The following is a 130,885-nucleotide window of genomic DNA, read 5'->3' as shown; positions in this document are numbered from 1 at the left end:
TGTGTGTGTGTGTGTGTGTGTGTGTGTGTGTGTGTGTGTGTGTGTGTTTATCTCCTATTCACACAGAGGAATACAGAGCTCGATCAAAGAAAAAAAATGAAACCATATTACAGAGGCTACATTTTAAATTCATTTTGTTTGAAACTGGAGATAGGTGAACTATGGAAGTCAGTTGTAGTGTCCTATCTCTTTGCCCAAAAAATGGACTTTGTAAATGCCAAGTTCCTGAGACTACCAGTTCTGCTCTGTAAAATGTAATAGGGTTTGGTCACTTCGATTACTGAAAACGGGGTGCTAAAAATCATCAGAAGTGTGTGAAACATTGTAGTTACTGTTTATTCTGAATACACAGTGAAGAAAATGATTATTCACTGTCATGTAGGTGCTAGGGAAGCATAGGTGAATAGACTGTTCTTGAACTCAAGCAGTTGATAGTCTAGTTTAGGATATAGAAATATAAACAAATAGATACTGTTTAGAGTCATAAGGGCTATAATAGAAGAACTAGCTTCTTGGAAGCCTAGCTGTATGGAGAAATGCATGATGCAAAGAAAGGCATGCTTACATTAGGCTTTCAAGAATAAGTGATCAGCGGGAAGAAATGCTGCCTGGCGTGTGGGGCAAGAATGAGTGTGTGCATGACACTGAACCTGGAGCAAGGTTTGCAGGAGCACAGGAGCCTGTGATGGAGGCTGGCCTGGCAGTGTAGACCACAGCTTAAATATGATTGTCCTTGTATACTCAGTTTGTGGATAATAGGGAATGAACAGAGAGTTTTAAGGGAATAAGATAATCAGTTCTGCATTTTAGAAGGATACTGAAGTAGAGTGAGCAATGGACTCACGAAGAAATCAAAGATGAGACTGTTACAAGGCCATAGCAAAAATCTCAGAAATAGAATTACTATATTTAACATATTTTCAGTGTTGGAAAGATCTTATCAAAGGCAGAATGATGTTTGAAATTACATCTATAAAGGCTTTGAAAAATAATTCATTTAATAAACACCTGTTACATATGTATCATCTACCAAGCAGTGAAAAAAACAGATATATAGGATGTGTGCAAAGATTTAATTATAGCACTGTTCATTGCAAAGTTACTTATAACTAAAAAATCTGCAAGTAATCAAAGGACCCACAATTATTAGATTGCCTAAAAGAATCTATTTTTCTATTTTATACATACACACTATACATATAGTATGTATACACAGAATTTCTTTTTTAAAAGGCATAGGACTTTTATACATTCTTTTCTTTTTTCTTCTTTTTTTTTTTTTTTACAAAATATGAACAATTCCTATAATTATTTGTCATTTAAACGTAAATGCATTCCATCATGTTACCAGATAGAGAACTATCTGGTTCCAAACTCAGGTTCAGCTGCTCACTGCTTAAAAGTCAATACTCAAGAGACAAGTGATAGTGGGAAAGAAAAGTTTGTTTTATTCAGGAAGTTAGCAATCTGGGAAGATGGTGGACTAAAGTCTCAAAGTCCATCTTCTCTGTCCAGGCAAAGCCAGAGGGTTTTAAAGGGGAAGGCATGAGAAAAATGGAGGGGGCTGGTGCAGAAAAAGCAGGTGCACAGGTAATGACTCATATGTGGGCATGACTCATATGTGACCCTGAACAGACTTGCTGGCATCTTCGGCAGCTGTTTGAGAATGTAGTCAGACTTTATCTTCTGGGGAAGTCTGGTCCTTCACTCTTCAGAGGCCATTTGTCTGCAGATCTCAAAGTTCTGCTACAAACCAAGAGACTTAAGTCAACAAGCAAGGAGTGCATAAACTTGAAGCAAGTTAACCCTTAAGACCAGTTGGAGTGCTGTTATAATAGTTACAGCATGTATGTATACTGAAACATATATGTGTATATTAAAATGTTGCATATAAAAATAAAGGCTATAACTGATGTATATGTATAATTATACATATAATTCTAGATTGTATAGTAAAAGAACATTGAAAGATATCAAGTTTTTATTTACGTGTTGTTAAAGAAAAAATAATGTAAAAATATGCACTAAAAAAAAGGATGTATATACCACACATAAAAGAGAAGTACGAAAACATGACCATATGGAGTGGTTATAACTAGGTAATGATATTGCAAGTGATTTTTATTGTCTTTAATATGTTTTCTATAGTGAACCACATATTTTTGTACAGAGAAAAATATTGTTGAAAATATATAGTCAAAAGTTTTCCCTCTTTATATGAAGTTGCAAAGGCCAATAAAAATTTGTATCATCTATTTTATGACCTATGTATGGAAGATGAAGTGTGAATGTTTGCCTGTGTTTGAATTGGTGACTATTTGTGATGGTTACTTATAAATCTTTTCAACTTTATAGTATCAATATCTGAATCTTGGTTCCATCCATGCTTTTCCTGAATTTCTGAATGTTACTTTAGCTTTAGACCAGAGTGATTTATGCCAGACAATGACTGTCTCCAAGTTCATACCATTGAAGTATTCATTCTAAATCCAGATCCACAGGCACCAGTCTAAACCACATGCACTTAATTAATACTTAAATGTACACATGGAGTTAATTTGGCCTGTGAAGTCCACTTTTTCTTTTAACATTATGTCAGTATATTGGGAGCTAAATTGTTTCTAATTTCACTTTAATGCTTCTAATAAAATTTAAAGCCCCAATATATTTAAGGTAGCATAATTATGATTACGATATTAACAAATTTTTATTTTGCATGAAACAGAGATTTGTGACCACTTAATAATTAGAATGTAGACTTCTAATGGAAATGTAGTAAACATTACTATGCTATATAGGTTCTCTGTTTTATGAAACTCAGTTGCGCATTGTAAATCTAGCCTGTTTGAATTCTTTTCAGGTAGTATGTCAAATTTAAAAATCAGAAGGAAAAGCATTTAAATTGGGCACCACTTGCATATAATAAGGACTATATACAATTAAAATTTTTTTTAATTCCAATATAGTTGAAATACTGTGCTATATTGGTTTCAGGTGTACAATACAGTGATTCAACAACTCTATACATTACTCCGTACTCCTCATGTTAAGTGTACTCTTAATCCCTTTTACCTATTTCACCCATCCCCCCACCTACCTCCCCTCTGGTAACCATCACTTTGTTTCCTAAAGTTGAAAATCTGTTTTTTAGTTTGTCCTTTTTCCTTTCTTCATCTGTTTCTTAAATTCCATATATGAGTGAAACCATGTGTCATTTGTCTTTCTCTGACTAATTTCACTTAGCACTATACTCTCTAGATCCATCCATGTTGTTGCAAATAGCAAGATCTCATTTTTTTTTTTTATGGCTGAGTAATATTCTGTTGTGTATCTATACAACATCTTTATGCATTCATCTATTGATGGACACTTGGGTTGCTTCCATAATTTGATTACTGTAAATAATGCTGCAATAAAGACAAGGGTGCATGTCTTTCCAAATTAGTGCTTTCATATTCTTTGGGTAAATACCCAGTAATGGAATTACTGGATCATGTGATAGTTGTATTTTTAAATTTTTTGATACTGTTTTTCCATAGTGGCTACACCAGCTTGCATTCCTACCAACAGTGTACAAAGTTCATTTTCCACCCTCGCCAATACTTGTTGTCTCTTGTGTTTTGATTTTAGCTATTCTGACTGCTGTGAGGTGACCTCTCATTGTGGCTTTGATTTGCATTTCAAATGCAATGATGAGTGATGTTGAGCATCTCTTCATGTGTCTGTTGGCCATCTGGATGTCTTCTTTGGAGAAATGTCTGTTCATTTCTTCCCATTTTTTTCAAGTTTATTTTGGAGAGAGAGCACATACAAGTGGGTGAGGGGCAGGGGGGTGGAGAGAATCCCAAGCAGGCTCTGTACTCACAGTGCAGAGCCCAGTGTGGGGCTCGAACTCATGAACCATGAGATAACGACCTGAGCTGAAGTTGGACGTTTAACCAACTGAGCCCCATTTTTAATTGGATTATTTGTGGGTTTTTTTTTTCTTGGTGTTGACTTGTATAAATTCTTTATATTTTGGACACTTTTTATCAAATATGTTGTTTGCAAATATCTTCTCTCATTCCATAGGTTAGCTTTTAGTTTTGTTGATTGTTTCCTTCACTCTGCACAAGCTTTTTATTTTGATGTAGTCCCAGTAGTTTATTTTTGCTTTTGTTTAATTTGCCTTGGGAGACATGTCTAGAAAATGTTGCTACGACCAATGTCAGAGAAATTACTGCCTGTGCTCTTTTTTTTAATTTTTAATTTTAATTTTTATTATTATTTTAGTGTGTGTGTCAGATCTCACATCTAGGTCCTTAATCTCTTTTGAATTTATTTTTGTGTATGATGTAAGAAAGTGTGCCAGTTTCATTCTTTTGCATGTAACTAGCTGTCCAGTCTTCCCAACAGTGTTGAACAGACTATCTTTTTCCCATTGTATGTTCTTACCTCCTTAACTGAAGATGAATTTGCGACATAATCTATCTCTTGGCTCTCCATTTTGTTCTATTGATCTATTTTTGTGCCAGTACCATACTGTTTTGATTACTACAGCTTTATAGTATATGTTGAATCTGGCATTGTGATGCCTTCAGTTTTGTTCTTCTTTTTCAAGTTTGCTTTATTTGGGATCTTTTGTGGTTCCATACAAATTTTAGGATTCTTTGTTCTAGTTTTGTGAAAAATGCAATTTTGATAGGGAATGCATTAAGTCTATAGATTGCAGACTGTATGCAGTTTTAAATGGCAACTTTGCTTTGGAATTATTTTGCCGTGTGAAATCACAAATAGGACTGTCTGTTTTAAAGGTGATATATATAGTGTATTGTTCTCTGTGATGATTTTTGGTAACAATCATGGATTTTAAAACTGGTCAAACAGGCATAACCTTGCAATGACTTATAAATTACACACTGTATATGGGGAAAAACTGAGTCCTCTCAATGTTAAACTGCTAAGATTAGCCTAGGATGAGCTGAAGATAAAAAGTTTCCATCTTGAGTGATGGGTGAAATTATTTACTTGGACTTTGATGGGAATGGTATAATGTAGACAGGGAGTACCCAGGTTTTGGAATGACATGAACTGTATTCAAATCTCAGTTCTATCATTTATTATCCATACAACCTTGGGTACATTATTTAAACAACCTGATTCTTAAAAAAAAAAAAAAAAAAAAAGTTTTTTTTTTAATGTTTATTTATTTTTCAGAGAGAGACAGAGTGTGAGTGGGGGGTGGGGGCATAGAGAGAAACAGAGACACAGAATCCAAAGTAGGCTCCAGACTCTGAGCTGGTGTCTACTTCTGTATAACAGACCTGATGATGCTACCTTTCAAGGATGTTGTGAGACATAAGCATGCAAAAATAGCACCCAGTAGAGAGTAAAGTGCTTAGTAGAGATATTACACAAATATGAACTAAAAATTTTTTCTATCCACTTTATCCCATTTCCTGTGGACAAATAGGACATCAGTACTTGTTAGCATACATATATGGAAGCAGAATTAAAGCCCTTCCCTGCAACATCCAATTAACATTCCTGATAATTAATTCTTTAATAAAATTATGTGATATTTTGGCACACATCAAAGATTGACTCTGCCTACAGTGCTCCCTTTGTTGGCCAGGTACATCTCATGGTCAATTGATTGCCTTCTTTCAGTAATTATTTTTACATTTGTATTGTAATTTTATTTTAGAATAATTTCAATGATGATTTCAGTGGTCACCATTAAAATCTTAAACTGCATCTTCCCTATTTGATACTGTATTTTGGCTTCTGTTTTTAATTTTTTTAATGTTTATTTACTTTGGAGAAAGACAGAGAGAGACAGAGTATGAGTGGGAGAGGGGCAGAGGGGGACACAGAATCCAAAGCAGGCTCCAGCTTCTGACAGTATAGAGCCGATATAGGGCTCAAACTCAGGAACCGTGAGATCATGACCTGGGATGAAGTCTGACACTTAACCTACTGAGCCACTCAGGTACCCCTGATTCTGTATTGTAGCTAGACTATTTATTGGAGGCGTTTCATTGTTGGTTTGTTTTACTTTCCCAGGAAGACTAAGTAGGTGCCGTGTGTGTGTGTGTGTGTGTGTGTGTGTATACACACGTGTATGTATGTATGCGTGTATATATATATACATAAATATATAATTTTATAGGTGCCATATAATAATTTTGTAGGTGCCATATGTGTGTATATATGTATATATATACATATATGTACATGTGTATATATATGTATATATATATATATAAAATTTTTAACTTTGCACACCTCAGGTACTATTCTATTGCTTTCTCACCTGATTAACAAATTGGCTGAATATACAATTCATCTGTTACAACTTTGTCCCATGTAGATTCTAAATATCTTCTGATATATACTATTGTGAAGGGGATATCAAGGCCAGTCAAGAGTTTTCCCCTTTGTACAACATCTTTGCCAAAATGCATATAAATTCTTTATTTATATTTTATTTATATTTTAAATATATTTAAATATTTAATTTAATATAGAAATATTTAAATATTTCCATATTATCTATTTACATTTAAATTTTACATATTATTTATATATTTAAAGGATTTATCCATGTGTTTTTATAGCATTAAACATTCAGTTAGACCTTTTCAGCTCAAATCTTTCTTCACCTCAGGAAAATATTCTTTTATATCTTTATTTTTTTGGTCCATGTGTTCTGGACTCTTCTTCAGGAACTAATTATTTTGTATTAAGTCTCTTTTGGCTAAACTCTACATTATTATTTTAATTTTCTTTTTCTCTGTTCTTTTTCTGTGAGTAAAAGAGTACCTTACATTTTCTTTTTGTCATATTGATTTGATTTTTCAGACTGATTTTTCAGACTGATTTTTCAGACTGCTTGTAATGGAAATTTTAATTCTATTTGCTTTTTAGTGTCACTATAACTTTTCTCATCTTACGCAGTTTCTTTTAATTTGTCTGCCTCTCAGCACTATTTTATTTCAGTTTCTTGTTTCATTTAATCAAATTTTGTTTTATAATTTTTTTCTTGTTTCATATATGTTGGGAAAAGGAATTACCTAATTCCTCAATTTAGTACTGTTTTAAAATTTTTGAAGCATTTTTCTCTGTATTATAAGTACTTTACTATTTTTATATTACATATTACGTTTATATTGTATATCATGTCATATACAATATTCTAAGTGATTTTTTGTTAATTTTTTTACTAGAAGCTTCTGACAGCCTAGTGCTACTCATATGTAGGTGATTATTTCTTAGACATTCTATCCACTTTCACTGCTGTTAGAATCTTCCTTCAGATGATTGCTAATAAATTGCTACGACTATGTATGATCAGCTCAGACTAGGCTGATTTGGAAAAAGAGTTAAGGATAGCTCAAGCAGAGAAATTTCATATTAGTCACTAGGCAGCTTCTATATTTAAATCAGTTTTCTTTAACTTGTTTTGTGTCCCAGCATCCAATTCAGATATAAACTATCATTGTTCCTAGACTTCTTAACAATGTTATCCTCAGTACCATAATTTTTGGGGCATCTGGGTGGCTCGGTTAAGTGTATGACTTTGGCTCAGGTCATGATCTCCCCGTTTGTGAATTTGAGCCCTGTGTCAGGCTCTGTGGTGAGAGCCTGCCTCAGATTCTGTGTCTCCCTCTCTCTCAAAAATAAACAAATACTAAAAAAACCATTATTTTGGGGGGTCCCTGGGTGGTTAGGTCAGTTAAGTGTCCGACTTCAGCTCAGGTCATGATCTCACAGTTTATGAGTTGGAGCCACGCATTGAGCTCTGTGCTGATAGCTCAGAGCCTGGAGCCTGCTTTGGATTCTGTCTTCCTCTCTCTCTAACCCTCCCCTGCTCACACTCTGTCTCTCTCAAAAATAAATAAACATTAAAAAAATGGTTTTAAACAAAAAAAATTAATAAAAAAGAGAAACTTGCTCAAATAAAACCTTGGAACGTTGTGATACTGACACATAATACTAACACAGTAAGGGAATATTAATTAGGAAAGAAAGACTAAAACAGAAATGATCTCAAGTGGTTAGTATGGAAATAGGAATGTGGGTGGAGAGGGGAAGAATTTTCTTTTCAATTTATAGATATAAATTTTACATTTCTTTTGCTATGCACATACATTTTTCTTATAACTTAGAATAAATTTTTAAAATTGTAATGATTTTAATGATGCAATTTAAAATTAAAAAAAATAGGAATACTCCAGAATAATTCTAAAATCCTAGCACTACTATTAGTACTTTTTTCATGTCCTATATAAATGGAATGGAAAAACTATGTTTGGGGCTATTTTGCTTTCTTATGACATGGCAGATAGCATAAGTATTCAGCATATAGCTTGCCTCCATATTTTCTAACAGAATCGATCCACAAAGTGATGCCACTCCCTCTCAAAATAATTGCTGCCTACTTATTTTGTATCCTTTATCATGACGATCAAAATGAAGGTGTAGGTTTTAATAAAAATTCATTTTGAAACCTTTTAACATTGAGTAATATATACATGCTATGAGAAAATACAAATTGAAATGGGGTGTTTTCTGCAAATAGGAATTTGGATTAAGAATGGTAATTTGGGGGGCACCTAGGTGGCTCAGCCCATTGAGCAAGTGACTTGATTTTGGCTCTGGTCATGATCTTGGAGTTCATGAGACTGAGCCCTGCATTGGGTTCCATGTTGTCAGTGCTTGGGATTCTCTCCCTCTCTCTATCTCTCATCCCTCCCACACCCCCTCCCACACCCCCTCCCTGCCCTCTCCATGCACGCACACATGTGGTCTCTCTTTCAAAATAAACATAAAAAAAGAGAAAGAAATGGCAATTTGGGTGAGAAGTCAAAAATTAGGACTGCAAAGCTATGATGAGCATGTGTTCTCAGGAAAGATGTACATGAAGACTGCTAATTGTGTTTCAGTGGAATATGTAAAAACTGCACATGAATAAACAGGCTTTTGTACCAACCAATTAATCTGATATTTTTCACCCTGAATGATTCTGTGCTAAGAAATTACTCCATTTGTGGCAGTTGCTAAATAATATAAACATAATGTGCAACAAGCCTTTGTATCTGGATTATTTGCTAATGTTCCCAGTGATAGTTAGAGGGCATGATTTATTTAAGGGATTCTGTAATAACTATGTTTGCTTAGATTAGTTGGCACTACTCTTTCAAACTTTGGATGTTCTTTCAGAGAAAGAAAAAACTTTATGACTCAAATTGCTCTTTAGATAACTGTTGCTAAAAATATTTACAAGGGTCCAAATTTCTTTCCCAGACAAGCAGGGGATCCAAGGCTTAGCCTAGCCGGTATTTTTGTTCTAGAGGCTAAGGTTGGACCTGGGAGTCTGGTAGGAGCAGAGCTTTGGGGAAAAAACTCGTTGTGGAAAAAAAAAAAATAACCTGCAGAAATAGTGGCATGGGACCTACAAGAGCTTGGCAGTGTTGAAAGACCAAAAGGAGGCCCGGTGAAAATGTGAGATCAGGTTTGTCAGCAAGACTTGCCTGGACAGGCTCAGGAGGAAGGAAAAGAGGAGGGTACCTGAACCGGATGAAACAGAGAGGCAACTTAAAGCCACTTGTTGACTCTGATAGTGTGTCACCGTCTCCAGGGGTTAAGCACCTAATTTCGGCCAAACTTTATTCCTGTCGTGGGTAACTGAGTTGGTCTGTTGTCATGTCTGTAGTTTAGACAAAGCAGGAGGCATCCAAAAAAGTGTAGTAGATTTTCAGTGTGTTTGGAGTTGAAGAGTTAGTGAGTTGACAATTGACATACATGAATTCAAGTTTGAATATATCAAATTTCAATTTAGTTGTGGATGATGCCTTTATGACAAAAAGAAAATTGGAAGTAGAGAAAGTGTGTTTTCTTTGCCACCAATTTTGCCCAAAATCCATGAATTATCTTTTACCTGCCTTTGCAGTATTTTTCTCCCCACTCAGGAAGATTTTAACCATGTCCCTAGTTACTATTTTTGTTAGAATTGTGTAAATTTTCAAGGTTGGATCTTGGGTCCATATCCACATATTAATGATTTTTTTCACATTGTTTTTCTCCTGTTTGACTATTTTCCTTTTATATTTTAGGAGGGCGTTTCAATTTTATTTTCCTGATTTCTGATGAGGTTTTCTAGCATCAATTTTCCATTCAAACCAGAATTTGGTTAAGAGGACAGTTTAAAGTCAGACTTCTGAGTCCAGTCCTTGACTACTTTTCCAGCTTCATTTTCTCTTATTGACATTTAACACTGTATTAGCTTCTGGTATACAACATAATGGTTCAATATTTGTATATATTGCACAATGATCACCACAATAAGCCTAGTTAGTGATTCAATATTTTTATATAATGCAAAATGATCACCACAATAAGTCTTGTTAACATTGTCACTATACGTAGTTACAAATTGTGATGGGAACTTTTAAGATACCTCATAAAAACTTTCAAATAGAGAATACAGTATTATTAACTATAGTCACCATGCAATATATCCCCATGACTAGATGTTTGTACCTTTTGACCCATTTCACACGCACACGCACACCCTGACAACCACCAATCTCACACACACACACACACACACACACACCCCCCCCCCCCCCCCGCCACCGCCAACCACCAATCTGCTCTATCTATGAGCTCAGGATTTTGTGTTGGTTTATTTTACATTCTACATATGAGATCATACAGTATTTCTCTTTCCTTGACTTATTTCTCTTTGCAAAATGCAAAGTCTATCCATATTGTCATAAATAGCAAGATTTCCTTTTTTATTGGCTGGGTAATATTCCACTGTATATACACACACCACATTTTCTTTATCCATTCATCCATCGATGGACACATAGGTTGTTTTATTTTGGATATTGTAAATAATGCTGCAATGAACATGGGGATGCATGTATCTTTTTAAGTTGGTGTTTTTGTTTTCTTCAGCTAAAAACCCAGAAGTAGAATTACTGGGTCATATGGCAGTTTTAATTTTTTAGAGACCTCCAAACTATGTTTTCCTTAGTTCCTGCACCAATTTATATTTCCACTAACAGAGCCCAAGGTTCATTTTTCCTCCTTACTCTTCAGCTTCATTTCTTGATTCTATTTATACAATCTAAATATAACCCAGGCATATAGAAACATTTTCATTTCTCCAACATTCAGTGTCCTGTTTTCATGCCTTATGTATGCTCTTCCCTTTTGCCTGGAATGGCATTGCCTTGTGATTTCAGTCTGGTTTTGCTCATGCTCTTCTCAATGTGAAGAAATCACCCTGGGTATGCTGTTGGAAAGAATGGTATATTCAAGGTTCTATTCAACAGACACCTCTGATTCCTCTCTATTCCCATCCCCCCCCCTTTTTTAAAAAATTTTTTTAATGTTTATTTCTGAGACAGAAACAGAGCATGAGTGGGGGAGGGGCAGAGAGAGAGGGGGACACAGAATCCGAAGCAGGCTCCAGGCTCTGAGCTGTCAGCATAGAGCCCGATGCGGGGCTCGAACTCACAGACTGCGAGATCATGACCTGAGCCGAAGCTGGACGCTCAACCGACTGAGCCACCCAGGCACCCCTCCCATCCCCCTTTTGTAAGGCATCAAAAAAATTCCATAATAGTAACTGAATACATCTATCTTCTTGCATTAGTGTTTTTGTTTTCTTTGGGTAAATACCTAGCAGTGGGATGTTGGATCATATAATAATTCTATTTTTAATTCTGTGAGGAACCTCCGTGATATTTTCCACAGTGGCTGCACCAATCTACATTCCCACCAGAGTGCATGAGAGTTCCCTTTTCTCCACATCCTCACCAACACTGTCTTTTTGACTTTAGCCATTCTGACAGGAGTAAGGTGAACTCATTGTTTTGACTTGCATTTCCTTGATGATTAGTGATGTTGAACATCTTTTCATTGTCTGTTTGCCATCTATATTGCCTTCTTGGAAAAAAATATCTATTCAGGTCTTCTGCCCATTTTTAATAGGATTATTTGTTATTTTTTGTTTTTGGTGTTGAGTTGCCTAGGTTCTTTACGTATTTTGGATATTAACCCCTTACTGGATGTCATTTGCATATCATTTGCATGGGAATATCTCTTCCCATTCAGGAGGTTGCCTTTTTGTTTCACTGATGGTTTCATTCACTGTGCCAAAGCTTCTTATTTTGGTGTTGTCTCAATAGTTTATTTTTGCTTTTGTTTCCCTTGCTCAAGAGAACAGAGTTGTTAATATATACATGAGTAGGTGATGACTAAATGCCTTTATGATAGACTGTACAAGGTTTTATTGTGGTGCATAGTGAGGGAAGTGTTGGGGAAAATTAGTTGTGGTTCACATTAATGTGCTAAAATTAAAAGAATTTGCTCTTTAGAAGGTAGCATCATAGTCTCCTGCAAAGCAACACCTTTATTTCACCCTTCATCTGCATAAGTAGATAAATGTTGAGCTAAATTTTGGTTTTGTGGTTTCTTATATTTTGTATTTTCCATTTATTTTGGTTTTATAAGAATATAAGTGAAAGGAATTCATTGTAAAGTTTATGCTCACACATGTCTAAATTTTGTATGAAAAGTTTCTCCCTTTAAGTGGTTTTTACATTATTGAATAACGTATTGGAAACAACTGTGTAGTTGAAAGACCAGGATCCTTGGAATGAGATACATAATCAAATGATGACCAGCTGCACCTTAACTGAGCAAGTAACTTCTCTGAGCCAGTGTTTTCTCATTCTGTAAAAATAACAGCAACTTTGTTGAGCTGTTAAAATCAGGTCATAGATGAAACTAGGTGCAGTAACTGTAGGCTTGTTTTCTTTTCTCCTTATCCTGAATCTAAAATTTTCAGCAGCAACCAGGGAATAACACAGGCTATGGATTACCATCACAGTGCATTTTTGGTTCATTTAGCCCTGATTAAAATGATGGGAGAGGGAGTGGAAAATAAAGCTTAAAGTATTGGAATTAATAAATTACTCATGTTTTTCCTGGTCCCCAAAAGCCGTGGTACTCAGGATGTTTAATACCTGCTTCCTTTACCCCCGAAACCAAGAACACACTGTATACACTGTATGTTAGCTAACTGGAAAATAAATTACATTAAAAAAATAATATATTAGTCCTTTTACTGAGCTGGAAGCAATCTCAGGTAATAATTTTCAGATTTTTTTTCTCTCTTCTTCAAACATGCCTTGAAGTTTTGATCCCAAGTAATTAGCACAAAAGCAAACTTCTATACCTAAATTACAAAGGGATTTAAAGTTCTGTATATTCTTGCCCCCTTTGTGTCAGATGAATTAACCAGATAAGTATGAGTTTTATTTCTAGGTGCTCTTTATCGTTGCATTGATCTATGGGTCTACTTTTGTGCCAGTAACACATTGTTTTGATTACTACAGCTTTGTAATGTAACTTGACACTGGGGATTGTGATACTCCCAGCTTTGTAAAGATTGCTCTGGCTATTTGGTAGTGCCATACAAGTTTCAGTATCATTTGTTCTAGTTCTGTGAAAAATGCTGTATTGGTAATTTGATAGAAATTGCATTGAATCTGTAGATTGTTTTGTGTAGTATGGGCATTTTAAAAACATGCATTCTTCTGATCCAGGGGCATGAAACATATTTCTATTTGTGTCATGCTCAATTTTTATTAAAGTTGACAAATGTGAAATAAAAAGCTTTCAACTTTGGGACACAATAGTTTAGACTTTCCACACCTACAAAAATAGAGTAGGACACAACATATAAAAGGGCTGTTATAGATTCTATTAATTCTTTGGAGGAAAAGTCTCTGTTGCTTATAAAATTTTACTGGGAGACTTCCTTACAAGTATGATAGTATGACAAAACCCTAATAGGAACTTCTCAGAGTGAATATGGGTCTGATGATCTCATTCTAGCTAGTTTGTTAATCCATAGTGTGGTACATGAGCTAAATACCATGGTCTATTTCATCTTGAACTTTTATGAGTTCTTACACTCTCATAAAGAAAATCATCTTTGGGGCGCCTGGGTGGCTCAGTCGGTTAAGTGTCCGACTTCAGCTCAGGTCATGATCTCGCAGTCTGAGTTTGAGCCCCGTGTGGGGCTCTGTGCTGACAGCTCAGAGCCTGGAGCCTACTTCAGATTCTGTCTCTCTCTCTCTCTCTGACCCTCCCCCATTCATACTCTGTCTCAAAAATAAACGTTAAAAAAAAATTAAAATCATCTTTGAGCTCGAGCCATTAATAGGTTACGGGCTCTAAAGAGTTGCACTCAGGTGTTCACAATCTACTAGAACTAAGATGTGTTCATTTACTACTATTATCCAATACTCTTCGATGCCTTATGAAAGGGGGATGGGAATAGAGAATGATCTGCAGAGATGGTGGTTTCTAAGTACAACTTGGGAGGATGGGTATGCTGTTGACACAGCATTAAGAACATGAGCAAACACCAGAAGAAAGCTGTATTCAGGAGTGGCAACTGTTGCAGATTGGGTGGCATGTAGGGTTCATAGAGGCAGTTAGTTTAGGATAAGCTGAAACTCCATAAAGTGGGCTGTTAGAGGCTTAGAATGCCAAACTGTTAAATGTGTAGTAATGTACGTGAGGAGCAAGATGCAGGAAGGAGTAATGAGCCTTACACTAAACTCGAGAAGATGCTTATGACCATCAATAAGAGCCCATCCTACAAACCACATCAGAAAAGTTGCGTAAAGGATAATATGTAAAGCTTCAACCTATCAAAGAAAACTCTGGCCCTTAACTGATGGCAAGAAAAGGGGCAGCTTATGCCTACTGTTCTGTCATACAATTAAGGGATTATTAGCCACATTTCACTAGATTGGTATAAAATGACCAGCGGCATGAGCTTTAGGACTAAATCACAATCTTTGTTCTCTATGATGGATGGAAGTGTATCTCTCCTTGCTCCCACCCGTGCATGACAAGTATCTTGTCTATTAAAGGCAGAATGTGAACGTTAGCTGAGCTCCAGGCACAAACACAGGAGTACACCTAACACAGTTTGTCATAAGGACTGAGTATGGGCTTTTCATCTGGACAGTCTTGAGCTTAAATCCTGGCTCCCCTCTCCCACCCCTTATTTTCTAGCTGTGGAAGTTTAGACAAGTTATTCAAGTTTCATACCTAGAATTATATATACTAGGAAACCCCCCAAAATTGTTTTTGCTTTGTTTTACTTGCTTTATTGTGGTAGTATCAGACTGAACCCAAAATGTCCCCAGGGTATGCCTGGTTTATAGGATTCTGTTTGCTACAGTTGAGAATAAATATGTAGTTGGGAGTATTACATAATGTAGATAATCCTTTCTTGATACAAGTAACACAATGCAACAAGGGATCGCTTCTTAGTTGCCACGTGGAATCTGAAACTCCATTAATAAAAATATTGCCCCTTATACCATTAAAATAACTGGTGATTCCTGTACTTAGAAAGGCTATTTTACTTACCCATGCAGGATTTTGTAGCATCACACATTAGTCAAGGGAAACCACCATTGATTGCGTTATGCAGATCTTCAAAATGTTAACACATTTCACAATATAAAAAAAATCCTGTTAATATGACCACCAGTATTATCAGAACAGTCTTTATTGAGATGTCCAGCTCACAATGACAAATACAAGTTTGCCAGAATTCTAATTTTCATTTGAAAGCTACAATTTTAGTATTTGCAACAAATGTCAGGTTATTATGACAGGTTCATACTGTTCATTTTTAAGAAATGTCTAACCAAATGCCATAGACTTAATAACCATAGTTTGTCTTAGTCACCTGTCCAAGTAAAAATGCTTTTCCATGAAAAGTTATTTCAGACTACAACAGAAATAAGAGCATTTCTGCAAAAGAACCATGTTTTGGTATGCAGAAATGCTTTATAATATAACTCCCATTTTATCAGATTATTAAAGATGTACTCAGGAGGGGAGATAAAAAAATTTTTATAGCTTCATTAAAGACACTTTTAAGTGAGACCACCATTTAAAAAAAAAAAAAAAAACAAACATTCAAATGCATGGAGGTGAAAATGATATCAGTATTGCCAGCACAGAGTGCTGCCCCACCCTGGTTTATGCCTAGGTGACAGTTCTGCCCACCATTCATGCCAATGTCAACATGTGAGTTGACACATTCTGTACCCAACTCTGTCAGCTCCGAACATTCCAAATTTCTCCTATTCTATGCTTTGACTTTTCATTTTCTTAAGACTGTCTTTTGAAAATATTCTTAAAATTTTAATGTTCCTTGATACTTTTTTTCTTCTTTTGAGGTTTGTGTTTTTTTTGGTGTGTCCTAGGAAATCTTTGCCTAATCTAAGGTCACAAAAATTTTGTTTTCTTCTAGAAGTGTTATAACTACTACTTTTAGGCCTATTTCTCATCTTTAGTTATTTTTTTGTGTATGTTGTGAAGGCAATTTTTTTTTGTATAAATCCCTAGCTGTTGGTACCATTTATTGAAAAAAACTGAAAATGGCTTATTATCGCCTGTAAATGTTATCAGATGCAGTTTGCTAATATTTTCAGGGTTTTTGCTCTTCAGACCATGAGGGCTACCAGGCTGTAATTTTCTTGTTTTATAATGTCTTTGTCAAGTTTTAGTATTAGAACCCTGGACTTATAACAGGTTGGAAGTGTTCCCCTGCCCTCTCCCCCCTGCCACTTGTCTTTGAATAGTAATATTTACAAATAAAACCACATGGAACTAAAGTTTTCCTTATGAGAGGATATTTAATCATCTCAATTGCATGAACAGGTGTGAAGCTATTCAAGTTCTGTCTACTCTTGTCAATTTTAGTGAGTTTTATTTTTCCAATTTTCCATTTTGTCTAAGTTATTGAATTTACTGGCATGAAAAGCATCTTCATTTTGCATCCTTTTAATTTAGGTAAAAGGCACAGTGGCAACTCTTCTTTCATTCCTGATATTAGTGACTTGTAATTTCTCTGGTTTGCCTGAATGGTCTAATTACAGATACCTGGTTCTCAAAACAAAATCAATATGTCAGCTTAATTTTCTCCATTGTTTTTCTGTCCTGTATATGTTGACTTCTACCTTTTATTATTTCCACCTTTCTATTTAATGTGGGTTTACTTTTTATTTATCTAAAATATACATTAAGGTAGAACCTTAGACCACTGAATTTGTACCTATTTTGTTTTCTAAATCTATCCTTTTTTAACAATTAAAAAAAACTGATTCCTGACATAACAGAACAAACTAGAAATCAGTAAGAGAATGCTACCTGGAAAATCCCCAACTATCTGGAAACTTAAGAAATAGATTCCAAAAGAATTCAATAGTCAGAAGAAATGTCAAAGCAAATTAGAATATATTTTGAAGTTAAAGTTGAAAATGCAGCATATCAAAATCTGTGAGATGAAGCTAAAAGATTACTACCTAAGAGGGCCAATGATAGCATTAATTGCTTGCTACAAAAAGAGATCTCAAATCAACAATCTAAACCTCTACCATAAAACTAGAAAAGAGCAAAATAAGCCCAAAGCAGAAAAAAGGAAATGAGACAAAATCAGTAAATGAAAACAGAAAGACAATAAAGTAAATGAAATAAAAAACTGGTTCTTCGAAAGACAATAAAATTGACAAACTTCCATCACGACTGACAGAGAAAAAAACAAAAATTACCAATATCTGGAATGAAACAAGTGATAACTTCAGAGCTTGAAGACATCAAAAGGATAATGAGGAAATACCATGACTGCTGCACACAAATTTGACAGTTTAGATGAAATGGAACAATTCAGCAAAAAACACAAACTATCACAAATCACTTGTTGTAAAACAGATAATTTAAACATCCCCATAACTATTAAAGAAATTGTATTTCTATTCCCCCCCATCCCGCCCCCTAATCTCCAGGCCTAGAGAGTTTCATAGGAGGATTCTAATATTTGAAGAATTATTAACACAAATTCTATATAATTATACAGAAAATAGAAGGGGGAACATTTCCCAATTAATTTTATGAAGTTAGTATTACCCCAAAACCAAACAAAGCCAGAAAAACAAAACAGAACAAAAAAACCCATACAGACCAAAGCCCTTAATGAACACACACAAAAATCACAACCAAGCTATTAGCAAACAGAATCCTATAAAACAGGCATAACCTGGAAACATTTTGGGTTCAGTTTGATACTACAATACAGCAAGCAAAACAAGGCAAAAAATTTTTTTTGGCTTTCCCAGTGCATATAAAAGTTCTATTTATACCCCCCTTTACCATATATTCATCTGTTTTGATTTCTTAAAATCAGATGGTATTGTCTTTCTCTGATGGACTTATTTCACTTAGCACAATACATTCTAGCTCCATCCACATTGTTGCAAGTGGCAACAACATTTAATTTTTGATGGCTGAGTAATATTCAAAAAGAGATCAAACCACAAGAGACTTACCGATAGAGAACAAACTGAGGGTTGATGGAGGGCCATGGGTTGGGGGATGGGTTATGAGTACTAAGGCAGACACCTGTGATGAGAACTGGATGTTGTATGTAAATGATGAATCACTGAGTTCTACTCCTGAAACCAATACTTAAATTTAAAAGTTATATTTACGCTGTAATCCATTAAGTGGGCAACAGCATTAGGTCTAAAAAAAGTATGTATCTTAAAAATAGCTTATTGCTAAAAAATGCTAACCATCATCAGATTTCAGTGAGTCATAATCACTGATCACCATAACAAATATAACAAGGAGAAAGTGTGAAAGTATGTGAGAATTATCAAACTGTGACAGACTCAAAGTGAACCAATGCTGTGGGGAAAAAGGGTGCTGGCAGACTTGCTGGGTGCAGGGTGGCCCCAAACCTTCAATCTGTAAAAAAAAAAAAAACGCAGTTACCCGTGAAGCATAATAAAACAAGGTATGCCTCTACATAAAGAGAATTATAGGCCATGACCAAGCAGGGTTTAATTCAGGAATACCAGGCTGGTTTAATATTCACAAATTAAGCAATGTAATTCATTCTTAACAGGCTAAAGCACTTACATGATCATATCAATCAATGCAGAAAAAGCAATGAACAGAATTCAATAACCCATCCATGATAAAAGTGACCAAACTTGGAACAGAAGGAAACTTCTTTAACTTGATAAAGAATATAAACCAAAAAAGCCTATGGCTAACATTATACTTAGGTGGTGAGAGACTGAATGCTTTCCTCAGAATTTTGGGGAAAAGGAAGATATGCCAGCTCTCATTATTTATACCACACAGTGCTGGAACTTCAAGCCAGTACAGCAAGAAAGGGGAATAAAGGCCCACAGATCAAAAAGGAAGAAAACCTATCCTGATTTGTAGACAACATGATGGCGGGAGTGGTTGGCCTATTTGATTACCTCACTGTATCAGAAGAGAATGGATTCTCAAGTTTTTGCTTTTGCATTTGTTAGGGTACCTGAAATGCCCAAACAAACCCCCCCCCAAAAAAAACCCAGAAGGAATCCTTTTCAAATGTTTGACATTCTTCCTAGAAAGAATTTTCTCATGTTGTGCATACTGCTCACCCAGGTGTGTCTTAAATTTATTATGTACAATGAACACAAATGTTCAAACTGTCAGAAAGGTAATATTCTGGAGCCCAACTGCCAAGACTGGTATCTTGGCTCTGCCCCTAACTACTATCACCACAGACAAGTCTGGTAACTTTTGTGCTCAATTCAATTTCCTCAATTATGTAATGCTGATCAACAGTACTTACTCAAATGTGAAAACAGATGCAAATACGAATAGCCTCTGATGTCTAGAAAGAGCTCAGTAAAGGTTACTTATGTTATTGCAGAACTTTAAAGGTCCCTGACTCTCCCCTTCACATCGTCTTCTAATCACAATATACTGACATTACTCATAAAAATTTAATATGAGGATTATCATCAAAAAGCATGATATATATGAGACAAAAATTAAGGAAGCAAATAGAAAATCTGAGGTAAAGAAAATTAGTTCAGATGTCAAAATATTCAACCTCACAAGTTATTTATCAAATGTTAAAACAGCAATGAACTACCATTTTATAACTAGTAAATCAGAAATAATAAAACTAACAGCCAGTGCTAACTGGGTTGTGGTCAACAGATATGTGATCTTACTGCAAGTGTGAACAGACAGAACTGTTTTGGCAAATAATCTTCAATACATTTGAAAGGAAATAAAAAAACTCCTGTCTGTTATAGGTGAAATTAGACTTCCTGTAACTCGGCATTTATAACTTTGTCTCCCTCTCCTCCCATAGTGGACAGAATGAATTCCAGATTCAGTCCTTTCCAGTGTGTCCCATTGTATCAGTTACCTGGATGTTATCTGACATCCTCAGTTGTGTATGAGAAGGATGAGGAATGTTAAAGCCAAAGCCAAGAACCATAAGCATATATTAGGGAAAGGTAACATAAAGGAACTGAGTATCAAGAAGGGATACAGGGCCAAAATAATATACTCAAGATCAGATTAGATCATGTGAGCGCTTTCAAAATTCAGAGTTTGGAGACACTTTGGTGATGCAGAACTACACATAGTAACCAAATGGTGTTTGTTAGCGCTTCTTTTGAGTTCTTAAACTTCAACATTTTGACCTGGAAAGAAGACACACTAAGATATATAATAATCATCAAATTTTGAGTTCTTTAGGTAGAATGGATGGATCTATTTATATATTCATCAGACTCAAGGAAAAAGATAAATTTGGTTTAGTCTGCTGGCTCCTACATTCTCATTCACCAACAGACTGTTATTAATTGGATTATGAAAAGGCTAATAACAAAAATCTTTGAAAACATGAGGAGACTTAATGCAACATACCTTCTCCCAGGCTTCTGTTAAAATACTAGTGAAGATTTTTTAAAAACTTAAGATTGCACAGACCAATTACTAAGCATATAGAAACATGATCTCCAAACATCATTAAAGTGAGAGAATCTTTCCAAAGGTTTCCCATCTGGGTCTCAATCAGGGCTCTGCCATTGTATCTTCACAGAACTAACAACAAATAGCTTGGTGCATGCCTAACAGCTTCCTGTGTGTTCCCTTTGTTGGTCCAGACACTTGCTTTATAATTCTTACCTAAATGACTTTCTTAACAACAGAAAACACATTAATATTACCTTAGGAATTAAACTAATTAAAAGCTGACTATCAGCTATATTTATCTTATAACTTAATTCCATCTGTTTCTTTTTATTTTTAGCTTTTACAAACAATGCACCACCAACCAGGTATCTCAGGCTCCCTAGTATAAAGAATTGTGTAAGAAAAAACATTTGAGGACATGCATAAAATCACAATCACAGTAATTGGACCATAGTTACACTGATTAAGAGGCATCTATGTTCATTTATAAGTGATTACATAAAGGAAGAGAAAATACAGGTTAAGTAACAAAACAACATTACATTTTACATAAATAAGTAAATCCCAAGGTCTTTATGTTTAAAAAACAGGTCAAGGTAAAGGAGTAAATCTGTACTTTTAGCTTCAAAGGTGGTCATTTGGGTCCTTTTGCCTTGGATGTAGTTTCCTTAGGAATCTTTCCATTTTGACACTGAGTAAATCTGGCTACTGTAGAAACACCATCCACAAACTTGGTTTTGAACAGGACATTTGCATTGTTGAACATACCCTCCTTTAGGGACACCACAATGAACTTGAGGGAAAAAGAAAAAAAGCATAAAAGGTATTTTGTAATTTGAAGAAAAGCACTCCTGTTTTTATTCTGGGACTAAGAATTGTCTAGAGATATTTTGATTTTATTTCTTTGAATGCGTGGCTCAAAGCAAATGCAAGTAACAAATAGTTATAATATTAGGCACCTAAATGAATTCTAGCTTTCTATATTTGGGTTTTAGGAGTCTTAATTTTACCTTGAGTGCTTCATTACCCAAATTTACTATTTCCTGCTGGTTGACTGCTTGTTGCTATCCTCTGCAGCTGGCATCACTGTTTTGTTGCTAGCTCTAAATGCTCTGGTGAAATATTTTTCTTTGTGATATTGCAAAAATATCAAAGGCTACAAGTTCCCACAGCACTACCACTAGTCAGATGGAACACTTCTAGAATTCAAAATAGGCACCACTTCACTGTTACCTGGTAAAAATGGACCATAATAAATAAGTCTACGCTAACTAGGATTAAGTGAAACCCCCGAGTTGTACACTGCATTATCTATATAACCATACTTGGCAGCCCCAGCTCCTGCAGCAACAGTTCAATAAAAACTAACTGTTCTTAAAGGGGTTTTTCTCTACTTCCCACCCAGGAAAAATGACGAGTACCCCATCAAGCACCACATGATTTTCTGATGCCTAGGTATGTTCCTAAGCCAGTCTTCCTTTGATTGTGTATCCTTTGGCAGCAAGCTAGAGAAAATAATGACGTTAACCATATTTAATTTCTAATTATGAAAAACTTAGACTCTCCCTCATGATACAACCAACAATTGTCATGCCTGGCTCTTTCTGTAACAGTAAACCAAACCTTCTTTCCTTATTCGAATGTGCATATATGTAAATAATCACTGTATATTTAAAGAGATACAATGCTTTCATGTTCTTCAATCCTAAATATCTTCATATTGGCCATTACTAAAGAATAGTTTTTGAATAAACACATACTATACGAAAACTATCACGGAGACATTGTCTTCCTGGTTCTCACCTGAGAATGCGTGAAATGAGTCCGCAGCATTTGTCCGATGTTTTGGGTGTGAGAAAGGTCCAAGGCTGCATCTACCTCATCCAGGATATAAATTGGAGCAGGTTTGAAGAGGAGCATGGACAATATTAATGACAAAGCCACTAAAGACCTAAGAAAAGACCAGAAGAAAAGTTATCAAAATTTGATTTTATCATTTTTTACCAAAATACTGAAGCAAATCTGCTGTCCTTTTATGGATAGTGCAGATTTAGCTGAAAGACTGCCATGGAAATAATTTAAAGTTTCAAAGTTCAACACTTTTGTTGGTATTAAAATGTTTATTTCAGCTTTTCAGTTTTTCTCTTCAAGTTTTATTTTGAAACTTATTTATCTTGAAACAGATTTACATTCTTTCCCGTCAAATAATCAGGATTTTATAATTGGCACTTATCCTTAAGGAAAGAGCATGTTAATTTTTTTCTTTCCTTCCCCAGTTGCTATTAGATGCCTTGGTAGCAGGCGAGTAAAGTCTTAACAAGTAAGTATATAGTCAACAGCTACTATCTTTGTAATAGTAGAACTGGTTTAGGTACCCTCTTTCAAACTTTTACTATGTCTGCATATGTGTGCACATGTGTGTGCGCGTGCACACACACACACTCTTTATTGGCACCATTTAAGAGTAAATTGTATAGATTATGACCCAGTAATCCCATAATACTGGGATTACTGGGAAGTAATTCCCAGTGTCAGAAATTCAAACAATTGTATGATGGTTAATCTTGTGTGTCAACTTAACTGGATTACAGAGCACTCAGATATTAGGCTAAACTTTATTTCTGGGTCTGAGAATGTTTCTGGGTGAAATTAGCATTTGAATTGGAAGACTCTGTATAGCAGTTTGCTCTCTCCAATGTGGTTGGACATCACATAATCTGCTGAAGTCCTGAATCATAAGAAAGGTAGAGAAAGAATTTGTTCTTTCCTGCCTCATTACTCGAGTTGGGACATGGATATTCAGACTCAGTGTTCCTGGTTCTTAGGACCTCAGACTTGGACTGAATTATACCACTGGCCTGCCTAGGTTTCCAGCTTGCAGACAACAAACTGTGGGCCTTCTCAGCCTCCACGATAAGATGAAAATTCCTTTTATACACACAAACATACCCTACTAGTTCTGTTTCTCTGGAGAATCCCAATACACCTTATTTAAAATTTGCAGTTACACATCTGAGTTTCTATAGCTCTTTTTCAGTTCTCTTCTAGCTAGCCATCCCCATTACTGTAGCTGTTTTTTTTCTAATCAGGTATCATGATAATTCTTAGATTTTTTTCTTTACCATAAAAAACAACAGTGAGATTGACATCTACCTCTATAAAGGGCAGCTGACGTCTCTCAAGCAACCTAAAGTTATTTTTTATTGGCTTTCTCTGTACCAAATGTTTAAGGCATTGCGCTTTCTTTCAACTTAATTTTGCAGGGGGGAAAAAAAAAACCTCACCAAGAAAAACAAATTCTCATCAAGAGTTAAACTAGTATGCTGGGTATGTATCTAAAATAATGGTATTTATGTGAAAATTGTATCATCTTAATTATAGAAATAATTTTCAGGTCTCAAAAAGAAAGTAAGCATATATTTTCTGTTCTCCTCAAAACATTATGTAGGACTTTGGCAAAAAAGTTAGATGTTGGGATTTGAACTGTAGAATTCAACTTTGGTTAACAGGCACCAGAAGGTGTCTTAGACTGTTAAAATATTTAGGAATTTTATAATGAAATATAATCAGGGGAGTACTATTCTCATAAAAATGGCAAAGGCCTTCATTAGGGAAATTAACAGGTCTTAGTATTTTCTACATACATAAAAGTTACATGATGGCATCATAGGGCACATGAGAACAATTTAAGAACTACAGATTGCACATCCTACAGGGGACAAAATATAAAATTAACTGTCTTTAATTATGTGAATATTCACAATTTTCTCTCAGTAGGCTTTAATTATTTGGTTCTCTGCAGGTAAGGAGTTAGTCCACATGACCTCTTAAGTTTTTCCTTAGTATGCCGATTGTCTGAATCACCATGTAAGGCTGGGGAAAAACTTCCCTGAAGTCTACAGCATGCTATTTCCAACACTATTCATTCCTTTATGCAGATCTGAGTTTTTTCATCTGGTATCATTTGCCCTTTATCCAAAAACTTCCTTTAACTTGTACGGTTCTGCTGAGAGCAAATTCCTCCAGCTGTTGTTTTTCTGAAAAAATATTTACGTTGACTTCCATTTGAAGAATATTTTGATTAGACATAGAATTCTAGGTTGCCACGTTTTTCTTTTAGCACTTTCTAGATGTTGTTCCAGATACCTGGCTTGCATAGTTTTTGACAATAATCCTAAAGTCATTTTTATATCTGTTCCTTGGTATGTAATACTATGCCTCTGGCTGCCTGAAGACAAATCACAATTTCATATAACATGGCTTGCTGTGTTACTGTATGTATGTCATGGGAGAGGTTGTGTGGTGTTTATCCTACCTACATTAAGTCTGTGGGTTTATAGAACTCATCAAAATGGGAAAATTTGGAGACATTATTTCAAATATTTTTCTTTACCTCTTCCTCTCTTTTTGGAACTCCAATCACATATATGTTAGATGGCTTAATATTGCCCCACAGGTCACTGTTTACAGTTCTGTGCTTCTCACTTTAGCTTTAACTTTCTATTGCTGTGTCTTCAAATTCACTCATGCGTCTACACTGTTTAATCTGCTAATGTCATGTGAGCTTTTCCTTTTGGGCATATTTTTTATCTCTAGCAATTCTACTAGATTCTTTAAAAAAATTTTTTTTAAATATTTATTTTGGGAGAGAGAGTACACATGAGCAGGGGCGCAGGGGAGGCAGAGAGGATAGAGAATTCCAAGCAGGCTCCGCGCTGTCAGTGCAGAGTCCAACACTGGGCTCAAACCTGCAACCCGTGAGATCATGACCTAAGACGAAATCAAGAGTTGGACGCTTAACTGACCAAGCCAACCAGGTGCCCCCTAAATTCTTTTTTTTTTTTTATAGCTTACATTTCTCATCACATTCTTTTCTCCTTGTAATTCTTAGAACTAATTAATGTAATACTATAACTTCATTGTCTGCTATTTTCATCACCTGTCATTTCTGGGTCTGTTTCCATTGAGTAATTTTTCTCTACGTTACACGTCATTTTCTTGATTTCTGTCCAGTACTTTTTATCAGATACCAGACACTGTGTTCCATTACAGTCTCAAATTTTGTTGTCTTTCTTTAAAAGCATTAGGCTTTGTTCTGAGAAACACTTTAGTTACATGAGGATCAGCTTGATTTCTTCAAGGCTTACAATGAACTTTGCTGTGTGTAAAGACTAGCCTTCACTTCAGGGACATTACAGACTGAATGCTAGGGTGCAGCTTACTGGGGCCTCCCAAAATTCTAACCTGTTTCTTTAATTCAGTGAAACTACTATGATTCGTGTTGATTCCCCCTCCCTGCATCTGCAATCCAGAAATTCTATGGAGAAAGCAGACATGAACCCCGAGCTTAGCACTTTTGTTTTATTGCTCACAGTTTCAGACTCTTGGGCTACTAATTTCCCAATGTCTGAAATCAATTGTTTTTCATAATTTCATCTCATTTTCTAGCTGCTTACCCTTATTTCCTTTGTTGCCTACTATTTTAATCACAAGTTCTAACCACAATCTGCAGTCTTACATATTAACCTCCTTAAATTATACATTTAAGACAGTTAAGCAAAACAAAACAGCAAATAGGTCGGCAATGAGATGATGGATTGTAATAAGAGGATTGAGGAATTCTAAATCTGTAAAGGGATTACTCACCTCTGACCACCACTAAGTTCAGTTAGGTTTTCTTTCCAAGTATTTCCTAAAGCAACCTTGAACTCCAGACCATCCAATACAGTTTGCCCCTCTGGTGGTGCAAGCATAGCATTAGCACCAGGCAAAAGAGTAGAAAAAATAGACCCAAAGTCCTTGTTAACCTGGATTAAATAAATAAATAAAATATTATAGAAGGCTTTCAAAGAATCAAATTTTCATATGTGTATATTCAATCCAGCAGATGCATTTTGTTGTCTGTTACTAACTCAGGTGTTGGCAAATTATGGCCTATGTGACAAATCTGGCCATGCCTATTCTTTTATGTTTTGTCTATGGCTGCTAGCACTAAAACAACAATCGAGTAATTGCAGCAGAGACTATATGGCTCACAAGGCCAGAAATGTTTATTACCTGTTCCTTTGCAGAAATAATTTACTGAGCTCTGCTCTAACTTTTGATAACTTTGTAGGCCATACTGTAGGAATCTTGAGAGACCTACAACTGTATAAGACACTGAGCTTGGAGTTGGAGAAGCAGAAACAAACTTTTTGGCATAACATACTCTTCTCTTCTAAATCTTGTTCTCGTTTGACTGCTTTGATAGGCCAGTGGTTATCAGCTAACCTTAAAAAGCCTAAGATGAGGGTAAAGTCTAGGAAAAAAAGAGTCATGAAATCAAACAACCAGATCTGTTCAAGGTGTTGACTGGTACTTTTCTATAGACTTTGTCTCAGCCAAAGAAGTTGTCAAAAGACAGGAAAAGGATTGGACCCCAACAGAAAAAGACTAAAGAAGCTGTTTGGCTTATCCCATCAAGCCCTAGTAGATTACTGAGAGACTTAGGGTCAATATTTTAGTTTGAAACTGGGTAATTTTTGTGCATACACACTTGATTTGAGAATTTGGCCACCTGTCTTCAAATACGTGACTAATAACCTTAGTTCAGGAAATCTGAGAGTGTATACATACACATGCACAACCATGAGGATCTGACAGTCATGTTCTCTACAGAAATCTCTAAATTCAAGTGCAAATAAACAGTTCATGAATATTTGTAGTAATAAGGATCTCTACATACCAAAAATCAGTGCTACTGAATACAGATTTATCAAGGAATAGTTTTAAGAGCAACTCAATACATGCTGGACAGTACCCTACACAGAGGAAACAGGTTTAGTTTTATCTGGGATATATTTCTACAGCTAAGTGAGGTTCACCACAATGGGAGAGGACCGCTGTCTTTTTTTGAGAATGATGAAGATAGCAGAGTATTCATAAACAGTTTTGGTTCTTTTGCTTTTCTTTAATTTTTTGGGCAGGCAGGAGAAAGACACTAAAGAGAGGATTAAAATAGTGGAATGCTACTCAACCCTGAACCCAAGTGAAAACTCCTCCAAAGAAGAAAAGAGAAACTTATTTATAGGCAAAATATAGCCCTATTCAAGACAGAAAATGCATTATATTCACGGATAGATAAAAGATGAAATGCAATCAAATTCTGGAAAGCTAATATGGTTAAGAAGGGAATAGAAAAATAAAAGACACAGCCAGTGCTGAAAATACTCTGGCTTTGTGAATTGAGTATGCTAGAAGCCAGAAGGAAGTATATAATACTGATAACACTATTACCTCAATAGGTTATTATGAGGATTAAGTGAGAAAATTACTATGAGAATAGTCCCTGACATATAATAAGTACTCAATAAATTTACCTGCTTTGAGACAATTCTGGAAATTGGGGGAACATCAATTTAAAGGATAAATTTGTACTTGCATTAATCCAGGAATCACGTGGAAAACGAGACAAAACCTCTCAGACCTAGAGTTATATCCACACTTATACAAGAGTAATGGGGCCAACTTTATGCATCCATTTAAAAAGACACAAACACCACAGGGAGATGGAACACTGAAAATAAGTCCTAGGGTACTAAAAACCAGGTGACTGAAAGGGATAATTGTACTACCTTTACTAAAAATGAAGTTTTCAGAATCCTGAATAATTACAGAATTAAAAAGCAAAAAAGAGGCAAGGTGCCCAATTAAATCCCAGAGGCATGGGACTGTTAAAGTACCAAACAGCAGAGTAACTATGTTTGGAATCTTCTGAATGAGAGTCTTTTGCCAGGATGGATACAGGAAAACTTCCACATAAGTGGATAGGGAATTATCCTAAAGGAGACAAACATATGCAACTAGGGAAGCAGAAATAAAAGTAAAGAACTGTGAAATCTGCCAAAGTTGTCTTAAAACAAAACAAACGTACTTGGGATTTTGTTGAATGAGAATCCAGTGAAAAACAATTCTAAACCTCTTTGCTTACTGCCCCAAATTTAGAGCAACAAGGGTGACAGGAGTTAGCAATTAAAGGCAATTTTAACTGGTCTTAATTTAGGAAAAGAGAATCCCAGTTTTTCCACCTCTGGCTATCTGATCTTAGGCTAGATCATCTATGTATGTATGCATTTATCTATCCATTCATCCATCTGCCTTCCTACCTACCTATTCATTTTTAAATTTACATCCAAATTAGCATATAGTACAATGATATCAGGAGTAGATTCCAGTGATTCACCCCCTATGTATAACACCCAGTGCTCATCCCAACAAGTGTCTTCCTTAATGCCCCTTACCCATTTAGCCCATTCCCCCACCCCCAACTCCTCCAGCAACCCTGTTTGTTCTCTATATTTAAGAGTTTCTTATGGTTTGTCTCCCTCCCTGTTTTTATATCATTTTTGCTTCCCTTATGTTAATCTGTTTTGTATCTTAAATTCCTCACAAGTCATATATTTGTCTTTCTCTAATTTCACTTAGCATAATACCCTCCAGTTCTATCCACGTAGTCGCAAATGGCAAGATTTCATTCTTTTCGATTGTCAAGTAATACTCAAGTGTGTGTGTGTGTGTGTGTGTATGTGTGTATACCAAATCTTCTTTATCCATTCATGGACACTGGGGCTCTTTCCATACTTGGGCTATTGTTGATAGTACTGCTATAAACATTGGGTGCAGGTGTCCCTTTGACACAGCACACCTGTATCCCCTGGATAAATGCCTAGTAGTGCAATTGCTGGGTTGTAGGGTAGTTCTATTTTTAATTTTCTGAGGAAACTCCATACTGTTTTCTGGAGTGGCTGTACCAGTTTGCATTCCCACCAGCAGTGCAAGAGATACTCTTTCTCTGCATCTTCTCCAACATCTGTTGTTGTGTGAGTTGCTAATTTTAGCCATTCTGACAGGTGTGAGGTGGTATCTCATTGTGGTTTTAATTTGTATTTCCCTGATGATGAGTGATATTAAGCATTTTTTCATGTGTCAGTTGGCCATCTGGATGTCTTCTGTGGAGAAGTGTCTATTCATGCATCTTGCCCATTTCTTCACTGGATTATTTTTCAGGTGTGGAGTTTGATAAGTTCCTTGTAGATTTTGGATACTAACCCTTTATCTGATATGTCATTTGCAAGTATCTTCTCCCATTATGCTGGTGCCTTTTTTGGAGAAAAAAAAAATTTTTTTTTTACATTTATTTATTTTTGAGAGAGCACAAGTGGGGGAGAGGCAGAGAAAGAAGGAGACACAGAATCCGAAGCAGCCTCCAGGCTCTGAGGGGTCAGCACAGAGCCCAATGCGGGGCTCGAACTCACAAACTGTGAAATCATGACCTGAGCTGAAGTTGGACGCTTGACGGACTGAGCCCCCCAGGCGCCCCAGTGTTGGTTGCCTTTTATCTTATTTTTTACTGTTTACTCACCTTACAGAGAGAGAGAGAGAGAGAGAGAAAGAGAGAGAGAGGGCAAGCTGGGGAGGGGCAGAGAGAGAGAGAGGGAGACACAGAATCCAAAGCAGGCTCCAGGCTCTGAGCTGTTAGCACAGAGCCCGACAGAGTTGGAACTCACAAACTGTGAGACCGACTGAGCTGCCCAGGAGCACCCCCACTGTTGGCTGCCCTTTAGTTTTACTGACTGTTTCCTTTGCTGTGCAGAAGCTTTTTATTTTGATGAGGTCTCAGTTTTCTTTTTGTTTCCCTTATCTCCGGAGATGTGTTGACTAAGCAGTTGCTGCGGCTGAGGTCAAATAGGTTTTTGCCTGCTTTCTCCCCTAGGGCTTTGACGGTTTCCTGTTTTACATTTAGGTCTTTCATCCATTTTGAGTTTAGTTGTGTGTATGCTGTAATAAAGTGGTCCAGGTTCATTCTTCTGCATGTCGCTGTCCAATTTTCCCACCACCACTTGCTGAAGAGACTGTCTTTATTCCATTGGACATTCTCTCCTGCTTTGTCAAAGATTAGTTGGCCATACATTTGAGGGTCCATTTCTGGATTATCTATTATGTTCTATTAATCTGAGTGTCTGTTTTTGTGCCAGTACTATACCATCTTGATGATTACAGCTTTGTAATACAGCTTGAAGTCCCGGATTGTGATGCCTCCTGCTTTGGTTTTCTTTTTCAAGATTGCTTTGGCTATTCAGGCTCTTTTCTGGTTCCATACAAATTTTGGGATTGTTTGTTCTAGCTCTGTGAAGAATGTTGGTGCTGTTTTGATAGGGATTGTATTGAATATGTACTGACTTGGGTAATACCAACATTTTAACAGTATTTGTTCTTCCAATCCATGGGCATGGAATCTTTTTCCATTTTTTTGTATCTTCTTCAATTTCTTTCATAGGCTTTCTATAGTTTCCAGTGCACAGATTTTTCACCTATTTGGTTATGTTTTTTTCCTCAGTAGTTTATGGTTTTTTGTGCAACTGTAAATGAGATCGATTCCTTGACTTCTCTTTCTGTTGCTTCATTTCTGGTGTACAGGAATGCAACCTATACCGATTTCTTTGCACTGATTTTATATCGTGTGACTTTGCTGAACTCATGGATCAGTTATAGCAGTTTTTTGTGGAATCTTTCGGGTTTTCCATATAGAGTATCAAAGAGTGAAAGCTAGACTTCCTCCTTACCGATATGGATGCCTTTTATTTCTTTGTTATCTGATTGTTGAGGCAAGGACTTCCAATACTAGGTTGGATAACAGTGGAGAGAGTGGACATCCCTGTCATGTGCCTGACCTTAGGGGTAAAGCTCTCAGTTTTTCCCCATTGAGGATGGGGTGGGGTGGGTCTTTCATATATGACTTTCATGATCTTGAGATATGATCCTTCTATCCCTACTTTCTTGAGGGTTTTTATCAAGAAAGGATGCTGTGTTTTGACAAATGTTTTTTCTGCATCTATTGAGAGGATCATGTGGTTCTTGTCCTTTCTTTAATTGATGTGATGTATCATTCTGATTGTTTTGTGGATATTGAACCAGTCCTGCATCCCAGGTATAAATCCCACTTGGTCGTGGTGGATAATTCTTTTAATGTATTGTTGGATCTGGTTAGCTAGTATCTTGTTAAGGATCGATTTAACCTTTCTAAGCTTTGATTTCTTCATCTATAAAATATGGATGGTTAACTAACAGTTATGGAATTGTTTTAAGAGAAAACAGTATCTGCTTCATATGTGTTAACTAATAACATGTACAAAATGCTCTGCCAGAAATCTACACAATTCTTAATGATGAATTCTGAAATGCCATGAATAACTTGTAAGTGGTAAGGAATATGCCAATCTTGTTAGAAAAATGTCCTGATAACAAATATTTGAACTCTGTTGAGTCTGGGTAAGAAAAACCAAGGAAGTTAGAACAAAACAGATTATTGGGAAGTTTCCAACAATCAGAGCTTTCCCAGTGCAAAACCGAGCTTGCTTCCAGCTTCAAGCAGAGGGAGTGGGGTATGGCACATATTGGACAGACTCCAAGGTTTCAGACAAATAGCATCTCCCTTAAAGGTAACACAGACCTGGAAACAAGGTAAGAATGACAAATAAAGAAATCTAGAAAGTCAGAAATTTAATATAACTTAAGGACCAGAGAAGTAGACTGTGAGACTATGATGTAGTGACACAAACTTAGCTTTGCATCATCAGTAGTACTCAAGTCCAAAAGTACAAAATGCATTTAAAAGTCAGGAGGTTTTAATTAAGGCGTGTGACTCATTCAAACACAAATCAGCCATTTCAAATTCATCTTAGAGTATAAATCTATTGACAGTATCCTTCATCTTTGCCTCACAAAGAATAAATGATAATATTTTGGGTTCAAATACCTTTTGCCACGCAATATTTAGGGCTTGGTTTTTCTTCTGGTCAAGGTCTTCTATAGTTGCAAGGATTTTGGACTTATCATTTTCTACAATTCTCTTCTTCTTCATCAAGTCATTATACTGGTAAGATAAAAAGCATGCTTAATTGAAAAAATGTAAAATTTTCTATTCTAGAATTCAGTCAGGAATAGAGGTTTAGTTTGTATGTAGAATATATACACTTCTGTTTACCAGAAAGAAACACTGCATTAAGAGTCATAACGTGAACCAAATTATGAGAAAGGTAAATATATCGCCTATATGTAAAATTTAGCTGCCATAATTAAGAATTTATAGGACAAGCTCCTGGGGTACTTTGATACTGATATTCTCATATCCTTCTAGTAGTCAAGGCAAAAAGGAAAATGTATGTAAACTCAAAAGTAGCAGGGCGCCTGGGTGGCGCAGTCGGTTAAGCGTCCGACTTCAGCCAGGTCACGATCTCGCGGTCCGTGAGTTCGAGCCCCGCGTCAGGCTCTGGGCTGATGGCTCAGAGCCTGTTTCTGATTCTGTGTCTCCCTCTCTCTCTGCCCCTCCCCTGTTCATGCTCTCTCTCTGTCGCAAAAATAAACGTTGAAAAAAAAAAATTAAAAAAAAAAAAAAGTAGCCCTGCATGCTTTCTTCTTGAGGTCAGTCTTAGTAACACAACGTTTCAGTTCTTCACCATGATGTCCAAGTCCTACATAATTGGGCCCTTATTTATCTCCGACTTTTTGACATCCCAATCCTCCCCAGGGGCCAGCCATGTGGTCTTTTTTCAGTTCCTTGAACATAAGAAGCTCATTATATAGCCTTATAGCCCTTGCATTGTTCTCTCTTCCCTGAATGCTCTTTTTCTGTATACGACATAATTGGTGCTTCAAGTTTCAGCTCAAACATCACATCTTCAGAATGGGCTTTCCCTGGTTAATGTAGAAACTCACTGAAAAAAATTTAAAGGAGGCTGCAAAGGGAGAATTACACCATAAGTAGCAACAGAACTTTATGAATTTCTCCTCAAAGCCTCACATTTCAAGGAGTCTTCAAATTCTCCCTTAAATTGTGACCAGTCCTGTTAGCTTCCTTGCTGTCTCTCTCCTTTATAGCAAAGCTCCTAAAACCTCCTCTACATTTTTCTCTTATTCCTTGCATAATTCAATTTCTTATGTGTACAGACACAAAATACAACAAAACAAAACAAGGGTCACCTGGGTGGCTCAGACGATTAAGCGTTGAACTCTTGATTTCAGCTCAGGTCATGATCTCACAGTTTTTAAGTTCGAGCCCCATATCAGGCTCTGCACTGACAGTGAGGAGCCTGCTTACAATTGTCTCCTGCTCTCTGCCCCTTCCCCATGCTCTCTCACTCTCTCAAATACATAAACATTAAAAAAAAAAAAAAGGCCATCTTGCTTATCAACAATAGATCTTTCCCTTTGGGTAAGAAAGCGAGTTGGTGAATTTTTTTAAAAAAAAGACCCAATTATTATTATTTAATAAAAGCAAACAAGTGAACAAGTTTCACGATACACAGTTCAAATTCAGACCAAAGATTTTCTTCCACAAAACATATATTGCAAAGCTTTAATGGAGAAATAAAAACCAGCGGGAACATTTATAGAGAGATCACAACACGCGCATTATTAGCCTGTTTGGTATCTAACATAATACAGGTTCTTTGCAGATAGTAATGTCAATAACAATTTAAAAAAACCCAGTACAGCAAAACTTTTTAGAAGTAATGGAGTTCATAAGTATTGCCACTTTTAGAGAGTTCTCATAACTCTCTGATACAAATTCAAACAGAATCTTAGAAAAAATAAAGTATAGGGCATTATATAAAATTAGACTGCTATCTCCTATGGAGCTGTTGAGAATATGAATTGCTTTTCCCTGTGGATTTTTCTAGTGACACAGCAGATTCAAAGTTCTGTCAGGGTTGGGGAGATGATAACATTATTGCGTAAGTGAACATTAAAACAGAAGATGATGCTGGATTTACAGATTAGGAAAGGAGTGGTTATGCATATAACAATTTTAGTCATTACTTATGTAATGGTTCTAGTATACCCTAGAGTCAAAAGGAACACCGTATTTATGGAATGACTGGTAAGGAGGCACACAGCAGAGTAGCCTTATTTTTCAAGGCCTTTTCAAGGCAACTGAAAGAAATTATAGAAATGGGAGGAGTAATCATGAAAAAATGTTCTTATTTATACCAAGAATAAGAAAAGGATAGATGGTATTCTGGGCAAAGCCAGTAGAAAAGCTTTTCAAGGGACAATAGACTATATAAATAATTGATGCAAAAACAAGTAAGAGAGAACTGAAAAGGGAGAACAAGAAAACAAATCCAGTATCAAGAGTATCAAGCCAAAGATTGACTCTAGTAACTGCCACAGGGGTCACAGAGAGCTATTAGTGCTACTCATTCCCTAAGGAGGCCAGAGAGTCCAAGGAAAAGGACTTACCCGCTCTTCAGCTTCTGTCAGTACATTCATAGCTCTCATGTTGACATTTCTTCCTAGTTTCTCCTTCATTTCTTGCAACTTCTGAAGTCTCTGACCAGCTTCTTTTGGGTTGTTGGTTTTGAAATCATAGGCACTATTAGGTTGCCCAAAGAGGTGTTTCTCTGCATTAATCCAGTCATAGTCCTTCAACATTTTGGAGACCTAGCCATGGAGGATAATGGAGGAATCTCTCATTGTTTACAAACCGACATTTAAAAACTAGTTTCTGGGGCACCTGGGTGGCTCGGTCAGTTAAGCGTCCGACTTCGGCTCAGGTCATGATCTCATGGTCCGTGAGTTTGAGCCCCACGTCGGGCTCTGTGCTGACTGCTCGGAGCCTGGAGCCTGTTTCAGATTCTGTGTCTCCCTCTCTCTCTGCCCCTCCCCTGTTCATGCTCTGTCTCTCTCTGTCTCAAAAATAAATAAACATTAAAAAAAAAAATTAAAAAACAAAAACTAGTTTCTTAAATGTTTACTAATTTTAAGTATTTAGGAGAAAACCCCACAATTACTCATCTGCAAAAATGAGGTTCACTGTTAGTATAGGTTTACTATTAAGTATGAATATTTTTACCTAGAGAATAGGTTAAAAAAAAATTGTATAGGAAAAAGATTACCTAAGCATTAAAAGAAAAGCTAGCTCAGAGAAATTTATACATGTAAATCATTTCCATTAGAATATAAGATAAGCCTCCTTCAGATTTTACCAAACTCAATCTATTGCTTCAAAAATAATTTGTGAAAATTAAAATTCTCATAAGAATACTTAAGTCATTGATTTGGTAAATTTGTGGAAGCCTAATTCTGACTGATTATAATTCTCTCTTTTTTTAAATTTTTAATGTTTTATTTTATTTTTGAGACAGAGCATGAACGGGGGAGGGAGAGAGAGAGAGGGAGACACAGAATCTGAAGCAGGCTCCAGGCTCTGAGCTGTCAGCACAGAGCCTGACGCGGGGCTCGAACTCACAGACTGTGAGATCACGACCTGAGCCGAAGTCGGAAGCTCAACCGACTGAGCCACCCAGGCGCCCCTGACTGATTATAATTCTAAAATATACTAGGTAAATAAAAAGCCGCTCTAAACTTTGACTCCATTGCCTAGTCACCCTCTTTTGACAAGGCACAGTAATGTATTTCTTTATATGGTAAAAAGAGTTAAAAAAAATTTTAGATTATAGTGCTTAAAGAAGACTTTCTTCTACTAAAATTGTTCAAGGTTGGTTCTGACTGATAGAGTCTAATCCTTGTCAGTCTGTTTATCCTCATTAATTCCAGGGGAACGGTCTCACCTCCAGGCTCCAAAGATGATCATTTCCAATCTACCTTCCCTGCTGATCCATAGGGTCAATGAAAGCATTCTGGGTACATGTTGCTCATCCTTATCATTAGTGCCTGGCCTACTACTATCTGATACTAGTTGGTATGTAATTAATATTTGACAAACTATAGACTTTAAAGAATCCTGGACTTTTTAGCAGTTCCACTTTTAACTCTCCTTTTTACCTTAACCGTAAATAAAATCCCATAGCAATCACCACTACTAGCACTTTCAATTACCAAAAACCTATTAACAGTAATATTAACATTGGTAACATTTCAGTGAATCCACTAATACGAGGCTACCAGGCTAATGGAAAATCAATACAAAAAAAATTAGGAAATTAGTGATGTGGCTATGAAAAAATATTTTCTTTAAGTGTGAGCCTGAACAGTCACACAGGGCTCTTTCAGAGGGTTGGGGTGACTATTTTGTATGTTCTGACTTTTTTGAAGTTAAATCTCTTATACTTTTAAGATGCTAAACAAGATTTAAAAGGCATCAAACGGTTACACACTCGTAAGAAAACATGATGGGCAAATTACTAAGATTTCATGAGTGCAGCCTCTTAACCAAGCAGCGAATTTCTGCAAAAGCATGTATTCTCTTTAATGTTTACTTATTTTTGAGGGGGATGGGAGGGATAGAGAGAGGTGGTGAAAGAGAATCCTAAGCAGACTCCTCATTGTCAGCAGAGAGCCCGATGTGGGGCTCGAACTCATGAACTGTGAGATCATGACCTGAGAGGAAACCAAGAGTCAGAAGCTTAACCAACTGAGTCACCCAGGTGCCCCAGAAAGAAACTTTCAGGAGTGAACAAAAAACTGAGATAACTTCAAAAAAGACAGCTGCTAGCAAAACATCAGATTTCAGACGAGGCTGCAAAATTGACTATACTGATCCTCTTAAGGACATCTGGAAGCCAATTAAGTCCTGGTTTTGGAAGTTGCCTGTAAATATATATCGTTTACCTTATTTCAAAATAAATTGAAAACTCACAGGCAACAAAATATATAATCACAACTAATATATTAATCTGAATATCTGGGGATTAAAAAATGGTTAGTTCTATGGGAGACCACTGAAACATCTTATACATAGGAATAAATACCTGAAATTTAGAAAGATTTATGCCAGGTGGTAAAAATAAGCATTGCTGAGAAGCCATTAAAATAGCAGTAAGCCTCAAAATTCTTTTATACCGTATTTCTGCCATTTATACTGAATTCTCCATTGAGCAGTTTACCAGAATATCTCAACAACTCAGAAGCAAAAATCTGATTACGGGTAGAAATAAACAACACAAACGTGCCTTTGCAGCAGCATCTTCAGCTTCCCGTTTATGTTTGCTGATGTTGTGGTCCAATTCCTTAATTTTAAGCTGAGAATCATTGTTTTGTTCCTTGTGTGTTGCAACTTCAGCATATTTAGCTTTAATTACATTGTCTTGGGCTGTTATCACTTCTTTTTGCTTGGTCACCTCTTCTTGAGCTTTATTTACAGACTCCTGGAACAAATAGAAGATGATATATAGCAAAGTAATGTGGGCATAAAAAGATCATCTAAAAAGCGTCTGGGCAAGATGGCAATGTGATTACAGGCAGATGGTCACCTAACCCTCTACATTGTATATCCCCATTAAAATGACTAATTAATTTGCATACAGGAGAAAACTTGTTTTATCACTAGAAAAAAGATGGGATACAGTGTTCGTGCTGGAAGCAACAAAGTTTCTGGGGATACAGTGAACTACAGGAAACTGACTTGTGAGGTCTCAGTAAAGTGGCATTTCTGGGTAGTTAACAAGAAGACGCTATGCCAGATCCCCACATGTCATTTATCAGGAAGGGAAGGATGTAGGCCGGGTTTTCTGCTCTTCCCTTTGTAGATATAAGCCATATTTATCGGTGCAACAGAAGGTCATAATGTTTGGTTCTAGCACAAGGGTCAAAACAGAAAAATACAAGAAACTTTTTTCAATAAATAGATTTGTGGCACAAAGAAAAACTTTCTTGCTTTGACTTTGAATATCCCCCTACCTCCCAAGGTTGGAGCTACTCAATGTCAGAAGTGGTAATTGTAACTGCAATTCAGTCTATCACCAACCTGCCCTGCAAATCCCATTGCTTCACCCAAATCTTGAAAGAACTCACACAAATATCTAAACCAAAAAAACCTAGTTCAACCCATATTTAGGTAGGGGGAAAACCAAAGTAGGACAACCTGCTTTAAGTTTCTGAGGAAGAATGGATCTTCATGATGCAAACCACAAGGAAAAATTTAGGAATGTTTTTAGCATGCTCATTAGGAAACAAGATGAGCAACAAAGAATACCTGATGTTATGGTTAGGGTACTCAAAGTGCCTTAATTTCCCTATAATGTTTAATCTGTGTCATCAGAGGTCTTTTGAGGAAAGAAAATAAAACATGACATTCATATAAAAACCTGAAGATATTTTAGCTTTTTGAAACCTGTGAAGAGAAACTGAAAAATACTCTGCTTAAGATATTAACCAAAGGGAAATATAAGTTTATTAACTAACACTGTATCTTTAAAAACAAAAAAAAAGTGTTTATGAAGAAGATTCTCTCATGCCTACAGGTTAAAAACTGCAATGCAATTTTCACTGTTTTAACCTTTTTTTACAATGATAGGAAATCTGTTACTTAAGATTGAACAGAAATGAAATTTTAGTTTTGTTTGTCTAATTAGTAGGTAGTTTCTTTTCTTAGTTCCCTGGGAGTTTCCTTTGATATTCTTATCTGCAAAGGAAACAATTTAGAATGCAGAGCCCAAAAAAACAACCTTTAACAACCAAGTGATCTATTTTATACTTCTCCATAAAGAGAAATGGAAGTATGTACATGTTCGGACTTTATTTAGATCAGGAAAGGAGTAGCTTATTTATTTTCACAATTATCTTTAAAAACATATCTAACTTTTAAAATTCTACAACATGATGTCCATGAAAGACAGCAAAAATATGCACGGGAAAAATGAGATTAAGACAACAAATCAGAAGGGAACTAAAAATATTTTTAAAAACTAAAATTTACTTTGGAGGCAAAATAAAAACTGAACAGAAACTAAAAAATTTAATCAGTAACACAGAACACAAAGCTGAAAAGCATTTTGATCTTAACTTCAAAAAAAGTAGTTAAAAACTGTTCTATTGATTTGATAAATAATGGGTTAAAAACAAAAAACTTTAATTTATCCATGAAGAGAATCAAGAGGAAAGACCTACTTTCCAAAAACACTATAGGCTACAACAATTACAACAATCATATCAAAGGAAAACATAAAAGCATGTAGAGGACACAAACAAGACAAAAATACCACACTGAAAACTGAATGGAACTACCCTGTTGAAAGCTATTACATTCAGTTAACATAAAAATCAATATTAGTTACAAACGGTATCAATTAGCAACACGAAACAAAACTTAAAAAACATGATGAGTGTAGTCAGTGGTACTGTATATTTAAAAGTTGCTGAGACAGTAGATCTTAAAAGTTCACATCACAAAAAATATTTGTAACTGTGTGGTGAGGGATTAACTAGATTTATGGGTTGGTCTTTTTGCAACATATACAAATAAATCATTATGTTGTATACGTGAAATCCATATAGATCAATTATACCTCAATATGAAACAAAGCAATTCAAAGACAAAATCAAAGAAAGGGGCAAGAGAATTTCCAATATTCATTAGGGACAATCTCTAATAAAGATATACCACAGTATGAATTTGCAGGTGACAGAATGTCTTCATAACATTTGAAATACCCTCAGTCCTAAATCCATCCTTCACTTCCCTGCTTCTGATAGAACATTTCTCCCCAACCAGCTGCAACTATAGTCAGCCTCAATAGTAAAGGATGCTGTAAGGAAACTGTAGAAAGAAGAGGCTTTACTTCCCAGTTCTGGTGTGCTTTTCTCAAAGGCAAGTTTGTCATGTGCAAGGGCCCGCAACCTACATGGCTTCCCTGGCATCCGGCAGATGGGGAGAGGGCAACAGGGCTTTGCAACATGTTCACATGGGCTAATTTCCCCTACATCCCACGTGGCACTTCCCTATGGATGACTACCCATGGCACTCCAGCAAACTTCACAACCAGGGGGCCACAGTTACATCTTCAACTAGATCTGGTTTTCAGCCTATAGTTGCTATGGCTCTTTTCCAATTTGTTCCTTCCATGGGTGCACTCCCTCAGCCCTAAGGGTGGTAGTGGCTATTCCCTGTAAGGGCTGTTCCTATATAATTTAGAATTCTCTTTATTCTTTAGGGATCATCCCTTATCATTCCAAACTCCTACTGTAGTTAAATTTTTTATTTAAACTCTGCCTGTTCAAATTACTGTATAGTTTTTGGGGCGCCTGGGTGGCGCAGTCGGTTAAGCGTCCGACTTCAGCCAGGTCACGATCTCGCGGTCTGTGAGTTCGAGCCCCGCGTCAGGTTCTGGGCTGATGGCTCAGAGCCTGGAGCCTGTTTCCGATTCTGAGTCTCCCTCTCTCTCTGCCCCTCCCCCGTTCATGCTCTGTCTCTCTCTGTCCCAAAAATAAATAAACGTTGAAAAAAAAACCAAAAAAACAAATTACTGTGTAGTTTTCGTCTTCTGAGTAGACCCAGATTAAAACAATTAGTAATATTATTTCAGGACTCTTTCTGGATCAGGAATCATCATTTTTGCCTCTCATCAAGACAAGAATGAAGAGGGGCACCTGGGTGCTTCAGTCGGTTAAGCGTCCGACTCTTCATTTCGGCTCAGGTCATGATCTCAGGGTTTGTGAGTTTGAGCCCCACATCGGACTCTGCTTGAGAGTCTCACTCTCTGCCCCTCCCCCACTCATGCTCTTTCTCTGTCTCAATAAGTAAAGAATGAAGAGATCAAGACTTCTAAAGACAAACATCTTCAAGCCAACATTTCATAAGTGGATTAACATTTGTAATTTCTCCAGCACGGTAAGTACCTTATTTTTAGCCACCTCAGCTGCCATTACTTCAATCTGACCTTCATAGGATTTGATAGCTTCATTTACAGCTTCAAGCTGTTGTTTATAGGATGCATGCTCTCTCTTGAGCTCTTCCAGCTCCAGAGTGATAGCTTCAACTTCCTAAAAGAATGTTATTCAGACATTCAACAGACTATTAACTACTGAAAAATAGATACATGTCAACAAAATTATTAAGATTCCCATGCAAGTAACACCCACAGCTTATTCAACTACCAAAACACATATAAGCTGCTTCTCCAGAAAAAGGGAGGAGAAAGAAAATTTATTTTCCTTTAGTTAAACATTACAAATGTATGTACAGTTTTTACAGGTTCAAAGAACTGGGCATAAACTGTTTATTTTGTTATTCCTACAGAGAAAAACAATCTAGAATTCTACGTTAACAGATAAATTAGCAAAGGAAAAGCCTTTTTTAAATGTCAAAAAAAACCCAGCTGCTCAATTTTCTTCTTTCCCTCTGTAGCCTTTAGTTTGTTAGAAAATACTCTGTGCAGCTATTTAGTGACAGAATATGAAGAAAAGCAGATTTAAATAGAATCATACAGAAAAGTGATGTAGAACAAAGCCTTTGGAGGCAGAAAAGGCTAGGTTCAAATTCCATCTGTGGCACTATCAAAAGATAAAATCAGGTATCACCAGTCTACAACTGAATGGTACTTTGTAAATATAACATGCTTTGTCATATATCAATCTTTCACAGGATCCATTCATAGATGATCACCAAATAAAAATGTCAACACTTGGAGCTGATAGGACATACCTCCACCGCATGACATAAGCTTTGGTCTACTCTTAAGTGCAGCATTTACCAAAAGGCAATTTTGCTCTTTCTCTAAATTAGAAAGACAATGCAACCTATCCTTACCATTATGACACTCCATTACAGGGTTTTCAGAAAGGAATGTTTTAATTTGACTCATAGGACGCATAATTACTTCCTAAAGAAGCATACTGTGCTTTTAGATTTTGTGATGAACACTGATGAGTGAGGCTAACCCAAGATGCTCTACCACCTTCAGCTCTATACTGATGTTAAAGATTGGTTCCATTTCAAGAAAGGTATTACCTGTTGTTTTTCTTTCATTTTCTTGCTAGAAGCATCTGCTTTTGTTTTGGCAAAATCCAGTTTTTTCTGAGCATCCTTCAGTTCTCTCTCTCTTTCAGCTTCTGCATTTTTCATTTTATTCTCCAATACTTCATATTTTTCTTCTGCTTTTTTCTGAATTTCTTTGGTGTTTTTTAAAGTCTCCTCACTTTCCTCTGCATCATAAAGCAGGCAAATGTAGCTAAATGAGGTCCTTGAACTATTAGCAGTTATAGGCAATGGTTTATGAGTGCCTTATGAATTCACCTTTTAACAGAAGATATGATCTAAAGAATTTAGGCTAAAATTTAAAAAAACTGTTCCAACCTTATTCCAGAAATGCTACGTTGAAACATAAACCCTGCCTAAGAACCACACTTGAATTATCTAAAGACTATGAGGAAATTATTTCCCAGCCTATGAAACTGAGTAACAAATTTTGTCTTTAACTTACTAAAAAGATCACAGACCACCTTTCAATATACTTGTAATATGCTTCCTAAGCCAGAACAAGAGTATAACTATGGTATTTCTCCTTTACTAAGTGGACAAAAAGCTTAATTTCATAAACAAACTTACATTGTATTCTTTACCTATGTAGCTCTAATTTGTACAGGAAAAAAAAGCAAGATAAAATGAGTAGATTAGTGTCACAATTGCCATACACTGTGTTAGAATGCAGATACAAATACAACCCTGGAGACCATTAACTACATAATATCCTATGCTACTTTTCAGTGCACAATATCGCTGCAAATAAAAATCAAAGAAAAAATTTAAAAAGTACCTTAAAACAAATTAACATGGAAATACAACATACCAAAACTTAATGGGATGCAGCAAATGCAGTTCTAAGAGTGAAGTTTATAGTGCTGCCTCCATCAAGGAAGGAGAAAAATCTCAAAAAACCTGACACATAAAGGAACTAAAAAGCAAAAAACAAAGCTCAAGGTTAGCAGAAGGAAGGAAATAAAGATCAGAGCAAAAGTAAAATGAAAGAGACTAAAAGATAATAGAAAAGATTAATGAAAGTGAAAGCTACTTCTCAGAAAGAATTGATACACCTCATGCCAGCCTAAGAACAAGAGAGGAATCAAGTAAAATCAGAAAAACGAGGGAGACACAACTGCTACCACAGAAACAGAGAATCCCAAGAGAGTATTATAAACAATTATATGCCAACAAATTGGACAACCTAGAAGAAACAATAATTCCCAGAAATATACAACCTACGAAGACAATCATGAGAAATAGAAAATCTGAACAGACCAATTATTAACAAGGAGACGGAATCAGTAATCAAAAATCTCTGTTTAACAAACAAAAGTCCAGGACCAGATGGCTTCACTGGTGAATTCAGTCTCTCAAAGCACAGAAGAGGAGGGCACACTTCTAAACTCATTCTATTAAGGCCAGCATTACCCTGATACCAAAACCAGAGGACACCAGAGGAAAAAAGTTACTGCCTAATATCCCTGATGAACACAAACACAAAAATCTTCAACAGATATCAGCAAACTGAATTAAAGAATACATTAAAAGGATGACACACCATGATCAAATGGGATTTATTTCAAAGATGCAAGGCTGGTTTAACATCTGCAACCAATGGGCTACACCACATTAACCAAATGAAGGATAAAAAGCATGTTCTCAATAGGTGCAGAAAAAGCTTAGACCAATTTCAACATCCATTTATGATCAAACTGAAGCCCACAGCTAACATCATACCCTATCTACAGTGAGAAGCTGAAAATTTTTCCTCTAAGATCAGAAACAAGTCAAGACTGACTCCATTTTTATTGAACATAGTCCTTAAGTCCTACTTAGAGCAATGTGGAAAAAAGAGGAAAAAAAAAAAAAGAGAAAGGCATCCAAATTCGAAAGGAGTAAAACTTTCTCTAGATGATCTATTATATATAGAAAACCCTAAAGATTCCACTAAAAAACTGTTAGAATAGACAAATTCTGTAAAGTTGCAGGATATGAAATCAATGTAAAAAAATCTGTTGCATTTCTAAACAATAATAACTATCAGAGAAAGTAAGAAAATAATCCTACTTATAATTACATCAAAAAGAATAAAATACCTAGGAATAAATTTAACCAAGAAGGTAGAAAGAACTGTACACATAAAGCTATAATGCACTTATTGATAAAACAAACTGAAAAAGACACAAATAAATGGAAAGATATTCAGTGCTCATGGACTGGAAGAATACTGTTAACATGTCCATACTATCCAAAGCAATCTACAGATCCGTTAAAAATCCCTATCAAAATTCTAATGGCATTTTTTCAGAAACAAACGAATCCTAAAATCTGTATGGAATAGCCAAAGCCATCTTAAGAATAACAAAGGCAGAGGCATCACACTCCTTATTTTAAATTATATTACAAAGCTATAGTAATCAAAACAGTATGGAATTGGCATTAAAAATAGACACACCAGGAGGGGTTGTGGGAGGGGGGATGGGCTAGATGGGTAGGGGCATTAAGGAATCTACTCCTGAAATCATTGTTGCACTATATGCTAACTAATTTGGATGTAAATTAAAAAAAAATAAAATGATAAAAAAAAAAAAGGACACACCAATCAATGGAACAAAACAGAGCCCAGAAATAAATTGTCATAAACCCATGCATGAATGGTCAAAGGAGCCAAGAACATACAATGAAGAAGGAACAGTTTCTTCAATTAATGGTGCTTAGAAAACTGGACAGCCACATGCCAAAGAATGCAACTGCACCATCATCTTATACTACATATAAAAATTAACTCAATAGGTTAAAGACCTGAATGTAAGTCCTGAAACCATAAAACTCCTAGAAGAAAACATAAGTGATAAACTCCTTGACACTGGTCTTAACAGTGATTTTTTTTGGACTTCACACCAAAAGCAAACACAACAAAAGCAAAAATAACTGGGACAATTATCAAACTAAAAAGTTTCTGTAGAGCAACAAATTGAAAAGACAACATAATTAATGGGAGAAAATATTTGCAAATCATATCGATGAGAGGTTAACACCCAAAATATGTAAGAAACTCCTACAACTCAAAAGAAAAAGCCAAACAGTCTGATTAAAAAACGGGTAGAGTATCTGAATAGACCCTTTTCTACAGCAGATACATAGTCACCCAGTACATGAAAAGATGCTCAACATCACTAAGCATCAGGGAAATGCAAATCAAAATCACAATAAGATAGATACACGTTAGAAGGGCTATTATCAAAAAAAAACAAAACAAATAACAAGTGTCAGAGATGATGTGGAGAAAAGGGAATCCCTCATGCACTGTTGGGAGGAATGCAAATTACCGCAGCAACTATGTTAAACAGTATGGAGGTTCCACAAAAAAATAAAAATAGATATGATGTAAAAGTTCTACTCCTGGGTATTTGAAGAAAACAAAAACAGTAACTCAAAAATATATACACACCACAATGTTCACTGCAGCATTATTTACAATAGCCAAGATATGGAAACAACTTAGGTAAGCATCTACTCATGGATAATGGGTAAAGAAAATGTGTGTGTATATATAATGGAATATTACTCAGCTATAAAAAAAGAATGAGATCTTGCCATTTGCAAAAACATGGATGGAACTCAAAGCCATTATACTAAATGAAAAAAAGAGAAAGATAAATACCATATAATATCACTTACATGTGGAATCTTAACCAATTAAAAAAATCTTAGTACAGAAAACAGATTGGTGGTTGCCAGAGATAGGGGGTAAACAAAATGGGTACATTTTTTAAATTTTATAAAAAGGAAAGAAAATATTAGTGGGTAATAGGTAGGTGGATATTGTCCTATGGAATGAGAAAAACTAAAACTACCATATACAATTAAATTCTAATTAAAAGTGTAAGACAAGTTCTTAAAATGAGGGTTCTGTAGAAGCAGCTATAAATTGAATTAAACATTAAAAGTTTCTGTTTAACAAAAATACTATGAACAAAATTAAAAGACAAGCACATAAACCAAAAGATATTCATAATGCAGATAAGAGTTACGATTTCTTATAGATTAAGTATGAGAACAATAGAAACAAACCATAAGCAAGTCAATAGGAAAAATGGTTGAAAAGAAGTAGAATATTCACAGAAGTAGAAACCAAAAGGTCTGAGGAACAGATCAAATAGATTCTAGGCTTCCCCTGCAATATCTGCAGGTGAAAACAGTAATGTGCTACCTCTTTCTAACAATCACATTGGAGATATTTTAAAGACTTTCTAGAAAAGAAAGGATTTAGAGAACTGACAACTTTCATATGCCACTGGTGGAAATGTATACTGCTCCAAATGGGCAGAACTTGGCAATATAATAGTATCTAATAATTAAAATATTTAAGGTAACTAATTCAAATAAATATATAATAAAGATGAGATCTAAATATCTAAACAGATGATACTCTGTTTATCAGTATAAACAGAGGAAGCACAGAATGTTTTTATCTTACCAATGGTTTTTTTAAGGGCATCTAATTCTTCTTGTTGCTTGTGATAGGAGCTTTGCTGGAGCTTGGTTTGTAATAAATCTGCCTCCTCAGTTTTCATCTCCCACTGCTGTTTTAGTTGGCGATACCTTAGAAAAAGAGAAGTTTACAATAAATGGTCACAACTTTTCTGATATTTGAGACATGCATTCAAACAATAGGCTCTTGCCTAAAATAAACTCACATACAATATAAACAATTTTTTTATGTGTATTTATTTCTGAGACAGAGAAAGACAGAGCATGAGTGGGGAGGGGCACAGAGAGAGGGAGACACTGAATCCGAAGCAGGCTCCAGACTCTGAGCTGTCAGCAGAGCCCGACGTGGGGCTCGAACTCACAAACCATGCGATCATGACCTGAGCTGAAGTCGGTTGCTCAACCGACTGAGCCACGCAGGTGCCCCTCAATATAAACAATGTTAAGATGCCACTGATTACAAGAATAGTTTTGAAGACTCAGTTTTTGAGGAATCAAATTAAAGTCTGATTTGATCACCGAAGGTAAACGACTCTAAACGGCCAAGGCTGACAACTATTTACAGAAATATTAATTTTAGAAAGCACTAAATATAACCTTTAAATAAATAGGTTTCCTTAAAAATGGTCTCTTCTACTGAGCCTTACCAAGAAGAAAAACTCCAAACTCCACAACAGCTTCCCACAAAAATACATTAATATGCAACAATCACACAAAATTTCAAAAATCTGGTTATCAATTCCCATTTTCAAATACTAATAAAAAGTTCCCCCCAACATTCTGTAATGAGACTGATAGTTTTAAAAGACCTAGTACTGAACTAAACATTACATTGTGCTCTTCTTGCAAACCCTGTAATCTAGCCCATTTCTAGCTGCTTAATATTTTCTTTGGAAGGTATTTAGCTAATTCAGCCACAGTGAAATATCAAGTTGTAATAAATTCACAAGGCAGCTTGACACTAGAAATTCATGAGGTCTGAGGAAAAAGGAAGCAACTTATAAAACATAAATACTCCCTTGAGTATTCTTGGCTGAGAATGCTTGACAGCAATTAAAACTGTAATTTTAAAGCCATTTTTCAATTCATTTAAAAATGGGGAGTATAGAAACTTGAAAAAAAAAAAAAAGATAAAAGCTATTTTCCTGATATGGTCTGTGAAAGAAATGGCTTTAGTTGATACTTCCACTCTCATATTTTTAAAAATCTATTTCCTTTCCTTGACCTCAATGCCACTATCAGTCCACAAGACAACTCTGCAAAATAAATGATCCAATACTACTGAATAAAGGTAACAGCACCAAGCCAAATGCCAGCTGCAAACTCATTGCCTTGCCAAAGTTTCCACAGATATTCACTTTTTGGTAATTTATGTTAAAGAAGGTAAAAGCAGGCTTTGTATGTATATATTTGAGAGTGGGCATTTTGATATAATATCTATGTTGGAATGACCACTTTGACTAATTATGAGCATCTCTTCTATACATATAATATCCCAAAAAAGTCTTGGCAACATTCTAAGTTTTGATAATTTCAGAAGATGAATGTTTAAAATTTACAAAACCATATATATTTTGAAGTTTACTTATATATGATTTTTAACCTTTGTTCAGTATTGTGAATTCTGAATAAAATGTCTGATTTTAATTTTAACTCCTTTCCCATTTGTCATCTTTGGAGACTGTAGGTTTGTGGCATTTTTCCTCTTAGAACTCAGTGTTACCTAACATGTTTTACCAATTTAACTTTGAAAGCAAGAAGAAGGAAGAGATTTATGTTTGGTTTGCTGCTGTATTCCCAGCTCCTACAAGAGTACTTGGCACTGACGTTAAGTGATGAAAAGATACATGAGGTAGCATGACGCCAATTAAAAAAAAAAAAAAATGTACCTGTACCATACACAAACAGAAGTAATACTGAAAGGTACACATACATATGCATACCCATACCCCTACAAAAGAAACACAGTAAGGAAACACTTTAACAGTGACTTTCTTACATGCCTCAGTAGGCAGCTCAGTGATCTTTAATAATGTATAGGATAGCCACGATGCTACTAAACTTAATGTTGGTATTGATCAATGCTACATTGTGTATCATTTCAAATCAAAGACTCCAGTACCCTCTGGTATCAACATCCAGAGTATGGATTTCCCCACCAATCCCAGTAGAATGTTAACAGTGTATCTCAACAGGGAAAGAAAAATATTTGGTTGATGTTTTTTCTTCCTTTTAATTAGCTTTCCCTAATTTCTTATAACAATGACATTCTTATCAGAAAAAGCTAACTGATAAAAGTCAGAAGTTGTATTTCTTTAGCTAAAATTCTTTCATCTTCTACCATGCAAATCTTTGACCAAAAAGAAACTTAAAAATACAACTTAATTCAACAAAGTCTTACTTTTCAGCTGTGTTTTTAAGACCTGCTAATTCCTCATCTAGAGCCTGTAGCTCATTCTCCTTAATTCTCAGCTCATCTTGAACACCTTTGAGTTCTTGAAACTTGGTTAAAATAGAAGCTGCCTGGGATCGAGCACCTGATTGAAGCAAATTGAAACAGACCTTAGTCATTAAGTTACCACATATTTAGTAAACAATAAAAAAATTTCTGAGAATTATACTTGAAAAGATTCAACAGCAAATCTTTTATAGTGAGCTTATGAAGATACAGATTTCAATGCATCATTGGAATCTCAGGACATACATACTTGATAAGAAATACTTCTAAGAAGATGTGATGGATTATTCATTCAAATAATCACTGCCCCTGCCTTCCCAGGGCCACTAATCTCTCCCAGGGCCACTAATCTCTCCGATAGTATCAGCTTAGCCACGTGATTGGCTCTGGCCAATGAAATGAAAAATGTGCCTTTTTTGAAAGTAAGCTTAAAAGACAGCATATAATTCATCATTTGTCTCCTCTCTCCCATGAGAAAAGCATGTTCACAGTAAGGACTATTTTTCCCTCAGTCTGGGTCCCACAATAAGAATAACACTGAACAGAAATAACTGATCTACAGGTAAAGAAGCATAATTATTGAATGAACTTGTAAACCATTGGGATTTGGGGGCTATTTACCACCACATCATAACCTGGCCTGAACTTTGATATAGCAGAGGAAGCAGCTAAATTGGTTTCACTTTACAAACAACTGTGAATGTCTGACAATACTAGGTTACATTGGCAAGAATACTCTAGGTTTGATGGGAGAGTACAAAAGTCAATTAGCAACGCTATTATGAGCACTTTGTTATTTGTTAATATGATAAAGAGTTGCATATTTGCCATTCCTAAGTAGGAACTTCAAGAACATCCAAATCAATGAAATCTAAAGTTTCTCCTATTTTAGATACTTAATATTTGATCTCTCTTTATCCTCCAATTGCAGATACTAATCCTCTTATTCTTTGTTGGCTATTGTTTTCTTGGCCTAGAAAGAAATTATGTCACTTAGTATCTTAACAGTCATTATTCAGTCTCGTGGTTTGGTTAAAGGCACAAACTGTAAAAACAGACTACTTGATTTCAAATCCTGGGCTTTGCCACTTACCAGCAAGTTATTTCACTGCATACTGGAGATGACAGTAATATACTCCCCATATAGTTGCTATAAGGATGAAAAAGCACTGAGAATAGATCTTCATTAAAGGATAAAAATGTCCTCTATCTGCATTGCCCAGTTACCCATTAACTATTAATGGTCACTGGGTCCTTGAAATGTGAGTAGTACAATCGAGGTTATTATTTTTATTTATCTTATTTAAATGTAAACAGCCATGTATGGCTACTGTACTGGACAGCACAGTCTTACAGTGTTGCCTGGTACTAAGTACTATTCAGTCTGTTATTACTTGACCACTCAACATAGATCTGCAAATTCAATGTGACAAACATAAGAAGAATATGATCATTATCTTATTCTCAAGGGTAGATTTAATTTTTTCTTTTACTTTTGAAAGGAGAAGTGGCATACAAAAATTAGAAGTTAGTGTTTCCTGATGAAGTGGGCAAAGTAAAAATGTACTGAATAAAAAAATTTCCCAGTGGCTAGAATATCCTAATAGGGCAAAATGCAAGAAAAACAAAATAAAAACAAAACAGGAACAGACTACATGAGAAGAACAGAAGAAAGTAATACTATTGATTACTAAGCTGTGAGCTCCTTGAGGGCTATGACACTTTATAATTTCTCAGTATTATTAAGTAGCTGTGACACAGTAGGTATTCAAAAGAAAACCCAATCCTTAAATTAGGAATAGAACTCTGGATTAAGTCATTCCAAACCCACACTTTCCTATTTTAAAAACAAAACAACAAAAACCCCCATCCTATTTACCACACAGAATTTTGAGGACAAAATGATATAAAACCTACCTTCAAGATTTGTGGGGAAGATGGAAGCAGAGTAGGAAGACCCTAGGCTCACCTCGGCCCCTGAATCAAATCAAATCACCTGAAATACCCCAGAAATTGACCTGAACTGCAGAAGAAACTCCACAAGGAAAGGCAGAGAAGAGACCACATCAAAGAAGGCAGGAAGTGTAGAGACACAGTTTGGGAGAGAAACAGATTGTGGCCACTGTGGTGGGGTGGGAGCTGCAGTCACAGAGACGCACGAGCACATAGGGGAGGCCATGCAGAGAATACAAATCCCTGTAGCAATTGGCTTCAAAAGAAAGAGAGACCAAATTTTGTGAGTTGTGGCAACCAGTGGGGATTAAAACCTGGAGTTCTAAAGGTCAGCATGCTTGGCTATGGGAAAGCCCCAAGGGTACTGGAGCCCCTCTTTGGAGACACAGTGGGGCAAACAGCCTGCTACAAACAGTATGGTAACTGCTTTCTGAAGAGCATCTGGGGCACATGGTGGGGAAGCTGTGAGCTCATCTGGAAGCCTGTCCCAGAGAGGCAGCATTCACAGAGAGATCCCTTTAGGACAAAGAACTAGCAGGCGCCATTTCCCTGCCTGCTCCTCAGCATAAACACAGGGCCATCTGTGGAAACCAATACAGCACAGACACTTGCTACCTAACATGCTTATACCAAGTTCCATCTCCCATGCTTAGGTAGATGCACCCTTCCCAGTCATGCTTGCCTCAAGTCCCATCACTGTAGGCTCCTACCCCCAAAAGACCAGTCCAACCCTTGCCAACACATATCTCCAGACATAGGAGTTTAAAATTTTTTTTTAATGTTTATTTATTATTGAGAGACAGACACAGAGCTTCAGCAGGGGAGGGGTAGAGAGAGGGAAGACACAATCTGAAATAGGCTCCAAGCTCTGAGCTGTCAGCACAGAGCCCGACACGGGGCTCGAACTCAGAACTGAGATCATGACCTGAGCCGAAGTCGGTCGCCCAACCAACTGAGCCACCCAGGTGCCCCTCCAAACCTATGATTTTATGCAGCCTCGACTCCACTGGCAATAGGTCTCATTTCACAAGGAGACTAGAGCATACCTAGTTAATAAAATGCTTCACATTCAGGCCAGAGACCAAACACTGCCCATGACAGGCAAAAAGAGCTGCTGTAGACCACTGGCCTGAAGGATAAAGAGGCCAGTACACAATGTACACAGGACACACTGTAGATACTCCCAGAAACTCCAAGCCTGGAGAACAGGGGATGCTATACTCCAGGGAACTCTTCTCCATCAGGCCATTACCATTAAGAACAGAAGATGTAGCTGACTTTCCTAACACATGGAAACAGGTAGAGACTTAGACAAAATGAGAAGACATAGGAATTTATCCTAAATGAAAGAACTTGACAATGCCACAGCCAGAGATCCAAACAAAACACATACAAGTAACATGACTGATAGAAAACTTAAAGTAATAATCATAAAGATATTGCACTTGAGAAAAAAGTGGAAGACATCAGTGAGACCCTTAATACAGAGATAAAAAGAACCAATCAGTGATGAAGAGTGCAATAGATGAGATTACAAACACCCATGATGCAATGGAAGAGAAACAAATTAATTACCTAGAAGACAGAGAGGTGGAAAATAATCAAACTGAACAGAAGTGAGATAAAAGAATTATTCAAAAAGTGAGTATACTAAGGGAACTCAGTGACCCCACCAAATGTAATATTATTTGAATGGTAGGGATCCCAAAAGAATAAGACAGAGAAAAGGGGGCAGAAATTTTGAAGAAATAATACCTGAAGACTTCACTAATCTGGGGAAGGAAATATGTCTACTTCCAAGAGACACAGAGAACCCCCAACAGAATCCACAAAAGCAGATTCACACAAAGATATATTGTAATTAAAATGTCAACATGTAGTGATAAACAATTTTAAAAAGGAGCAAGACAAAAAATGACAGTAACATACAAGGGAAACCCCATAAGGCTATCAGCAGCTTTCTTAGCAGAAACTTTGCAGGCCAGAAGGGAGTGGCCTAACACACTAAAAGTGCTGAATGGGAAAAATAGGCAGCCAAGATTACTTTATGAAGCAAGGCCATCATTCAGAATAGAAGGAAAAATAGTTTCCCAGAGAAACAAAAATGAAAGGAGTTCATGACCACTAAACCAGACCTGCAGGAAACTGACTGGAAAGGAAAGACCAAAAGTGACCATATGTAAGCGGGAGACACAGAAGTTACAAAAATAAGTATTTCTGTAGAAAATCAGTCAAAGAATTCACAAAATACAAAGATATAAAATGTGACACTAAATACCTAAAAGGTGGGGAGGAGAGCAGTAAAGAATGGGTTCAAACTTAAGCAAATCACATAACATAGACTGCTATATGCAAACGACGTTATATACAAATCTAATGGTATCCAAATAGAAAAGTAGAAATAGACATGCAAAGGATAAAGAACAAGGAATGCAAATATAGCACTAAAGAAAACCAGCACACCATGAAAGAGGAGAAAGCATGAGGGAAAAACTTCAGAAACAAAACGACAATAAGTACCTACGTGTCAATATTTACTTTGAATGTAAATGGACTAAACGCTCCAATCAAAAGACATAGGGGGACAGAATGCAAAAAAGACCCAACTATATGCTGCCTACAAGAGACACATTTCAGGGGCACCTGGGTGGCTCAGTCAGTTAAGCATCTGACTTGGGCTCAGGTCATGATATCACGGTTCTTGAGTTCAAGCCCCATGTTGGACTCTGTGCTGACAGCATGGGGCCTGGAGCCTGCTTCAGATTCTTGTCTCCCTCCCTCCCTCCCTCCCTCTCTCTCTCTCTCTCTCTCTCTCTCTCTCTCTCTGCCCCTCCCCCACTCAGCCTCGGTCTCTCTCTCTCAAAAATAAACATTTAAAAAAAAAAAAAAAAAAGAGAGACACATTTCAGACCTAAAGACACCTGAAGGTTGAAAATGAGAGAACGGAGAGACATTTATCATGTAAATGGATGTCAAAAGAAAGCTTAAGTAGACATATTTATATCAGACAAAATAGATTTTAAAACAAAGACTGTAACGAGAGACAAAGAGGGACACTATATAATAAGAAAAGCAACTATCCAACAAGGAGACATAACAATTTTAAATATTTATGCACCCAACATGAGAATACACAAATATAAAAAATAGTTAATAACAACATAAAGGAATTAATCAATAGTCATACGATAATAGTAGGGGATTTTAACACCCCACTAATGTCAATGGAAAGATCAAAAAATCCACAAGGAAACAGTGGCTTTGAATGACACACTGGATCAGATGGATTTAACAAATATATTTAGAACATTCCATCCTAAATAGCAGAATACACATTCATTTCAGGTACAAATGGAAAATTCTCCAGAACAGATCACATATTAGGCCACAAAAGAAGTCTCAACAAATTCAAAAAGACTTAAGTCATATCATGCATCTTTTCTGACCACAATGCTATGAAACTAGAAATCAACCACAAGAAAAAGTCTAGAAAGAACAATAAATATATGGAAGATTAAAACATGCTACTAAATTATGAATGGGTCAGCCGAGAAATCAAGGAAGAAATCCTAAAATACATGGAAACAAATGAAAATGAAAACAGTCCAAAACCTTTGGGATGCAGCAAAAGCAGCTCTAAGAGGAAGTTTAGGGCAATACAGGCCAACTTCAAGAAGCAAAAAAAAAAAAAAAAACCTCAAACAACTATATCTAAAGGAGCTAAAGAAAGAAAAAACAGAACCCCAAAACAGCAGAAGGGAGAAAATAAATATTAGAGCAAAAATAAATGATATAGAAATTAAAAGAACAAAACAGATAAATGGTTCCTTAAAAAGATGAACAAAATTGATAAATCTTCAGTCAGAACCATGAAATAACAGAAAAAGGACTCAAGTAAAATTACAAATGAAAGATGAGAAATAATAACCAACCTCACAGAAACACAAACAACTGTAAGAGAATATTATGACTATATGCCAACAAATTGTACAATGCAGAAGAAACAGATAAATTCCTAGGAACATATAACTTATCAAAACTGAAACTGGAAGAAATAAAAAATTTGAACAGACTGATTACAAGCAAGAAGACTGAATCAGTAATATAAAAATTCCCAAAGAGCAAAGGTCTAGGACAAAGTGGCTTATTCTACCAAACATTTAAAGACGAGTTAATACCTACATTTCTCAAGCTATTCTGAAAGTAGAAAAGGAAGGAAAACTTCCAAATTCATTTTACAAGGCCAGCATTAACCTGATACAAAAACCAGATAAAGGTACTAGAAAAAAAAAAAAAAGACATCTACAGGCCACTATCTCTGATGAACATATATATAAAAATCCCCAACAAAATACTAGCAAATCGAATCCAACAATACATGAAAAAAGTTATTGACCATAATCAAATTAATCAATGTGATCCATCATCAAGAGAAAGGATAAAAATCATATGATCACTTCAACAGATGCAGAAAAAGCATTTGACAAAGTACAACATCCATTCATGATAAAAGCCCTCAACAAAGTAGGTTTAGAGGGAACATACTTCAACATAATAAAGGCCATATATGAAATACCCACAGCTGATATAATATCCAATGGGAAAACAGATTTTACTATAAGATCTAGAACAAGATAAGAATGCCTACTCTCACTACTTTTATTCAACAGAGCACTGGCAGTCCTAGCTCAGGCAATTAGGCAACAAAAAGAAATAAAAAGTATCCAAATTGGTAAGGAGGTGGTAAAACTTTCACTATTTACAGATAACATGATACTATATATAGAAAACCCTAAAACTCCACCAAAAAACTATTAGAACCGATCAGGGAATTGAGTAAAGACGCAGGATACAAAATCAATGTGCAGAAATATGCTGCACTTTCTATATACTAATAATGAAGCAGCAGAAAGAGAAATGAACAATCCTACCAAAAACAGAAAATACCCAGAAATAAACTTAGCCAAGGGGGTGAAACATCTGTACTCTGAACACTATAACACTGATGAAAGAAACTGAAGATGATACAAAGAAAGATATTCCATGCTCATGGACTGGAAAAAATATTATTAAAATGTCTATACTACCCAAAGTAATCTACACTTTTAATGCAATCCATTTTCCACAGTACTAAAACAAAGAATCCTAAAATTTATATGGAACCACAAAAGACCCCAAAACCAAAGCAATCTTGAAAAAGAAAAGCAAAGCTGGAGGTATCAGCTTCAAGTTAGATTACAAAGCTGTAGGAATGGAAATAGTATGGTACCAGCACAAAAACAGATACCTAGATCAATGGAAAAGAACAGAAAGCCCAGAAATAAACCCACAACTATATGGTCAATTAATCTTTGACAAAGAAGGTAAGAATATCTAATGGGAAAAAGACAGTCTCTTCAGCAAATGGCATTGGGCAAACTGGTCAGCTACATGGAAAAAACAACAACAAAAACAACAAAAAAACTAGACCACTTTCTTATATCATGCACAAAAATAAACTCAAAATGAACTAAAGACAGAGCTGAGACCCGAAACCATAAAAACCCAGGAAGAGAGGACAGGCAGTGATGTCAATGACATAGGTCATAGCAACATTTTCCTACATACGTCTCCTGAGGCAAAGGAAAGGACTACGTGAAAATAAAAAGCTTCTGCACAGTGAACAAAACAATCAGCAAAACTGAAACAGAATCTACAGAAGATATTTGTACCTGACATATCTGATGAAGGATTAGTATCCAAAATATAAAGAATTGACAAAACTTGACTCAAAAAACAAAAAAATTCAACTAAAAAGTGGGCAGAAGACATGAAGAGACATTTCTCCAAAGAAATACAAATGGCCAAAAGACACATGAAAAGAGGCTCATCATCAGGGAAATGCAAATCAAAACTACAATGAGGTATCACCTCACATCTGTCAAAATGGCTAAAATGAAAACACAGGAGACAAGTGTGGTAGAGGATGTGGAGAAATAGGAACTCTCTTGCACTGTTGGTGGGAATGTACACTGGTGCAGTCACTGTGGAAAACAGTACAGAGGTTCCTCAAAAGGTTAAAAATGGAACCACCCTATCATCCATCCATTGCACTACTGGTGCGATTTTGGTGTTTACCAAAAATACACAAAAACACTAACTCAAAGGGATACATGCACCCATAAGTTTATTGCAGCTTTATTTACAATATCCAAATTATGTAACCAGCCCTACGTGTCTGTCAACTGATGAATGGATAAAGAAGAGGTGGTGTGTGTGTACATGTACATATGTATATATATACATATATATATACAGACATAATATTCAATCATAAAATAGGAAATCTTGCCATTTTCAAGGACATGGATGGACTGAGAAAGTATAATGCTAAGTGAAATAAGTCAGTCAGAGAAAGAAAAATACCATACAATTTCACTCATATATGCAATTTAAGGAACAAAGGAAAAAAGAGAGAGAAGCCAAGAAACAGACTCGTAACTATAGAGAACTGATGGCTACTACCAGATGGAAGGTTGGTAGGGTGATAGGTGAAATAGGTGACAGGGATTATTAAGGAGTGTACTTGTTGGGATGAGAACTGGGTGATGTATGAAATTGTTGGATCACTAAATTATACACCTGAAATTAATATAACACACTATGTTAACTACGCTAAAATTAAATTTAATAAAAAAAACTTATATAATCAATAGAGCATGATCATTTTTCTTTTAATACATTTAGTACTGAGTATTTTTTTGGTATTACTCTTGTCTTCTAGGCTTTCTTTTTGTTGCTGTTTATCTCATACCTTGTGTATCTTGTTAATATTTTACTTTTACCTTTTTGTTCATCATTTAGTTTTAAGCCCAAAAGTAAATAAAGCCAAAAAAACCACAATCAACCTTAAAAGTAAATAAACAGAAAGTCAAATCCATAGATCTTTGCACTTCAATAAAGATTTTCAAGTCACTAGAAAACGAGTATACTTAATAACTGTTTTCTACTTGTACTTTTTATAATCGTACCTATCTCATAGATAAGCTATTGAAACGTTAAATGAATTAATGGCATGGTTCCTGGAGTATCATAAGTTATCAATAAACATACAGAGGAAACCATAGTAGTGGTTCAACATTAGCTCTGTAATCCAACTGAGTTAAAATACTAGCTCTAACACTATTTGCCACTGAGTGAATTACTAAACTTTTCTCATTTAATTCCCTAAAAAAAATGGGGAAAAAAACTACTTTATAAAATAGTTGTAAGGAATGAGAAAAAAGAGCAAATATGTATATCAGGGTGCCTGGGTGGCTCAGTCAGTTGAGTGTCTGACTTTGGCTCAAGTCATCATACTGTGGTTTGTGAGTTCGAACCCCACATTGGGCTCTGTGTAGACAGCTCGGAGCCTGGAGCCTGCTTTAGATTCTGTGTCTCCCTCTCTGTTGCTCACCAACTCATGCCCTGTCTCAATCTCTCTCTCTCTCAAAAATGAATAAACGTTAAAAAAAATTTTTTTAGAAAAAAAAAAGCAAATTGTAAAGCACCTGGCATAATATGAATTAAATAAATGTTAACTATTTTTATTTTTTGTAAAAAAACAAACACATAACGTACCTCCACTCAATGTTCCATGAGGATCAAATACATCACCTCCTAGAGTAACAGTTCTGGTCATTATCCTTTTATCAAAGGCCACTTTTTTTGCATTATCCATATTATTACAAACAAATGTTGTTCCAAAGACAAATTCCATTGCTTTCTGAAGTTCTGGTTTGTATTCAACAAGGGAAAGAGCTACATGAACATTGTTAGGGCCAACCTATGGAAAAACAACAGATCTATCACCGTAAATACTACTCCTTTCTTTTCAAATATTATTTTATAAAACAGAAGTGCTATACTAGAAATTTAAGTAATACTTAACTGAACACTATAATTCCTTTTGAACTTTCTAAAATGCTATGGAAAACTCGAGAGTTTTAGAACAAATTTCAAGTTTAAACACTAAAAGTTCTACAGCTACATAAAATATTTAGCTAAGGCACCAGGCATTATGAGAGTGTCTATTAATCAAGAGCCAGTACCAAGTTTCTAAATTCAAAATGGACTATGGACACATTCTCTTAATTAAAATACAACAGTTGCTTGGGGCGTCTGGGTGGCTCAGTCAGTTAAGCGTCCGATTTTGGCTCAGGTCATGATCTCGTGGCTTGTGAGCTTGAGCCCTGCATCAGGCTCTGTGCTGACAGTTCAGAGCCTGAAGCCTGCTTCCGATTCTGTCTCCCTCTCTCTGCTCCTCCCCTGTTCATGCTGTCTCTCTCTCTCTCAATCAATCAATCAATCAATCAATCAATAAATATTAAAAAAATTTAAATACAGCTGTTGCTGGATCAACCCAATTTTATAAAATGTTTTATTTCAACTATTAGTAATTTGGCTGGTCCACAGTGAATACTTTTTCATTCAAATTAAACATGCTAGGGCAAACAAACAGACCAACAAAAACACATGCTAGGGCAGCCACCTACCAACTACCAAAGTAAAAACACAACTAACAATTGCAAGAGTCAAAAAAAATTTTTTTTAATTCTTCTTTTTTTTTTTTAATCCAACTGCCTCTTCTCAACCTTTGTTTATAATATTTTCTTCTGCTCATCTTTTTAAAATAACTAAGCATTCTTTAAGGAGCTTAGTAGTAGCAAGAGAAATCAAAATGAAGGCAGCTGTTTAACAAATGTTCAGCATTGTTCTCTGACACAGCAGCTACCGTTAAAAAGGTCTAAGAGATCTGAATATAAGTATTTTTGCCGTTACCTGAAATCCCAATTTACTACTTACACTCGGACTTGTCCGAAAGCTGAAATAACTTCCAAAACCTTCCAGACCCATTGGTAATTTTTTAAAGTAAATGAAGTACTAACTAGAACACCACCTTTTAATTACTCTGCACTCATTTTCCTTCTCCTAATAGTATACGTATCAATACAACTGTATTTTGAAATAATTTTCATTGAAGGCTTCTCAACATCAGCAAGAACACTGAGTATACATTTAGTATCTTAAATACAAATGCATTTCTAGGTTTCCTAACTGCCATTTCAACTGATGCTCAATAAAAAAATGGTATCAGTGCTGAACATTAGGATTGGCTTCATGTTATTACCTACAGTCACACAACCATAACCAAATGTATGGTCTTGTACTCCTTTGGGGGGAGGGGGGGTTGTGTGTGTTTTTGTTTTTGTTTTTTAACTAATAGCAATACCACTTTAGGTCCACCTTAGCACCTGACTGGGTATCCCAGTTCCTGCCTTTGTATGTCCAGAGGTTGGAAGGCAATGTAGAGATACTTTAATAGAGAAGCATCTCTGCAAGACTGATGGACACCTTCCAAAACCATTGTCACTGTGGGCACTTTGTGCCTGACAGGAAAAAAAAAACAAAAAACTGAAGAATTCTGGTATTTATAAGCTTTGTATATCTAACAACTCAGAGATCAGAAATTTAATGTTATCATGTGATAGTCATGTGACCTCACTTAAGGTTTAAAGACATTTTAACATTACAACTCTGAAATATCAAAGGGAGTTTGTCTTCCCCCATTTCTATTCTCTTTCTATCTAATTTCACATAAGCCAACTCTTACTTTTTTTTGTAGCTTAACTATTTTAAGTATGGTAACAATACAACTTTATGGTTCCATATATGATTATGTCCCCCAAGTTAATGTCCCCTAACTAAATAAACCAAGTAAGATGTACATAAAACATATAAATAAGACTTACAAGATTCTGTGCGACCCTCAGAGTTTCCGGAGCAATACATCTGGCTGAAATCTTATTCAGTGGAATTATAGTGTATCGACGCTTCAATTCCCCCTTTTCTAGTAGCTTTTTTCCAGTCACCTAAAACATTGTGCATTTGAAATAAAGAAAATATTAATGACAGAAAATATTCAGATGGAAAGAGTACAAGTTTAGGAATCCAAAATTAAATATTTAGTGCCTACCATCCTAAACAATCAAAAGTCTAAGACTGATAATAAGCATTCTGGGCTCCTGAATAAGCATGTGACTTCTTTGGGAACACAGTTAATCAAATACGATATAATCAGTAATAAAATAAAAGTCATTAACTGAATTACTGTACTTATAAACCTTAGGAACAGCTTAAAACATAAAGAAAGTACTCCATTGTAGAAACTCATGATTTTTCCAGCTAAAGAGCAATTGTAAATTTTCTTTCATTATAATTAATTTACCTCTGTGTCTACTACAACATTGTAGAGCCTTTCCCCAGCCACCAATTCTAAAGCTGTCGTTGCAGAAGTATCTTTCACACTAATCAGAGAAGCTACAAGTCCTTTCACACAATTTCTATTCCAGTTCTTCTCTGGATCCCTAAAATACAACACATGACAAAAAATTAATGTGAAACAATAAAACAGATTAAGTTATATTTTACTAGTCAAGAGCTCTTTCTGACAACACATTCAATCGAAAGAGAAGCATATACAGTTTTAAGAAAAACAAAAATTTTTATATGTTCCAGATGACTAGTCAGCTATTGCTTTAAGTCAATCAAAAACTCTTTCAGTATATATTGTTTTCAACGTAGCAAAAATAATGTTGATGTTCTTTTTAACACATTACTTTGAGTATTCCATAAAAAAAAAAACCCATGTAGCAAAACAAATTGTAAAATGCTAATGTAGATATTTACAGAAACTGTGGACTAAATTTCCCTCATTTTGATCTTAAGAATTCCCCTGCCAACATCTGAAACGTTTCAATAAACATCTAAGAAAAAAATACCAATTAAGGAAAAGCAACTTATAATATTTTTCATACAAAAATCGTAATGTTAACAAAATTTTCGGACTGCCTTCCAGCTTAAATGAAAATATATCGTGGTTAACATTTCAATAAATGTTTAGGGACAAAAATCCCAATTAAGGAAAAGCAGCTTACAATACTTTCATACAAAAAACTTGATGTAAATGAAATTTTCACTGTCTTCCAAGCTTAAATAAAAATATATCTTGACTATTGCTACATTAAAATTTTAGGTTTAAATCTCTTACCTGTAGGCAAATTGAATATTGGGAAATCTGGCTAAGAGAGCTTCATATGTTTCTTTCAATCTACTGATATCACGAGATAACTGCCTGCGCTTTTCCAGAAGTCCTTCCTCTTTGTTTTCTGAATAGTAAATTACAAGTAAATTGAAACAAAATTTTAAAACTACAAATATTCTGTTTTAAAGAAACTATCAGTTTTGGAAACCTCTATTTCCAAAGCATTCCTAGAAGCAAAATACAAATTTCTGGCATCAAATAAAAAGCATGCTTAACATGAAGAGTCAAGTAGACAATACTACCAACAAATAACAGTAATTTTCACTCTAAGAAACAATATATGAATTGAATAACCACTAATGTGGAAATAAATAACATTTTGGGAATTCTCTAGTGGCACTTCAGTAACTGAAGCAGGAAACTGTCAGTAGTAAATTTTCACAACTTCAAAGAGCTAGAAAGATGATGGAATAGGAGAATCCTGACTTCACCAAGTCCCACAGATGCTACCAGATAACACCTACATAAGTGTAAACAACCCAAAATGGCCCAAACACTGGCACAACAGACTCTCCACAGCTAAATGTAGAGAAGAGGCCACAAGGAAGAGGGTAGGAAGGACAGAGATCGAGTCAGGAGCCAAACAGAACTGCAGGAATGCCAATGGCAGGAAAGGACACCAAGGGCACAAACAGAAGAAATGGACCTTCAGTCACACCAGGCACCCCAAGCACAAGGAACCCATAAGGGGAAGACAAATCCCCATAACATTTGCCTCTGAAAACCAGAGGGGCATAACTTCACAAGTTCTTATCATTAGCAGGGCTTAACTCCTGGCACTTTAAAAATCAGTAGGGTCAGCTCTAAGAGAGCCAAGAAATTGAGAGGAAACTAACTCCTCACCCTTAAAAAGACAGCACAACAAACAGCCCCGCAGATGTATAGCATTTAACAGTAGCAGTTCGAAAAACGCCTGGAATATACTGGTGGGAGATTTGTGTATTAATCTCAAAGAATGTGCTGGAGGGGCAGGAATCCTTGAGAGACTTCTCCAGGAACAAAAGAACTGGCAGGCACCATTTCCTTCTTTAGTCCCTCGGCCTAGACACACAGACACTTGCAGGAAACAGCACAGCTCTCTATCTAGCTTTGCTAACAATGTGCCTCAACCCCATGTTATAAAACTGCCCCCTCTAGTCAGACCTCTGTTCCAGGTCCCCTCCCACAACAGACCTGTGCAAACCTTGATAATTCTGCTGCCCCACCCCACTTTCGGCTGTGGACCTACCGCTTCCAATATGCCCTGGGTTGGAATTCATCCAAACCAGTGCTATAAGCCAGGCAGGGTACAAGTAGCCCTGACAGGGGACCTGTACCACTCCAAAATAACAGCTACACTGTGGAGAAGAGAGGATAATTACACATATCAGTCCTACTGCAGCCCTAGCAGTGGGCTACAATCAGATATCTGGTTTGACTGTAGGCCTCACCCACCAAAGAAACTTTCTCAGGGTACAACATAGGGAAAGCAAGAAACACTTCCATGCTACCGCATCTCTGGCAAACACTTGATCTGACTCAACTCAAGCCCACAATGGCTCCAGACTGGCCCTCTTAACAACACAGGGACCAAATCCTGTCCAAGACAGGCAAACAGAAACATTCCAGATGACTGGACTGAAAGCAAAAACAGCTTAGTCACAATACTAAGGTACATGCATTACACATAGGAGATACAGCTAAAGCATCAGGTTCTAGTGCACAACAGACATTGCATTGCAGGGCACTACAGGAACTCTTCTTCATAAGGTCATTACTTTCAAGAGCAGGAGACATAACTAGTATTCCTAACATGTAGAAATAGACACACAGAGTTAGACAAAATGGACAAGAGAATATATCCCAAAGGAAAGAGAAGGTAAAACCACAGCAAAAGAGCTGAATGAAATGGAGATGAGTAATATGTCTGATAGAGAATTTAAAGAAATGGTAAAGATACTCACTGGACTTAAGAGTGAACAAAGAGAGAAAACATAGAAAAGAACCAATCAGAGATGAAGACCTCAATAAGTGAAATTAAAAATACACTAGATAGCACAAATAGCACACAAGAGGAATCTGACAAATGAATGGATCAGCAACCTAGAGGACAGGGTAACAGAAAACAATCAGGCTGAACAGGTGGTAGAAAAACATAATAAAAAATGAAAACAGATTTGGGGAGCTCTGCAATACCAACAAGTGTAATAACTTTCCCGTTATAAAGATCCTGGAAGAAAAAGAGGGGCTGAAAATTTGAAGAAATAATAGCTGAAAACTTCCCAAATCTAGGTAAGAAGAAAGAAATCCAGATCCAACAGGCACAGAGACCCTCAAACAAAATCAACCCAAGGAAGCCCACAGTGAGACACATGGTAATTAAAATGGCAAAAAACAGTGATATATGGAACATTTTAAAAGCAATTAAGAGAAGATAGTTACAAACAAAGAAAACCTCATAAGGCTATCAGCTGATTTTTCAGCGGAAACTTTGCAAGCCAGAAGGGAGTAGCAGGATACATTCAAATGCTGAAAGAAAAAAAAAAAACCTGTAGCCAAGATTATTCTAGGCTATCATTCAGAAGAAAGAGACAAAGAGTTTTCTAGATGAACAACAGTTTAAAGAATTCATGACCACTAAACCAGTCCTACGAGAAATGTTAAAGGAGACTCTGAGTGGAAAAGACCATAAGCAGAAATAAGAAAAATAAGAAGTACAGAAGCAGTAAAACGAAGTATACCTATAATGTGGGGGTTGGGGTAAGAGGAGTAAACAACAGGTTCAAACTTAAGCAACTATCAACTTAACACAGACTGCTATGTGACTAAGATGTTATATACAAACCCAATGGTAACCACGAATCAAAAGCCAGTAATAGATATGCAAAGAATAAAGACATGGAAGCCAAGTATATTCCAAAAAAAAAAAAAAAAAGCCAGCAAGCCATGAGAGAAGAGCAAGAGAAGAAGGGAACACAGAACTATAAAAACAGGTAACAAATTGGCAATAAGTATAGACCTATCAATAATTACTTTGAAAGTAAATGGACTGAATTCTCTAGTCAAAATATACAGGGTAATAAAATGGATAAAAAAACAAGAGTGCTGCCTATAGAGACTAATTTCAGACCTAAAGACACATGCAGATTGAGAGTGAAGGGATAGAAAAGCATTTATCATCCAAAAAGTGAACATAAACAAAGAAGGGTGCTATATAAGCGATCAAACAAGAAGATATATCAGTTATAAATATTTATGCATCCAACATGGAAGCATCCAAATACATAAAGCAGCTAATAGCAAACATAAAGGAAACTAACTGATTGTAATACAATAATGGTAGGGGATGTTAACACCCCACTTACATCAATGGATAGATCATCCAAACAAAAAGTCAGCAAGGAAACAGTGGCTCTGAATGACACACTGGAGCAGATAGATCCAATAGATATTATTCAGAACATTCTATCCTAAAATAGCAGTATATACATTCTTTTCAAATAAGTGCACATGGAATATATTCAGAAGAGATCACAAATTAGGCCACAAAAGAAGTCTCAATTCAAACAGATGAAAGTCCTACCATGCAACTTTTCCAACCACAGCACTTAAGAAACTAGAAATCAACCACAAGAATAAGTCTGAAAAAAAAAAAAAAAGAATAAGTCTGGACAAATATATGAAGGATAAAAACATGCCACTAAATAATGAATGGGTCAACCAAGAAAATGCATAAATGAAAACATAATGGTCCAAAATCTTTGGAATGCAGCAAAAGCATTTTTAAGAGGGAAGTTTACAGCAATACAGGCCTACCTCAAGAAGCAAAAAACATTTCAAAGGATCTAACCTTATACCTAAAGGAGCTTTGAACAAACAAAACCCAATACCAGCAGAAGAAAGGAAATAATAAAGATTACAGCAGAAACAAATGAAATAGAAACTACAAGAACAGTAGAACAGACAAAAGGAACCAGGAGTTAGTTTTCTGAAAAAATCAACAAAATTGACAAACCTTTAGAAAGATTCAGCAAGAAAAACGATTCATGAGTTTGAGCCTGTATCGGGCTCTGTGCTGATAGCTCAGTGCCTGGAGCCTGCTTTGGATTCTGTGTCTGCCTCTCTCTGCCCCTCCCCCACTCATGCTCTGTCTCTCTCTCTCTCTCAAAAATTTTAAAAAATTAAAAAAAAAAAAAAAAAAAAAAGATGGGGCGCCTGGGTGGCTCAGTCAGTTAAGCGTCCGACTTCAGCTCAGGTCATGATCTCACAGCCTGTGAGCTCCACGTCAGGGTCTATGCTGACAGCTCAGAGCCTGGAGCCTGCTTCGGATTCTGTGTCTCTCTCTCTCTCTGCCCCTCCCCTGCTCATGCTCTGTCTCTGCCTCAAAAATAAATAAAAACATTAAAAAAAAAATTTTTTTTTAAAGAAAATCTGAACAGGCTGACTACCATCAATGAAATTGAATCAGTAATCAAAAAAACTCCCAACAAACCAAAGTCCAGGACCAGATGGCTTCACAGGCAAATTCTACCTTCTCTTAAACAAAAGTTAATACCTATTCTTCTCAAACTATTCCAAAAATAGAAAAGAAAAACTTGCAAATCTCCTCCTAAGAGGCCGGCATTGCTTTGTTACAAAATGAGATAAAGACACTAAAAAAAACCAAAACAAAAACAAAAACACTACAGGCCAGTATCTCTAATGAATACAGATGCAAATATTCTCAACAAAATTTTAGCAAACTGAACCCAACAATATGTTAAAAAAAATCACTCACATCAAGTGGGATTTATTCCTGAGTTGCAAAGAACATTAAATATTCACAAATCAGTGAACTTAGCACATTACATCAACACGATAAAGGATAAAAACCATATAATCATTTCAGTAGATGCAGAAAAAGCATTTCACAAAGTACAACATCCATTCATGATAAAAGCCCTCATCAAAGTAGGTTTATAGGGTATATACCTCAACATAAAAAGACCTTATATGAACAACCCATAGCTATCATATTAAATGGGGAAAAACAGCTTCTCCTCTAAGATCAGGAACTAGACAAGGATGCCCACTCTCATCACTTTTATGCAACATAGTACTGGAAGTCCTAGTCACAGCAATCAGGCAACAAAAAAAAATAAAGGCATTCAAATTGGTAAGAAAGAAGTAAAAGTTTCACTATTTGCAGATGACATGATACCATATATAAAAAACATTAAACACTCCCTCAAAAATCTTCTAGAACTGATCAAAGAATTCACTAAGGTTGCAGAATACAAAAATCAATACGCAGAAATCCGTTGCATTTCCATATACTAGTAACAAAGTAACAGAGAAATTAAGAAAACAATCCCATTTACAGGTGCACCGAAAGTAATAAAATACCTAGGTATAAATTTAACCAAGGTGGTGAAACACCTGTACTCTTAAAACTATAAAACACTGATTAAAGAAAACTGAAGATGAATGGAAAGATATTCCATGCTCATAGACAAGAATAAAAATAACATTAAAATCTCCATACTACCCAAAAGCAATCTACAGTTTTAATGCAATACCTATTAGAATACCAACAGAACTACAACAAACAATCCTAAAATTTGCATGGAACCACAAAAGACCCTGAATAGGGAAAGCAATCTTGAAAAAGAACAAAACAGGGAATATCATAATCCCAAATTTCAAGACACACTTCAAAGGCACAGTAATCCAAACAGTATGTACAGGCACAAAAACAGACATACAGATCAACAGAAGACAGAGCCCAGAGACCCATGGTTATATGGTCAACTAATCTTCAACAAAGGAGGAAAGCATATGCAATATAAAAGACAGTCTCTTCAAAAAATGGTGTAGGGAAAACCGGACAGCTATACAAAAAGAACGAAACTGGACACTTTCTTAGACCCTATACAAAAATAAACTCAAAATAGATTAAGGACCTAAATGTGAGACCTGAAACCATAGAAGTTCTGGAAGAGAGCACAGGCAGTAATTTCTCCAACACAGGCAATGGCAACATTTTTCTAGTCTCCCGAGGCATGGGAAACAAGTAAAAATAAACTTGGGAGTACATCAAAATAAAAAGCTTCTGCACAGCACAGGTAACAAATGATAAAACTGAAAGACAACCTATGGAATGGGAGAAGATATCTGCAAATGACATATCCGGTACAGGGTTAGTATCCAAAATATACAAAGAACTTATACAACTCAACACCAAAAAAACAAATAATCCAATTAAAAATGGGCAGAAGACATGAAAAGAGATATCTCTAATGAGGACATACAGATGTTCAATAAACACATGAAAAGATGCTCAACATCACTAATCACCAGGGAAATGCAAATCAAAACCACAATGAGTTATCACCTCATACCTGTGAAAATAGCTAAAATCAAAACCAGAAGAAACAAGTGCTGACAAGGATATGTAGAAAGAGGAACCTTCATGCACTGTTTATGGGCATACAGAGTGGTGCTGTCACTGTGGAAAGGAGTATGGAGGTTCCTCAAAAAATTACAAATAGAATTACCATACAATCCAGCAATTCCACTACTGGGTTTTTACCCAAAGAATATTAAAACATCAATTTGAAAAAATATAAACATCCTGTGTTTATTGCAGCATTATTTGCAATAGCCAAATTATGGAAGCAGCCCACATGTCTATCAATAGATGAATGGATCAAGATGTGCTATACATATACAATGGAATATTACTCAGCCACAAAGAATGAAATCGTATCATTTGCAATGTGGATGGATCTAGAGATTACAATCCTAAATTAAATAAATCAGTCAGAAAAAGACAATTACGATATGATTTTACTCACATGTAGCATTCAAGAAACAATAAAAAAAGAGACAAACCAAGAAACAGACTCTTAACTATAGTTAACAAACTGATGAGGAGGTGGGTGGGAGGATGGGTGAAATGAAATAAGTGATAGGGATTAAGAGTACGCTTATGATGAGCACTGAGTAATGAACAGAACTGTTGAATCACTAGGTTTTATACCTGACACTAATATAGCACTGCAAAAAAAAAAAAAAAAAAAATCAAAGACCTGTTTTATACTTAGTTGACCCTTGAACAACTGGATTGTTCTGCAGGAGATCAGGGGCACTGACAGACACCTCCTCCCTACACAGTTCCAAATTCAGGTTTCACTTTTTTTTTTTAAGTAGGCTCTACACTCACTGTGGAGCTTGAACTCACAACTCTGAAACCAAGAGTTGCATGCTCTACCAGTTGAGTCAACCAGATGCCCCTAAATCTGTGTCTAACTTCTGATCCCCAACCTTAACTACTAATAGCCAAATGCTGACAAGAAGCCTTACTGGTAGCATAAACATTACACACACATTGTATATGTACTGTATATTGTATTCTTACAATTAAGTAAGCTAGAGAAAGAAAATGTTAAGAAAATCATAAGGAAAATACACTTACAGTACTCAACTGTATTTATCAAAAAAAAAAAAAAAAAAAAGCCCCAAATTAAGTGGGCCCATGCAAGTTCAAACGTGTTGTTCAGGGATCAGTTGTATTTACGAGTATGTCTCATACTAACACCCATTAATACGGTAAAAAAAACCAAACTCCTACTTGCTATTTCCTTTATTTAGTTTTTATCAACAATCACTACCTCCTAATGATTTAATATCATGTGTTTCAATGCAAACCTTCATAATTTAGCTTTTTCATTTCAGCTTCAAGTTTTTCTTTAAGTTTCTTCACAGCTTCTAAAGCTTCTTGATCCTTCCTATAGCCACTATCCATCTTCTTAACTTCAGCTTGTTTAGTCTTTAATTCTTGTTGGGCATGTTTCAACTTCATCTGAGCCTGTTATTGAAAATTTAATAGACTATGTGAGGCAGATAGTGCTAGTGATTAAATGGCCACAGATGCAGATTAGTTTAAGAAACGTCAGCCTGGAAAATGTAACTGTTTGGTCACTTGCATTAATATCTTAAAGAAATCAATCATTTCCCAATATTTTCTGCTCATAAAACTACTCAGAGTATAAAATATATGCTTAACATAAATCATTAAGTTATTTACTCCATATTTTTAACACTTACAAAGGATGACATTAATGAGTCCAAAAATTATATGAAAGAGTAATTGTCATTAGCTGATTAAATTAAAAACACATCAGAAAGCTACTAATCAGACCACTAACTAGTTCCCTTCCTTTCCACTTAGGTATGCATATTTGTACTTGTATACTATTTGTGAGTGTTGTTCAATTAACAGTGGAGAGACTGTATTGAGCAGTAAGAAAATTATACAGGAAAGTGAACTTAAGCTGACAAGAAAAATTTCAATGCTTGGAGTCTGATATGCAAATGCTAGTTATATAAATGAGTACCGTTCCTTAAAAGCATGAACTAGTACTTTGAGATCTGACTGGATGTCTCCTCCCCCTAAAACTGAGTAATGGTGGCTTTTCCCCAACATATAATAAGTTAACAGAAAAACTGAGAGGATTTAAAAGTTTTTCTGTTATTGATTTCTTACAATTTTTTTGTGACCTTCAGCGTTGAGTGGAAAAGTTGCAAACATTTAACAGAAAATGCTGAATATGATTAATACAAACACACACAGGAACATGTATATTTGTAAAGATGAGCCCTCTGTTAAAAAAATAAAGACTGTGTATATATATATATATTTTTTTTTTCTGCAATCAAAACTGTTGCATTCATAGGACTTTAAAAGATGCACAACTACCTAAACAAATTTGAAAGTCTTTACTGACAAGCTTCAAAGGTTATGAAATCCGTATAGGGAAACCAAAGACAAGAAGGGGGTAAGTGGGAGGGAGAGATACTTCCAAGGATGAAAGGTAAGAACTAAGTGTGGTGACCACAGAAATGGAAAGGATGTTTGTTTTCCTGTTAAAGCTTAAGACTTCGACTTTGTCAATAAAAAAGTAAAAAGAGCACAAAAAAAAAAAAATTAACCTCAAATATTCCATACAATACTACAAAATAGAATAAAGCATTTATTGCATTTATAATTTCAACTAACCTATAAGGGTATTTAATATTTTACAGCATCTTAAACTATTATCAATATTTAGCAGTTAGCATATTTGAATTTCACTGTATTGAGCGCTACTGAGTAGCAGAGTAACAAACTCCTTGACATTGGCAATGGTTATAAAACGCTGAAAATAATCAGATCACCATAATGTGGAGCTTCTAAAAAAATGCAATCACACAGCGCTGAATGTCTGTATTTACCTGTTTGGCTTCTGTCTGAGCTTTACTTATGTCGTTTTTACAGGCCATCATTTGACCAGCAAGAGTTGCTTCTGCTCCATCTTCATTACTAGACAGTCCAGCGGAAACAGCGTTGAAGTGCTGCTGTGCCGCAGCCAAAGCTTCAGCATCTTTATTACTTGCTTCCTGAAGGGCATTCAGCCCATCTGTTATCTTCTTAACCTCTTTTTCCTTTGCTGCTAAAGTTTTAGAATCCTTCAGGAAGATTTTAATATTGAAGAGTATTATATTTTAGGAAATACATCCATTTTTTCTTATCTACCCATACCCTTATGCCATCAAATTTCATAGCAATTTGAAGTGGGCATGGTTAAAAGGAAAATAATTTAACCATCCCAACTTTAAATACTTAATCCTCATTTTAAAATTCACCCTGTTTTTAGGATAAATGTGTCCTTAGTATTCCAAATACTACTGGAAATACTTTCATTCTGTGTGTTACAGTCTAATCTAGAAATTAGCTAAAACAGCATAAACAAACGATTTGAAGCAACTAAAAATCACTTTCTAAAGCTCTAAAATTGAACTAATAACTATCCTACTCCAAGCTTCAAAGCAGAGATTGTAGGATGAAGAGCATGTACATGAAAACATATTTATAAACTATTAAAGACCATAAAATTTAAATATTAAATACTAGTGGAAACAGCATTATTAATAATTAACCCCTCAAGTTATATACACGAACACCATGAACACTAAGATAACAACACCGGAAAAAAAAAAAATCCAGCTATATTATTTACATGAGAGTGACCAGAAATTTTGGCTCACAAGTTTAATTCATGATTCACTAAATATTTATTAGAGGTTTACCATGTATCAGTCATTCTTCTAGACATTAAAGACACAGATTCCTCAGGGACCCTATATTCTAGAGAAGCATAGTAAAAAAATAAAGCAATGTAAAGGGATAGAAACTGATGGGAACTATTTTAAGAACAATGAAGGAAGGCCATTTTGTGATGACATTTTGAGCAGAAACCTAAATGAAATAAAAGGAGTGATCGATCATGCTAATACTACAGGGACCCACACTAGGCAAGCTCTGCGAAATATGCTTGGGTGTTTGAGGAACTATTTGGTGTTGGACCACCATGAGCAAGTGGAAAGGAGCTAGGGTCTCATAGGCCATGGTGAAGACTAAATTTAATTATACATGTGACTTTGAAACCATTAATGAATTTTAAGAACAAGAGTGATGTGATCCAGTTTATATTTTAGCTTTTGTAAAGAACAGATTGTAGAATGGCAAGAGCAAAAAGCAAGGCAACTAACAGGGACATCATTACAGCATCCCTAAGACATGATGGCCTGCAGTAAAGCAGTGATAGACATGAAAAGTGGCTATATTCAGGAAGTACTTTTAAAGTCAAGAGAATTTGCTGATGGATTAGATACAGAGTTTGAGAAAAAGGGGGGAATGCAACAAGACTCTAGGATTTCTGGACTGAACAATTAAGTTAATAGTGGCGCTATTTTCTGACATAGGGAAAAATTCAATAACTCAAGGAGGTTTGGGTAGACAGAGTTTTATTTTGGATATGTAAAGTTTTAGACTTTTTGTTAGTCATCTATGTAAAAATATCAATTAAATAACTGGACAAATAAGTTTTAGACATTTTGTTAGTCATCTATGTAACAATGTCAATTAAATAGCTGGACAAAAAAATCTAGAATTCAGGGAAGGAGTCAAGGCTAATTATAGATCTGAAAGGCATCAACATATAAATATTATAGGGCTATAGGCCTGGATGGGATTAGCTAAGAAAGGAGTGTATATAAAAGAAGTCTGCACTAGCCCAGGGGCATGCCAACATCTGTTATTCTGATTTCTATTTCTAGACTGGCTTCAATATTCCTATATTCAACTACCTAATCAACAGATCTACTTAGACGTCTAACAGGCACCTCAAGCCTATTATGTTCACACTGTACTTCCTCCTATTCTCTACTAAGCTAACGATATTTCCAATTGTCAAGGACAGAAATATGTAGTATCCTTCAGTCCTTTTAACAACCAACTCAACAACCAATCTGCCAGGTCTAACTCGTTGGACCTACCTTTACAATACTCATAAAATCCCAAAACTTCTCTCAATACACCCACTTATACTGCATTTATCCAAGGGCTATCCTCTAGACTGGTACCTACTACCTGGATTTCCTCCCTGCTTCTTCCCTTTAGGTTATTCTCTAAACATCAAGAAAAGTACTATTAAAATATAAAAAATGTTGTTCCTCTGCTCAGCCAACTCCAGTGGCTTCCCATGTCACTCAGAATAAAGGTCAAAGTCCTTCACGTGTCTTATAAAATCACATGTGATCCTACACCTTTTACCTTTCTGCATTCCTACTACTTAGTGCTGAAGACCCACACTGATCAATCTCCTTATATTTCTAATATCTTTGGCACCTGGGGCAATTGCTCTTCTGCCTCGTACATCTTCTCCCACAACCAATTTATTTACATGGTTCTCTGACTTCCTTCAGGTCTTATTAATGAAATAGCACCTTCTCAATGAGACCGTCAGTGGTTACCCAATTTAAAAACCCACACCTTACCCACCTCCCTTATATTCCTAAAACTCTACCCTGCTTTTTCTCCAAACCTGTTATCACTATATAACACACTGTAGATTTCATTTATCATCATTCTCCTCATTGGAATGAATACCCAAAAGGCATTTTGTCCATATTTGTCATTTTGTCCACTGCTATATCCTCAGCCCAAACAACTATACTGTCCGTAGCATACACTCAATAAATATTAATAAAATGGATAAGTGTAACCGAGAGAAATTAAATCAAGCTTCTTATTTACTTACCTCAACCATATTTTTTTCCAGCTCTTTGCGTTTGTTCTCTTCACTTGCCAGATTTTTCTTCTTGAGATCAAAGGCACTTTGAGATTTAGTATTAACTCGCTGAGCTTCTGCAAGAGCATCTTCTAAAGATCGGAGTATACCTCCAATTTCCTATAATCAAATGCAGCCAATCCAATCAGCATACTTGTAATTTGTTCATGTCATCATGTTCTTGTATAACTTCTGTAAGATTTACTTTTTATAAGCTATGTTATTATCACATGTTAAGATGATCAATACAGAAGACAATGCCAGTGGACCTCACTTATTACAATTTTTTTTCCACAGTATATTATCTGTTCTTACATATTATGTCTGACCTTATCTTTTCTTCTTTCCAACTCTTCTATTTCATGGCTAAGTGCTTTTATTTTTTTATCATTCTCAGACAATTTTTCTTGAAGCTTTACAACTTTATCTTGCATTTCTTTTAACTCCTCAGCTGAGCGTTCTTTTGTATCTTCAGCCAGCAAAAACTGATAAGCAATATATAAACGACTCAAATGTTCTATTTCCCTCATTACTTTTTGGTACTCCAAGTAGGAAGATCTTTCCTGGAAGAGAAATCACCAATAAAGTATAACTCAAACTTCAAAATTTTCAACAAACTTAGAAAGACTCAAACTACAGCAACATGTATAAAATTTCCCATCACATAATAGACTTTGTCTTAGATTAGTGATCATGGATTATAGAAATTTTAACATTAGATCTCTAGCTTTTCAGATACCATTATACCATCTCCAGTGAATCCTGTGTGGTTTCTTTTAATATATATAATCAGGCAGTTGGGATTAACAAAGAAATGTGGACACAAGGTTCACAGACTGGGGGGTAGTAAGTAGTCTACAAACTACACAACCACCAATGATACATTATTACATGTATTTTGAAATAGTATTTACCAAGATGCCTACTCAACATTCAATCATGTAACTATTTACAAGCATTTGCTCACACATTATTAAACTTGATTCTGATAAGGACCCCCTAGGGTGGACAGAGTAATTAAAATCCCTAACCACACCTGTTCAGATTTGCCAATAACATCCACATTCCTTTATGGATTCAGAATACAACTCTGAGAAGTATCAAATTTTAATGAGCATTTAATGAAATCCTAAATGTGAAAGTTTAAAACCAATGTGCTATAAATGCATTTTTTCACTGAAATATTATGTCACAAGCTACAAAGATGATAGAAATGACCTGGACATTTGTTTTAGTACCTTTCACTTATCAATGGTCTTGACAGCAATAATTGCAGTGGTAGCCCCTATTATCCTAGAAATTATTCACTCTACCAACAGGATTACTAGGAGTGTCATGTCCTCAAGAAATGTTGTTCTGCTCAATTCTACCTCTCCATCTGGGAGATCATTTTCTGAGATTATGAAGAGCAATCTCCAAAATCACTATGATTAATAGGTATGAATGAAGTACATGTCCTCTATAAGCAGAAGTCTGATTAACAAGTACCAACTCTAACTCCTTATCTTATCCCATAGAAAAATTCCTGAGAAGTGGTGTACATTTCATCTCTATGTGTATGATCTTGAATACAATGAAAAATTGTCACCAATTTTGAGAGACATTCTAGATGGCTGTCCTCACATACACAGTGTATACCTCTTTTAATTTTTGAATGGTTGGAGTAATCTCTTCTTCAAGTATCTGGAAAATAAAGGAAAATCAAAATTTTCAGTATGTAAAGTACCATTAAAAAATCTGAAAGGAAAAGTAGCATGGAAGTTTAAGGAAAACTGGGGGAGGGGAAATTTCCTCTTTACAGCAGGGAAACTCTAAATGCAAAATTACTCTCTTTACAAACATTTTATATAAATTTAATTACCGTCTTAATTTCTTTCAGCTTAGCCTCTTTTTTTTCTATAGTTTTCTGGGCAGCTATTTTTTTGTATTCATACATCCTGGTTCCAGCTGCTTCTTCTATCATGGATAAAATCTGGAAAGACAATTATATTAATGTTTCAAGAATACAAGATAAATCTCATTGGAGTTTACATTAAGTATATCATTTAAGGTCTTAACCTCACTAAGCATGCTTACCAAAATAAAGGCCCAAATGGACCAGAGACATTAAGTACATAAAAATGCATGTATTGCCCACAGCCCTAACATTCAAGAAATATCTCTGGCCTTTACTCCAATTCTAAAATTGAACTTCATGCAACACTGAGGCAGAGTAAATCTCTTTTAAAACTGAAGCCAGGGGCATCCGGCTGGTTCAGCAAGTAGAGCGTGCAACTCTTGATTTTGGGGTTGTTGAGTTTGAGCCCCATGTTGGGTATTTAGATTACTTAAAAATAAAAATTTTTAAATAAAAAAATAAAATTGAAGCCAATAATTCCTCCTCTTTTCCTTCAAACATAAGTTTAAAAAAAATAAAGGCTACCAACATTCAGTTTTCATTTTAGAAGCTTCTACTTAAAATTGTTCCAAGAGACTTCAGCCATTTTGTGCCAACAGGATGAAGCATGACATAACATGTGCATCCCAACTGTGGCATGTGCTTTAAGAACTTGGGCAAATAACTTAATCTTCTCTGTGCTGCGGTTTCTTCATCCATAGCGTATGGATAATATCTCACAACACTGTTGAGAATTACACAAAATAATTCATGTAAAAAGCACTCTAAAAAAGGCAAGTACTTATCAATTATAATTTCCTAAGTAAAACAATTTTACCAGCACTCCTTTTTTCAGAAGCTTCTACACACCATCAATCCTTATCTCAAAAGGATTATTTCTCTCAAAACTATTCTCATTTCTATGTATTTGGCAGGTTTCAAATTAGAAGTTTCCCTTAAGACGTTATCTAAAGAAAATATGCATGACCTACGTTCAAATCAGACTGCTATTACCAATTATCAGTTTTCCCCTTAGTTCTCAATAAAAAATAGTAACTAAAGAGCCTTTGTTCTTGTTGAAAACATTCATTCCTTTACACCAACTCTTTTCAAGGGGGCTCCAAGAAAAAAAACTTTAAGTCTTAATACCCTAAGCAATCCACTGAATGCAATGAATTAATTTCACTCAAATCTTTTTCTGTAGGGTTTAAGTCTGATATGGAACACTGGTTGAGAAAGGCTGCTTGATACAGTCAAAATTTCTTTTAATACTGGGCAATACAACTCTTAGAAGAAAACACAGAAGTTAAGCTCCTTGACACTGGTCATAGTGAAAAATTTTTTGGATTTGACACCAAAAGCAAAGGCAATGAAAGCAAAAATTAACAAGTGGGACTCTATCTGACTGAACTACCTTCTGACTGAAAACCTTCTGCATAGCAAAGGAAACCATAAACAAAATGAAAAGGCAACCTAGGGAAGAGGAAAAAGTAGTTGTAAATCATGAATCTGCTAAGGGGTTAATATCAAAATACATAAAGAACTTGCATATACAACACAATAGGAAAAAAACAATCTAATTAAAACCTGGGCAGAGGATGTGAACATTTTTTTCACAAAAGATAGAGAGATGAAAGGTATATGAAAGGTATTCAACATCATTATATCAGGGAAATGCAAATTAAAACCATGAGCTAACTACCTCTGTTAGAATAGCTATTATCACAAAGACAAGAAATAACAAGTGCAGGTGATAATGTGGAGAAAAGGGAAACCTTTTCTATACTGTTGATAAGAATGTAAATTGGTGCAGCCATTATGGAAAACTATGAAGATTCCTTAAAAGATTAAACATAGAACTACGTATATGATATAGCAATTATATTTCTGGGTATTTAGCCAAAGAAAACAAAGACACTAACTTGAAAAGATACCTGCATCCCCATGTTCACTGCAGCATTATAATACCAAGACATGGAAACAACCTAAGTGTTGGTGATGAACAGATAAAGAAAATGTGGTATATATACACAATGGACTATTATTCAGCTATTTAAAACAAATGCAATCTTAAATTTTTTAATGTTTATTTATTTTTGAGACAGAGACAGAGCGCGAGTGGGGGAGGGGCAGAGAGAGAGGGAGACACAGAATCTGAAGCAGGCTCCAGGCTCTAAGCTGTCAGCACAGAGCCCGACGCGGGGCTCGAACTCACAGACTGTGAGATCATGACCTGAGCCGAAGTTGGACGCTTAACCAACTGAGCCACCCAGGCGCCCCTAAAACAAATGCAATCTTGCCATTTGTGACAACGTGGATGGAACTGGAGGGTTTTATGCTAAGTGAAATAAGTCAGGCAGAGATAGAGAAATACTGTATAATCTTATTTGTATGTAGAATCTAAAAAGAAAAAAAATGAGATCCTGAAGAACATATTAGGGTTGCCAGAAATAAGGGTTAAAGGGTGGACAAAATGGGTACAGGTGATCAAAGGTACAACCTTCCCGTTACAAACATTCTGGGGATATAATGTATAGGATGGTGACTACAGTTAATAAAACTGTAAAAATACAGTTAATAATACTATATTTGAAAGTTGCTAAGAGCTAAGAAGGAAACCTTAAAAGTTATAAGAAAAAGAAAATTGAAACTATGTGGTAATGGATGTTAACTAGACTTATAAGGATCATTTTGCAATGTCTACATATATTAATCACTATATTGCACACCTGAAACTAATAGGTCACTTATACCTTCATTAAAAAAAAAATGTTAAAAAAAATCTGCTCAACAATGTTCTGCCCATGCCTTTTCTTATACATTCTCATTTAATCCTCAGAAAATACCTGAGGTAAGGACTCTTGACTCTAATTTACGGATGAGGAAACTAAAGCTCAGAAAGGTAATGTCATATAGCTTTAAAAAGGTAGGGGGCCAGAGTGCCAAATAATAAAAAAAACCAAAAAACTTTCTTTACTAATTATTCTTAATAATGTCCCTAAGAATTTTAAGAATAGAAGAAATTATGTTTAAAAATTGACTTACAAGATTAAAACAGTATCTACAATTATTACTTTTATTGTCTACAAATAGTATCTTTACCTCTGGAGGTTTCATGTTCAATACTTTTGTAATTCGGCCCTGAAAAATAAAATGGCAGTTACTGTAATGATAACAAATAAGAGTCAACTAAAGCCATACACATTTACCTGCACTGAAGTTGTTATATCCTAATATACCAACCTTTTGGGAATTCTTTCTCTTACCTACATGAAAAGATGTTTCTTCTAGAATTCTGCTATTCACACTTTCACTTACCAGTAATATAGTTTTTAAATAACACAAAGTCAACTCAGATCATATTTCTGAAACAATATTAATGATACAGAAGTCTCCAATATGTATATAAATACATAAGTATATACAATTTAGCATAATTGTTGGACATCTTTTGATTTTTTTTTTTTACTTGCTGCACTCCAAGATAATTTCTAGAAACAGAAATTCTGGGCCTCAAATAGAATAGTTACATGTTTTATTTCAATGCCAGATTATCAGTACCAAAAAAAAACCAAAACAAAATTCCACTACCCAATTCTCAGACCATCATATTACTTATGATTTCGATTCATTTAAAGTAAATTTTCAGCCTTGAGGCTGTGATATACTGAAAATAACGTTATTTTGGTCCCATCAGGATCCTGCCATTGACCTTGCTGTAACTTTCTAAGAGGACAGTTGGATGAGGCAAGAAAGGACAAGATAATATTAGCACTTAATTTTTATTTGAATAAGTCTCCATGTAAGAAAATTTTTTTTTAATTTTTTTTTTTTTTAGTGTTTAATTTTGAGACAGAGACCGAGCATGAGCGGGGGAGGGGCAAAAAGAGAAGGAGACACAGAATCTGAAGCAGGCTCCAGGCTCTGAGCTGTCAGCACAGAGCCCGATGTGGGGCATGAACTCATGAACCCGTGAGATCAGGACTTGAGCGAAGTCCAACACTTAACCGACTGAGCCACCCAGGTGCCCCTAAGTAAAAACATTTAAAATTTAATATATATTTGAAATAACAAAATGCTGGAGTCCGACACTCAAAGGAATTCCTTTAAAAGGAATATATTATGACAATATCTTTTTTAAAAATTTTATAGTGTATTCTTGTAAGTCAAGGAAAATTATTTCTAGACATTCTTCAAACTTCAAATGTGTATGTTAGAACACATCAGTACATATTAACTAATCAACCTCTTAACAGGTGCCCAAACATCAGTGTAATGGTATATAAAAAACAAAAAACCCAAAAAGAAGCAATTCCCATATTATAGTATCATAAAAAATAAACAATATCAAAGCGTATATAAAGGCCACAAACAAAATACCTGCATGATGAGAAAGTGAGGGTTGTTAACATTAAGGCCAACAGAACAGAAGAGATCTTGTACTCTGGTATTGTTTGCATTTACTCCATTGATTAAATATTTATTTCTACCACCAATAACCACCTAAAAGGGAAATATTTTAAAAGATATAAATGAATATATAAAACTTGAAGATGATACATTTCCAAATATATTTCACTTGTCTGTTCTGTCCTACTAATGATAAATAAAACCAATCCTGAATAAATAATGGAGGAAGTGTGACATGGTCAAAAAGAATACAGAGTCAGGTCAATTGGTTTCTAATCCGAGGACATTCCACACACAAGCCTCCTAATCTCTCATGCGTTGGACTAAATCTCTAACGTCACTTTTGACTTTATGTTTCCTAGTATGTATAAAACATATTCTATACCTAATCATTCTTTAGAATTTTCCCACCCTCAGAGGTTAACCCCTCCTTCCTCCACTTTTTAATTTCCAAAAAACAGAAGTCATATACTAAAAACTAAAGACAAGGAGTTTGATAGCAGTGTGATAGTTTGATCCTTGACAAGATTCTAAAATGGGTCAATAAAGACATGACTTGTGAATACTTGAAAGAAAAAGAGTAATTATGGAGCTTCAAAGAACAACTTATACCAGACATCAGCGTGTTCACACTCTGCTATAGCACTTACATTGTCACTTATTGGGCATAATCATCTCACCCATCCTATTTTGAGGTCCTTCTTCTATCTGTATTTCCCAGGGCCTTCAAGATTGCCCAGCACATACCACTTAATAAAATACTGAATGAGTGTTAATTCAGCTCTTTTCTTGACAGAAGCATTAAGCTGATAGATCACATACTACTATATTTGGAACAATAAACCTAGTATACACATAAGTATTTTAACAAAGTCTTTCTAACAAAAATTTGGTGAAAATATAGGCATATGGATTATATGAGGACAGGAATTTTAGGTAGATTAGTAGGAGACTTATTAAAAATTCCTAAAAGGTGAGTATTTGATGGATGCTTAATGACAAAGAACAGGATTTTGTCTCAAACTAGTCAATGTCTTACTTTTTTTTTTTAACTAGAGGTTTTTATTAAAATAGAAAAGGGAATCAATAAATTACATAATGCTAAGATGGAGAGTCAAAAGGACTTAACAGAATTTTTAAACATAAAACTGACAAAGTAAAAACACTGTAGTACTATAGTAAGAAAAAGGGACAATGTATCGTCCCTGCTTTGGTTTCAAAAACCTGCTTACATACAGAAATGGCAGTAACACAGCTAATAACACACATTTAAAAAATCAGAGTTTAAGTGGATATGAACTCATAACATATTATGAACCTCTCCAAAGACATACTGGGGAAAATAGAAGAGTATGTAAAATGAAAGAAGTGACAATTCTGCTTAATCCTGTCCTAAGGAGACCAATTCTGGGACATGCAATTTGATGGACCATGCATTAAAAATAATTTAAAAAAGGCATAAAGAACCTAGAGCAAATTTGTATTCAGTGTGATCAGACAAGTTAAGGAAATAGAAACAATTATCAATTGAAATACCTAGAGAGATTTAGCTTAAATATTAAATATTTAAACACCTAAATATTAAAACATGGAATACATTAGATTTGCTTTTTGATGCTCTCAAAGAATCGGATTTAATGTGTAAAATTTGATGACAGTACTTCAGCTCATTTTATAGGAATAACTTTCTAATTAGACTCATCCAGTAACAATAGGTTACCTCAGAAGATGGCAAGATCCCAACTATTAGAGGTACTCCAGTACAGAGAAAATTCAAGTATAGTTCAAGATTTAAAGCATAGTTATTAGTGCTTATCCTGATTGATGACTTTTTAGATCCCTTTCAATCCTCTTGATAAATGGTGGAATTTGCACGATCAAATTTTTAACATAAGGAAGATATTCTTAAGAAACCTAGTCAGTTTTTGATCAATTTTGCTCATAAACTTTCTCTCTCCAGCAGTCTCATTGCCAAAAAACGTGTCAGACAAAAGTTCTTAGATATCCAAATATTTAGTAGTCACTCACCTGCCTCGTTACTGTAATTTCATCATGAACCTCAAATCCTAAAGGACTTTGCTTTTTGTCAGAATTATCAAATGTGATTGACACGGAGGCTTTGGTAATACCAGCCTGCCCATTTTTGTAAACTAAATCTTGTAAATTAGAAGCCCGAACCTAAAACAAAAGAAAAGTTTGTCAATTACAAAACCCCATATTGCATAAAATGGCACTAAAAATGGGTTTCTTACTGTTGGAAAACCACCCATGCAGTATCCACTAAGTAGCCAGCCAGGCAAGGAAAGCAAGGAAGAAAATGGGAAACCACATAAAATGAGTGCCTTTCCCCACAAAACTGTTCCAACCCTGCACTGGATTGTTTTCCATTCGTTTCGTAGCTGAAGTTCATTTGAAAGATTTAGGAAGACAGCATCTAAGAATTTCACTATTCATCCAATCCCATTAGATCCTGAAAAGGCATTATAACGCAGAGTGAGTGGGTAGGAATACGGCTTCTGGGATAAGACTCCCAAATGCCTGAGTTTGAGGGCTGCTCCAAACATCTTAAGGGGATGAACCTTAGGCAACACTAAATTTCTATTTTCTCATCTATAAATAGAGTAGAAAAAAAAGTAGAGTGAGTAATAACATCTACCTCTAAAGGACTGCAGTGAAGTATATGCACTGTATTTAAACTCCATATAAAAACATATTGAATAATTCTGTATGGTTATTTCAGAATTTGGTAAAGTACTAAAGTACTCCTAAGTTGTTTGACATTATAAGACAAGTTATTTGATTCTTACAAAAAACTTTACTGACCCCCCTCCTATAGTGAATGCAGTCAAGGCTTTTAAAAGTGCCCTAGATTATGACAACTATACTTCATTCAAAAAACAAACAAACAAAAAAAAGTATCCTGGATTATAGAAAACTCAAGCTTTATTCTAATTTTAAACAAAGAATGGTAGGTTAAGTTCAGTAAAAACCCAACAGAAATGAAAAAAAAAAAAAAAGATAATTCACATAAACTTCAAAATGCAAATGAAGAGAAAACTGGCAATAGTGTCCAAGTTCAATGAGGATTCTCTTGAGGTTCCCCAAACTTATAATTCACATATATCAGAAAGTTTACCTGAGACAGGTTGGAGATGCCCAGCAAAAAGCAGATGGAGTCCAATATGTTGGATTTCCCACTACCATTTAAACCGGTGATAGCATTGAAGAGTGGGTCAAAACCATTGACTTCAGTCCTCTGAGCATAGGACTTAAATCCCTCAAGAATGATTGACTTAACATGCATCTTCACTACTGACTTGGACAGGTAAACTGCTAGGAATCAAACAGGCCACAAAGCAGTTCTGTACAAAACAGAAATACAATAAGTGGAACAGAAATCTGGAATCATGACGTATGCAGAAAGACTAAAACATAAAAACGACTTAATGGCTTAATAGAAATAAAAGAGCCACTTGCTGAGCTACTTCCTCTGAAGTAAGGACACTTTTCCCAACTTAATTAGAAGTTAATTAAACCATTAATTCAACCTGGAAGTCAACGACTTAATTTTCCAGCCTTCCCTTCCATCTTTATCATACTCTTAACAGAAACTACCGATTATTTCATAGCCCACTCCCTCTGCCCCCAATGTCCTTCTCCCCCATACAGACATGACTCACTCTCCTTTACTACACTCACGACTTTGCTTAAATGTCACCATACTGAGGTCCTGACTTCTCTATATAAAAACGCACCTGTCCCCATCCCCTCTGCTTTTTCCTTCACTGTACTTAAAGATGACGCTAAACTGGGGTGCCTGGGTAGCTCAGTCGGTGAAGCCTCTTGATCTCAGGTTCGTGGGCTCCAGCCCCCCATGGGGCTCTGTACTGACAGCTCAGAGCCTGGAGCCTGCTTGGATTCTGTCTCCCTCTCGCTCTGCCCCTCCCCAACTCGCACTCTGTTTCTCTCAAAAATAAACATTTAAGAAATTAAAAAGATGACGCTAAACAGTATTTTTGTATTTGTCTACCCAAACTATCATAATGAAAGTTTCTGTAAAATCTTCGCCTGTTCCACCGCTGTATGCCCTAATAGTGCCTGACTCGAGGGCGCGGGGAGTCCGTCAACATTTACTTAAATAGATGAATCCCATACATTCTCAAGATTCTGTTTTCACTCAGCCTGTTCCCTCGCCCCACCAGGCCTTTCTATCAACAATTGTTTGCACCACTCCAAGGCTGGAGAGAAAGTAGACATTCTTCCAGGAACCCTTTAGGACTAATTTTAGTTTGAGGTCCAGTCTTGCTAATCCCTCCTTCCACGCGCACACACACACACACACACACACACACAAAACCCTATCTTCCTCTCCAGCCAGGAATGCCTGACTAGGCCCAACCGGCCCCGCTCACCCACCTGCCTCACCACTGCGCCAGGCCCTCCGGGATTGAGGCTCCCCAGAAGCTACTCCTGGTCACAAGAACAGAGACTGGGTTCACCCTTGCCTGGCCTTGGGCGCTACTAAGCGAATTGCAACATAGTGGCGAAGACACTCGCTCTGCGATCTACACCCAGGCCGGAAATATTTATGCCTTTGAATTTCGGCGCGAGCAAAGGACCCCACCTCCACTGCCGATTTCATTGCCAGGTGCCTACGAGATGCCTAACTTAGAGGTTCTAATTTTCCCTCCCATCGAACAATCAAAGTGACAGAGGGCTAGGAAAGAGCGTCACGACAATGGTAACTCCAGGGATGCAAGAGCTGGGACCTGAAGACTAAAGGAGAAAGCGGCATTTGCTGAGCTCGGCGTCCGGCACCCCACGGGCAGCCCCATACTGCAGCCAAGGGCCTCGCGTTTCGCCAACCCCACCCCACTTCAGGTCCCATCTGGCCTCGGGCTGTCCCGGTGGCCCCGCCCCGTCCAGAGTCTCGCGGGTATTGCGGGGGGGGGGAGGGGGGAGAAACTAGCTGGTGCGGACGGCAGCTTTCTCAGAGTCCTGAAGGCAGGAAGGCGGGAGGGCTTCTAAGTAGTGTTATCAGTGTATTTCAGAAGACTCAGAATTTATCCGATTTGGCTCAGATTTGTCAAAAATAGAAGCTGTGCTTTGTAGGTGCTGGGAGGCGCGGAACTTCGGGGCACTGTGGGGGGGGGGGGGGTGGCGTTCTGGCTCCGCCCCTCGCAGCTCCGGTCTCTGGCGGGCTTTTTCATCTCAAATTTCGGTCGGGGCGGGACGTTAGTACTCGCTGTCGAGAGCTGTGCTGATCCCATAGGAAATTGTGTGGGGCTGGCAGGTGGTGGGCAAATCGGTGTTTTCTTCCCTGCGCTTCCGTTAAAGCAGTGGCAGAACTAACATTTCACAGAATTTCTTTGGGAACCGTATTGTTAATATTTATGCCAGGCTGGGTTCCAAGGGCTTTCAAATCCTGTCGCAACTCTGTGAAACCCGTGACATTGTTTTCATTTCACAGGTGAGCGAACACAGGTCAAGCAACTTACTCCAAGTAATAAGTGGAGAAGCTGGGATTTGCTCCCAAGCAGTGTAGCTTCATATCGCATATTGTTAAATGGTTATATACTATTCCTCTTCGTGTTCAGAATCCAGTGCCATTAATAGGATTCTGTGTTTATCAGTGTATGCTGTTATCAACAAACAAAACTGACCAGTTTACTCACAGTTGAGCATTCTGATACTACTAAGGAGGGACAGATTGCACAGATTGCACTGTCGTGCTGTCCCTATGTGAGGTATAAAAAGATGGTGTAGCTGGTATGCTATTTTAAGCCATATGTTTAAAATTTCTTCACCCAGGAATGGCTTTGCAGCATTGGACACCAGTAGAACTATCAAGAACCGCCAATAATGGGCCTATGTTTTGAAATTCATTCTCTTCCTAAGAGGATAAAATAAGTGTTTTTTTTTGGGGGGGGGTTAGTTTTGTTTACTTAAGAACTATGTATTGTCATATCCCACCCCCTTCTGTAATGTCAGTGGTTACTGGCCTAACATCTTTTTAGTTAAGCATTTATCTCTCTGCCTTGGTTTCTGCATTCCCTACATTCTACAGCTCACATATGTTGGTTCTATTCAATTTTTTTTAAGTTTTTAATTCCAGTATAGTTAACATATAGAGTGTTATATTAGTTTCAGGTATTCAATATAGTGATTCATCACATCTATACATCATTCGGTGCTCATTACAAGTGCACTCCTTAATCCCGATCACCTATCTCACCCATTCCCCCCACCCACTTCCCTTCTGGTAACCATCAGTTTGTTCTCTAGTTGAGAGTCTGTTTCTTGGTTTGTCTCTTTCTCTCTCTTTGCTCGTTTGTTTCTTAAATTCCACATGAGTGTAATCATACGGTATGTCTCTCTCTGACTTACTTCGCTTAGCATTCTATTGTCTGGCTCCATCCTGGTTACAAATGGTGTATTCAATTTTAATATACATTTATTTTCAACTATGTCTCCATCACTTTGTGAGTAAAGAATTTTAATTTGCCAACAAACCCTAAAATGGGTTTTACCAAGTTGTGAAATAAACATTTGTTTGGGGTGAAAATGGACACAATTAGCCTTTGCACTTATTTAATAGATTAATAATTCACATATATTTAAGTCAAATGGATGAAAACATATGCAAATGCACTTCTGGATGAGCACTTATGAGTAGTTATAAGACTATGCATACCTACTCCCACTGAAAGTATTTACTTAAATGAAAATTGCTTGTAAAGGGAGAGATATGTATCTGTTTTAGTTTTCCAGCAGGCCAGGAACAGTAAGGAATTTCTGTTCGTATGGAATGATGACGAAATAACTAATGGCTTACTTACAACTGCCTCCTAAGATCACAGGGAAGTGAAGAAGACCAAGGCACAAAGCCACTAACACTCCCCTAATTTGGAAAGGGAAAGTCTGGAAGTAAAGATAGGCTGTAGAGTAAATGTAGTAAAAATAGAGCACTGTTGTTGTTTCATTATCATGGATCAAAATCTTTTGAAAGCTTCAAGATGGGCAGGCTGGTAGAGTTTTAGTCCTTATGTACAAGGCAGCAATACCAACAGGGGCACTGATCAAGCCATAAGAGGGACCTAGGAAAAAGATTTGGTCTTTTCTTCCAGAGCACTGGGAAGGACCCTCTTTCCCTGGATGCACATTACTAATTTTAGAGTCCTAAAGTAGCTCTTCTTGGGACGTTGATGAATCCTCTCTCCCTGCAATTTAGGACAGAAGAAAAAAATAAAAGGACTTTACCTTGACTGCAGATGTAAGGAAAGGTTGATTCATTTTGTTGAGAGATAAACTGGGGTTCAAGGGCATGAACTGATAATGATGCGAAGTTCATATTGTAAAATTGTACTGCATAGCAGCACATTTTGAATACACCACATATAGCCTATATGACAAGAAATATAGCTGAGCATAATTTATTTATTTATTTTTTAAATTTTTTTTTTCAACGTTTATTTATTTTTGGGACAGAGAGAGACAGAGCATGAATGGGGGAGGGGCAGAGAGAGAGGGAGACACAGAATCGGAAACAGGCTCCAGGCTCTGAGCCATCAGCCCAGAGCCTGACGCGGGGCTCGACTCACGGACCGCGAGATTGTGACCTGGCTGAAGTCGGACGCTTAACCGACTGCGCCACCCAGGCGACCCTAGCTGAGCATAATTTAAAATAAGGAACAGAAAAAGAGGTGACTATATTGATTCACCTATGGGATCTGGTTAGACCCATTCATTTTCATTTCAGTGACAATATTGTTTTTAGTACTACATGTTCTGTTTGCTTCTTTGTGAAATCTGCCTATATTCTTTCATCATGATTTCCATTAGTTGGCCTCTTTAATCAAGTGTCTTTATCTTCTCTTTCAGGTACTTCTATTATTTCCAGCTTTTGAGTTCCTAACTCTACTGTTTACAACATTTGCTGAGTTTTACTCATAGTGATTTATATCCTCCCATGGTGCTGTTCTGGGATGGGGTTGTTTTGTTTTATGGAAGTCTCTTATGCCCTGAGTTGTGAAAGAGTCCCTTCAGAACAGTTATGTATTTGTTTCTGCCAGGGTTCTTTGGCTCTTAAATATCCTGGGGCATTTGTAAATGATTATTTCTCAGTTTGTAGTTCCTGAATTATGCAGATACTGTAAATTTATATCTTGCAGGCTGAGGTGTTTTATTTCTCACAGGTACCTTTTGTTTTTAACCCCTATTCAAAGCCCCAAGCAAAGAACAAACTTCTTTGCTTCTTCCAGACTAGGAGGTGGAATTTTTCCAGTCCCAGTGACTGACAGTTGTTTAAGGCTCCAGGATTTTCCTGCTTCTCTGCCTCACTGAGGCTCAAGGCCTTGTGCTTGTGCACTGGAACCCGGCAGCTGGCTCCTGGGCCGTATAACTAAGGATAAAATGTTGGGAGGGCTGCCATGGCATCAGTTTCTGCTCTTCTGTTTTTCAGTTTATTTCTGGCACTGTGAGTTTCCTATATTTTTTTGTTTTTTTGCTATTGAGTTTGGCATATGGCTTATATAACAATAATTACATTTTATCCAGTATTAGTTTATAAAGGGAAGTTCAACCATATTAGAGGAGGTCTCATTTTTGAAAACGTAAGTCAGATCTTTGTTTTGCTCCTTCAAGCCTTGCTTTCACATTCTTACATTCCATATAGAAAGTAGCTTTTCCTAAGAAAACAGAAGTCTCGTGCCAACCAGCTCTTTAAGAAAATATTTTCACACAATATTCATAAAATGCAATATCTTCTTATTTCATATATGTATATTTTTAAGTTTGTTTATTTTAAGAGAGAGAGAGGAGAGAGAGAGAATCCCAAGCAGGCTCCTCACTGACAGCCCCGTGCACATCTGCTTTATCTTCTTCCAATTGGTTCCCTTTTATTACTATTATTTCTTATGAGATCCAAACACATCTTCACCCTTAGATTTTTATTTCACAAATTCTGCCTCTTCTGTAATTAACATTTTCTCTGTAGTCATCTACATCGTTTTTCAATTCTCTAGAGTCACAAGTATTTCTTATTCTTTGAATTCTGACTTAAATTCCTACTTCTGTAGTACTTATTAGTGCCAGTCTCTGCCCTCTCTAAAGTTCTACAAAATACTTATGTTGCTCTATCAGAAATATGATATCTCTTCATTCTGTGTAAACCTTTGGTGAAAATTGCCTACAGAATTAATTCTAATCTCTTTAAGGTGGCATGCCAGGCTTTCCATAATTTATTCTCAACCTACTTTCCCAGTCTCCTGTTTGTTCCTTAGATCACCTTCTCTTTTTTGTGTGTGTTCCTTACTGTAAACCAAGCACCAACCAATGACAAAAGATAATGTGATAACTTTGTTAATGGATGGATGAATGAATGAATTCAAAAGGCATTTATAGAATGCCTACCTTATGCCAAGAAGTATGTTAAGTGTTGGGATACAAAGATGAATAAGATGTGAGTCTGTCCCTAAGGAGTCCATAGTTGAGTAGAGATGACCTGTATAAAGACATAACCAGAGAAAAAGAGTAGAATGCATTATAAATAAAGTAGACTGCACAGTCAAGGGCATAGAAGAGACATAATGTTTGATGCAAGAAGTATCAAGATTTAGTGTAGGAGATCACAGAAGCCTCAGATAATGGAGCATTGTATGTGCCATTTTATTTTTTAAGTTTCTTTACTTCTTTTGAGAGACAGCATGAATGGGAGAGGGACAGAGAGACAGGAAGAGAGACTCCCAAACAGGCTCTTCGCTGTCAGCGCAGAGCCCACTGTGAGGCTTGATTTCACCAACCACGAGACACCTCACCTGAGTCAAAATCAAGAGTCAGAAGCTTAACCGACTGAGCTACCCAGGTGTCCGTGTATGTGCCATTTTAAAAAACTTTGTGTCATTTCTGAAATGTTGATGTTCTCCATCTCTGTGTCTTTGCACATGCTGAACTTGAAATACCCATCCTCTCTACATCTCACCCCATGTGCATTTCTATTTCTATTTCAGTCCCCAGATCTGATCCATTTCTGGAGGAATTACTTGCACCCTATTTAATCTCTTAATCCTTCATTCAGATTTTTCTTCTGACCTTTATTCCTATTGTGACATATCTTTGTGACATACCTCAATGCTTAGCACATGGTAGACAATAAATATTGGTTGTATATGAATAAGTTTAGAGGGTTCATTTGCCGCTTTCTGATTAAGGTAAAGGGAAAGAACAGTTTTCAAAAAAGACTTGAAAATGCAGAATATTGCAGTATTTAATATATTCCACAAATTATTCAATATTTTAAAGTTCAGCAAGTTAATGGTAGTGATTATTTCTCACTGACAGAACATTGAAGCAATTTTTTTATGCCAGCCAACAGTGTTCTATTTGTGTAATACCATCAGTGACCACTGTGATAATCACAAAACTGAGTAATCTGCCATGGAATACACATTCCAGTGTTTCGCTTCAGAGGGCTGTCAGTACCATATAGTTTCCCCATCCTACTTTTTTGACCTGTAAAGTAAAAACAGGCATCTGTTATTCAGAGGAACAGCTGCAGTTTCAGACTGAAAGAATATGATTCAAATATCACCACCTCCTGGTTGTTGCCCAGTATAATTACTGCTCCTCCTTTGTGCTCCTTTATTACACACACAGACTCCTGTTAACATGTTATTGTATTTAATCATTTATATGCTGTTTCTCCCCACTGTGAGCACCTTGATATCAGTGGTCTTGCCTTATTAGTCTGTAAACTTAGCATCCAGCCCAGTTGTTGACACAGTTGTGCTCCATAAATATTTACTGAACTGTTGAACAGCTACAAGGACATATAAAGATTATAAAGGTGGTCATTCTTTCTAAACCAGAGAATACTCATTCTGTTTTCTAGATTTTTCAAATGAACATTGGTTGTTGTTTTGTTGTACTTTTGCCCTTTTAAAAATTCCTAGAGTTACCTGTATACTCCATCAAACATTAACATGCACAGAACCTCAGGAATTACCTTGATCACTCTCCTCCCTTTCCCATTCTGACCCTATCTCGAAACATTGACTTCCATTCTACCTCCTCCCCACTCTCGGTGGGTGGCAGATAGAGAATCCACAGCCCTCTGGCTTTTCCCTTTCAGTCTCCATTCTCTGAATACTCCATTCTCCCCAAATCCCACTCCCATCCATAAGGGTGGGGTCTTGCCCTTTGCTTCCCAAGGGACTTCAGGCCAGGATAATGTAACATTAATACATTTCTAAGAGTTTGAGGTTGTTGTTGTTGTTGTTTTACTTCAAAATACAGCATTTGTGGGATATTCATGTGGGGCTTCAGCAATCCAAATTAAATTCTCTTTATGTCCTTTGTGACAGTGTGTTCCTATGGCAATGAAAATCATGTCTTCCACTCTTTTCTGCCATTTCTAGGTCTCCTCTCCCAATCTCTATGGGTCACTGCTTGGAAAAACAAAATGCTTATCGACTTCTATAAGGACAAGCAATAATGTACAGGCATAGAATAATTGAGATCGATACATAGTAGGGAAACATGTTTTTAAGACAGATTCTGCCTAAATTAATAAAAATGTTACAATATTAAGCATGCTGTTTATTTTCTTTATGCTGTATATCTAAAATCTTTCTATTTCAGCAGAGAGTCATTGTTCTACATTTGTATAAACTTGAATATCCATTCAGAGGATTCTCCAAAAACAGAGGCTTTTCAGGCCTAAAAGTTTAACTAATCCTTCACATTTTAGGGGAAAAAACAGTGCTTGCAAGTTTCAAACAACAGTTTTGCCCATCATTGTCCTTCAAGGGATTTAAAATAATCTTATTTCAGACTTAGCTTGAGTCATCTTATTAAGTTATTAAAAATTTTATTGTTTAAAATATTGATGTATTTATACTTGTGCTGCACAAGTTCCCAACACTTCTCCAAAGTTACTTTATGTAACTCAACAATTCTTTTATTTTTATCTCCATTTTATAGATGAAGAAGCAGGATCACAGAACTAGACTTTGATCATAGAAAAAAGCCAGGACTAAAGTCCATCCATTTATTCAACAAATGCTTGAGTGCTTACAATGTCAGTGAACAGTACAACAAAAAATTTCTGCCTTATGGAGCTTATACTGTAGTGGCTATCAGTTGTTATTTTATTGATTACAAAGCACGACTTTTTGCAATAATCTTATACTGCCCTAGAAGTAGCTAGCAGTCTTAATGCCTCTGGTCATTTTCCTTTCTCTGTGATTACTGAAGCCCTCAAGTCATTGAAACCTCAGCTGACCTATTTTACCAGATGCTGGACATTCTCAAGTCAAGTCTGGATTTATAGTGGGTACCCAGGTTTAGGTCAAAACATAAAATCTGAACAACTTTAACCACTGTTCACAGGGAGTAGATTCTCAGTGAAGGAGCAATATCCCACCAAGAATAAATGACAGGCTAAAAGGCAGATTTGTAAATGTATATAAAAAGTAGGTTGTATTTAACATAGGTCAAAGTGCTGAGCAGGGGCAACAGGAGGAAATATTCTTCATAGTGATGGTCAGTGGCATCTTCTTTTTATATAAAGAAATGTTGCCAGCAATCTTGCTTGAGCTAATTTGAAGTCATTTTTATTTTGTATATTTTTTATTAGTTAATGGGATCTAGGAGTGTAATAACCTGGTGAGAATTTCTCTACAAATGGCAATCAAATTAGTCTTATTCATGAAACTCATAAATAAGCTATAATTCAACTTTTTATGTCTAGGGAAAATAAACCTGGGGTCATGCTGTTTAAGGGTAAGGGAATTTAAGGGAACACTGGGGGATTTATAGCAGATTTATGATGATACATTCTAACTGGAAGCTTAATTGTGATGTAAATTATAGGACAAGCTGTGCAATGTGTTTTCTTTTTAGGGGAAAATCTTTGGGGAGATAGACTGTGCTTATTTAAAGAAGAAACAGGAAGCAAAAGAGAAAACAGATTGCATTTTCTGTTTTTCCTTTAAAATTTCAAGCTGCTTTAAGTCAAATTGCCCCTGAGTTCCTGATGATGGCTGTTGTGCAATTTCTTTGTTTTACTTTCTTTGTGTTATTCTCGCCCTCTGTTCCAGAGCAGTTATTTCGCTTGACAGTAACAAAAAAATGTAGGCAGCATATCTGCCAGCAAACTAATATGGAAACCAGAGATAAGGTATTCTCAACCTTTCTAGAATTGTGACATCCTATCATTTTAGGCTGACTCACATAAAATTAGTAACTTCTGCAGATAGAAGAGCCCTTGAAGAATTATAGCCACTCATTTTGCCAATGGGAAAATTAAGTCTTCTAGTGATTTCCCCAAATTTACTGTTTATCTCAAGTAAATTAAGGTCTAATGAAGAAATAAAACATGCATATGAATAATGTTAAAGTATAAAGAAATTACTTCCCTGCAAAATAAAAATTAAAACAGATAAGCAGAGGTTGACTCTCTAGGGAGGAGTTCTACTTAGAAAAGAACAGTTAGACCTGACAGCTCAGATTCTTATTTTCTGACATTTCCCTCACCCTAAGCAAAATTTTCAATATTTAACACCACAACCATCATGGGATGGAGTCAGGGGTGGGAATGGGGGCAGAAGGCCTGGAAACTACGTGTTCTCCCTCTAAGTCTCTGAAACAAGGCCAAGCTCTCCCTCTAAGTCTCTGAAACAAGGACAAGTCAAGAATGGGACATGTAAACAATCTTCTACTGAAGCTTTAGGATAATAATAAGGAAAGTCCGCAGAATATGGAGAAAGAGAGAAGAACCTAGCTTACAGGACATAACATGGAACAGCAGATACTCTGGGTCTCCCAGGCTTAGTGTCATCTGTGTGGGACCCCAGAGAAACAAATGGCACTAGAATGTCCTATCTGAATTTCTCATGTTATCCCCCCCAACCCTACCATCTTCCATCTTCAATTCTCTACGCCTCAGATTTGATGAGCAGCTTCATAGTCATTCACTTAGAGGACCTTTTCCCCATTCAAAGCAAACTGATAACACAGGACTGGCGTAGAGTGTCAAGAGAGTCCAAAAGAGGAAAACAATCATAGCTGAAAACAACATCAAGAGGTATTTCCTGGTAGGATTTTCCTAGATGGTGTCTGAGCTGAATCCTTAAGGGTAAATATGCTTCTGACAATTGGAGTTGGGAAACAACAGTCTAAGTGCACAGATCATTGTGGACAAAAACTAAGAGGTAGCAGTTTCCATAGGAGATAACCTAGTACAGGCTCCAGTGATTTTATTAGGAATTTCTATTACTCTTGTACTAGATGCTGGGTCGCACCACAGACTCCCCTTCAGGACAGAGGCAGAAGTTCCTTCGGCTGCCAGGAGTGGTGGCCGCTGATAGCTCACAACTGAGCCCCTTCCCAGTTTGCTCTCCTCTGAAGCCAGCTGCCCAGCTGAAATGACACCTCTCTGTGATCAGTTACCGCCAGTGAATGGTTGGTGCATGGACACAAAAGCTCCTTTGCTTCAACTAGGGCAAATAGAAAGGGCCATCTAAATAGCTGTCCATACAGTCAGCTGAGGCCTCGTGATTGCATCGTAGTTCGGCATCTCCCTGGGGCCACTTCTGTTTTCTGCACTTGGTCACAGGTGTTGTTCTGGACAGCACTCTCGCATTAACTTTCTGCATACCAATCTCTAGTCTCACTGTATTCTCTGTGGAACCCACCTCAGGAAACTCCAGATATAATTTGAGACACTATAGCTAGCCTATTTTAGCAACGTTTAACATAGAATTTGGAAAGCCTGAAGAGTACATATGATTAGAAGTGCTGGCTTGTGCTCGCTGTGGTAACAAGTTGGCATCTCAAATTAAGTGCTGAATTACTAAACCGATTTATATTCCACTGACAAAGAACTGGAAAGGAGAGAAATTGTACTTGAGCTGTGATTCAGCTGTCCTCAAGCTTTGCCAAGCCCATCAATCAGTTCTGGTCACTAAGTATTAGGGGATCTATCAGTAAGATTGTATCAGGAAGTTATGTTATGGGAAAAGAAAACAGAACAAAAACAAAAAAAAAATCAAAGGTTTAAAAAGCAACGACTGTTTATTTCTTGCTCATGTTATAGATCCACTGTAGGTCAGCAGGGGGAAGAGGGATCTCTTCCAGAGGGAACATGAGCTCTGGAATGGTCTAAAACCAGAATTAAATTGCCCCACCCAACTTGGGCACCTGGGTGGCTCAGTCAGTTGGGTGTCTGACTCTTGATTCTGGCTCAGGTCATGGTCTCATGGTTTGTGGGATCGAGCCCCGCATCGGACTCCGAGCTAACAGCATGAATCCTGCTTGGGATTGGGGTTCTCTCTCTCTCTCTGCCCCTCCCCAACTCGTGTGTGTGTGTGTGTGTGTGTGTGTCTCAAAATAAACAAAATTTAAAAATAAAAAATAAAATAAAATGTTCCACCCAAAGTAAAATAATTTACACTCACAATTTACCACAACTGTTACCATAAGGGGCTCAGGAAGTGCAATCCCAGAGGTGCCCAGAAAGCCAAGGAAGGAGCAGGAACTGGAATAATTGGCAGGCTGCATTAATGAAGATTTGGGGAAAATCTTGGAATCTAGAAAATCAATAAAATTTTTTAAAAATCTGGTCACATTGGTAGTTGAATTCCCAATTTTCAATGAAATTTTTAAAAAGCTTGGTAGTAAGTAATCATCGATCCTTTATTATCTTTCAAATCACATTTGCACTGTTTAGATTTTATATTTATTTTATAAGCATGTGTTATGTAACTCCTATGATTGTTACTCTATGAAAAATCTCTGGAATGTTTCTTTACATACATTTATATCAAGTTGGAGATACAGGCATTTGAAGTATATAGGGGAAGAGAACAAAGACAGGATCGGGGCAATGTTAAGTGAGTGCAAAAGAGCAAATTGTTAAGTGCCAAGTTTCTATGTTTGAAGCTGGACAGGACAAAATTGTACCCTCTATAAGTATACTTGAAAATACTGTTCTGATCTGAGATATATGGAAGAGCTAGATAAAGAAAAGTGAATGTTACATTACTGTTTTTAAACCTACTTCTTGACTTCCATTCGCCTTCCCATTTAAGACCCTTCTATTTACATTTAATTTTTCCCAATATGTAGACCACGAATCTTTATGTGCTTAGGATAAATTATAATTAACCGAAAGCTGGTATCATTGCCCCTTGAAATCAGAAGCCATGCTCTTCTGGTATTCTGTACACTCTCTTCCCAGTTAATGATGATTTACGGTGATAATTATAATAAATTGTACCTCTAATGCATCTTACAGCTTATAAAGCAAGTTTACATACACTATTAAGGTTATTTCCACAACATTCTCATGAGATAGGTTCAGAAGTTTTAATAAAAAGATTCCCATATCATAGATAGAGAGATTGAGGCAGAAAGAAGTAAAATAATTCAATTATACTTGCAGTTATTCATAGCTGTGAACAAACCACCTTGAAATGGTGGCTTAAAATAATGACACTCATTTAGTTTGCTCATCTGAGGGTTGACTAGGCTTAGCTAGTCAATCCTCACTTGGGGTCATGCAGTGGTAGTTAGGTGATCACTGGGGCTGAGGTCACCTTAAAACTTTTACTCACATATTTGATGCCTGGGCTGGGAAGACTCAAACATCCAGCATGAGAAGTGTTGGGGCTGCTGAGGCCTAGCTCTCTCTGTGGTCTGTAAACAGTCTCTCCACTTTGGATGTGGGCCACCCCAGGAACGGTTGTGAGCTTAGCAAACATGCTTGTCTGCAGTGGAAGCAATCCCTGAAGGTGGTGACAGCTGAAGACTGTCTGCCAATAGGACATCCAGCAGCTGAGGCAACATGTTCTTCATTCAAGGAGAATTACCTCACTTTGGCTCCAAATCCAGTACTCTCCTATTATACCACACTGTCTCCACTAATATAACATCACTAACCTGGAGACAGTAATAAATGTTGTGAATTACTCATACAGTGAAAACACACAATCGCACTGGGACACTTCGTTACATAATTACACGCAACACTTTGCATGTGCATCAATTACCAGAACACACCATACCTTACTAATTTGTAGGTATCAATGAGATCACATGAGAGTTAGCACTCAAATCTTGCTCCCTTCGAGTTACCACGTGCTCCTCAAACAATTCCAGCTCCTTTCCTTTCAGAGCAAACATCCTTGAACATATGTGGGAATACCCCTAGACGGGATATAAGGACTACAAGTCAGTCCAGGGAGCCGCTGGCTGTCAGCCTTTACTTACTGCTCCAGGCTGCACTACCAGTGTTCTTAGCCCTAATTTCAGGCTTTCTGCAGTGGAGATTCATTGCTGTGATCCAACTGGTTAATCCTTTATCCAACTGGTTAATCAATGTTTCCATGCAAGTCAACGTCTCAAAATTTACTTACCCAAAATCAAACATTGATTTTGCCCACTGAAACCCCAGCACTCTGTGTTTCAGTAAACAGCATAATCGTTCTCCAAAACCTAGAAGTCACCCTGGATTCCGTTCTTTTGCATCCTGGGTGTAAACACCTGAAATTACATTATTTATTTACTCATCTATTTATTTTCTGTTTCTTCCTCCTAAAATTATAGCTCCATAAGAAAAGAAAATTCATTTCATTCCTATGTGTCCAGCACCTGCAAAAACTTAGGACTATGATAAATAAATTGGTAAAGAAGTTAACTTCTAATTAAATTCTTTTAACTAATTCAGGATTCCACAGCCACCACCAGCCTTAACAATTCTATGGAGATGCTGCCCCAAGAAGATGGATCTGCCCTAAGAAGAGATAGCTCTTGGTGGCCTTAGAATCAGGCCATCTCTATCACCACTATTTATTGAATACCAGCTACTCTTAAGATTTGCTGATGTCACAGCCAGGATCACTAACATGATGGAGATTTCCCAGCTTCTGGCCTCCAAAACTGTTTTGTCTTTATTTTAATGGCACCATGTCCAGTGGCCTATGGTGGCAAAAGCCAGCATTACTACCACCACTACGCTAATGCCTCTGCACTGGTGAAGTATGTTATGTTCAGTTGTAAAATGAAGCATTCCACAGCAGAGATGTTGGAGTCCCAAATCATTACTGAGTCTAGTGAAACAGACCTTTCAACTGACACACAGCCCCTTTTATTCTCCCTGGACCTATACACAATCATAGCTTGGTTAGGAGAATTCTCTTGACTGAAGCCCTATTGTCCATTACAATAGCCTATTTCCAATTCAACACAATCCATCCTTCATTCCCTCTCCCTCTTTCTCCTTTCTACTTTAACAAATATTCACAGAGCACCTATTCTGTTAAATACTGGGGAAACAAAGATGAATTACAGTCTGTAATCCCAAGGTACAGGTATCTCCTTGGAAAAGTGCAAAAAAAAAATGGTTTCAGCTTCATGATAAATATATTTATGTTCAAGCCACAGTGGGTCACAAAGATAGGAGAGGTCAATTCTTGGTAATTAATAAGATCTCAAATCAGGAGGAGAAACAAGTTGTACCTGGAGATACGGTTAAATTTTCTTCTTTAAGGTGATACTGGAATGTTGGAGGCAAAAGGAGAAAAGGGGATACAGGCAGTTGCAGCAGCACAGTCAAAGCCATGAAGAGGCAGCCTAACTCATGACATAAAGTATTCCGTCAGTCATGTATTGAAGTCTTATATCAATTTGGACACCTGCAGACTTGCCTTTGAATTCCATTAAAAAATGTATTGGGGTGCCTGGGTTGACGCAGTCAGTTAAGTGTCTGACTCTTGATTTCAGCTCAGGTCATGATCTCACAGCTGGTGAGACTAAGCCCCACATGAAACTGCTGGAGATTCTCTCCCTCTCTCTCTGCCACTCCTCTGCTCCTGCTCACTCTCTCTGTCAAATAAATAAACATTAAAAAAGTATTATGTTTCAGATATAAACAATTAACAGAGGGGAGAAGACATCCCTTTACTTTTCTTTTATGAATTTTCTTATTATAAAAGTACCATAATTCATACTGGGAATTCAGAAAATGTAGAAAAGTACATGATAACATTCTGGCATATTTTCTCCTAATTTAAATATATGTTTGTGTATTATACACATATTCTTCATATTAATATAAGTCATTTTATAGACCTTGTCACTTTTTTCTGATCTGTAATGCACATATAAATCTAACTGCTCAAGAGGAAGTTGTGGTTTGGTGTGTGATATAAATGCTTCCACTGAACTGATTGTCTTTCCCACGACATAATTACTTTTTGGGTGTGGCTTAGCAGGATGCCAGTTCCTAAGATAAAACTGTGTCAACATAATCAAGTTTTTGATTGATCTGATAGCTTGCTTTATAAAAAAGGAAAGAGAGGGGTGCCTGGGTGGCTCAGCTGGTGAAGTGTCCGACTCTTGATTTCAGCGCAGGTCATGATCTCAAGGTTTGTGGGAATGAGCCCCACATGGGGATCTGTGCTGACAGCACTGAGCCTGCTTGGGATTCTCTTTCTCCCTCTCTTTTTCCCCCTCCCCCACTTGCACTTGTGCTCTCTCGCTCAAAATAAATAAATAAACTTTAAGAAAATAAAGGGAGAAACACACAGCACGTTGAAAAATATAGAGTACTCTATGTAAAACTATGTGTATACAGCCAAATAAAATACACATGAAATATAAAAATATCTTTCCTATCGTAATGAAGCACAATCTACGTTTTCACTTAGAATAAGAGTTAGGCTTTATCTAGCACTGATAATTGGCAGATATTGTTCTCAGTTTCTAATGTATTACATCTAATCCTCAAAACTATTTCCCTGTATTTACAGATGGGGAAACTGAGGCTCGGGGAGATTAAATAATTTGCTCAAGACATTTTAATAAATGCCTAGACTGAAATCAAACCCAAGAGGATTATGATAATTATTATGGTGTTAAGTAAATACCCAATTTAGTTATCTATTCTCCTGTTAATGCTTCCTTCAGTTGGAGAGACAGACAATGATATTTTAATAGTTTGGTAGGATTTTGTGGTTTAGTTTTATTCTTTCTTTACTGTTACAATAAGGAAAAATTAATATGACTATGGCTCTGCATGTTTCTAGCAGACACCCTCTTCCCATATTTAATTTTACCAGATGTCTGGGTGGCCCAGACAGTTAAGAATCTGACTCTTGGTCTCAGCTCAAGTCTTGATCTCAGGCCTGTGAGCTCAAGCCTTGTGTTGGGCTCTGTGCTCGGTGTGAAGCCTACTAAAAAAAAAAAAATATATATATATATATATATATGTATATATATACGTGTGTGTGTGCGCGTGCGTGTGTATACATATATATATGCATATATATGTGTATATATATGCGTGTACATATATACATATATACACGCATATATATATATATATATATATATATATATATATATATATTGGGTTTTTTGAGGATCTTTTTGAGGATCCCTTCTTGCTCTGAAATTCTGTGTCTTGTACGACTTGACAGGAGACAGAATACTGTATGCAGAGGGTCTATATAATATTGAGTCTAAAGTTCATGCTTATATATCATTTCTAGAAATATATCATAAAACCCAATTTTCTCTAGAAAATACAAAAAAAAAAAAAGACACAAAAAACACCCACCTCAGAGGACAAACTAGAGAAACTGAAGGGAATCATTTTGGAAAAATGGTATAGTAGAAAAAACATTTTTTCTAAGAAGCAGGACTGAGTTACATTTCAGGATTTGCTACATTCCGGCTGTGTTGAGAAAATGCTTTCCCTCTGATTCCCAACTCTCCCTCTGATTCTCCTATCATCAATGAGGCAGTTAGGAAGTGAAGAGGTTAATGTCTTGCTGTAATATCAGGCAAACTCGATGCTACCTGGAACATCAGAATGAGAGCACTAGGCAAAAGAGGTTTATCACTTTCTGGGGGATGGAGGAAGGATGGGGAAATTTGCTGACTCCTGGATGGTCACACAACGCATACCAAAGGTGCCTCATTCCAAAGACAAAATGAGCTTTTTAATATAAATCTTTCCGGGAGAATCTGGGGGTGAAGGAGTAAGGATGTTTAGTGATTCCCAGGCTACACAATTCCATGAGTCTTGTCCTGTGAAATCTGTATGTTTATTTGCAGAGGACTCACTTGGAGATAGTCAATCTTCAATCACACATTCCCTCCGTATGGAAGCAGGGAGAGGTGCCCCTTTTCAATATTCTTGATATCTTCCTCCCACAGAATGAAACAAACCTCTCTTGCTGCAAACCATGGTGGGGGAACGGATATAGTTCTTCCCTACTGTGTAATGATGATCCATGATCTTGATGAAGAAAGTGTCTGGCAGCTACGTAGCCAAGTATACCCTGAGGTCAAAGAGGAGAAAGGGATCACAGTATGTTACTTTATAACAAGAAAGCATGTAACTTACTTTAAGGAAAAAAATGTGGATAAAGGGAACTCTCATATGCAGTGAATGAGCTGTAAATTGGTAATGTCTAGTGAAGTTGAAGGTGTATATTCCCTACAACTCAGCATCTTCTTTTCTGGCAGAGAATTTCTTCCATGTGTATACGAAGAGAAATGTTCAAGATTTTACAGCAGCACAGCACTGGTTGAAAATGGAAAGAATTAGAAATAATTGAAATGTCCATCAATAAGAGAAACAATACATTGTGGGATACAGTCACAAAAGAATGCTATAAACATATAACAGTCAAGATAAACAAACCAGAGCAACACATACGTTAATACAGGTGATGCTCACAAACATAATGTTAAGTAAAACAAAGCAATTTGCAAAATAATACCTGTAATAGGATATCATTTATATCAAGCTTAAAATTCTGCAAAATTAAATTATATGTTATTAGAGATAAATGCAAGTATGGAAATATTAGAAAACCTAACTATAAATGATAAACATTGAATTAATGAGACCAGATTACCTCTGAGAAGGAGCAAAGGTAATAGAAATACCAAGGATTTTAGAGAGAACCCTAACTACAACAAAAGCAAATATGGAATAATGTGAAAGTATGAAAAAGCCAGGTCCTGAGCATATGATTTTTATGTTATTCAGTATTGTTGTCTGAGTTTTTGAACTACTTAATCTTGAAACATTAACTTAAAAATCTTAAACGTTGTATGTAGCACATTCAAGCTTGTGTATTTTTTAATGGGTATAAAAACTTGCCTTTGACATGTATAAAAGATGAGATGCCAATCAAATGTTAGAAACAATGAATTACCACCTCAGGATTCTGTAGAAACATATGAACCTATAAAAGGAGATAAATTAGGGAAATTATGGGTTTCATTATGATAGAAGATTTTATTCTCTTATTGAATGAGAGAAATTTTATCCATTTGTAGGACTCATATTCCAGCTCTGAGTTTTACTACATATATAAACACAGGTATTTCAATTTTCTCTAATTTACCCATTTCTAAAATTGACATATTGGTTTGTTTGTTTGTTTTTTTTCAGATTATTGTTGCAAAGCTCTTTGATAAGAAAAGGTAGCTTCTAAAATCGTAAGTAAAGTCAGCATATTTGTTTGGCTACTAAACCCTATGTGTGCTTTATTTCAGCAAGTAAAACTCACAGGAACGCATTCTCACCATGTCTGTCTAAGACACATTGAGGCAGTGAAGTTCGAAGGTGTTATGTTCCTGTAGATTTCTATTATAGTAAAAATCCTTGAAGCATGAGAAGTGTGTAGCCATACTGATTTTCTCCCAGCGTGCGATGCAGAATTTATATACTCTATTTCACTCCCATAAAAGAAAATCTATTGCCAAAAATAATGGTCCTGCACAAATTATATATTGAAAATGATCAAATACCTCCTTTTAAAATTCCCACTTTTTATATGACATAAAAATATGAATTAGGAAACAAGAGTTTAAAGAAAAATGGTTAAAATTGTCATGATTTTAGGATCAGTTTTTATTTTGCTAGGTATTTTACATAACTTGAATTAAATATAATTTTGAGACAATAATGTGTCTATTTAATTGCGTATTTTTATTAAAATATTTTTTCAACTTTTGAACTTTTATTAAAATATTTTTTCAAGTCTTCTAAATTATAGATTTCTATAATCCATTCATTTGGTACTTCTTGTAGACATACCATGTGCAGGATGTGGGGACCAAGATGTATAAGGAACACATAATTTAGCATGTATTGAATTTATATATTCAAAGGATTTGCCAAGTACTTTTTACTCATATACCTTATTTTATAGTAGCTCTGAAGTGTAGATATTCCCATTACACTGATTTTGGCAGCTCCTCCCATCAAGTAGAGTTTATTTCCCATGACTTGAATGTGAACTTTCCTTTTGATTAGTTTTGGTCAATAGAATGCAGTAGAATCGACTGTCATTTCTGAGCTCTGCTCTAAGAAATCTTCCACTTACTTTCTCTTGGCATTCTCACCTCCATGTGGAAAAAGCTGAAGCTAGCTTACTGGAGGATGAGAAATTGTGTGGAAAGAACCAGTTGTCCTGAGAGGTTATCCTAGATCATCTTATTGCCAGCCAACTACCAAACATGGACAGGAACCCAGACAAGATCCGTAAAGTTGCACCCTTGATATAAGTCTCATTGCAGATGTAGAAATAAGCCCAGCTAGCCCATAAGCCACCTAGCTTACTTATAGATTTAAGAGAACTAGGACTATCAGTTAATTATAACACTATAATTAATAATACTGGGGGTAGCTGGGTGGCTCAGTGGGTTAAGCATCTGACTTGGGCTCGGGTCATGACCTCAGGATTCATGATTTCAAGCGAGATCACTGCTGTCAGTACAGATCTGCTTTGGATCTTCTGCCCCTGCCCCCTCTGCCCCTCTCCCACTTGCACTCTCTCAAAAATAAACATTTAAAAATTGCAATTAAAAATAATGACTATATATTTGACAGTTGCTAAGAGTAAATCTTAAAAGTTCTCATTTTCTAAAAAAAAAAAAAAAGCATTCAGAAATGCTTATTGTCTTAAGCCACTGGATTTTGGAGTGATTTGTTACACAGCAATAGTTAACTGAAACACTGATCTTTAAAAAAGTGATATAATTTAGATTAGAGGTGAATATTTAATCACACCTGTAAAAGTTCAAAGCTCACGTTCTTTCCATACACTGCATGGGATATAAATAATGGAGAAGTGTTATCGGCTAAAGTAGTATGGCTATTCCAAAGAGGGAAGACTAACTTTGATTGACATGATTTAAAAACCTATTACAAGGAAGATATTCTTTGGATTGTGCCCTTAATAGTGGGAGAAGGAGGCTTGCAGTTGAAAATGAACTAAGATACAAAAGCAGGAAGGTGAAAATCATGTTCAAAGACTAGCCAATGAGGCTGTTACCCACAAAGCACAGTTGTCAGAAAAGAGCACTGGGAGATAAGGCTCCCAAAGTGGTTTTTATTTATACTAGTTCTTTTTTTCCTTCATATGGAAAGAAATTTTTATTATTTTATACGCAGAAATAATAACTGGTTGAATGTTTTGATTACTTTGGTTATAATTTCATCATGTTTTGAATTAAAATATACAAATGTCAGTGTTATTTATAATAAAAAATAGGTGTTTAGAGAAGAAAATATACTTATACTTTTAAATGACTTCAATATAAATGAAAGGTTATAGATGTTAGAGAGACAACATTGGATGTGAAATTCAGCTTAGCCATTTCCTGCTTGCACCTGGACAACACCCCTAACATCCCTGAGTCCTTTTTTCCTACCCTGCACAGTGGGGACAATGAATGTGTATTTCATAGGATTGTTGGGAAAATTAGATATAAGGTATATAGAAATATCTAGCATGTAGTCAGCATGTGGTACATAGCAGTTATTTTGACAAAATGTCATAATTTAAAAACATTTCAACATTTCATGTGTTAAAAAAAATCCCTGGGGTGCCTGGGTGGCTCAGTGGGTTAAGCATCCCACTCTTGATTTCAGCTCAGGTCGAGGTCTCATAGTTCGTGAGTTCAAGCCCCACAAGGAGCTCTGTGCTGCCAGTGCAGAGTCTGCTTGGGATTCTCTCTCTCTGCCTCTCTCTCGGCTCCTCCCCACCCCCCACCCCCGCTTGTGCATACATGTGCATGCTCTCTTTCTCTGCCAAAAATAAATAAAACTAAAAAAATTAAATCTTAAAAAAAATAAATCCCCTTAGAATCAAAGTGTCAATAGTGATCTCAAAGAAGGACACAATCATGAATAATTTCGGTGGTGCTCATAAGTGCAGGGATTCTTCTTATTTTACTTCTGTAATTTTAGATTATATGTCAAACAGAAATACATATACTATTATGCAATTATGGAGCCTGCAGAAACTCATCTTAATCCCTACTTCCTCTACAAGATCAAGTGCAAAATGATATATATCATGTTCCAACATCAGAAAATACTGAATTGGTGATTTTGTGGTAAGAATAAAGTGTAATATGAGTCCCTATCACACACACTTAAAGAATGAGCCAGCAAATTGGAAAGGGGTAAATTAGGGGTGGGATCGCTTTCCCTTCAGAGGATTATCAGCTGCCCTTGTAAACTTGTCATTGTCTTAAGAGTTCTTATATCAGGGGGCTACAATCTACAAAGGGATAATGAGTCCACACACCCAACAATCGCATACAGAACAAAACTAATGTGACTATTTATTAAAGGAGTAAAATCCAGTGCTGTATCTTTTCACAACTATTAGCAAATATATGCGAGTTTATGTTGAAACCAGTGCGCTAATGCACACCACTGAGAGTATAAATTGTAGTCATTTTTTGAACACGAAGTAGCAAAAACCTTGAAAATTTTCAAGTTTTTTGACCTGCTGTTGCTATTGTTGACACTCGGTATTATTTTAAGGAAAAAGTAAAAATCACATGCAAAAGTACTCATTGCTAACTTATTTATAACAGTGACAATCTGAAAGCAGTTTAATGTCTGAAAACTAAGAACTGGTTCAGTAAATACTAGAATATCAATTTGTAGACTAGAAACCATGCAGTAAAAAGTATTATTGTGGGGGTGCCTGGGTGGCTCAGTAGGTTAGGCATCCGACTTCTGCTCAGGTCATGATCTCATGGCTTGTGGGTTCGAGCCCTGTATCAGGCTCTGTGTTGACAACTCAGAGCCGGGAGCCTGCTTTGGATTCTGTGTCTCCCTTTCTCTCTGCCCCTCCTCTGCTTGTGCTCTCTCTCTCTCTTTCTCTCTCTCTCCCTCAAAAATAAATAAACATTAAAAAAAGTATTATTGTGAAGAAGAGCAACATATAAAAATGTTTATAACATAATGTCAAGTGAAAAAAAAAATTAAAAAAATTAAAATGTACACTATCCTTCCAAACACACAAAATTGTTTCCCTTTGATCAAGAGAACACAAAATGTGAAAACACAGGATTTGTTAGTGAGGTGGGATTGTAAGAGATTTTCCTTTTTATTTATTTCTTCCATTATTAGTATAATGCCTTTAGTGCTACAAATAGAAGACAGAATTAGAAATTAATAAAATGGAACTAATTACTCCTATGTCAGATCTTAGAGGCACCTATAAGTTGATTCTTTACAGTTTACCAATATCAGTGTAATTTCCTATTTCCAGAAATGCTTCATCTCCTTTCTTCAACAGTTCAATTAAATGTTCTTGTAGCTGTAAATTGACATCAACCTGAAATAAATACCATAGGAATAATAGGCTTGAATTTATGTAGTCTGCACTGTGTAGACTTTAGAATGAATGATGAAACAATTACTCACCTCAACACTTCACTACATCTTTGATTGGGAAAAAGGAAAAAAAAAAAAGAATTCTTAAAAATGGTATTTTCAATATCTTTTGGGCCATGTTTTGAAAAAATGAGAACACCCTTTTTTAGCTGTGTGAATTTTAGCTGATTACATCATTCACATTCCACATTAAGATATATAATTCTGGGGCGCCTGGATGGCGCAGTCGGTTAAGCGTCCGACTTCAGCCAGGTCACGATCTCGCGGTCCGTGAGTTCGAGCCCCGCGTCGGGCTCTGGGCTGATGGCTCGGAGCCTGGAGCCTGTTTCTGATTCTGTGTCTCCCTCTCTCTCTGCCCCTCCCCCATTCATGTGCTGTCTCTCTCTGTCCCAAAAATAAATAAACATTGAAAAAAAAATTAAAAAAAAAAAGATATATAATTCTTTTCTTCTAAGCTTTTTAAAAGATTTATTTATTTTGAGAAAGAGAGAGAGCAGGGGAGGGGCAGAAAGAAAGGGACAGAGAGAATCCCAAGCAGGCTTCATGCTCTGCGCTGAGCCTCACGAATGTGAGATCACGACCCGAGCCAAAATCGAGAGTCAGATGCTTAACTGACTGAGCCACAGAGGCACACTATAATTCTTTATATGAAATACAGAGCTCTTTCTTTTTCTATTCACATCACAGAAGGAACCATCATAATATTGAACATTTGAAAGAATCATTTTTGTGTGTTGAATGCTGACTTTTAGGAGATTTCTATCTGAAAGCTAGCACTAACTTCTAAAAGAGATATTACTTGCTTTGAGCTTCAATGATCTTATTTGTAAGCTGAAAGCAATTTCTCTTTTTCTTCTGCTTCTCAGGAAAAGTTATAACAAATGATAAATTAATGAAAAGAAGTGTAAATTCACTGGAAAACATAAAATAAAATTGTATGTGCTACCCCTTAGAGAGGTATTAATAAATATTGAAAACATTCTATTATAAAAAGAAAAAAAATTATATTACTCTATTCTACATATCAATTCCTTGGTCATGCAATAAATATTAATTTGGGGCCTACAGTCCCTGTGCTAGATACATGCAATACGACCATAAAAATGGCAAAGATCTTGTTCTGCAGTCCAACAGGAAGGTAGAAAAGTGAATAGGCAGTAACAGTAGAATTTGACAAACTTTATGGTAGGGTAGTATGGTAGTGCTATGGATTGAATGTTTCTATGCTCTCAAAATTCCTATGTTGACTTCCTAATCACCAATGTGATGGTATTGAGAGGTAGGTCCTTTAGGAAGTAACTAGGTTTACATGAGGTCATAGGAGCGGAAACCCCACGATGGGAGACAGAACTAAGATGGAAATAGGTACCAAGAACTGGGGTTCCACTGGAATGAATACCTAGAAATGTAGATAGAAGTGTCTTTGGAAGTAGATAGTGGGCAGAGGCTAGCAGAGTTTTGAGGTAAATGCTAGCAAAATCCAAGATTGCTGTAAAAGGATTTTTAAAGGCAATTAAAATTGCCCTGGTGAGGGCTCACAATGGAAAGAGGAAAGCTATAGAGGAAGCTTCTATCTTCTTAAAAATACATTAATAATCATGTACAGAATATTGGTACAAATACAGATGGTAAAGGCCATTCTGATGAGGTCCCAGATGGAGATGAGGAACATGTTACTGGACAATAGAAAAAAGGTAATCCCTGTTATAAAGTAGCAAAGAACTCCACCGAATTATGTTTGTGTCCTAGTGTTTTCTGGAAGATAGAACTTACAAACAATAAGATTGTATTTTTAGCTGAGATTTCTAAGCAAAGTATTGAAGGAGTGGCTTGGGTCCTCCTGACTACTTATATTAAAATATTACAGGTGAGAGATAAATTGAAGATGGAATTGGTTAGCAAAAAGAAATCAGAACATGGAGCTTTGTAAAATTCTCAGCCTGTTCATATTACAAAAAAAAAAAAAAAAAAAAAAAAAAGAGATATAACACCAAGGGTTTGTCATTTTTTTAAGGAGATTAAATATGGGCATGAGCCACAGATCTTATTAGTCATCTTAAGAAAAGAGTAGAAATAGAACAGGGATGACATGGGGCGCCTGGGTGACTCAGTTGGTTAAGCGTCCAACTTCAGCTCAAGTCATGATCTCGCGGTTTGATTTCAAGCCCCACATCAGGTTCTGTGCTGACAACTCAGAGCCCGGAGCCTGCTTTGGATTCCGTGTCTCCCTCTTTCTCTCTGACCCTCCTGCACTCATGCTCTGTCTTTCCCTCTCTCTCAAAGATAAATAAACATTAAATTTTTTTTTAAAAGAATAGGGATGACATTATACCAGAGAAGACACTGCCAGTTTGAACTTAAGAGGACAGAGAAAGTGGGATGAAATGAAGGAAAGTTGCTGGACTTTTTAATCCCACAGAACTGGACCATAGAGCTATTTAGCTGTGAACTTGTGCTGTCCTTCAAAACAAACAAACAAACAAACAAACAAACAAGAGAGAGAGAGAGAGAGAGAGAGAGAGAACTCCAAGAGTGATCCAGAGATCATTAGGATGACCACCTCAACAAGCCAGATGGCCTCCAACCAAATTCTTGTTGCCATCCCAGTGGGTCTGGAGGGAAGAGCTTCAAACCAAAGCGGATTATTTTTGAGCCTTAAGGTTTAATGGAGTTTGCCTTACTGGGTTTTGGACTTAACTTGAAATCTGTCACTCCTTTATTCTTTCCCCTTTCTCCCTTTTGGAATGGGAACGTCTGGCCTATGTGTGTCCCATCATTGCTGGCATTTTGAAATGATTGCCTTCTATATATAGACCTCGTATCCTATGACCTTGTTAAACTCACTCAATTATTTGAGCTACTTTTGTGGATTCTTTGGAATTTTCTAAATAAACCAACATGTCTTCTGTGCATACATTTTTTCTATCCAGGCTACCAGTCTTTTCTATTTCTTGCTTTATTGCACTAGTCAGAACTTATGTTTTGTGTCAATTAGGGGTAGTAAGAGTACATCCTTGTCTTCTCAATCTTAGAGGAAAAGCACTCAGTCTCTCACCATTAAGTATAATAGTAACTACAGGTTTAGATTTCGGTGTTGTTTATCCTGTTAAGGAAATTCTTCTCTTTTTTAAGGTTATTTATTCATTTTGAGAGAAAAAGACAGAGAACAAGTGGGAGAGGGGCAGAGAGAGGGGGAGAGAGAATCCCAGGCAGGCTCTGCACTGTCAGCACAGAGCCCAATAGAGGGCTCAAACTCATAAACCATGAGATCATGACCTGAGCCAAAGTCGGATGCTTAACCAACTGAGCCACCCAGGAAATTCCTTTCTATTCCAGTTTTTTTTTTTTTTTAAGATTTTATTTTTAAACAATCTCTGTACCCAACATGGGGCTTGAACTCACAATCCCAGGATGTTCCAGAAAATTCCTTTCTATTCCAGTTTTATTTTTTTTAAGATTTTATTTTTAAACAATCTCTATACCCAACATGGGGCTTGAACTCACAATCCCAAGATTAAGTCATACACTCTACTGACTAAACCAGCCAGGCGCCCCTATTCCTAGATTCTTATTGAATGTTAAAGTTTGGCAAATGCTTTTTCTACTGAGATAATCATGTAGGTTTTCTTAGTCTATTTATATGGCCACTTAATTGCACGTGATGTCTTATCCTTTTTATATGTTTATGGGTATTTTATATATTGTTAGATTTGCTAATGTTTTGTAGTCTTCTGATAGCAGGTCTGATACTAGAATTTGTGCTGGGGCACAAATTTTTTTTTAATTTCTTGAGAGTCCAGTAATATTTTAAAGAGCATATATACATACAATATCTATCTTGTTTAGTATTTAGAAGTCCCTTCAGAATGAAGTCTCCTGATCAGTTGAGTCAGAAGTACACACCCTGCCACGTTTTGATAAGAAAACTGAGAATAAAGATGATATATAATCTGCTCACAGTCCTCTAACTAGGAAGTATTATACATAGGATAATATTTTTGTATCTGCACCAAAGTCCACATTGTCTTCATAAAACCATCTTCCCATCTTCTGTTGGGTACATATAATGGGAAATATGAAGCCTTATGACATTCTTCATTATTGCATGTGTTTTCACATTATCTTATTTGCAGGAAACCACCTGTTGATTTTATTAGGAAATCAGAATATTTTGTCTGAGCACTCACCCATAGCTTTTACTATTACCTCTGCTTACTCTTTCTTTCATACTAACCAAATTTAGATTTGCAACAGCAAGAGTTTCTACTTCTCTGTCAGGATTCCATGGCTCCTGTATTCTGGTTGTAGTCATTTTTGTAGTCATTCATGTGCTCAGCAACTAGAGAATCTAGTTTTGGTTTCCTCAAAGCTATCCTGAAACCACTAGTACTTTCCTGTAATTGGCGTACATTAACATTAAAGACATAATTTGAAGGCTAGGATGAAAGATTTTTAGCCAGAGATTTTTTTCTCCTCATACCCGTTTTGTCATTCAAACATCTGAGCATGTTGCATTATTGTGTGCTATTTTTTTTAAGTAATAAAAATCCACACCTAATTTGACATGATTTCTTTGGCAGTTAATAAGAACACATTATACAGTTTAATGAATCTGCAAACTAAATAATGGTTGTAGTGGGTGTGAAAATAGGGATATTTAAATGCATAAGGAAATTTAGCACACATCCCAGTGGCCATGTAAATAGACTTCTGATTCTTTTATAAATTGCAAATACCTTCTTTTGCAGAAACACACTGAAAAATATAGTCCTGCATCCATACATAGAGCTCATTATCATACCTCAGAATGCTTACTGCATGTCTATTATTCACTTCAAAGCCCCATTAAAACAGCCACTCTGTTTCAGCAGCAGCTAAACAAGTCAAAAACTAAGCCTCATTTGTCACTATTTATCCCCAGAGATTAAAGACAGCTGTATTGATGAGGTGTATTTAAGATTACATCTTCAGTTATTTTGATAAAAAGCTTTCAAATATGACCTTGTGTCATATAAAATCAGTATTCAAAAGCTCATTATCAGCATAAATTCTAGAATAGACAGAGCCAAGAGGAATGTACATGAAAAAAATGATTGTGGGTAATGGACATTTGGTAGATTATACTGTTAACCTGCTATAAGAAACGTAAGCCTTTTGGTGTAATAGTTATTTATTGTTATTTACAATGTACGTGTGCACGGATATCTAATATGTTCAATGCTTTACATGAGAGTAAAATAATTCACAAGATAATACATTGCTGAGAAATAGAAATTGGGCTCCAGCTTAAGACCAAGTAAAGAAAACATAACACAGAGGCTACTGACATTCAGAATGTGTCACACAACGCATTTTGAAACCTGTGGTTTTAAAAGACTGTGATAGTCTCTTCTCTTCATTTGGCTCCATCTACCCTTTATTTGGAAACCATGGACCATTGCTGTGAGGCCTATAAATGGGCAGATGGGAGCAATAGAGACGCAAATCAGAATGTGTTAGATTAAGCTTCTAGAATGAATATGAAAAGAGTGACAGTCATATGGAGATCAAATAATTTTTTGAATGCACTGTGCCTGACCTTTGGATGAATGACATGAGGTGAACTGTATGATGTCTATTTAGATGAGCATAGATCTAACCCCGTGTGTGCACATGTGTTTTCCCATGTTTAAATATAAAAATGTATCACTATCTTGATCCATTCCTCTGTATCTTTATGCAAATATAATTGGGAATTCAATGCACATATTTTCCAGCAATATAAAAACTTTATCAGAATGAGTATTGAAAGAACCTTCCTAAAAATAAAGATGCATGTCACTGTTTAACCGGTGTATTTAAGCATTTCTTTCTCTTTATTTATTTTTTCAATTTGGAAGAAAGTTACCATCTTGCTTTTTCTATTTATTTATTTATTTATTTATTTATTTATTTATTTCAATATATGAAGTTTATGGTCAAATTGGTTTCCATACAACACCCAGTGCTCATCCCAAAAGGTGCCCTCCTCAATACCCATCACCCACACTCCCCTCCCTCCCACCCCCCATCAACCCTCAGTTTGTTCTCAGTTTTTAAGAGTCTCTTATGCTTTGGCTCTCTTCCACTTTAAACTCTTTTTTTTCCTCCCCCTCCCCCATGGGTCTCTGTTAAGTTTCTCAGGATCCACATAAGAGTGAAACCATATGGTATCTGTCTTTCTCTGTATGGCTTATCTCACTTAGCATCACACTCTCCAGTTCCATCCACGTTGCTACAAAGGGCCATATTTCATTCTTTCTCATTGCCACGTAGTATTCCATTGTGTATATCAACCACCATTTCTTTATCCATTCATCAGTTGATGGACATTTAGGCTCTTTCCATAATTTGGCTATTGTTGAGAGTGCTGCTATGAACATTGGGGTACAAGTGCCCCTATGCATCAGTACTCCTGTATCCCTTGGGTAAATTCCTAGCAGTGCTACTGCTGGGTCATAGGGTAGGTCTATTTTTAATTTTTTGAGGAACCTCCACACTGGTTTGCACAGTGGCCGAACCAACAGTGCAAGAGGGTTCCCGTTTCTCCACATCCTCTCCAGCATCTATAGTCTCCTGATTTGTTCATTTTGGCCACTCTGACTGGCGTGAGGTGATATCTGAGTGTGGTTTTGATTTGTATTTCCCTGATGAGGAGTGACGTTGAGCATCTTTTCATGTGCCTGTTGGCCATCCAGATGTCTTCTTTAGAGAAGTGTCTATTCATGTTTTCTGCCCATTTCTCCACTGGGTTATTTGTTTTTCGGGTGTGGAGTTTGGTGAGCTCTTTATAGATTTTGGATACTAGCCCTTTGTCCGATATGTCATTGCAAATATCTTTTCCCATTCCGTTGGCTGCCTTTTAGTTTTGTTGGTTGTTTCCTTTGCTGTGCAGAAGCTTTTTCTCTTCATAAGGTCCCAGTAGTTCATTTTTGCTTTTAATTCCCTTGCCTTTGGGGATGTGTCAAGTAAGAAATTGCTATGGCTGAGGTCAGAGAGGTCTTTTCCTGCTTTCTCCTCTAGGGTTTTGATGGTTTCCTGTCTCACATTCAGGTCCTTTATCCATTTTGAGTTTATTTTTGTGATTGGTGTGAGAAAGTGGTCTAGTTTCAACCTTCTGCATGTTGCTGTCCAGTTCTCCCAGCACCATTTGTTAAAGAGACTGTCTTTTTTCCATTGGATGTTCTTTCCTGCTTTGTCAAAGATGAGTTGGCCATACGTTTGTGGGTCTAGTTCTGGGGTTTCTATTCTATTCCATTGGTCTATGTGTCTATTTTTGTGCCAATACCATACTGTCTTGATGATGACAGCTTTGTAGTAGAGGCTAAAGTCTGGGATTGTGATGCCTCCTGCTTTGGTCTTCTTCTTCAAAATTCCTTTGGTTATTCGGGGCCTTTTGTGGTTCCATATGAATTTTAGGATTGCTTGTTCTAGTTTCGAGAAGAATGCTGGTGCAATTTTGATTGGGATTGCATTGAATGGGTAGATAGCTTTGGGTAGTATTGACATTGCAACAATATTTATTCTTCCAATCCATGAGCACGGAATGTTTATCCATATCTTTATATCTTCTTCAATTTCCTTCATAAGCTTTCTATAGTTTTCAGCATACAAAACTTGTACATATTTCGTTAGTTATTCCTAGGTATTTTATGCTTCTTGGTGCAATTGTGAATGGGATCAGTTTCTTTATTTGTCTTTCTGTTGCTTCATTATTAGTGTATAAGAATGCAACTGATTTCTGTACATTGATTTTGTATCCTGCAACTTTGCTAAATTCATGTATCAATTCTAGCAGACTTCTGGTGGAGTCTATTGGATTTTCCATGTATGATATCATGTCATCTGCAAAAAGTGAAAGCTTAACTTCATCTTTGCCAATTTTGATGCCTTTGATTTCCTTTTGTTGTCTGATTACTGATGCTAGAACTTCCAACACTATGTTAAACAACAGCAGTGAGAGTGGACATCCCTGTTGTGTTCCTGATCTCAGGGAAAAAGCTCTCAGTTTTTCCCCATTGAGGATGATGTGAGCTGTGGACTTTTCATAAATGGCTTTTATGATCTTTAAGTATGTTCCTTCTATCCCGACTTTCTCAAGGGTTTTTATTAAGAAAGTTTGCTGGATTTTGTCAAAGGCCTTTTCTGCATCGATTGACAGGATCATATGGTTCTTATCTTTTCTTTTATTAATGTGATGTATCACGTTGATTGATTTGCAATGTTGAACCAGCCCTGCATCCCAGGAATGAATCCCACTTGATCATGGTGAATAATTCTTTTTATATGCTGTTGAATAAGATTTGCTAGTATCTTATTGAGAATTTTTGCATCCATATTCATCAGGGATATTGGCCTGTAGTTCTCTTTCTTTACTGGGTCTCTGGTTTAGGAATCAAAGTAATACTGGCTTCATAGAATGAGTCTGGAAGTTTTCCTTCCCTTTCTGTTTCTTGGAATAGCTCGAGAAGGATAGGTATTATCTCTGCTTTAAACGTCTGGTAGAACTCCCCTGGGAAGCCATCTGGTCCTGGACTCTTATTTGTTGGGAGATTTTTGATAACCGATTCAATTTCTTCGCTGGTGATGGGTCTGTTCAAGCTTTCTATTTCCTCCTGATTGAGTTTTGGAAGCGTGTGGGTGTTTAGGAATTTGTCCATTTCTTCCAGGTTGTCCAGTTTGTTGGCATACAATTTTTCATAGTATTCCCTGATAATTGCTTGTATCTCTGAGGGATTGGTTGTAATAATTCCATTTTCATTCATGATTTTATCTATTTGGGTCACCTCCCTTTTCTTTTTGAGAAGCCTGGCTAGAGGTTTATCAATTTTGTTTATTTTTTCAAAAACCAACTCTTGGTTTCGTTGATCTGCTCTACAGTTTTTTTAGAATCGATATTGTTTATTTCTGCTCTGATCTTTATTATTTCTCTTCTTCTGCTCGGTTTAGGCTGTCTTTGCTGTTCTGCTTCTATTTACTTTAGGTGTGCTATTAGATTTTGTATTTGGGATTTTTCTTGTTTCTTGAGATAGGCCTGGATGGCAATGTATTTTCCTCTCAGGACTGCCTTTGCTGCATCCCAAAGCGTTTGGATTGTTGTATTTTCATTTTCGTTTGTTTCCATATATTTTTTAATTTCTTCTCGAATTGCCTGGTTGACCCATTCATTCTTTAGTAGGATGTTCTTTAACCTCCATGCTTTTGGAGGTTTTCCAGACTTTTTCCTGTGGTTGATTTCAAGCTTCATAGCGTTGTGGTCTGAAAGTATGCATGGTATGATTTCAATTCTTGTATACTTATGAAGGGCTTTTTTGTGACTCAGTATGTGATCTATCTTGGATAGATTCTCACTCGAGGAGAAACTATACTCTGTTGCTTTGGGATGCGGAGTTCTAAATATATCTGTCAAGTCCATCTGATCCAATGTATCATTCAGGGCCCTAGTTTCTTTATTGACCGTGTGTCCAGATGATCTATCCATTTCTCTAAGTAGAATGTTAAAGTCCCCTGCAATTACCACATTCTTATCAATAAGGTTGCTTATGTTTCTGAGTAATTGTTTTATATATTTGGGGGCTCCCGTATTCGGCGCATAGACATTTATAATTGTTAGCTCTTCCTGATGGATAGACCCTGTGATTATTATATAATGCCCTTCTTCATCTCTTGTTACAGCCTTTAATTTAAAGTCTAGTTTGTCTGATATGAGTATGGCTACTCCAGCTTTCTTTTGACTTCCAGTGGCATGATAAGTAGTTCTCCATCCCCTCACTCTCAATCTGAAGGTGTCCTCAGGTCTAAAATGAGTCTCTTGTAGACAGCAAACAGATGGGTCTTGTTTCTTTATGCATTCTGATACCCTATGTCTTTTGGTTGGTGCATTCAGTCCATTTACATTCAGTGTTATTATAGAAAGATATGGGTTTAGAGTCATTGTAATGTCCATAGGTTTCATGCTTGTAGCAATGTCTCTGGTACTTTGTCTCACAGGATCCCCCTTGGATCTCTTGTAGGGCTGGTTTAGTGGTGATGAATTTCTTCAGTTTTTCTTTGTTTGGGAAGACCTTTATCTCTCCTTCTATTCTAAATGACAGACTTGCTGGATAAAGGATTCTCGGCTGCATATTTTTTCTGTTCATCACATTGAAGATCTCCTGCCATTTCTTTCTGGCCTGCCAAGTTTCAGTAGAGAGATCGGTCACGAGTCTTACAGGTCTCCCTTTATATGTTAGGGCACGTTTATCTCTAGCTGCTTTCAGAATTTTCTCTTTATCCTTGTATTTTGCCATTTTCACTATGATATGTCGTGCAGAAGATCGATTCAAGTTACGTCTGAAGGGAGTTCTCTGTGTCTCTTGGATTTCAATGCCTTTTTCCTTCCCCAGATCCAGGAAGTTCTCAGCTGTTATTTCTTCAAGTACACCTTCAGCACCTTTCCCTCTCTCTTCCTCCTCCGGAATACCAATTATGCATATATTATTTCTGTTTATTTATTTATTTATTTATTTTTAATTTTTTTTTCAACGTTTATTTATTTTTGGGACAGAGAGAGACAGAGCATGAACAGGGGAGGGGCAGAGAGAGAGGGAGACACAGAATCGGAAACAGGCTCCAGGCTCTGAGCCATTAGCCCAGAGCCTGACGCGGGGCTCGAACTCACAGAGTGCGAGATCGTGACCTGGCTGAAGTCGGACGCTTAACCGACTGCGCCACCCAGGCGCCCCTATTATTTCTCTTTAGTGCATGACTTAGTTCTCTAATTTTCCCCTCATACTCCTGGATTTTTTTATCTCTCTTTTTCTCAGCTTCTTCTTTTTCCATAATTTTATCTTCTAGTTCACCTATTCTCTCCTCTGCCTCTTCATTCTGAGCCGTAGTTGTCTCCATTTTATTTTGCAGTTCGTTGACAGCATTTTTTAGCTCCTCCTGGTTGTTTTTCAGTCCCTTGATCTCTGTAGCAAGAGATTCTCTGCTGTCCTTTATACTGTTTTCAAGCCCAGCGATTAATTTTATGACTATTATTCTAAATTCACTTTCTGTTATATTGTTTAAATCGTTTTTGATCAGTTCATTAGCTGTTGTTATTTCCCGGACGTTTTTCTGAGGGGAATTCTTCCATTTCATCATTTTGGATAGTCCCTGGAGTGGTGCAAAACTGCAGGGAACTTCCCCTGTGCTGTCTTGAATAACTTGCATTGGTGGGCGGGGCCGCAGTCAGACCTGATGTCTGCCCTCAGCCCACCGCTGGGTCCACAGTCAGACTGGTGTGTGCCTTCTCTTCCCCTCTCCTATGGGCGGGATTCACTGTGGGGTGGCGTGGCCCATCTGGGCTACTTGCACACTGCCAGTCTTGCGGTGCTGGGGATCTGGCGTATTAGCTGGGGTGGATCGGTAGGGTGAACAGGGGCGGGAGGGGCAGGCTCAGCTCGCTTTTCCTTCCGAGATCCGCTTCGGAAGGGGCCCCTCTTCCGTGGGCCTCTTGTCTGCGCCTGGCTCCGGAGCCTCCATTCTGCTAGTCTTCTGGTGGTTTTCTGGGTTATTTAGGCAGGTGTAGGTGGAATCTAAGTGATCAGCAGGACGTGCGGTGAGCCCAGTGTCCTCTTATGCTGCCATCTTCCCAGGATCCTCAAGATCAGTCTTGATGGCAAAATGTAGGAAGAACAGCATTTCACAAATTTACTTCATCTTCTAACATATTTTCATTTAACCTCCATATATATCCTTGTGAAATCTCATTCTATGTCCATTTAGGGTCAGCAACTCTTTATCAGTTCTTACTGGGTAGTGGAATATAGTGATCAGATGTCCAAGTTTGGTTCATAGAACAGCACTGGGTTAATGGCCTCCATTTTTTGGTCAGGGCGGGCCTGCCTTGCAAAGGACCATCAGGTGCAGCCGACTCCTCCCCCCATCTTGCTTTTTCTTGATTTCCGGATGCAGCAGGTGTTGGTTGTCTATAAACCATCATCCTTATCCACACACCTTTTTCTCCTTTCATTTAAAAAAGCCTGGTTTATGTCATGGGTAACATGCTAAGTTCATAAAACTAAGCATGAGTAATCTACACTAATCATTTCCCTATGTTAGTGGATGGTGAAGGAGTGAACATCTGACCTGGTTCTGGTCAATAATGTGCTTGGAAGAGTACAATCCCTACAAGGGAATCTGCCCCCTGATCAAAGGAGAGAAAGCAAGGTGTCTCTTTCCTGCCTCAAAGGGATTTTGTGGGCACCTGATGCCATGTTGGAGCAATGTTATTATCATGTCCCCTCAGTGCTAGTGCAGTGGATGGATTGGAGGGAAGAAGATGCATTAATGAGTAAAAAGTTATTCTGGGAGTGTTAACCAAACAAATGGCAGTGGAGAGAGAGTGGATGGAATAGGTTCCAGAGATAACTGAGAAGTAGAATGGACAGGAATTGGTGATGGATTTGATATGAGTGAGAGAGCAGGAGTTGTTGAAGAGGACATGAGATTTCTGGCTTGGAAACCCAGGAGTGGTAGTTCTATTAACCAGGAAGATAAATGTAAGATTTAATAAGCCTTTAAATGTCAAGGTAGTGTTCTCCAGAAAATAGTTAAGTAAGGATCCCAGCTCAGGTTTGATTATAAGGACTAGAGCTAGAGTTATAAACTTGGAATTGTTGGTTTATAAATATTAGTAAAAGTAATGGATATAAATGAAGTCAAAAGAAATGGGAATCTTCCTTAAATTATTGTTCATTATAATTCCTTACTGCTTGTTATTTATTTTCTATCTTTGTGTGTCAACAATCCTAATCCATTTCTCATATATCCAACTGCCACTGAATATCTTTTTACTTGTCAACTTATAGGCACAGAATATCTAAACAGAACATCTAAAATCAAACTTGCACCTTTACCAAATTTAATCCCTCTTTTCTATTTTTTTATCTCCAAGAAAAATAAAAACATCCTCCCAATCACAGAATTTGTGAATCACTTAGAATTCTACTTTTTAGTTACTCCATATTTAATCATTCTACTTCCTTAGTGTATCTTCAGCTTATTACTCTTTCTCCATTTCATTGACTAGTTTAGCTAATAAACATAGCATTTGTTGTCTGTATTATGGAGACAGTCACCAAATCAACTTACTTCTAATTTTGGCCCTTCCTCCATCCCAATGGTTGTTGGAGTGGAAAGCTTAAAGTGCAAAGCTAATTGTGGAATCTCTCTGCCTAAAATCTCTCAGTGGCCATTAATGTCATTCAGGATAAAATTTAAATTTCTTAGCTTGACATACCAGACACTTCACTATCTTCTACCTCACTGCACACTCACCTTTCCTCCCTTTAGTTTTCCCTATGTGTACTATTCGTTTTTTAATGCTGCCAAAGAATTAGTACAAATTTAAGGGTACCTGGGTGGTTCAGTCAGTTAAGCATCCAACTGTGGCTCAGGTTATTATCTCATAGTTCATAAGTTCCAGCCCTGCATTGGGCTCTCTATTGTCTGCACAGAACCCACTTTGGATCCCGTGTCCCCTCTCTCTCTCTGCCCCTACCCCACTCACGCCCTCTCTCTCTCAAAATAAACACACATAAAAAAAATTACTACAAATGCAGTGGCTTGAAACAACACAAGTTCATTGTCTTACAATTTCTCTCTGTCGCCCTCTCTCTGCCTCCCCCCACTCTGCTAGCTCATGCTCTCTCTTTCTCAAAAATAAATATTAAAAAAAAATACTACAGATTTAGTGGCTTAAAACAATACATATTTATTGTCTTACAATTTCTGAAGGTCAGAAGTCCAAAATGGGTCAGTAGGGCACATTTCTTCTGGAGGCTCAAGGGAATCCATTTCCTTGACTTTTCTTTTTTTAAATTTTTTTTTCAACGTTTATTTATTTTTGGGACAGAGAGAGACAGAGCATGAACGGGGGAGGGGCAGAGAGAGAGGGAGACACAGAATCAGAAACAGGCTCCAGGCTCTGAGCCATCAGCCCAGAGCCCGACGCGGGGCTCGAACTCATGGACCGCGAGATCGTGACCTGGCTGAAGTCGGACGCTTAACCGACTGCGCCACCCAGGCACCCCTGACTTTTCTAGCTCCTAGATGCCACCTGCATTCCTGGGTTATGACCCATTCCTCCATGTTCAAACCCAGGAGTGTGCTTTCCTCAAATCTTGATTCTCTCTGACTTCTGCTTCTGGTCATCTTCTCTGATCTTCCCTTTTCTACACCCCCCCCTTTTTTTTTTTTTTACCTTTTAATCCCCTTGTGATTAGATTGGATCCACCTGAATAACTCAGGATACTCCCCTCATCTGAAGATCCTTAAGTTAATCACACCTGCAAAGTCCCTTCTGCCATGTAAGGTATATTCTGGTGATTAAGATATGGAGGTGACAGCCAACAGACACATGAAAATATGCTCATCATCACTTATCATCAGGGAAATACAAATCAAAACTACAATGAGATACTACCTATGAGAATGGCTACAATCAACAACGCAAGAAACAACAGGTATTGGCAAGGATGTGGAGAAAGAGGAACCCTCTTACCATTGTTCATGGGAATGTAGACTGTGGAAAACGGTATGGAGGGTCCTCAAAAAGTTAAAAAGAGAACTATGTTATGATCCAGCAATTGCATTACTGGGTAGTTACCCAAAGAATACAAGAACAGTAATTCAAAGATATATGTGCACCCCTATGTTTGTAGCAGCATTATTTACAATAGCCAAAATGTGAAAGTAGCCCAAGTGTCCATTGATTGAAGAATGAAAAAGATGATGTGATATATATATATATGTATATCTATATATACACACACATACATATACACAATGGAATATTATTCAGTCATGAAAAAACAATGAAATCTTGCCATTTGCAAAAAGCTAGAGTTTATAATGAATATACTCCACATATACTCATATATATACTTGTGAAGCTGGAGTATATGATGCTAAGTGAAATAGCTCAGTCAGAAAGACAAATACCATGATTCCACGAATGTGAAACTTACGAAACAAAACAAACAAGCAAAGGAAAAACAATAATACAGAAAAAGACAAAGCAAGAAACAGACTCTTAATTATGGGGAAAAAACTGATGGTTGGGAGGAGGGGATGGGTTAAATATGGGGTGGGGATTAAGGTGTGCATTCATTGTGATGAGCACAGGGTGATGTATGGAACTGTTGAATCACTATATTGTACACTTGAAATTAATATAACACTATATGTTAATAAACTGGAATTAAAATAAAAACGTAAATAAATTTAAAAAATAAATATAAGATAGGTATGACAATATTCTGCTACCACAATTACACCTGACAGTAGCTAGAAACTGTGTTATTGCCTTTTTCCTGGAATGCCATTCCCCTCGTTCCTGTTACACCTAACACCTAATTTCAGGTGTTTCTAAGAAAGAATGCTCAACTTCAGGTTTCAATTCCCTTTCCTTATGAAAACCACAAGCAATAAGGAGAATAAGAGACAGAAATACATACTCTAAACACATAGTCTAGATAATTTCTCTAACTCTAAGGTCAAATGTAGGAACATGGAAGTGGGAGTGGAGTAGCACCTGATGTAACAGAATGAAAAATCTCAAATCTAAGAGTTTGCAGAGAGATACCGTGAGAACAAGATTATTGCTTTCTCCATAGCATTCTGGAAAGGCCTAAAGAATCAGAAGCATCACTTACCACAAAGGTCAGGAGGGATGAAGTGGGTAGGGTAAATGAAAATGTTTATGAAAATGTTATGAAGAACTTCCTCTACACCCTGTAGGAGACAAGAAAATATTGTTACTGAAGAAACAGATCCAGGGAGTCTCTGAATCAGTGTAGGAGTCTCAATGTGGATCTAACAGAGAAGAGCTTCAGCCAAGCATGAACACCTAAATTGTCTTACTCAGTTGTTTAGTTGATGCTGAAGCTAATTTGGGCACAGACACAACCGATCAGCCCTGTGTAAGCCTGGACCATTCACACTCCTCTAATTTCACCAGTGTCCCAGTCAGTAATTATCCTCAGCATGTCTGTTTCCCACCCATCTTTGGTTTGTAAATTTTCTTTGTAGAATTAAAAAAAAATGTTACCAAAGAGAAATTGGTATGAATAACTCTTCATAGAAGAACTCATTCACTGAATCTATATACCAAAGGGTAGTGTTATATACAATCATATCATAGAGTTAAAAACAAAAACTAAAAGCATCGCACTGATTACTAGGAAATACACTAAAGACATGTTTTTTCAAATTCTTTTTGAAAACAATTTCATGTGAAGTAGATACATAAAGACAGCTTCTGGCTAAAGTAGAGACAGAACCATAACTGGAGGGAGGAAAACAGCCACACCATATTCATAAGAGATGCCTTTTAGCACTTGTAATTATTAAGATAAAAAGACATTAGAGATTGCAGTGTGAAAGAGGCAATGGAAACATCAGTGGTCAGACAATGAGACACTTGGCAGCAAGTCATCAAAGGGCGGTAACGTTTTACGTGTTTCATTCTTCACCAGCTAAAGGCACAGCATTCCATCAAAGGATTGCTTTTCATAGTTTTGGCCGCCCCCTGCTGTGCTGTAGTCCATGAGGGGACTCCGCAGCAGCTGGCTTAAATAAAATCCACTCAGTGCTTTTCCTTTCTTTTCACACAACTCTATAAAATCTGGAATTGCTTGATGTCTAGATTTACCACTGGGCTTTGACATTTTTATCTGATGATGTTGCATCATCACTGGTGAATCCACTGTTGGCAAACCTCATTAATTGAGTGGAAGCATAATCGGTGACAAATCGAAATTATTGAAAATTTAAAAACCCACTTGTTTTACTTCTGAGGAAACTAGATGATAGAATATGAAAATACAGTTTAAGAGAATGCTTTAGGGAAACAGTTTCAATGAAGAAATAAAAACTATTGTAATTAGCCTATTACCCCAGGTATTTACATGTAAATGATGTTTCTAAAGTATTCGAGGTTGCTTAAAATTTCTTCCTTGAATTAGTTATAAACTTTACGCATTCTGTTCACAATGGTTTTCCTCTATTAATTTGCTTAATAAACCATTTCTTCATCATTAGCACAAAGGTAAACGGCAATGTAATTAAGAAAATTTCCAAATTATGGTGCTCTATATAAGTGGATTTCATTTTGCCAAGGTGAAGCAGGTGTAAACTTGATGTCGGAAATGGACATGGGCTATGACTAAACATATATTACGTCTGTCTGATCTCCAAGAACGAACATATGTATCAGTTTCTAGCCAAGAGATAATCTTGCTTGTAAGACTGCTTAGAACACAAAATCAAAAGACAGTGTCCACATCTAAAGCCTTTGTATCTCATAGTTCCACCCAGTGTGGGAGAAAAATCCTCTGACATATTAGGGCAGAAGAGTGAGTCCCAGGGAAAGCAGACTCCTGAGTTTAGTAGTGATGTTAAGGGCACTATTGAGTGAGTGCGAGCTGCCAAGTAGAATCAGCTCCTGTAACAGATGCTCTCAGTTTAAAGAAGTAAATGCAAGGCTGCAAGAGAAATAACTTCTCAGCACAGAAGCCTAGAGGCCCTTGAGGATAGATGATGCCAGAAAAATGTGAGATTATCATGCCTACTAGAGTATATTAATACTATAAATACAGATAATTTCCTGAGGAAAAAGATCCTTGAAAAGATGCTGCACATCACGTTAAAACAGCAGACACAGAGTGGTAAGCAAGCTTAGATTGCCGCCCTTCTCCCTTCCTCAGGGTACTGAAACAAGACTGGGATGTCTCACAGGTATGTTGGATTCAAACGGGTCCCACACTAAATACATTAATTTTTTTCTCATGCTTCCTTCTCTTTCCAGATTCTCCATCTTCATTAAAGTTAGAGATAGGCATCCAGTAGCTCAAGAGCTGAATGATAAGGTTGATTCTTTCACTTAATGAATATTTATTAAACAACTAAGTGCTGGGCACTGTTCTAAGTATTTAGGATACATTAGTGAGCAAAACAGACAAACATCCCTGCCTTCTTGGATCTTACATGCTAGTGAAGGTGAGTAGTATGGACAGTAAGCAATAAATATAACAAATAATTTGTATCGTGTATTAATGATTACTGTAGAAAACCAGTACATCAAATAAGTGGGGAGGAGTCAGGATTGTGGTAAGGAATGGCAGGAAGGGTGGGAGGCAGTTTTAAATTGGGAGGTCAGGGTAGACTGAAATTGAACAAAACTCAACTATTCTTTCTTCTGCTTCTCTTTCTCACCATACCTAGCGGAGTTAAATTCTACCCATCCTTCAATGCCCCTGTTTAGAAGTCATCTTCTCTGTGATGTCTCCCTGATTCCCTCAATATTCCTTAAACATGCTCTCCTTGACATTCCCACATGTGGCTGTACTGTTGCTCACCCCATCCGTCTCTGAGGAGCAGAAAGGTCCTATGCCTGTGCATGGGTGCAGTCTGACAGGTTCCCACCTCCAGTGCTTGCATCTCTGACTCTCTGCCTTAGGGCTTTCTCCAGTGCCAGTGCTCAGAAAGCAAGGAAGCCCAGAAGTGCTGGGAATTTAACACCTCCCTGGGATAATCCTCACACAAGGAGAGAAGAGAGTGGGTAGGTAACTATGCCAGCTTCCTTATCTGCTAGTAGAGTAATTTTGAAGTGCATTCCACACAATTCCTCAGAGGCTCCCAGTGAGATTAAGCACTAGTAGCTCGTAGTATTTGTTTATTAATGCACCATTTACAGATGTTTTGCCCTTCCCTGTCTCCCTTTGCATTCTTTCACATGTGCTTTCTGTGCTCACTTTATAAATAACCCATCCAACCCAATCCTTCAGGGGAATCTAAATTCAGATACCTTAGCATTTCAGTTTTGAACTCCTATGGTCTTACTGGATTTTTCTTTATATTATTTGTGAACATTTGCCTCTTTTACTAACTTGTGAGTTCCTCAATTTATATCCTAAAAATTCTTTATTGCTAAACCTAGCTTTTGACCTTAAATCCAAAATATTAGGTTACCTATATATTTGGTAAAGTTGGCCTGGCTTTAGTTAATCAATTACCTGAATTCAAATACTGGCTCTATTATTTGACAACTATATTTGTGGGCACTATTCTGTGCCTCAAATTTCTCATTCGTAAACTGGAGATAAAAAAACCTAGGTCATAGGATTGGGATTCATAGGATTGGGATTCATAGGATTGGGATTCTCAGGATAAAATAAGAAAATGCACCCAAAGTTCCTAATATAGTGCCTGGCACATATTAGGCACTCATTCAGTGTTAAGTTCTTTCTTGTCCCCTGCCTTTATCTCTCTTACTAAATTCAGTATTTTAAAATAAAGGAACTGGTGTCTTTTAAGACTGATTTTGACCTAAGCATATGTAATGCAAAGTATAATGCATTAATTGCAAACAAACAAACAAACTGAAACATATATAGTAGAATTTCAAGTCTCTTTAAAATATTAACATGCTAAATCAGAGGCATTTCATCTGAGTAAGATGCGGAACCATAAACTGATACATGTTTCTGTATTTTCTCCTGTCCCTTTTAATTCAATAAAGAAGTTGGCACCATGTATGGCAAGATTCCATTTATCTCTTTAAAGTGTCTGATATATATTGTAGAAATATACTGCCAATAAAAGAATCACTTTGGCCAATTAGTTACCTAGGCAGGTGTGTGCAAAAGAAGTACTACGTTATTTGTAGCAAGTTTCTGCAATCAAAAAATGCGTTAATCATTAGATACTCATTTTTTTTCTTATTCTGCATTTTACGATAGTGATTTGAGGGCAGAGACCCAAGTATTCTAAGTGTGGTGCCTTGCAAATTATAAGAAAATATTACTTAACTCACTAATAACTACAGATAGTGAAATATTTTCAGAATTTCAATTTAAGAAATATTTCCTGCATATGCAAAATCCTGTGTCAGGTGTTTAAAGTTTACAGAGAAGAATAAGAGTAGGGGGAAGATTTAGGATTGTATGTAATAGGATGGGGTCAAATTTGGGTGATGAAAGATGTATGAACTCATTGCAACATAGGTTCAAAAGAGAGAAAGATAAGGACCATTTCAGCAATCAAGAAATGTTCTTGAGGAGATAATATCTGAGATGAACTGCTCTAAGGACATTAGTATGCAGAAATGAACAGAGGGTATTTCTGAAATGTGGGGCAGCCTACACAAAGATTGGTCAAAGGAAATACAAAATATTTTCAAAAAGAGATTGTAGTCTTTCAATGTGGTTTAAAAAATGAAGTGTATTGAAATAGGTTGTAGTAAGTAGGGGTGGGAGAGCGGAGAGAGGCCATAAGGTGAAGGGTCATGAAAATGAGAGAGAGAGAGAGAGAGAGAGAGAGAGAGAGACAGATTTGCATCAAATGGGAATGCAAGTAACTGAAAATGCTGTCATAACTCATTTGAACAATAAACAAAATTTATTACCTCACACAATCAGAAGACTACCTTCCTTTTGGATACAGGGTACCCCAGGTTTGGTTGATTCAGTATCTCAATGACTTAATCAAAGAATCAAGTTGTTTTCATCTTTCTGCTGAAGCCAGGACATCAGCTTTGTCTCCTGCCAGCCACCTCATCATCACAAGTTGCCCACTGTGGCTCCAGGCATCAAATATCCAGACAAGATATCAGCCAGCGGAAGAATAAGAACTGTCTTTATATGTGTATAGAAACATCTTTCAGAAATCGCTCTCCCTGAAGCAGCTACCTCTTGCATTTCACAGGCTAAAATTCATCACATGCTCCTTCCTAAAGCAATTACTAACAAAAGGAATGGAATGTTCATGTTGGCTCAGATGATTCAATTTATATCACTGAATTATGTTGATGGAGTGGATGTCAGAAAAAACAGTTTTTCTTCCAGAAAGAAGAAAGGCATGACACTCCCCAGGAAGTTAAGGTGACCACATATCCTGCTTTGCTTGTTGAATTCTGGTTCATACCTGCTGTCCCAATGTAATTAATGACAGTGCCCTTTCACTTTCAAAGTGTCCTGTTTGGACAATAAATTATATGGTCACTGCAGCTAAAATAAATCATTTTAGACATTTGAAGATTTGAGTATGAGAGCTATAATGTAGAGTGATTAATTAGTAAATAATGTGATAAAAAAAAAGCACTCACAGGTGAAGACCAAGAGAGTAGTTAAAAGATGACTAAAATACCTCTAACAAAAAATTCTTACCATGGGTGCTAGCAATGGGAATGAAAGCGTCCTTACAGAAGTAATAATTTAATATTGGCATCTGTTGATGTAAGACATTACAGTAAGGGAGTAGAATAAAAGGTGAAAAGCTTTAAATACTGAAATTCACATTACTGAGAGGATACATTGTTCTAATGGAGGCAGTAAAGCCAGAAAGACTTGTTTCAGTGGGTAGAATGATGAGTTCAGTTTTGATACGCTGAATTTAGTTCTGTGGGAAAATTAGGTGGAAGAATAAGGAGGTATATTAGGGCTAGCTTCTGTGATAATTTAATTAGAAATCTAATTTTTTTTTTTTTGTTTTGGTGGGCTCTCATGGAGTGGAAGCGCATTACTCAGCAAAAGTGAACAAATACACAAAAAACTTTAATTCATCATTTACTCAGTAAATAATTACTAAGCACCAGGCACAGTTCTAAGAGTTGAGGAGTGAGCAGTAAACAAAACAGATCAAATCTTTGACCTCTTGGAGTTTATATTCTAATGGAGAGAATCATGACAAACACACAAATGTAGTATTATGACACAGTGTGATAAAGGTTATAAAAGAAAAATAAAAGTATTGGGGTTGATCATGGAAGTCTTTTCTAATAAGGTGACATTTGAGTAAAGAGCTGGAAGAAATGAGCCCTACAACTTGTTGGGACGAGCACTGGGTGTTGTATGGAAACCAATTTGACAATAAATTATATTAAAAAAAAAAAAAAAGGAATGAGCCCTACAGATATCCAGGAAATGAATGTTCTAGTCTGAGAGGACAGCAGGTATACAAGTTTTTACTGAAGTGTTCTTAGAACCTGCAGGAACATCAGTGGGACCAGTGTGTCTGGAGCCTAGAGAATGAGGGAGACGGTGGAAGATAACTAGGTCAGATAGACAGCTAGGGGCCAGGTTGATATGGCCTAACGGGTCCTAGTGATCACTTTGAATTTTCCACTGAATGAGGCAGAAAGCCAAGAGGATTTTTAATGCTGGTGAGTGGAGAATAGATTGCTGTCAGGCAAGGGTGGAGTGGGGATACTAGTGAGGTTATTGCAAAAATTTTGATAAGAAATTATAGTGCTTTAAGTAGGAAAGCAGCAGGCAAGATGGTAAAAAGTAGTCAGATTCAGGATATACTTTGAAGGTGGGATTAAAAAACAGATTCGCTGATGGACTAGATATGAGGTGTCAAAGCAAGAGAATAATCAAGTAACTCCAAGGTTTTGGCCAGAGACATGGGGAAGACTTTTGGAGGAGCATGTGTGAAAGAGAGGTGGTAAATCAAATATTCATTTTCAAAATATTAAGTTTGAGGTGCTTATTTAGACATTGGAATGAAGATGTTAACAAGGCAGTTAGATAGATGAAATGTGAGGTTCAGCAGAGCAATCAAAGCTAGAGATAAAAATGTTGGAGAAATTTTTATCAAATAAGGAGACAACATTTAAAACCATGGGTCTGGATAAAATCCCCTGGGAAATGAGTATAGATTAAAAAAATTAAAAACAAAACAAAACAACCTGGAATAGGTCTGAACTGATAACCCTGGGGCATTCCAATGTTGAAAGATCAGGAATATGCTTTTGCAAGGCAGGAGAAGAACTAAAGGAGCAATGTCCCAGAGTCGACACCGTGACCGTAAATGTTTAACAAAAAGCTATCTAAAATTAAAAGCCCTGATATCTAATGCTTACCAATTTCTGTGGCATAACTTCTACCATGGCCAACTTTATGCTATGTATTATTATTCAACAATAGGCTTGCAAAATTCCAAACAATTAACAGTTGTCTCTTGCAAAACAAACTCCAGTATACCCCTGCCAGAAAGCAAAGTAAGATGTTTTAAGAAAGAGGGACTGAAAAGCTGTGCCAAATGTTGTCGGTAGAACGAGTAAGA

At 36.6% G+C, this 130,885-nt stretch overlaps 1 protein-coding gene across 2 annotated transcripts; it reads right to left on the bottom strand.

Annotated features, from left to right (window-relative positions):
* Nucleotides 1-18,379: 18,379 nt before the first annotated feature.
* Nucleotides 18,380-85,654, bottom strand: SMC2 (structural maintenance of chromosomes 2). Of its 2 annotated transcripts, XM_040481861.1 has the most exons (26): nt 85,471-85,654; nt 84,191-84,416; nt 83,083-83,232; nt 81,025-81,147; nt 79,747-79,785; nt 76,630-76,740; nt 76,407-76,451; nt 75,098-75,331; nt 74,739-74,888; nt 71,872-72,105; nt 70,306-70,465; nt 62,584-62,701; nt 61,762-61,900; nt 61,286-61,405; nt 59,115-59,319; nt 49,506-49,641; nt 47,091-47,215; nt 42,599-42,792; nt 41,488-41,631; nt 37,824-38,018; nt 35,152-35,352; nt 32,666-32,782; nt 26,518-26,678; nt 22,675-22,822; nt 21,488-21,664; nt 18,380-18,843 (listed from the first exon to the last, which is right to left on the bottom strand). In XM_040481861.1, exons 2-25 carry the CDS (start codon nt 84,356-84,358, stop codon nt 21,506-21,508), a joined length of 3,576 nt encoding a protein of 1,191 aa, XP_040337795.1. In that variant the 5' UTR covers nt 84,359-84,416; nt 85,471-85,654; the 3' UTR covers nt 18,380-18,843; nt 21,488-21,505. The 2 variants fall into 2 exon arrangements, with proteins under 2 accessions (XP_040337795.1, XP_040337793.1); XM_040481859.1 differs by lacking the exon at nt 18,380-18,843 and having other exon boundaries at nt 18,937-21,664.
* Nucleotides 85,655-130,885: the final 45,231 nt, after the last annotated feature.

Source organism: Herpailurus yagouaroundi, unplaced genomic scaffold (genome assembly GCF_014898765.1).
Source record: "Herpailurus yagouaroundi ecotype Mexico unplaced genomic scaffold, PumYag 160, whole genome shotgun sequence".
Classification (NCBI taxonomy): domain Eukaryota; kingdom Metazoa; phylum Chordata; class Mammalia; order Carnivora; family Felidae; genus Herpailurus; species Herpailurus yagouaroundi.
This window is presented reverse-complemented; position numbering and strand designations above follow the sequence as displayed.

What these genes read in the sequence shown, in the direction of transcription:
- SMC2 (XM_040481861.1), bottom strand. Translation starts at nt 84,358, where the DNA reads ATGCATGTTAAGTCAATCATTCTTGAGGGATTTAAGTCCTATGCTCAG. An exon ending in CCATTCAAAAATTAAAAGAG is followed by an intron (nt 75,332 to 76,406) that starts GTATACACTGTG and finishes TTTCTCTTCCAG; the next exon opens with GAAAGATCTTCCTACTTGGA. An exon ending in CTCAGACAGAAGCCAAACAG is followed by an intron (nt 70,466 to 71,871) that starts GTAAATACAGAC and finishes TTTCAATAACAG; the next exon opens with GCTCAGATGAAGTTGAAACA.